Here is a 143048-nt window from a genome sequence, read left to right on the forward strand (position 1 = left end):
AAAAAAGGCTATATGACCCCGGCCAAGTGGCAGAACAGGCCGGGACCGCGGTAGAGTCCCTCTCCACATCGTCAGTGGGCCGTGGTTACATCAGACTGGGGAGCTGGGGTCAGGGAGCCCCGCGGGGCTGAACGCCGGGCATGAGAGTGTTGCCGGAAGTTGACAAAAGAGCCCGGGACGTGATGGCAGCAAGAGGCGTGAGGGGGCAGGACATGGAGGAGGAAGGAACGGGAAGGTGGTTCGAGGTCCGTGTCCGGGTGAGTCGGGGGGGTCCCTGTACCCACGAATATTTTTAAAATTCAAACCCCGCCAATAATCTCATGTCACTCCGTCACCTGTACCCCCGCATCACAATACCCCTTTACTGCCGACCCCCCGTAACACTCTGCCCCCCCCCCCCCCGTCACCTACTGCCACCCCCCGTAGCCTAACTGCTACCTTAAAGCTCATCCCTCCCACATGTCAACCTTACTGCCCCCACATAAGCTCTAACCCACCCGACATGTCACCTACTGCCACCCCCATAAGCTCATCCCCCCCCACATGTGCCCTACTGCCGCCCATAAAGCTCATCCCCCCACATGTCACCTACTGCCCCCATAGCTCATCGCCCCCCACATAGTCACCGTACTGCCCCCATAAGCTCATCCCCCCACATGTCACTACTGCCCCCATAAGCTCATCCCCCCCCACATGTCACCTACTGCCCCCCCATAGCTCATCCCCCCAGCCCGTCGAGTGCCATGTCACCTACTGCCCCCATAACTCATCGCCCCCACACTGTCACCTACTGCGCCCCAATAAGCTCCTTCCCCCCCCACATGTCACCGTACTGCCCCCATAAGCTCATCCCCCCCCACACATGTCACGCTTACTGCCCCCATAAGCTCATCCCCCCGCCCCACAGTGTCACCTACTGCCGCCCCATAAGGGCTCAGTCCCCCCCCACATGTCCACCTACTGCCCCCCATAAGCATCCCCCCCCCACAATGTCAACCTACTGCCCCCCATACACAAGGCTCATCCCCCCCGACATGTCACCTACCTGCCCCCATAAAGCTCAAATCCCCCCCCACATCGTCACGCGTACTGGCCTCCATAAGCTCAATCCCCCCCCATGTCCACCTACTGCCCCCATAAAGCTCACCCCCACATGTCACCTACTGCCCCCATAAGCTTGCATAGCCCCGCACAATGTCACCATACTGCCCCCATAAAAGCTCACCCCCCACATTCACCACCTACTGCCGCCCCATAAGCTCACCCCCCCACATGCTCACATACTGCCCCCCATAAAGCTCACCCCTTCACATGTACCCTACTGCCCCCCATAAGCTCATCCCCGCCACAAATGTCACCTACTGCCGCCCCTCATAAGAGCCATCCCCCACATGTCACCCTACTGCCCCCATAAGCTCATCCCCCCCCACGTGTCACCTACTGCCCCCCATAAGCCTCATCCCCCCCACATGTCACCAGATACTGCCCCCCAATAAGCTCAACCCCCCATGTCACCAGTACACTTGCCGCCCATAAGCTCATCCCCCCCCACATGTCATGCCATACTGCCCCCCATAAGCTCACCCCCCCCCACATGTCCACCAGGTCTATAACTAGGACTTGGCACGGCACGATTTCGCTCCCGACGATGAGAGAGCACCAGTACTCACCACATCGGCTGCGCACCAGCAGCGTTGGAGTCCTGAGGCATAGCGATCTCAGCAAGTTCGAAGTGCTACGTTCTTGTCCCTACTTCTGCCACCATAAGCTCATCCGCCCCACATGGCCACCTACTGCCCCATAAGCTCACACGCCCCCACATGTCACCTACTGCCCCCCATAAGCTCATCGCCCCCCCCACATGTCACCTACTGCCCCCCATAAGCTCAATCCCCCCCCCCACATGTCACCCTAACTGCCCCCATAAGCTCATCCCCCCACATGTCAACCTACTGCCCCCCATAAGCTCAATCCCCCCCCACATGTCACCTAAACTGCCCCTCCATAAAGCTCGACCCCCCCCACAATGTCACCTAAACTGCCGCCCCATTAAGCTCACCCCCCCACAATGTCACGCGTACTTGCCCGCCCATAAGCCACCCCCACCACAATTCCACCTACTGGCCCGCCATAAGCTCACCCCCCACAATGTCCACCCATACCTGCCACCCCATAAGCTCACCCCCCCAGCATGTCACTACTGCCCCATAAGCTCCACGCCCCCACATGTCACCTCTGCCCCCCATCAGCTCACGCCCCCCAACATGTCACCTATACTGCCCCCATAAGCTCATCCCCGCCACTACATGTCACCTTATCTGCCCCCCATAGCCTGCACCACCCCCCACATGTCACGTAACTGCCCCATAGAAGCTCACCCCCCCAATGTCACCCTACTGCCCCCCATACAGCTCACTGCCTAGTCTCACTTTCCCCCAGGAATTTACCCCCCAAATCCCAGCCCCTCCCCTTTCCTGATCTCACCCCGTGTCTCTTCCTTCTCTCCCCAGAAGTGTGAGGGGGTTCAGCCCCCCGAGTCTCGCTCCTTCGCCGTCGACCCCCAAATCACTTCCCTCGATGTCCTGCAGCACAATCCCTCTACCGAGCCACATTCGACGACCTCAGCGGGTAAGTGGCACGCCCCATCTAATGTACCGCTGTCTTGGCACCCACCATCTATGTACCTCCCTGTCTGGCCACCCCCATCTTGTACCCCCTGTCTGGCAGCCCCCAATCTATGTTACCCCCTGTCTGGCACCCACCCATCCTAATGTACCCCCTGTCTGGCACCGTCCATCTAAATGTACCCCCTGTCTGGCACCGCCCAATTCTAGTGTACCGCGTCCCTGTTCTGGCACCCCCCATACTATGTACCTGTCCTGGCACCGCCATCTATGTAACCCTGTCTGCACCCCCATCTATGTACCGTCCCTGTCTGGCACCCCCATCTATGTAACCCTGTCTGGCACCGAGCCCCATTCTATGTACCCCCTGTCCTGGCACCCCCATCTATGTAATCCCCCTTGTCTTGGGCACCTTCCCATCTATCGTAACCCCCTGTCTAGGCACCGCGCCCATCTATGTACCCCCTGTCTGGCACCCCCCATCTATGTACCACGGTGCCCCTCGTCTGGCAACCTACCCATCGTATGTACCCGCCTGTCTGGCACCGGAGTCCCCATCTCATGTACAGCCCCTGTACTGGCCCGCCACATCTATGTACCGCCCTGGTCTAGGCACCCCCATACCTATGTACCTGCCTGGTCTGGCAGCCACCGACCCATCTATGTACCCCCTTGGGCTCTGAGCAGCCTGCCCCATCTATGTGACCGCCTGTCGGCAACCCTCCAATCTATGTACCCCCTGTACTGGCACGCCATCCTCCATCTATGTACCCGCCCTGTCTGGCACCCGCCATACTTATGGTACCCCCCTGTTCTGGCACCCACCCATTCTATGTACCCGCCTGTCTGGCACCAGAGTCGCATGCCCATTCTTGTACTCCCCTGTCCTGGCACCCTCAGTCACTGTGTTGTGTTATCCCCATATCTAGTGTACCGATCCCTGTCTGGCACCGTCCCATTCTAATGTACCCCTGTCCTGGCCAACCCGCATCCTATGTACAGCCCTGTCTGGCCAACCCCCCATCTATGTACGCCCTGTCCTGGCAGCCCCCCATCTATGTCCCCTGTCTGGCATCCCTGCCCCATCCTATGTACCCCCTGTCTGGGCACCCCCCATACTATGTATATCCAGACCCTGTCTGGGCACCCCCATCTATGTTACCTGCCCTGTCCTGGCACCCCCGCATCTATGTAACCGACCCTGTCTGGCACCGTGGAGCGTGTTGTCCCGATCTATGTACCGTTTTCGCCTGTGTTCGTGGGCACGTCGCTCGCCCATGGGCTAATGGTCCGGCGCCTTTGTCGTGGGCGAAACCGTGCTCCGATTCGTGATGTAGCGTCTGTCCCATGTCGGCAGACCGCCCGCATGCTAGTGTAGCCGTGCCTGTCTCTGGCACCGCGGCTCGGGGGAAGGGCCCTCCTGTCTGGCGACCCCTTCGGGTGAGATCTCTGTTTCCGCCCGCCACCCCCTGCAATGAATCCCCCCAAGTGTTCCCTCTCCGTCGTTGGTAGGGACCCCAGATAAGCCTGGCTTGACCCTTTGACAGCGTAAGGGAACCCCTTCTATGCTGATGGGTGAGATTGCCTTGCCCTCTCCCACCGTACCCAAATGAAGTCATCATTCCCCGCGTCTCGGGTAGGGAACGCCATAACCTGACTGCCCTATGTGACAGTTCGGAAGGGTAGATTCCCCCCTAGTGCTGATTGGTGAGGTGATCCCCTTTCCTCCAGGCCGGCCCAATGTATGCTGACTCAGTTCTTCCATTTCTGAGAGTAGTGTGGAACCTCGCCATAACCTGAACTGCCTCTTCACAGGTGTTGAGGAACCCCTTCCTTATGCTGATTGGGTGGTGAGATCCCGCTTTCCTCCCCACCCCCAATGAATTCACTCATGTCCCCCTCTCTGGGTAGGGAACCCCCTAACCTGACTGCCCTTAAACAAGTAAGGAACGCCCTTCCTATGCTGATGGTGAAGATCCCTTTCCTCCCCACCCCCAATGTAATTCACTCATTCCCCCGTCTCTTGGGGTAAGAGAAATCCCATAACCTGACTGCCTTACAGTAAGGAACCCCTTCCTATGCTGACGCTGAGATCCTTTCCCTCCCAACCCCCAATGAATCACGTCATTCCCCTCTCGTGGGCTAGGGAACCCATACTGACTGCCCCTTAACAGTAAGGAATCCCCTTCCATGCTGATGGTGAGATCTCGCTTGCCCTCCCACCCCCAATGTATCCCATTCCCCCTCTCCTTGTAGGGAACCCCAATAACCTGACTGCCCTTTACAGTAAAGGAACCCCTTCCTATGCTGATGTGAGATCCTCCGCTTTCCCCCCTCCCCAACTCCAATTGTATCACTCCATGATCTCCACTCCGGTAGGAACCCCATACCTGACCTGCCCTTACAGTAATGGAACCCCTTCCTATGCTGATGGTGTAGATCTCCCTTCCTCCCCATCCGCAGACCACAATCCAATGTATCACTCATCCCTCTCTGGTAGGGATACCCCAAACCTGACTGCCTTACAGTAGGATCGCACCTTTCCTATGCTGATGGGAGATCCCCTTTCCTCCCCACGACCCGCAATGTATCACTCAATTCCCCTCTCTTGGTAGGGAACCCCATAACTGACTTGGCCCTTACAGGTGAGGAACACCCTTCCTATGGCTGATGGTGAGATCCCTTATTCCCCACACCGCTCCAATGAAACACTCATTCCCTCCTCCTCTGGGTAAGGGAACCCCATAACCTGGACTTGCCCTTACAGTAAGCGAACCCCTTCCTAAATGCTGATGGTGAGATCACCTTTCCTCCCACCCCCCAATGTATCACTCATTCCCCCTCTCTGGGTAGAGATCCCATAACCTGACTTGCCCTTACAGTAAGGAACGACCTTCCTATGCTGATGGTGAGATCCCGCTTTCCTCCCCACCCCGCAAATGAAATGCACTCATTCCCTCTCTGGTAGGAACCACCCATAACCTGAACTGCCCTTACAGTAAGGACCCTTCCCTAATGCTGATGGTGAGATCTCCATTGCCTCCCACCCCATGTATCACCTACTCATTCCCCCTCTCTGGTAGGGAACCCCATAACCTGACTAGCTTACAGTAAGGACCCCCTTCCTATGCTGATGGTCGAGATCCCCCTTGCCTCCCCACCCAATGTATGCTACTCATTCCCGCCCTTCTCTGGGGTAGGGAATCGCCATAAAACCTGACTGTGACTGCCCTTACAGTAAGGAAAACCCCTTCCTATGGGCCTGATGGTGAGATCTCCTTGCCTCCCCACCCCCAATGTAATCACTCATTCCTCCTCCTCTTGTAAGGGAAACCCATAAACCTGAACTGCCCGCTTACATAAGGAACCCATTCCTAATTGCTGATGGTGAGATCCCTTTCCCCCCGCACCCCCAATGTATCAGCTCATTCGCCCCCTCTCTGGGTTAGGGAACCCACATAATACCTTGACTGACCCTTAACAGTAAGGAACCCCTTCCTATGGCTGATGGTGAAGCGATCTCCTTGCCTCCCGCACCCCCCAATGTAATCACTCATTCCCCCTCTTCTGGGTAAAGTGAATCCCAATAACCTGACTGCCCCTTACAGTAAGGAACCCCTCTTGCCTATGCTGATGGTGAGAAATCCCCTTATCTCCCCACCGCCCCAATGTATCAGCTCATATTCTCCACCTCTCTGGGGGTAGGGAACCCATAACCTGACAGCGCCTTACAGTAAGGGAACCCCTTCGCCTATGCTGATGGTGAGATCCGCCTTTCCCCTCCCCACCCCCAAATGTATAACCTGCATATCCCGACACTCTCTGGTAGGGAACCCATAACCTGACGTGCCCTTAACAGTAAGGAACCCCTTCCTATGCTGATGGTGAGAATCCCCTTTCCTCCGCCCCCCCAATGTAATCAGCGCATTTCGCCCCTCTCCTGGGTAGGGAACCCCATAACCTGACTGCCCTTACATGGTAGAGGAACCGCCTTCCTATGCTGATGGTGAGATCTCCTTTCCCCCCCACCCCCAATGTATCACTCATTTCCCACCTCTCTGGGTAGGGGGAATCCCAATAACCTGACTGCCCTTACAGTAAGGAACCCCTTCCTATGCTGATGGTGAGATCCCCTTTCCTCCCCACCCCCAATGTATCACTCATTCCCCCTCTCTGGGTAGGGAACCCCATAACCTGAGTGCAGATGGGGGTGGGGTCTCTGTATGATGCCAAGCTGCAGGCTGAGCAGTGATTGGTGCGCAGGTAGGATTAGATTGCAAGCTTACAGACGAGCCGTTTGTGTCTGTGCAGGAAGAGCTTTGGAATCAGTTACCTGGGCCGGGACAAACAGGGCCACGAGACTTACCTGGCGTTGGTGTCGGAGTGGGATTTGGCCAATGCCTTCGCCGCGGCCTCTCAGCCCTTCCTGCAGCTCAAGATCGATATCAAACCCTCGGAGGACAGTGAGTTGCACCCCATTTCCCTCTGATTCTCGGGCCCCTGTACCGACCTACCCAGGGGTGCATTAATAGCCTTAGGCACTGGGGCAAATAGCCTTAGGCACAGGGGCACATTAATAGCCTTAGGCACAGGGGTGCATTAATAGCCTTAGGCACAGGGGTACATTAATAGCCTTAGGCACAGGGGGTACATTAATAGCCTTAGGCACAGGGGTACATTAATAGCCTTAGGCACAGGGGGTACATTAATAGCCTTAGGCACAGGGGGTACATTAATAGCCTTAGGCACAGGGGCACATTAATAGCCTTAGGCACATGGGGGGGGGGGTACATTAAGTAGCCTTAGGCACAGGGGGTACAATTTAATGCCTAGGCACAAGGGGCACATAATAGCCTTAGGGCACAGGGGGTACCAGTTAATAGCCTTAGGCACAGGGGTAACATTAATAGCCTTAGGCACAGGGGTTAGCATTAATAGCCTTAGGCACAGGGGTACATTAATAGCCTTAGGCACAGGGGGTACATTAATAGCCTTAGGCACAGGGGGTACATTAATAGCCTTAGGCACAGGGGGTACAGTTAAGTGAGCCTTAGGCTACAGGGGTACATTAATAGCCTTCAGAGCAGCAGGGGGTACATTAATAGCCTTAGGCACAGGGGTACATTAATAGCCTTAGGCACAGGGGGTACATTAATAGCCTTAGGCACAGGGGTACATTAATAGCCTTAGGCACAGGGGTAAACATAATAGCCCTTAGGCGCACAGGGGACATTAACATAGCTCTTAAGGCACCTAGGTTACTTTACCATACGGCCTTAGGCACAGCAAGGGGTACATTCAATAGGCCTCTTATGGCCACACAGCGGGTCATTATAGCGTTAGGCAGCAGGGGGTACATTAATACGCCTTAGGCACAGGGGTACATTAATAGGCCTTAGGCCACAGGGGGTACATTATAGCCTTAGGCAACAGGGGGTCATACATCCTTAAGTAGCTTCTCTACGGCACCAGGGGTCATCATTGAATAGTCCTTACATTAAGGCTACGAGGTTGGTATCAATTAATACGCCTTAGGTCCACAGCTGGAGGTCATCATTAATAGCCTTAGCACGGAGGGGGTAGCATTAATAGCCTTAGGCACGGGTACATTATATATAGCCCTTAGGCACAGGGTACATTAATAGCGCTTTAGGCACAGGGTAACATGAGAAGCCTGAGGCACGGGGGGGGGGGGGGGGGGGGTAGCCCAAGGGCATGTGGAATGACTGGGGGTCTGTTTCTGCCCCTTGCAGGCCCCCTGCTGGAGGACTGGGACATAATCAGCCCCAAAGATGTTATTGGGACGGATCTATTTGTGGGGGACAAGCGAGCGCTCGCCTCCGCCCTGCCGTTCACACAGTCCATCCTGTCCCAGGTGAGTGGTGCCCCCCAGTTCCGGGTGGGGGGGGAGGGGTAACTGGGAGGCGTATCGGTACCACGGTTCTGGTGTATTGCAGGTGGGCCGCACCCTGACCCGAGTGCAGCAGGCCCTGAGTTGGACCTACAGCGATGATGTGAAGCCTTTCAAGCCGCCCCTAAGCGACTCGGAGTTCCACACCTACCTGAGCCACGAGGGGCAACTGACCCGCCCGGAGGAACTGCGCCTGCGCATCTATCATGGCGGCGTGGAGCCCTCGCTGCGCAAGGTGAGGGGGGGCTGTCTCTGTGTGCTGATTGGCTCTCTGCGACACCATGATTGTTTAACCCTTTGTGCCCCCTCTGTGCGCAGGTGGTGTGGCGCTACCTGCTGAACGTGTACCCGGACGGGCTGAGTGGCCAGGAGCGAATGGACTACATGAAGTGCAAGACCCGCGAGTATTACCAGCTGAAGGGGGAGTGGCTCCAGCGCTGCGGCGCCGAGGACCTGGAGTTCATTCAGGGCAACGTGATGAAGGACGTTCTGCGCACGGATCGGACGCACCCTTACTACGCCGGTTCCGAAGACAACCCCCACCTGCAGGCCCTGCACGACCTGCTGAGCACCTACGCCGTCACCCACCCGCAGGTGTCCTACTGCCAGGGCATGAGTGACATCGCCTCGCCCATCCTGGCCGTCATGGACAACGAGGCCCACGCCTTTATCTGCTTCTGCGGCATCATGAAGCGCCTGGAGGGCAACTTCCGTATGGACGGCGAGTGCATGTCCGTCAAGTTCTGCCACCTCAAGCTGCTGCTGCGCCACTCCGACCCCGACTTCCACTCCTACCTGCTGTCCCGCGGCGCCGACGACCTGCTCTTCTGTTACCGTTGGCTGCTGCTCGAGCTCAAGCGGGAATTCGCCTTCGAGGACGCCCTACGCATGCTGGAGGTGATGTGGAGCTCGCTGCCCCCCGACCCCCCAGAGAAGGAGGTGGAGCTAGTGGGCCCGCCCTGTCTTCCAGGAGAGCGGCGTAAAAACTCCCGCACGCGGCACATGATGCGGCCTGACCGTGGCCTCAGTGCCGAAGAGGAAGAAGAAGAAGACGACGACGAAGGAGAAGAAGAAGGAGGAGGAGAGAAGGAAGGGGAGGAGAGCAGCTCAGAGGCAGAAGCCGCTGTTCCAGACGGGGCAGTTGTGCCAGGCTGTGCCCTACTCCAACAAGGCAGCTTCGGTGAGTTCAAGTGCTACGAGGACCCCGGGGAGAGCGACAGTGAGGAGGAAGAGGAGGTGCAAGTCATCCCGTATGGCCAGGTCCGACAGCCCACGGAGGAGGAGGAAGATGATGACAGTGTCTGGGAGGAGGAGCCACTTATCAAACCTCCTGACTCAGTGGGAGTGGCCAGGGACTCACTGTCCGCCCCTTCCCTCAGTTCCTGCACCCCCTCCTCTCAGAGCTCCCCTTCTTTCGCAGCTGAAGAAAACATGACGCCGTCCTCCGACACCGAGGGCAAGGAAGACGGCCAGCTGGAAGGCGACCCCCCCGCCGTTGTGTCCCCCAGCCCTATCAGCCTCCCCCCGCCCCAGGAGTTTGGCCGAGGGAACCCCTTCATGCTCTTCCTGTGCCTCTCCATCCTGCTGGAGCACCGCGAGCACATCATGAAGCAGAACATGGGCTACGACGAACTGGCCATGCACTTCAACCGGCTGGTGAGGCGGCACAACCTCAACCGGGTGCTGCACCGCGCCAAGACCCTCTTTGCCGACTACCTGCAGTCCAAGGTGTGGGACTCGGAGGAGGGGGACGAGGCGGCTGCTGACTCCCCGGGCACCTCTTGACCCCTCGCTGAGCTCCAATCACCTTCCTACCTGATTTCCAGGGGTGCATTTGCTGTAGGGCGATGGGGGGAGACTGCCTGGCCATTAATATAAGGAAATACCTGTAGAAATAGTTTTATAAGGCACAGCCACCTACCTGCATGGGAGCAGGGAACTTCCAGGTCTGCTCGGACAGGTCCCATTGCAGGTTCTTCCTGGGATCAGTGCCTAGTGGGCTCCCTCGGCCTCCAACCTTTGGACCGTTAGGCAGGGTTCTGAAAGCCTCCCTCGGCCTCCAACCATTGGACCGTTAGGCAGGGTTCTGAAAGCCTCCCTCGGCCTCCAACCATTGGACCGTTAGGCAGGGTTCTGAAAGCCTCCCTCGGCCTCCAACCTTTGGACCGTTAGGCAGGGTTCTGAAAGCCTCCCTCGGCCTCCAACCATTGAACCGTTAGGCAGGGTTCTGAAAGCCTCCCTCGGCCTCCAACCATTGCACCGTTGGGCAGCGTTCTGAAAGCCTTCCTCAGCCTCCAACCATTGGACCGTTAGGCAGGGTTCTGAAAGCCTCCCTCGGCCTCCAACCATTGAACCGTTAGGCAGGGTTCTGAAAGCCTCCCTCGGCCTCCAACCATTGAACCGTTAGGCACGGGTTCTGAAAGCCTCCCTCCGGCCTCCAACCATTGAACCGTTAGGCGGGTTCTGAAAGGCCTTCCTCGGCCTCCAACCATTGGACCGTTAGGCAGGGTTCTGAAAGCCTTCCTCGGCCTCCAACCATTGAACCGTTAGGCAGGGTTCTGAAAGCCTTCCTCGGCCTCCAACCATTGAACCGTTAGGCAGGGTTCTGAAAGCCTCCCTCGGCCTCCAACCATTGAACCGTTAGGCAGGGTTCTGAAAGCCTCCCTCGGCCTCCAACCATTGGACCGTTAGGCAGGGTTCTGAAAGCCTCCCTCGGCCTCCAACCATTGGACCGTTAGGCAGGGTTCTGAAAGCCTTCCTCGGCCTCCAACCATTGGACCGTTAGGCAGGGTTCTGAAAGCCTCCTGGGGGGATAGGTTGGTTGCTGAGGGGACTACAGCAAGGAATGATTTTGCAGGGCTCACACTGGTTTTGTGGCTCAGCCAATCAGAGAAGGTCCTGCCCCTGCAGTGTCCAGTGGAAACGCTCGGCAGAGGGTGTAAGGAAAGGTTTGTACCCCCAGCAGGGCAGAGATGCCTGAGTTCTTGTAGAACCTACCGGGTACCGACCCAAAAGGCAGGAGATGAGTGGCACTTGTAATGAGACTGGCATTGGGCGCAGTGTCGCTCTACAACCCGCAGTGCCCAAACATCAGTCCCAGACCATTTACTGCTGCTGTTCAGGGAATCAGTATGGCAGCTCGGAAGGGTGGCAGTTCCAGACCCCCATGCCCACTAGTTGGCAGCATTTCATTATGAAGTTACATGTCTCCGTTTAGTCCTTCTGCTCTGATCCAATACATTTCTGTCCAGTCAGGATTCTGTAGGGAGCAGGTAAGTCTCTTCTGTTCCACTGGGCGGATGCAGTTATGGAGAGGCCGATTCCCCACACCCAAAGTGCTCCCTGTTGTGTGAGTTTAGTTTGCTTGTTAGGGCAGGTACAGCATCTCAGGGGTACCAGAAGGATATTCACCATAGAATGGACAAAGGGTTAATATATTTATAGCTGGAGGCTGCAGGGGTCAGTATATTCAGAACTGGTGGTTGCAGGGGTCAGTATATTCATAGCTGGAGGCTGCAGGGGTGAGTATATTCAGAACTGGTGGTTGCAGGGGTCAGTATATTCAGAACTGGTGGTTGCAGGGGTCAGTATATTCAGAACTGGTGGTTGCAGGGGTCAGTATATTCAGAACTGGTGGTTGCAGGGGTCAGTATATTCATAGCTGGAGGCTGCAGGGGTCAGTATATTCAGAAACTGGTGGTGCAGGGCAGTATGCAGGGTGGTGCAGGGGTATATTCAGAACTGGAGGTTGCAGGGGTCAGTATATTCATAGCTGGAGGCTGCAGGGGTCAGTATATTCATAGCTGGAGGCTGCAGGGGTCAGTATATTCAGAACTGGTGGCTGCAGGGGTCAGTATATTCAGAACTGGAGGCTGCAGGGGTCAGTATATTCAGAACTGGTGGTTGCAGGGGTCAGTATATTCAGAACTGGAGGCTGCAGGGGTCAGGTTTTTGAGAGTTGGATGCTACATGGATCAGTATATTCAGAGCTGGAGGCCCAAGGGGTCTTTTCATTAAGAACTAGAGGATGCAGGGATCAGTTATTCATAGCTGGAGGTTGCAGGGGTCAGTATATTCAGAACTGGAGGCTGCAGGGGTCAGGTTTTTGAGAGCTGGATGCTACATGGATCCGTATATTCAGAGCTGGAGGCCCAAGGGGTCTTTTCATTAAGAACTAGAGGATGCAGGGATCAGTTATTCAGAGCTGGAGGCTGCAGGGGTCAGTATATTCAGAACTGGAGGCTGCAGGGGTCAGTATATTCAGAACTTGAGGCTGCAGGGGTCAGTATATTCAGAACTTGAGGCTGCAGGGGTCAGTATATTCAGAACTTGAGGCTGCAGGGGTCTGTTCATTAAGGAGGCTGCAGGAGTCATTTATTCAAAGCTGGAGGCTGAAGCGTCAGTTTATTGAGAACTGGAGGCTGAGGGTCAGTATATTGAGAACTGGAGGCTGCAGGGGTCCCTATATTTAGAAGGATATTCACCATAGAATGGACTAGGCGTTAATATATTCAGAACTGGAGGCTGCAGGGGTCAGTATATTAAAAATGGGGGCATTTATTCAATCCTGGAGGCTGCGGGGGTCCCTTTATTTAAAACTGGAGGCTGCAGGGGTTAGTATATTCAGAAGCATATTCACCATATAATGAACTAGGGGTTAGTAAATTTAGAGCTGGAGGCTGCAGGGGTCAGTTTATTCTGTTATGGAGGCTGCAGGGGTTAGTTTATTCTGATATGGAGGCTGCAGGGGTCAGTTTATTCTGATATGGAGGCTGCGGGGGTCAGTTTATTCTGATATGGAGGCTGCAGGGGTCAGTTTATTCTGATATGGAGGCTGCAGGGATCGGATGAAGGTGCCATTTATATTAAAGGGAACGATCATCTCATGAACAAAAGGACAATCAGAAGGAATATTTGGGGGGGCAATTAATAAGGGAACACAGGAATCCAAGTTGGGGGCGGGTATTTAATTTGCACATTCAGCCAAATATGAGTTTTTTTCTGTATTTAATTTGGGGGGGCAGGAGTGACTGAGATTGTTGGGAAGTTGCCAGACTGTCGGGGGGCACTAAGGGAAGGAGTCACCCCATTGCTGGCTTTGCCCCCTGCCGGGGTATCTGGCCGGCCAGTATGTGTTCCATTGCTGAGTTACTTGCCCTGGGCATTCGCATGGCATCAGTGTGGCACTCCGACCCGCGGGCACAGTGGAACTAAATGCTGCTTTATTGTGGGGGGGCAATATTTTGGGGAGACAGTGGCCTTTGGGACTGTGCCACCCCCCATTCCCCTCGTTCTGTTACAGTTTGTGTTTCATGATTTGCACATTATTGTCCGTTTGTACTTGTGCCCCGCCCACTCATTATTACTCCGCCCACTATTTATTCTGCCTTTCACTCAATAGGAATTGTACTGTATCCGCCCCCCTTACCCTGCAGTCCGGTCCTTCTGCATTTCATTGTACCCTGGGTTTAGGGGGTATGGGGTGCCAGGGGGCTAATCCCTTGGCGCCAGTGGGGCCTATGGGTGATGTGGTGCCACCTTAACTAGAAATAATGCTCTGTAAGCACAATAATGTAGGCTGGGGGGGCGCGGGTACCACATTAGCCGGAGGGGTGCCTATGTAGGCTGGGGGGTGTGGGTACCACATTAGCCGGAGGGGTGCCTATGTAGGCTGGGGTGTGCCTATGTAGGCTGGGGGGGCGCAGGTACCACATTAGCTGGGGTGGGTGCCTATGTAGGCTGGGGGGTGTGGGTACCACATTAGCTGGGGGGGGGTGCCTATGTAGGCTGGGGGGTGCGGGGTACCACATTAGCCGGGGGGTGCCTATGTAGGCTGGGGGGGCGCAGGTACCACATTAGCTGGGGTGGGTGCCTATGTAGGCTGGGGGTGTGGGTACCACATTAGCTGGGGTGGGTGCCTATGTAGGCTGGGGGGTGTGGGTACCACATTAGCTGGGGGGGGTGCCTATGTAGGCTGGGGGGTGCGGGTACCACATTAGCCGGGGGGGTGCCTATGTAGGCTGGGGGGGTGCGGGTACCACATTAGCTGGGGGGGGTGCTATGTAGGCTGGGGGCGTGGGTACCACATTAGCCGGGGGGGTGCCTATGTAGGCTGGGGGGCGTGGGTACCACATTAGCTGGGGGGTGCCTATGTAGGCTGGGGGGTGCGGGTACCACATTAGCCGGGGGGGTGCCTATGTAGGCTGGGGGGCGTGGGTACCACATTAGCCGGGGGGTGCCTATGTAGGCTGGGGGGGCGCGGGTACCACATTAGCTGGGGGGGTGCCTATGTAGGCTGGGGGGCGTGGGTACCACATTAGCCGGGGGGGTGCCTATATAGGCTGGGGGGCGCGGGTACCACATTAGCCGGGGGGGTGCCTATGTAGGCTGGGGGGCGTGGGTACCACATTAGCCGGGGGGTGCCTATGTAGGCTGGGGGGTGCGGGTACCACATTAGCTGCCAGTCCCCTGATAGGCCATGTCTTTCTTATTCTTAGAGAAGGACGAATGTGATTGGTCACTCAGTATCTTTGTCCATCAGTCTCACCCCATGAGAGAGGTTGGTATTTGCCCCGGGGCAGCCTTAATGCACTTTGCAGCCCTTGAGGTGCCTTCATTACCCAACCACTCCGTAGTTTGATTGGCTTGGCTTCTTGGGAGGCGGCTTATGGTGACTTGGCCAATCAGTGGGGCGGGTGCTGCGCCAGTGCCTTTATTGGGTGGTCACCTGGTTGGGTTGAGCTTTGGGTGGGGCAGTTCTGCAGCACTAGGGCATTGGGGTGGCCATGTTGGCAGTGCCTTTACTGAGTGGCCAATCAGATGGCTGACATTGGATGGGGTGCCTGGTATTGGCCAGTTAGATGGTTCATACATTACGTTTGAGCTGCTTGTGCCTTTGATTGGCCCCTGAATTTGGGGGGGAGGGGCGGGGCCAATCAGCTGGTGATTTCTTTATTGAGGGTCCGTGCTGTCAGTGCCTTGGATTGGTCACTCACACGGTTGGTCTCATTGGGCGGCTGCGTTACTGGTAGGCAGAGTAGGAAGGGGGCGGAGACTGTTCCACTTATTCCCATAATTCCCTCAATAAGGGTCCAGAATCCCAGGGGGGCCGCGGGCAAATCCTGAGTAAGGCTGCCGGGGGCAACAGGAACTGCCCCTTCTGTGATTGGTTGAGTAATAAATTCATTCCTCATAAAGTTTCTGTGTTCTGTACTCTCTGATCCCATTGGGTACTGGGTATGGGCGGGGGCGGGGTTTACATGAAGAGCCAGTAACAGCCAATGGGGGTGGGATATTGGCCCCTCCCCTCATACATATTCATGAGCTGCAGCTCCGAGATTATCTGCCTTGGCCTGTGGGTATTCTGGATAAGGGGTCTCTCTGTAATGGGGAGGAGCCGCCTCTGTTACAGGGGAGGGCTAAATAGCAGGGCAAGATGGAGACAGTAGGGCAAGATGGAGACAGTAGGGCAAGGTGGGGACAAGAGGGCAAGATGGAGACAGTAGGGCAAGATGGAGGCAGTAGGGCAAGATGGAGACAGTAGGGCAAGATGGAGACAGTAGGGCAAGATGGAGACAGTAGGGCAAGATGGAGACAGTAGGGCAAGATGGGGACAGTAGGGCAAGATGGGGACAGTAGGGCAAGATGGGGACAGTAGGGCAAGATGGGGACAGTAGGGCAAGATGGAGGCAGCAGGGCAAGATGGAGACAGTAGGGCAAGAGGGGAGATCGTCACCTGGACCATTAGGGCGGGGTTCCACGGTGTCCCGTGGCCTATGGGATGTGTGAGAACTTTAGGGATAGATTCATCCGGAGCGCGGGGAATAACTTTATCACGTAGAACGATAATGTGACTGGAGAACATGGATTTCTCTGACTGGCTGAGGAACGTCTTGTAGAGGCTCGAAAGTTTCAGAAAGGAAGGGTTTAGGCACCACAGGGAGGTCCCATGGGCAACGTTAGATCTGATAGTTGGTCTCTCTTAACTCTCTAAGAAAATCTTCTCACCGTCTCTGCACCCACTTTCCGTCACTCCGATGTCTCCCAGCGGATATCTGACCTCTCGGAGTAGACTTAAGCCTCAATCAAAACCTGATTTGCAATTTTTATGGATTTGGATGAATAATTTTCCCTTGAGTCAAAGCGTTGGATGAGCCGGGAGTCTGAAAGTTGGACCCAGTGCCATATGAGCCAACTGGGAGAACCGAGGTCTCCTTGGCCACCGTGGCACAACCAGTGTTACATCTGCTCCGTCTTCTTCTGATCGTTTTCAGAGTTTTTACGATGAAACCTATTGGAGGAAATATGTACGAGGATCAGCATCTATCTTCATGGCTTCCTTGCCCCCACGAGCAGTATCTGCTTACTTTGGCATTCTTTGCCGTAGTCTATATGGGCCCCCATTTGTATTGGATTCGTTGAACCGCCTCCTTGCTCAATTCCCATTCTCGCAGAGTCCTGCTGAGTCCCCAATAAAATTGACTTTCCCAGGTAGGTGCCAAGCTGCCAGATCCAACAGGAGCTTCTGGATCCAATGGAAATAGCTGTGGTCGAGTGTAACCGCATTATTGATCTTGGACCCCCTCGGCTGGCGATGTAATTGACTGTGGTCACGTCTGATTTGATCATCACTGCTTGATTTTTGATCAAGTATCGAAATGTTATTGGTCATCCGTTCCTTCCAATTGGATGATCTTGACACTTGGTGACTTCTCCAGCTCCCTCGTGTGTGTGCATGTCTTCCAGATGAGCTTCCCAGCCCAAGTTGCTTCTGTTGTAATGACCTTCCAAAGAAAAGAGCTCAAGGACTTGGGAACGTTCAGATTCTCTGAATTTATCCACCAACTCATTTCCTGAATTGTGCTCTGAGATAACGAAATGATTGGATCTGGGCAAGTGTGGTCTTTGTTCCACTGATTCAAGAATTCTATCTGAAGACCCCTTGAATGGATTCTTGCCCATTTCAGCCATCATCTTCCCTAACACCACCTGCATTCCATGCTGAGGGAGAAGGATGATGAATGATCCTCAGGACATTTTTCTGGACAGCCAATATTCTGTCTTCTGGGAGACCCAGAGTATGAACGGTTACCTTTATGGGTTGTTCTAGAATCCTCCGTGACTGAGCCTTCACCAGAATATGATCCAGGTAGGATTTGCACCACCATAAGCTTTAGCAAAGCCAAGATGTGAAAGTTCTTGGTGCTGAACTCAGGCCAAATGGGAGTGTCCTGTATTGAAATGTTTCTGCAAAGAACCTGAGGGACTTGTGATGGAACATGGAGATGTGCACCTTGCAGGTCTATCCTCACTAGCCAGTCTCCCTGACTTACCAGTTGGCAAATCCAGTGTAATGATTCCATCTTGAGTTGTTAAATCCACGTTCTCGTTGAATGACCCTGAAGCTCCCGTTTGGTTTCTTTCTGAAGAACAGAGGACAGTAAACGCCTGAAGTTCTCTCTTCCATCCGCACTTCCTTGATAACTCTCTTCATTAACAAATCTTCCAGATTTTGCTGCACAACTTCTCTCCTTTCTTTCTTTCTTGGGGAGTTTGAAGGGACAAACTGATACTTTGGAGGAATTTCCAAAAATTCTATCCAGTGTCCCAACTGAATAATCGACCCATTTGTCCGTAACGGGTTGAACCCAAAGTGCTTTGCACTGTGCCAATCTGCCACCAACCTGCGGGACTCGCTTTCTTTTCCTTTATTTTCTCTCCATTCTTTCTTGGAGCTTTAGAACTGCCGAGACCTACTGCTCCATCCCTGCCTGTTAGAGTATCTCCAAGGACTTATTGGTTAGGCTCGACCCAGTAGACTTCCCCGCAGGCCTCGTATTCTCCTATCCTGGGGAGGGAAAGCAGATTTACCAGTCGAGATTTTCCAAATGATGTCATCCGATTCAGACCCAAATAAGTGGCTGCCTTCAAGTGGGAGGGAGCAAGGATTGTGGGTATCAGCTGACCAAGCCATAAAGTTCTTCTTGCTGTAACCGCCAGTCCCACAGCTTTAGCTGCTAATTTAATGTTGCCCATAATAAATTCATTAGCTGCCTAAGGTTCATGCAGCATCTCCAAGGTTCTGGGTGCCAAGTTCCAGAGTACGTCTCATGGCTTTAATCAAAATAGACTGAATCAGAACTAAAGTTGTGCTCTTCACTGTCTTCTGACGACTCCGTCAGATATCTCCTTTTTGGGGATAGGAGATCTCTCTTTCTTTAACAGATTAACCGGAGCCACCATGTTAGCCATGGAACTGGGTAAGGTATCGTTCATCCACAGCATCACAGATTCCATTTGATCAGAAGAGAAGAGTCCCCACCACAGGCAGCCCCATCAGTAGACAGTAGGGCAAGATGGAGGCAGTAGGGCAAAATGGAGACAGTAGGGCAAGATGGGGACAGTAGGGCAAGATGGAGACAGTAGGGCAAGATGGAGACAGTAGGGCAAGATGGGAAAAGTAGGGCAAGATGGAGACAGTAGGGCAAGATGGAGACAGTAGGGTAAGATGGGAAAAGTAGGGTAAGATGAGAAAAGTAGGGCAAGATGGGAAAAGTAGGGCAAGATGGAGACAGTAGGGTAAGATGGGAAAAGTAGGGCAAGATGGAGACAGTAGGGCAAGATGGAGACAGTAGGGCAAGATGGGGACAATAGGGTAAGATGGGAAAAGTAGGGCAAGATGGAGACAGTAGGGCAATATGGAGACAGTTTGGCTTGATGGAGCCAGTAGGGCAAGATGGAGGCAGTAGGGCAGGATGGGGGCAGTAGGACAGGATGGGGGCAGTAGGACAGGATGGGGGCAGTAGGGCAAGATGGAGGCAGTAGGGCAAGATGGAGAGAGTAGGGCAGGATGGGGACAGTAGGGCAGGATGGGGACAGTAGGGCAGGATGGGGACAGTAGGGCAGGATGGGGACAGTAGGGCAGGATGGGGACAGTAGGGCAAGATGGAGACAGTAGGGCAAGATGGAGACAGTAGGGCAAGATGGAGACAGTAGGGCAAGATGGAGACAGTAGGGCAAGATGGAGACAGTAGGGCAAGATGGAGACAGTAGGGCAAGATGGAGACAGTAGGGCAAGATGGGGACAGGGGCCCCCTAGCTGGGGGAAGGTGCTGGGAGTGGTAGTTCTGAGGGCCTAGCTGGGGGAGGGTGCTGGGAGTATTAGTTCTGAGGGCCTAGCTGGGGGAGGATGCTGGGAGTGGTAGTTCTGAGGGCCTAGCTGGGGGAAGGGTGCTGGGAGTGGTAGTTCTGAGGGCCTAGCTGGGGGAGGGTGCTGGGAGTGGTAGTTCTGAGGGCCTAGCTGGGGGAGGGTGCTGGGAGTGGTAGTTCTGAGGGCCTAGCTGGGGGAGGGTGCTGGGAGTGGTAGTTCTGAGGGCCTAGCTGGGGGAGGGTGCTGGGAGTAGTTCTGAGGGCCTAGCTGGGGGAGGGTGCTGGGAGTCAGGAAAGGTGTGAGAGTCAGACTGGGGCCCCCTAGCTGGGGGAGGGTGCTGGGAGTCAGGAAAGGTGTGAGAGTCAGACTGGGGCCCCCTAGCTGGGGGAGGGTGCTGGGAGTCGGAAAGGTGTGACAGTCAGACTGGGGCCCCCTAGCTGGGGGAGGGTGCTGGGAGTAGTTCTGAGGGCCTAGCTGGGGGAGGATGCTGGGAGTGGTAGTTCTGAGGGCATAGCTGGGGGAGGATGCTGGGAGTGGTAGTTCTGAGGGCCTAGCTGGGGGAGGGTGCTGGGAGTAGTTCTGAGGGCCAGCTGGGGGAGGATGCTGGGAGGGTAGTTCTGAGGGCCAGCTGGGGAGGGTGCTGGGAGTGGTAGTTCTGAGGGCCTAGCTGGGGGAGGGTGCTGGGAGTGGTAGTTCTGAGGGCCTAGCTGGGGGAGGGTGCTGGGAGTGGTAGTTCTGAGGGCCTAGCTGGGGGAGGGTGCTGGGAGTGGTAGTTCTGAGGCCTAGCTGGGGGGGGAGTGGGTTGCTTGGGGGAGTAGTTCTGAGGGCCTAGCTGGGGGAGGGTGCTGGGAGTGGTAGTTCTGAGGGCCTAGCTGGGGGAGGGTGCTGGGAGTAGTTCTGAGGGCCTAGCTGGGGGAGGGTGCTGGGAGTAGTTCTGAGGGCCTAGCTGGGGGAAGGTGCTGGGAGTGGTAGTTCTGAGGGCCTAGCTGGGGGAGGGTGCTGGGAGTAGTTCTGAGGGCCTAGCTGGGGGAGGGTGCTGGGAGTGGTAGTTCTAAGGGCCTAGCTGGGAGAGGGTGCTGGGAGTGGTAGTTCTGAGGGCCTAGCTGGGGGAGGGTGCTGGGAGTGGTAGTTCTGAGGGCCTAGCTGGGGGAGGGTGCTGGGAGTAGTTCTGAGGGCCTAGCTGGGAGTCGGAAAGGTGTGACAGTCAGACTGGGGCCCCTAGCTGGGGGAGGGTGCTGGGAGTTGTAAAGGTGTGAGAGTCAGACTGGGGCCCCCTAGCTGGGGGAGGGTGCTGGGAGTCGGAAAGATGTGACAGTCAGACTGGGGCCCCCTAGCTGGGGGAGGGTGCTGGGAGTAGTTCTGAGGGCCTAGCTGGGGGAGGGTGCTGGGAGCGGTAGTTCTGAGGGCCTAGCTGGGGGAGGGTGCTGGGAGAGGATGCTGGGAGTGGTAGTTCTGAGAGCCTAGCTGGGGGAGGGTGCTGGGAGAGGATGCTGGGAGCGGTAGTTCTGAGGGCCCAGCTGGGGGAGGGTGCTGGGAGAGGATGCTGGGAGTGGTAGTTCTGAGGGCCCAGCTGGGGGAGGGTGCTGGGAGAGGATGCTGGGAGTGGTAGTTCTGAGGGCCCAGCTGGGGGAGGGTGCTGGGAGTGGTAGTTCTGAGGGCCCAGCTGGGGGAGGGTGCTGGGAGTGGTTCTGAGGGCCTAGCTGGGGGAGGGTGCTGGGAGTAGTTCTGAGGGCCTAGCTGGGGGAGGGTGCTGGGAGAGAATGCTGGGAGTGGTAGTTCTGAGAGCCTAGCTGGGGGAGGGTGCTGGGAGAGGATGCTGGGAGCGGTAGTTCTGAGGGCCCAGCTGGGGGAGGGTGCTGGGAGAGGATGCTGGGAGTGGATGCTGGGAGTGGTAGTTCTGAGGGCCCAGCTGGGGGAGGGTGCTGGGAGTGGTAGTTCTGAGGGCCCAGCTGGGGGAGGATGCTGGGAGTGGTAGTTCTGAGGGCCCAGCTGGGGGAGGGTGCTGGGAGAGGATGCTGGGAGTGGTAGTTCTGAGGGCCCAGCTGGGAGAGGATGCTGGGAGTGGTAGTTCTGAGGGCCCAGCTGGGGGAGGATGCTGGGAGTGGTAGTTCTGAGGGCCCAGCTGGGAGAGGATGCTGGGAGTGGTAGTTCTGAGGGCCCAGCTGGGAGAGGATGCCTGGGAGTGGTAGTTCTGAGGGCCCAGCTGGGGGAGGGTGCTGGGAGAGGATGCTGGGAGTGGTAGTTCTGAGGGCCCAGCTGGGAGAGGATGCTGGGAGTGGGTAGTTCTGAGGGCCTAGCTGGGGGAGGATGCTGGGAGTGGTAGTTCTGAGGGCCCAGCTGGGAATGGTAGTTCTGAGGGCCCAGCTGGGAGTGGTAGTTCTGAGGGCCCAGCTGGGAGAGGATGCTGGGAGTGGTAGTTCTGAGGGCCCAGCTGGGGGAGGATGCTGGGAGTGGTAGTTCTGAGGGCCCAGCTGGGAGAGGATGCTGGGAGTGGTAGTTCTGAGGGCCCAGCTGGGAGAGGATGCTGGGAGTGGTAGTTCTGAGGGCCCAGCTGGGAGAGGATGCTGGGAGTGGTAGTTCTGAGGGCCCAGCTGGGGGAGGGTGCTGGGAGTGGTAGTTCTGAGGGCCCAGCTGGGAGAGGATGCTGGGAGTGGTAGTTCTGAGGGCCCAGCTGGGAGAGGATGCTGGGAGTGGTAGTTCTGAGGGCCCAGCTGGGAGTGGTAGTTCTGAGGGCCCAGCTGGGAGTGGTAGTTCTGAGGGCCCAGCTGGGAGAGGATGCTGGGAGTGGTAGTTCTGAGGGCCCAGCTGGGAGAGGATGCTGGGAGTGGTAGTTCTGAGAGCCCAGCTGGGAGAGGATGCTGGGAGTGGTAGTTCTGAGAGCAGATAATAAAGAGGCCGGAGAGGCTGAGTAGAGAAATGCTAGAAAGACTTTATTTATAGAGGAAAAGGGAAAAGGATAAAAATGGAATTAGGACAGAAATTCACATTTTGCAAATTTCATCTTCTGCGCGGGGGGCGGGGTCTCTATTCCTCGCTGTCGCCTTTCTGTTGGGGGAAACGGAGATGGTAGAACATGAGTTGGCACCGTGGGTATCAGCCAAGTGCAGGAAGCCATCAAACTCAGGACTACATTCCCCCACTCCCCAAACTGCCCCCCTGATATAGAGGTGTTACCCCTTAGCCCTTATGTACCCCAACCAGTGGCTCGGGGGCAACATGTTGCTCTCCAACCCCTTGGATGTTGCTCCCAGTGGCCTCAAAGCAGGTACTTATTTTTGAATTTTTGGTAAGGAGACAAGTTTTGGTGCCATAAAAACCCAGTATAATGCCAAACAGACCCTTCTATAGGCTGCCAGTCCACATAGGGGCTATTAAGTAGCCAATTATAGCTCTTATTGTCACCCCAGGAACCTTTTTAATGCTTGTGTTGCTCTCCAACACTTTTGCCATTTGAATGTGGCTCACGGGTATAAAAGGTTGGGGATCCCTGCCTTAGCCCTTATGTACCCCAAGCTGAGCCCACCTTGCTGCCAATGTCCCGGCTCTTGGCTCGGAGCTTGTTGACCTGGGACTCTGCAATGTCGGCCCTCTCCTCGGACTCCTCCAGCTCGTGCTGCACCTTCCTGAAGCGCGCCAGGTGGGCGTTGGCCTGCTCCTCCTATCAGAGAGAGAGATAGAAACGTGTAAGTCAGGAGCCCATAGAACCCATGAAGCCCATAGAGCCAATAGAGCCCATAGAACCCATGAAGCCCATAGAGCCAATAGAGCCCATAGAGCCAATAGAGCCCATAGAACCCATGGAGCCCATAGAGCCCCTGAGTGCTACCGAATGGCCCAGGGCCCAACTTCAGCTTTGGCAGTTCTACAAATATCCATTAATGCAAAGATCCAAGTACTCCCTTAATAATGGCCGCCGCTGTCTGTGCCTGGTACCCCCGTGCCCCCCGTGCCCCCCGTGCCTACGTACCGACTCCTCAGCCTGCCTCTTGTAGGCCTTGACCTTCAGCTGCAGTTTGTCCACCAAGTCCTGCAGTCTCAGCACATTCTTCCTATCCTCCTCTGACTATAAGAGAGAACGCCATAGGCTGATTAGAGACCATGTGACTAACACGTGGGTAGGGGATCAGGAGTGGCACTAACTCATGGGACGTACCTGATAGGTCAGTTCCTTCACTCTCCTTTCGTACTTGCGGACGCCCTTCACTGCCTCGACGCTGCGTTTCTGCTCATTGTCCAACTCATTCTCCAGCTCTCGTACCTACATGGGGGGGGGGGGTACAGAAGAGCGTTAGGTACCCGGCACCCAACTGCCCCACAAGCCTTTCCAAGCTGCCCTTCACCCCGCTTACCCGAGACTCCAGTTTCTGGAGCTGCTTCTTGCCTCCCTTCATTGCCAGCTGCTCAGCTTCATCCAAGCGGTGCTGTAGGTCCTTCACGGTCTGTTCCAGGTTCTTCTTCATCCTCTCTAAGTGGGCACTGGTGTCCTGCTCCTTCTTCAGCTCCTCTGCCATAAGGGCAGCCTAAGAAATGAGGGAATGTCGTTAGAGATATGAAGGGGTAGTGCCCCCAAACGTGCCCCTCAGCAGAGGCCAAAGCTTACATCTGTGATGGCCTTCTTGGCTTTCTCCTCAGCATTTCTGGCTTCCTGAACAGCCTCCTCCATCTCGTTCTGTAGTGTCCCTGCATCAGTCTCCAGCTTCTTCTTGGTGTTAATGAGGCTGGTGTTCTGGGAAAGGAGCGCAAGGTTATCTACATGTTACCGGCCATACGAGCCGCTTGTTTGTATGCTGCCCAGGGTTCTACCTGTGAGTGCAAGAGCTGAACTCGTTCACTTGCATCCAGAAGTTCCTGCTCGGCCATCTTGCGAGACCTCTCAGTCTGTTCTAGAGCCACCCGCATCTCCTCAATCTCAGCCTGCTGCAGGGTGGTTCTGCGGTCCACTACGGCCAACTGCTCCTTCAGGTCTTCCTGGGCCCTAACTGAATCGTCCAGGTGGATCTGTGTGTCCTGGGTGGGAAATGAAAGCCAAAGGTTTGTGTCTGGAACCTTAAAACCTTCAGATAAAAAGCCACATTCTTCATATTATGCGGAGCAACTGGACCGTAATCTCCCCTCTCTGATTGGCTTTGGCTCAAAATTGGCATCAGATGCCCTTGGCCAGTACCACAGACAGAGGAATGGGCTACCCAAGCTTCCCAATTACTAAGGATGATGCCAACTGTACCTTCAGCTGTGCCTGCACGTTCCTCAGCTGCTTCTGGGCCTCCCCTGCTTGGCGGTTGGCGTGACCCAGTTGGATTTCCAGTTCATTCAAGTCGCCTTCCATCTTCTTTTTCAGCCTGAGGGCGTCGTTTCTACTTCTGATCTCCGAGTCCAATGTGCTCTGCATGGTGTCTATGACTCTCTGGCTGTTTCTCTTCAGCTGCTCAATTTCTTCGTCCTTCTCGGCAATCTTCCGGTCTACCTCTGATTTCACTTGGTTCAGCTCCAGCTGGATACGCAGGATCTTGGCTTCCTCGTGCTCCAGAGATCCCTGTATGAGCAAATGAAATACATCCTGCATTAAACAAGGGGCTCTACGCTCCACCTGAGTGCGTTAGTTATGCAGAAGCCAATCTTGCCTCAGCCTCCTCCAGAGCCGCTTGTAGGTCTCCCCTCTCCTGCTCCACCTGCTTCTTGGCCTTCTCCAGCTCCATGGTTGTCTTGGCCGATTCCCCGATCTGTTCACTGAGATCGGAAATCTCCTCTGGAAAATGACAAAACAAAGAAGCCAATGAGATCTAACTTGTTAGATTAGAAAGGAGATGCGCCAGGAGTAACCGATGAGACACCTCGCTAATGACTAGTTGTGCTACTATATAAAGTGCTTACGCTGCAAGTTCTTGTTCTCCCGTTTCATGGTTTCAAGATGTTCCAGGGCCTCCTCATAAGCATTCTTCATTTTGAAGATCTCAGTGCTCAGCGACCGGGATTCCTTCTGAGATGCTTCCAGCTCCGCTTGGCTCTCCTCGTACTTTTGTTTCCATTCCACTAGCACCTGTACGAGAGTGGAGCTCAGTGTCAGATCAGGTGGCAAACAGGCCTTTTATTTTTGAACGCTGAGGTGTTTGAGGTGTTACCTTATCAAAGTTCCTCTGCTTCTTATCCAGAGCAGCAGCTGCGCTATTGGCTCTCTCCACATCCACCATCAGGTCCTCCACTTCCGCCTGGAGCCTCTGTTTGGTCTTCTCCAAGGAGGCACATTTAGAGTTGACGGCCTCCACCTGCTCCTCTGCTTCCTGCAGGCGCTGGGCAAGTTTCTTCCTGAAAACAGATTAACACAATATTGTGAGTATATTTACAGTATGTTCTTAGTGCTCTCAGTTTAGCTGCCTCTTGTGATCATACTTGGCCTCCTCTAGCTCCTCCGTGCGCTGAATGGCGTCTGTCTCGTATTTTGTTCTCCACTGGGAGACTTCAGTGTTGGCCTTGGACAAGGAGCGCTGAAGCTCAGCCTTTGCCTCCTGCTCCTCTTCATATTGCTCCCGGAGCAAGTCGCAGTCATGGCGCGAAGACTGCAGGGCGTGGGCCAGAGCATTTTTGGCCTGGGAATGAAGAGTTTAGTATTATATAGTAACGCAGTGAGTTAGGTTGAAAAAAGAGACACGTCCATCAAGTTCAACTTTTTAAGTCTGTATGAAACCTGCCCAACTGCTACTGAGCCAGAGCAACCCAAACCCCATGTGAAGCCTCTCCATTTTGCTTTAGAGGCTGGAGAATTCCTTCCTGTCTTCAAGATGGCAATCAGACCAGTCCCCAGACCAGTACCTACTAAGAGCTATCTCCCATAACCCTGTGTTTCCTCACTTGCTAAAAAACCATCCAATCCCTTCTTGTATCTGCACGTTCTAAAGTCAATGCTTCTTTTTGGAATATGTTTTGATATATGTTTTGTGCAAAGAAGAAAAAAAAGGCAGAACCCAGAGCATTAGAGCCAGTGGTTTCCTGGTGCTTTTACCTTTGTTTCTTCCTCTAACTGTCGCTTCAGCTCCTCCGTCTGCTGAGTGAAACCTTGTTTTCCTCTTGTCAGCTGAGAGACCAGCGACTCCTTCTCCTCCAGCTGTCGGCTCAATTCACCTGTGCAATGAACAGGCAGTATATTAATTCAGTTATTCGAGGTTTGGAGAGACCATTATGTGTTGTTCGGTTCTAGGGTTCTAACTTAGAAGCTCGTCTTCTTCTTTAGTTTTATACAAGGAATTTATCTTTAGATCTCTCTGTAGACAATATCCTATGGACAGACATACGTACCGTTCTCAGTCTGCAGCCTGGCCTTCTGCGCAGTGAGGTCATTAATAATACGTTGGTGCTCATCATCCCTTGACTTTATCTCACTGAGTTGGTCCTCAAGCACACGGCTCAGCTTTTCCAGATTGGCCTTTGGGAGAAAGAAAACCGCATTAGGACAGGGACAAGTCTAGGGTCTTGTGTCTAACACAACAATATCAGTTGTTCTGGTACCTTTGACTTGGAGACGTTCTCTAAGTTACTTGCAAGGTCGTCAATCTCCATCTTTAGTTCGCTCTTCTCTTTCTCTAGCTTCTGTTTTACTCTCTGCAGGTTGTCAATTTGTTCCCCCAGTTCGGCAACGCTATCGGCGTGCTTCTTGCGCAAAGCAGCGGAAGTTGCTTCATGCTGAAGGGTGGACTCTTCCAGGTCCCGCCTGAGTTTCTGGAATTCAGCTTCCCGTTTCTTGTTCATCTCAATCTGGGCAGATGTTGCACCTCCAGCCTCTTCCAGCCTTTCACTGATCTCCTCAAGTTCTCTGGATAGATCGGCCCTCTGTTTCTCTACTTTAGCACGAGCGGCACGCTCAGCTTCTATCTCCTCCTCAACCTCCTCTATACGGGCCTAGAAGAAAGGAGAGCTGTGTTAGCCAAAGGAAGAGAAATCATTTTGCGTAATTCAATAACACTGTCCCACCACTGCTACATACCTGCAGTTCCTTGATCTTCTTCTGCAGTTGGCACCCTACAGACTGCTCATCCTCAATCTTTCCTTGGAGCTGACTTAATTCAAAATCTTTCCTGTTTTTGACAAGAATGTGTTAATAATTTGATCATATTTGAATACTAAACTGAGAAAGAACAGTTAATGGCAGACACTCACTTTTTGAGTTTCTCCTCTGTTTGCTGTTTGTCATTTTCAAGGTCCATGATGGTCTCCTGGGCCAACTTCAGATCCCCTTCCAGCTTCCTCTTGGCTCTCTCAAGGTCGAGACGGAGTTTCTTCTCTTGCTCCAGGGAACCTTCCAGCTGTTTATTCAGAAAATAACAAGTCAGTGCTGCTGTAGGTTTCCTATGGTGTTTTTAGGAATTCTAATTGTTGGTTGCACTTACATCATCCACTTGTTGCTCCAACTTAGTTTTAGCCTTTGAGAGAGAACTGACTTTGTCCTCTTCTGCCTGAAGGTCATCCAGTGTTTGCTGATGTGCCTCTTGCAGGGCTTTCTTCTCCTTGGAGATCTTGGAAATGGTCTCATCAAGACCTGCCATTTCTTCAGTGAGGTTTTTAACCTGTATACGTTGAGGGGAAGCGGATCAATCATTTTTGCTTTTCCTACTAAAGCCCCAAGTGATTGGATAGCATCCCTGTTCCACTTACCTTGTTTTCAGTGGCATGCTTTTCCTTTTCCACTTTAGCTAAGGTCAACTCCAGATCATCAATGTCTTTCTTCAGCTCAGAGCATTCATCCTCCAGTTTTCTCTTCTTGGCTGTTAGCTCAGCATTGCTTTCCTCCTCATCCTCCAGCCTCTCAGTCAGCTCCTTAATCTTGGCCTCCAAATTAATTTTGTTTTTGATGAGACCTTCACATCTCTCTTCTGCATCAGCGAGACTTTCATTTTCCTATTGGAACAAAATCGTTTTTCATGAATTTATGAAATTTCACAGCCTTTTTTACATATACAAGATAATTCCGTCTGCTTACCGACTGGCACTGCAACATGAGATCGTTCTTTTCCTGAAGAAGAGCCACCATCTTCTCTTCTAGTTCTTTCCTCCTTGCATCGGACTTAGTCAGAGCTTCCTTGGTTTTCTCAAACTCCTCTTTCATGTTTGCCATCTCCTTCTCAGTCTCTGCGCTCTTCAGGAGAGGCTTGATCTTGAAGTACAACTTCATCCATGGCCAGTGCTTGACATTCATGAAGGACCGGACATTATACTGGATGACAAAAATGGCGTCTCTGTTGGACAACAGATGAGATTAACTTTAAATTACGATGTAACATTTCCATGATATAGAGTGACTGGATATGTTTAAGTCTGTACCTTCTCTCTATCATCTTCTTAAACTCCACCCGCATCAGAAATCCTCTACACAGAGCCTGAGTACGTGTGATAAGCTGTGCCAACTTGTCGTCTCTCATTTCTTCCAGCGTACCCAGGAGACCAGCTTTAAAGAACACCTGCAAAAATGGATGGTTAGTTAAGTATCGCCGTGGGCTGATTGGTCTCGGGGCAGTATTTCAGTGAAGCTGTTCCATACCTTGGTGTGTCCAAATCTGTACTGAGTGTGATCAATATCAATGGAACCCAGCAATTTCTCACAAGCCTTTTTGCTGTCAATAAACTGTCCATCAGGGATGGCGCTGGCATTCAGGATCTTGTAACTGCAAGTCAAATACACATAACATTGTCCTTTTCAACAAACTGGAGGCACTACTGGATCCATCTGCTCTTGTCTCACAATGTTAACGAGGAGCAAAGACAAACCGGGAACTTAAGCAAATAATGATGGAACGTCTGAAAGTGAAGGAACACAAAAGCCATGCTTTCATAACCGATATCCAATATTTACCGTTGCTTAAAGTCTCCATAGAGGATTCTGCTTGGGAATCCCTTTCTGCAGATCCTGATACCCTCCAGCACACCATTACATCTCAGTTGGTGAATGATGAGATGATTCTCCATGATCCCTGACGGAAAGAAAGGAAACACCATATTTTAGACCAGTGGGGGGGATTATAATATTGGCACAGTAAATATACCCATAGACTGGTATTACCGTTATATAATATAACATTCTTGGTTAGGGCATTGTATCAGATGGGGATACTTTACCAGGAGTCTTGGACTCATTGGGAATCAGACAACGCACAAAGTGAGGGTGAGTGCTCCTCAGGTTGGTCATCAGCTTATTTAAGTTTTCCTGTATGGAGAGGGATAAGGGCAATCATGAAGTGGCCACAAAATGTTTCCATCAGGATAAAGCATTGGAGTGGTACTAATACTAACTCTGAAGAGTGCAGACACAGTCTGGAAAGATGAACCTTTCTTCTTTTTTCCACTCTTTGCACCATCTCCAGCACCTAGAGAATAAGACAGTAGCTAAAATGGGTTCTTTTCTACAATAAAGGAACAAAATCCCCAGAGAGTTGGTAGAAAAGAATAATTACCATCAGTTCCAGCATAGGAGGAGTAGAGGAAGGACAGGAGTTTAAGAGAAGACTTCTGGTACAGCCCCACAACTGTCTCATTCAGTGGGTCCTTGTTCTTGTCCAACCAGCCGCAGATGTTATAGTCCACGGTACCGGCATAGTGCACCAGAGAGAAATGAGCTTCAGCTTTGCCCTTGGCGGGTTTTGGCTTCTCAAAGTTCTTGCACTTGCCCAAGTGCTGGTCGTACAGCTTGTTCTTGAAGGAGGTATCGGTGGCCTTGGGGAACATGCACTCCTCTTCAAGGATGGATAAAATGCCCATGGGCTGCAAATAACATCAGGCAGAACCATGAGTTTAAGAACAAGATCCTTGTTTGTGGCTTATACGGAAAGTCAGGAGACACCCACCTTCTCAATGAGCTCAATACAGGCAGCCAGATCCATGCCGAAGTCAATAAACTCCCAATCGATGCCTTCCTTCTTGTACTCTTCCTGTTCCAGCACGAACATGTGGTGGTTGAAGAACTGTTGGAGCTTCTCATTGGTGAAGTTGATGCAGAGCTGCTCCAAGCTGTTCAACTGCAAGCACACAATATGGATTGGTGAGCCAGTGGTTCCTCTACTGGGAGGCCATTCATACAGTAATGGCACAATATCTAGATACTTACATCAAAGATTTCAAACCCAGCAATATCCAACACACCAATGAAGTACTGTCGGGGCAATTTGGTGTCCAACTGTTGGTTGATACGAGTGACCATCCACAAGAAAAGCTTCTCAAAGACAGACTTGCTGAGGGCACCGATGGAATTGTACACCTGGGGGGAATGGCTATTAGTTTCTTGAGAATGTTCCACACTATTTGAGGTTTACTCCTTAAGTTTTTACCCCTTACCTGTTGGACAGTTTGTCCCTTCGTGACAAATTCATTTCCAACCTTTACCCTCGGGTAGCAAAGGGCCTTCAACAAGTCGGCTGAGTTCAGACCCATCAAGTAACCGATTTTGTCAGCAACTGCAACGTCAGGATTAATGTATGAGACTTTGCTACTGAATGTGTCTAAGACAAAGGCAGAGATTGGCTATGGGGTGCCCAAGTGATGTACCTTCTGTGCCATCGGGCTCAGCCTGTTCCTCTCTCTGCTTCTGCTTAAATTTCATGTTTCCCTTGTGCATGACTGATCCTGTCATCTTGTATATCCCCATCTTTTCTTCAGCAGTGAAGCCCAGGATATCTATGGCGCTCTGTGAGTACAGACGGGGGTGAGTTTGCACTCAGTCCTAAGACTCAATCATTAACATTATCTCCAGGATGGTACTACTCACATCCGTAGCCATCAATTCCTCTTCGTCATCGATACTCTTCACTGCAATCTCCCCCTGGCTGATGAAGGCATAGTCGTACGGGTTGGTGGTCAGAAGGAGCATCTCTAAAAGGAAAAATAACCATAGATTTAGGGACGAGATGAAGCCATAAGGTCAAATAGTGCGTTTGAACTGCTGCTAAATGAGAGAAATGAGAGAAAAGGGGCATTACCGACGATCTCGGGTTTCTTGTTGGTCAGGATCTGGTAGAAAATGTGGTAGCTCCTCTCTGCTGAGAGCTGGAACGTAACTCTGGATTTCTCCAGGAGATCTGTAATAGTATAAATGATTAGGTACCAGTGGGCCAAAGAAAGTTCTGAATGATACAGACGCACGTGGGCTGGAACTTACAGGTTTCAATATCAGCGGAAGCCAGTTTTCCTGTGGTTCCAAAGTGGATCCTGATGAATTTACCCTGCGGATCGGCATTGGGGAGAGGTTAGTACAAGTGACGCGGGGAGACGAGAGAACACAGAGGAGAGACCGATCAACTTACAAAGCGAGAGGAGTTGTCATTTCTGACCGTCTTGGCGTTACCGAAGGCCTCGAGCAGGGGGTTGGCCTGAATGATCTGATCCTCCAGCGTCCCCTGGAAACAGAGCAGTCGGTCATATCATTGATAATGAGGTTCCGCTGGGAAGGGTTAATTGCAGTGGGAGGGCCTGACACGTTGGCTGACATTTAGGATGGAATTGCATAGCCCAAGCTGGCGTTAGGGAGAGATTTGGGCTGAACGTGGATTTCCTGCCGGTGGAACTGGTACTAAAGGGCCCCCATAGCTTAGTTAGTAGGTACGGGGGTAGTTAATGTTAGGCTTAAAGTTGTTCTGAAAGCCCCGGTCGATAGTGAGCAGAAGAGCAGCCTGTTGGACCCACCAGGAGATAATGGTACTGGGCACTTTCTGGTTGGTTATATAATGGTGGGACTGTGCCGGATACAGCGGGGCGTGGGCACCAGCGCATTACCAGCATGGCGAGGGGAGACACATGCATTACCTGCATACTGTTGCTCATCTCCTTCTTCTTGTTGCTGTCGCCAATAGCCGCAATTGTTGCAAAGTACTGGATGACGCGCTTGGTGTTCACTGTCTTTCCGGCCCCGGATTCTCCCCTGGGAAACACAAGAGGAGACATAATGACGGCCATGTTTCCCACAGGCAGTGCCCTATCGGAGCTTGCCGGGCAGCAGTACTTACGTAATCAAGACGGACTGGTTCTCCCTGTCTGTGAAGAGAAAGAGTGGGTTGAGTCAATGGGGGCACTTATGTCACTTGGGGGTATGGGTGGTGGCACTTATTGGACTTGGGGGTACGGGTGGTGGCACTTATTTCACTTGAGGGTACAGGCGGTGGCACTTATGTCACTTGGGGGTACGGGCGGTGGCACTTATGTCACTTGGGGGTAGGGGCGGTAGCACTTATGTCACTTGGGGGTACGGGTGGTGGCATTTATTGGACTTGGGGGTACGGGTGGTGGCACTTATGTCACTTGGGGGTATGGGTGGTGGCACTTATGTCACTTGGGGGTATGGGTGGTGGCACTTATGTCACTTGGGGGTATGGGTGGTGGCACTTATGTCACTTGGGGGTATGGGTGGTGGCACTTATGTCACTTGGGGGTATGGGTGGTGGCACTTATGTCACTTGGGGGTATGGGTGGTGGCACTTATGTCACTTGGGGGTACGGGTGGTGGCACTTATTGGACTTGGGGGTACGGGTGGTGGCACTTATTGGACTTGGGGGTACGGGTGGTGGCACTTATTGGACTTGGGGGTACGGGTGGTGGCACTTATTGGACTTGGGGGTACGGGTGGTGGCACTTATTGGACTTGGGGGTACGGGTGGTGGCACTTATTGGACTTGGGGGTACGGGTGGTGGCACTTATGTCACTTGGGGGTACGGGGAGGCAACATTAATATCATGACTCTACCTTGTAACATGAACTGATAGGCGTTATCAGAGATGGAGAAGATGTGGGGCGGAGCTTCTTGGCGCTTCTTGCCCCTGTAACCGGCGACAACCTCGGGGTTGTACACTGGCAGCCATTTGTAGGGGTTGACGGTGACGCAGAAGAGGCCGGAGTAGGTCTGAGAGGAAACAGAGAGACGTCACTAGACATTCCCAGTGTGCCCAGCAGGAGAGTAGCCAATCGGAATGGGGGAGACACAAGGCTAGCAATGGGGGGAGCCAATCAGGGAAGGGGCAGACTCACATAGATCATCCAGGCCGCGTAGCGCTCTTTGAGGTTGTACAGCACCGACGCCTCGTTCAGGTGGGTCATCATGGCCATGTCCTCAATCTTATCGAATTTGGGGGGGTTCTGGGGGTACACTTGGCTCTCTTTCACCGTTACGTTCTGCAAGAGAGAAAAGCAGGGATGAGTTGCTCTGCAGGCGTCGCTTCCTCTGCTTCTGCCCCGGAGGAGACTTAGTAATTACCCTCGCGTCCTCAGTCTTCACGGTGACTTTGCCCCCTTCCCGGGCGGTAATTAACCCCTTGACGTACAGCTCTTTGTCATCTTCCACGAAGCAGGTGTTTTTGGCATCGAAAGCCTTGTTCTGGGCCTCTAATCGCTCCTTATCAGACTTACGCAGGAAGGGTGCGGCCTCGCCGAACACCGCCATTTCTGCGTCGCCCATGGCTGCGTCGTTCTACGAGGAACATTTACACAGTCAGGGATGTCATTGCGGGAAATATAAGCAGGAACTTAGTACTGTTAGGGACCCCAATAAGTGCGTGCGGACCCCCAAGGCTGGCACGGGGGGCACTGGAGAATGAGGCACCCATTGCCCTATTGCCCTGTGGCATACACATTCCCTGCCCCGTGGCATACACATTCCCTGCCCCGTGGCATACACATTCCCTGCCCCGTGGCATACACACTCCCTGCCCCGTGGCATACACATTCCCTTCCCCATGGCATACACATTCCCTGCCCCGTGGTATACACATTCCCTGCCCCATGGCATACACATTCCCTGCCCCGTGGCATACACATTCCCTGCCCCGTGGCATACACATTCCCTGCCCCGTGGCATACACATTCCCTGCCCCGTGGCATACACACTCCCTGCCCCATGGCATACACATTCCCTTCCCCGTGGCATACACATTCCCTGCCCCGTGGCATACACATTCCCTGCCCCGTGGCATACACATTCCCTGCCCCGTGGCATACACATTCCCTGCCCCGTGGCATACACATTCCCTGCCCCGTGGCATACACATTCCCTGCCCCGTGGCATACACATTCCGTGCCCCGTGGCATACACACTCCCTGGCACGCATACTCACCTAGTAGTTCTGATCCAAGAGAAAATAAAACAGGACCCCCTGTAGAGAAAGAATGGAAGGAATTAGCACCAATCAGCCCCAAACCCAATTGCCGCTTCCCTACAGAACCCCCCCCCCCATGTTGGGCAGATGGGAGCCCCTGACTTTCCATTCAGATGCCATAAAGATCCACTGCTGTGTGGGACCGGCTGTGCGGTCCATGAGCACTGGTTCTGATCCGGCCAAGCAGGGAGCCCGTAACAGGCTAGAACCTGAGGCAGCAGAGTGATGGCAGGTACCTACCCCAGGCAGCAGAGTGATGGCAGGTACCTACCCCAGGCAGTAGAGTGATGGCAGGTACCTACCCCAGGCAGCAGAGTGATGGCAGGTACCTACCCCAGGCAGCAGAGTGATGGCAGGTACCTACCCCAGGCAGCAGAGTGATGGCAGGTACCTACCCCAGGCAGCGGAGTGATGGCAGGTACCTACCCCAGGCAGCGGAGTGATGGCAGGTACCTACCCCAGGCAGCAGAGTGATGGCAGGTACCTACCCCAGGCAGCAGAGTGATGGCAGGTACCTACCCCAGGCAGCAGAGTGATGGCAGGTACCTACCCCAGGCAGCAGAGTGATGGCAGGTACCTACCCCAGGCAGCAGAGTGATGGCAGGTACCTACCCCAGTCAGCAGAGTGATGGCAGGTACCTACCCCAGGCAGCAGAGTGATGGCAGGTACCTACCCCAGGCAGCAGAGTGATGGCAGGTACCTACCCCAGGCAGCAGGGGGCGCAATGCACAACACATAAAGCAGATACATGAGAGACAGAAGGAAGCACAGACTGACAGTGGGATATAATGTAAGGGGCACAGAGAAGTCTTACTGGGATTTACTGGCCATAGAGAAGTACAGCCCAGCGGCACAGAAGCAATAGTGTGAGATAGTGGGGACGGGGGGTGCTGGGGAGAATTGGGGGGCACAGAAAGAAGCGCAAGAATGGGTTAGAGTTAGAGAGGGAGCACGGGGGGCAAAGGAACCATACGGATTGGCTGAGGAACATTGGGTATGAGGCAGCATTAGCTTGGCTACAAGGGATAGAGACTTACAGGGAGAGAGAGGGATATTAGAGACAGATGGGGAGAGAGAGAGGCATTAGAGGGAGTTAGAGGCAGAGGTAGAGGCAATAGAGTGAGTTAGAGACAGAGGTAGAGGCATTAGAGGGAGTTAGATGGAGAGAGAGGAGAGATAGAGGCATTAGAGGGAGTTAGAGACAGAGGTAGAGGCAATAGAGTGAGTTAGATGGAGAGAGAGGAGAGATAGAGACAATAGAATGAGTTAGAGACAGAGGTAGAGGCATTTGAGGGAGTTAGATGGAGAGAGAGGAGAGATAGAGGCAATAGAGGGAGTTAGAGACAGAAATGGAGGCAATAGAGATAGTTAGAGACAGAGAGCAGTAGAGGCATTAGAGATAGTTCGAGACAGAGCAGTAGAGGCATTAGAGATAGTTAGAGACAGAGCAGTAGAGGCATTAGAGATAGTTAGAGACAGAGCAGTAGAGGCAATAGAGATAGTTAGAGACAGAGCAGTAGAGGCAATAGAGATAGTTAGAGACAGAGCAGTAGAGGCATTAGAGATAGTTCGAGACAGAGCAGTAGAGGCATTAGAGATAGTTAGAGACAGAGCAGTAGAGGCATTAGAGATAGTTAGAGACAGAGCAGTAGAGGCATTAGAGATAGTTAGAGACAGAGCAGTAGAGGCATTAGAGATAGTTAGAGACAGAGCAGTAGAGGCATTAGAGATAGTTAGAGACAGAGCAGTAGAGGCATTAGAGATAGTTAGAGACAGAGCAGTAGAGGCATTAGAGATAGTTAGAGACAGAGCAGTAGAGGCATTAGAGATAGTTAGAGACAGAGCAGTAGAGGCATTAGAGATAGTTAGAGACAGAGCAGTAGAGGCATTAGAGATAGTTAGAGACAGAGCAGTAGAGGCATTAGAGATAGTTAGAGACAGAGCAGTAGAGGCATTAGAGATAGTTAGAGACAGAGCAGTAGAGGCATTAGAGATAGTTAGAGACAGAGCAGTAGAGGCATTAGAGATAGTTAGAGACAGAGCAGTAGAGGCATTAGAGATAGTTAGAGACAGAGCAGTAGAGGCATTAGAGATAGTTAGAGACAGAGCAGTAGAGGCATTAGAGATAGTTAGAGACAGAGCAGTAGAGGCATTAGAGATAGTTAGAGACAGAGCAGTAGAGGCAATAGAGATAGTTAGAGACAGAGCAGTAGAGGCATTAGAGATAGTTAGAGACAGAGCAGTAGAGGCATTAGAGATAGTTAGAGACAGAGCAGTAGAGGCATTAGAGATAGTTAGAGACAGAGCAGTAGAGGCATTAGAGATAGTTAGAGACAGAGCAGTAGAGGCTGAGGGACAGATGAGATGCAGGAAGATGTTGGGGGGCAGATACAGTGAGACCCAGGTACCCGCTCCCTCCCTGCCCAGTAAGTGCCCCGGTTACTCACCAGAAGCTCAGTGCTGAGAGGCCCAGATGGCAGTTTATATAGAGAGTCGGGTCAGCGCCGCCCCCTCCCCATTAACTGTGCATAGAAACCCACCCAAAAATAACCGGACCCTCTGGCCCAGCCTCCCTCTCCCCATTCAGAATTACCCACCCAAACGCTCCATGTTTTCTTATCCCCCGGAGCAGTTGGTCTCACTTGTGTCAGAGAATGTGCCCCCCCCCCCGGCACATGTTCCTCTTACCCCCCCTGCACAAATAGTGTCACCCCCATCATCTGCCTACAGCCCCCCATCATCTGCCCCCCCACCCCTCCTGCACAGTATCCCACCCCTGCCTACAGCCCCCCATCATCTGCCCCCCCATCCCCCCTGCACAGTATCCCTCCCCTGCCTACAGCCCCCCATCATCTGCCCCCCAATCCCCCCTGCACAGTATCCCTCCCCTGCCTACAGCCCCCCATCATCTGCCCCCCCCATCCCCCCTGCACAGTATCCCTCCCCTGCCTACAGCCCCCCATCATCTGCCCCCCCATCCCTCCTGCACAGTATCCCTCCCCTGCCTACAGCCCCCCATCATCTGCCCCCCCCATCCCTTCTGCACAGTATCCCTCCCCTGCCTACAGCCCCCCCATCATCTTCCCCCCCACCCCCCCTGCACAGTATCCCTCCCCTGCCTACAGCCCCCATCATCTGCCCCCCCCATCCCTCCTGCACAGTATCCCTCCCCTGCCTACAGCCCCCCATCATCTGCCCCCCCACCCCTCCTGCACAGTATCCCTCCCCTGCCTACAGCCCCCCATCATCTGCCCCCCCACCCCTCCTGCACAGTATCCCTCCCCTGCCTACAGCCCCCCATCATCTGCCCCCCACCCCTCCTGCACAGTATCCCTCCCCTGCCTACAGCCCCCCATCATCTGCCCCCAATCCCCCCTGCACAGTATCCCTCCCCTGCCTACAGCCCCCCATCATCTGCCCCCCCCCATCCCCCCTGCACAGTATCCCTCCCCTGCCTACAGCCCCCCATCATCTGCCCCCCCCATCCCTCCTGCACAGTATCCCTCCCCTGCCTACAGCCCCCCATCATCTGCCCCCCCATCCCTCCTGCACAGTATCCCTCCCCTGCCTACAGCCCCCCATCATCTGCCCCCCCCATCCCTCCTGCACAGTATCCCTCCCCTGCCTACAGCCCCCCATCATCTGCCCCCCCATCCCTCCTGCACAGTATCCCTCCCCTGCCTACAGCCCCCCATCATCTGCCCCCCCATCCCCCCTGCACAGTATCCTCCCCTGCCTACAGCCCCCATCATCTGCCCCCCCATCCCCCCTGCACAGTATCCCTCCCCTGCCTACAGCCCCCCATCATCTGCCCCCCACCCCTCCTGCACAGTATCCCTCCCCTGCCTACAGCCCCCCATCATCTGCCCCCCCACCCCTCCTGCACAGTATCCCTCCCCTGCCTACAGCCCCCCATCATCTGCCCCCCCATCCCTCCTGCACAGTATCCCTCCCCTGCCTACAGCCCCCCATCATCTGCCCCCCCCCCAATCCCTCCCTGCCACAGTATCCCCCTCCCCTGCCTACAGCCCCCCATCATCTGCCCCCCCCATCCCTCCTGCACAGTATCCCTCCCCTGCCTACAGCCCCCCATCATCTGCCCCCCCATCCCCCCTGCACAGTATCCCTCCCCTGCCTACAGCCCCCATCATCTGCCCCCCCATCCCCCCTGCACAGTATCCCTCCCCTGCCTACAGCCCCCCATCATCTGCCCCCCCACCCCTCCTGCACAGTATCCCTCCCCTGCCTACAGCCCCCCATCATCTGCCCCCCCACCCCTCCTGCACAGTATCCCTCCCCTGCCTACAGCCCCCCATCATCTGCCCCCCCCATCCCTCCTGCACAGTATCCCTCCCCTGCCTACAGCCCCCCATCATCTGCCCCCCCATCCCTCCTGCACAGTATCCCTCCCCTGCCTACAGCCCCCCATCATCTGCCCCCCCACCCCTCCTGCACAGTATCCCTCCCCTGCCTACAGCCCCCATCATCTGCCCCCCCATCCCCCCTGCACAGTATCCCTCCCCTGCCTACAGCCCCCCATCATCTTCCCCCCCTGGCACCCCCCATCCCTCCTGCACAGTATCCCTCCCCTGCCTACAGCCCCCCATCATCTGCCCCCCCCCCCCGGCACCCCAAAATCTTTTGTCTCCATGTTTTCCGTGGGGGCCAAATAACGGTGCAGTTTCACCTACAGACCCTGAGAGTGCGGGACAATACCAGGTAGTACCCCCCTTGCCCATTATTACCCCACGCCCCAGTTATCTGCCCGGGGGGGTACATACTGTACAGACAAGGTTATGCCCAACTTCCCATTGTGGTGCCCTCACTGCTTGTTCCAGATGTGCCAGCCTGGCGCAGGGCTTGTGCCCATTTTGTAACTGAAGGTGCAGGGGGCACGGGCATAGATGTGGGTATACGGAGTGGGTATGGGCACAACAGGCACAGTGAGGCAGGGGTAACAGACAAGGAGCAATGCCACCCATTGGTTATTCTAGTAATGCCATGAAGCCAATGGCTGTGCCAGTATGTTCCTCAGCAGGTTGGCAGCTGGGTGCCCACGTGTGCCCATTGTCTTCCCACTCAGCTAAACTTAGCGCTGCCCGTGTCACTTACAAGGAGAAGCTCAAGGGCCCATTTGTTATGGAGACTCGGAGCCATTAATAGATCCGCAACAGAAGGTCCCACCTCACAGCTAATTACCAACTGGTGCCTGGGGGGGGGCAATAAGGGATCTGGGGAGCAGAAGGAATGAGCTGGGTGTGCCAGGGGGGCAGTGCAGCTAATTACCCACTGGTGCCGGGGGGGGGGCAATAAGGGATCTGGGGAGCAGAAGGAATGAGCTGGGTGTGCCAGGGGGGCAGTGCAGCTAATTACCAACTGGTGCCTGGGGGGGGGGGCAATAAGGGACCGGGATATCTGGGGAGCAGAAGGAATGAGCTGGGTGTGCCATGGGGGCAGTGCAGCTAATTACCAACTGGTGCCTGGGGGGGGGGGGGGCAATAAGGGATCTGGGGAGCAGAAGGAATGAGCTGAGTGTGCCAGGGGGGCAGTGCAGCTAATTACCCACTGGTGCCGGGGGGGGGGGGCAATAAGGGATCTGGGGAGCAGAAGGAATGAGCTGGGTGTGCCAGGGGGGCAGTGCAGCTAATTACCCACTGGTGCCTGGGGGGGGGGGGCAATAAGGGACCGGGATGTCTGGGGCAGCAGGGTGCTGGGGGGGCAGGGGAAGGGGCATGACATGCACATAAGACGTTACAAAAACATTTTCTTACAAACCAGGGGGGGTAAAGTGACCCTGTGGCCCCACATGGGGGGGCAGTGCTGGGCAGTGGAGAGGAGGAAGAGCTGAGCTTCCCTTTCCTTGTTTGGGCGCCCAGCTTATTGCCCCAGTGAGGCATGCTGGGAGTCTCAGTGCTGTACAGTGTATGGCCATGCTCAAGGTCTGCAGATTTTGCTGGGCAGTCTGGCCAACTTGCACCATCTGGGCCATTCTGAGAATCAGCCCCGGGTGGCATTAGCCTTATAGTGGGGTGAGTTTGCCCAGTGGGAGGAGCTTGTGAGAGCGGTGCAGCTGCCTGTTTGTTTGCCTGCCCCGGGCCCCGGGCCCACACCCTGTACTTTATTGCTAGTGCCCCCTGCCGTGCCTTTCATAGGGCCCCCGTATAGCATTTCCCTATACACAGCTGCCCATAGTTACCCCCTGCTGAGCCCTACCTGTAACCTGCCCAATGTGGGGCAAATCCCTCACTCCTGCCCCCTCATACAGAGTAGCACCGGGACCCGCTGTTGTGCAACTACAACTCTCATTTGGGGAAACTTTCCCCACTTGCCCTCTATGTGTCTTATTCCATTAGAGGAGGGGCAGTTAGGTGCCGCTGACAGCTGGGCAGGGGGGGGGCAGATCCTTCCCTTCTGAGAAGGAGGTCATAGGAATGTCCTTGGTATTTGGGAAATATTTGGGCAGGTTTGTCAGCTGTTCCCCCCCCCCAGTCCCCCCCACACACACGGGGGGGAGCAGCCGCACTGGGGCTTATTTAGCTCTAATGCCCAGGCACATACGTGGCACAACATGGAATTAACCCCTGCTATAGGGAAATGGGTCGGGGGGGTCGTGCTACTGGGGTCCTTTGCTATAAAAGGGGGGTTAATGTATAAAGTGCACAAAGCACCCTCACTATTTGCCCCCAACCCGGGGCCCTATGGCTAAAGGCTGTGTGCTGTTTGCACCGCTGCTTTCATCTGCTGGGGGTCTAAATGCCCCCCCCCCCAGTCTGTTATGATCTATGGGGAACGCTGTGCCAGGGGGCACAAGGAGCACTGACTCCGCCTCTTGGGGAGGAGCCCTATGGAGTGTTATGTTCTGGGAGAAACCCCTGGAGGCTGATAATTGCCCCTGCCACTGTTGCACTGGCACACTGGGCACCATGACTGGTAGGAAAAGGCCCTATAAAGGCAAAGTGGCTAAACCGACTGGCAGAGTTAGAGGGGGGCAAGCTCGGGAGGCTGAGGGGTTGGGCAATTTCCTACTGGGGCAAAAGGCTGTGTGGTGAGTTACTGTACCCCCCCACTGGGGCAACTTGGGACCCCTTGTCACCCACACCCATGGGAAAATACAGCCCAGTTGTACTGTGGAGCTACTGTAGCTGTTCTGGATTAACAAAGTGCCACCCTGGCATCAACTCCTGGCACTTCTGGATCAGTCTGAGTGTCTGTGTTGCTTAATGTAACCGGGCACCCCAGGGGCTTTTAGTTCCCTACAGGGCAGCCCCTTACCCCCTTCTGTAGGCACCAGTGTGTGGCACCCAAACCCATTGTGCCAGTGTGTGGCACCCAAACCCATTGTGCTAGTGTGTGGCACCCAAAACCACTGTGCCAGTGTGTGGCACCCAAACCCATTGTGCCAGTGTGTGGCACCCAAACCCATTGTGCTAGTGTGTGGCACCCAAACCCACTGTGCCAGTGTGTGGCACCAAAACCCATTGTGCCGGCGTGTGGCACCCAAACCCATTGTGCCAGTGTGTGGCACCCAAACCCATTGTGCCAGTGTGTGGCACCCAAACCCATTGTGCTAGTGTGTGGCACCCAAAACCACTGTGCCAGTGTGTGGCACCCAAACCCATTGTGCCAGTGTGTGGCACCCAAACCCATTGTGCTAGTGTGTGGCACCCAAACCCACTGTGCCAGTGTGTGGCACCAAAACCCATTGTGCCGGCGTGTGGCACCCAAACCCATTGTGCCAGTGTGTGGCACCCAAACCCATTGTGCCGGTGTGTGGCACCCAAACCCATTGCCCGGTGTGAGGCACCCAAACCCACTGTGCCAGTGTGCGGCACCCAAACCCATTGTGCCGGTGTGTGGCACCCAAACCCATTGCCCGGTGTGAGGCACCCAAACCCATTGCCCGGTGTGAGGCACCCAAACCCACTGTGCCGGTGTGCGGCACCCAAACCCACTGTGCCGGTGTGCGGCACCCAAACCCACTGTGCCGGTGTGCGGCACCCAAACCCACTGTGCCGGTGTGCGGCACCCAAACCAATTGTGCGGCACCCAAACCCATTGTGCCAGTGTGTGGCACCCAAACCCATTGTGCCAGTGTGCGGCACCCAAACCCACTGTGCCGGTGTGCGGCACCCAAACCCACTGTGCCAGTGTGCGGCACCCAAACCCATTGTGCCGGTGTGTGGCACCCAAACCCATTGCCCGGTGTGAGGCACCCAAACCCATTGCCCGGTGTGAGGCACCCAAACCCACTGTGCCAGTGTGCGGCACCCAAACCCATTGTGCCGGTGTGCGGCACCCAAACCCACTGTGCCGGTGTGCGGCACCCAAACCCATTGTGCTAGTGTGCGGCACCCAAACCCATTGTGCCAGTGTGCGGCACCCAAACCCATTGTGCTAGTGTGTGGCACCCAAACCCATTGTGCCAGTGTGTGGCACCCAAACCCATTGTGCCGGTGTGTGGCACCCAAACCCACTGTGCCAGTGTGTGGCACCCAAACCCCGGTGATAGTGGCAAGTAAAACATAAGAGGTTCCAGTTCCCGTGCATTTATTGTACAAACATACAGAGCCCAATATGGAGGTGATGGAAGGAAATCTAAGGGGGAAACCTGCATTTTGCGCCCCCTTCCAGGCACCTGTATCCCTGGCACCCGTATCCCTGGCACCCGTATCTCAGGCCGGATTTACTCATTTTCTCCTTTCTGTAAAGAAAAAACAAACAGCCCAGTCAGTGTGACGGTGCCTCCCAGCAGGACCAGTCATGCATCTGAATATGCCAGTGTGCCGGCTGGCACCAGTGGGCAGTGTAATGTGGTACATCAGGGGTTCCCTAGTAACATGCCCGGTGTTCCAGGAAAGAGTTAAATGTTCCGGTTACCTTGCCAATGTCCCGGCTCTTGGCTCGGAGCTTGTTGACCTGGGACTCGGCAATGTCGGCCCTCTCCTCGGACTCCTCCAGCTCGTGCTGCACCTTCCTGAAGCGCGCCAGGTAGGCATTGGCCTGCTCCTCCTTAATATGGGCACAGAGAGGGGTATTTAGTAAGGTGGAGGGGTATTTAGTAAGGTGGAAATATCCTTAGCTGCTACATATACATATGGGCCAATGGGGCTGGAAATGGGAGCTGCCATCTTTTATCCAGGATCCCCGGGGCTGGAAATGGGAGCCGCCATCTTTTATCCGGGATCCCCGGGGCTGGAAATGGGAGCCGCCATCTTTTATCCAGGATCCCGGGGCTGGAAATGGGAGCCGCCATCTTTTATCCAGGATCCCCGGGGCTGGAAATGGGAGCCGCCATCTTTTATCCAGGATCCCCGGGGCTGGAAATGGGAGCCGCCATCTTTTATCCAGGATCCCCGGGGCTGGAAATGGGAGCCGCCATCTTTTATCCAGGATCCCCGGGGCTGGAAATGGGAGCCGCCATCTTTTATCCGGGATCCCCGGGGCTGGAAATGGGAGCCGCCATCTTTTATCCGGGATCCCGGGGCTGGAAATGGGAGCCGCCATCTTTTATCCAGGATCCCCGGGGCTGGAAATGGGAGCCGCCATCTTTTATCCAGGATCCCGGGGCTGTTTTTCCTGTCGGCCCCTGTCAGATGTTGCCCCTTGCACCCTCATGAGGCTGGAAGTACAGTAATAGGTGGTCCCTAAGGGTATAACTGCTTTCTACCTTGGCCTTTATTGGCAGTGCTGGGGCTGCTGGGAGCTACGGGGTAGGGTTAGTTTCGGGCAGATTCTAAGCCATTCATGATCAGGCACAGACTTCCATACTAGAGGACTCAGTGGCAGTTCATTGGCCGCTTCCCATGAATAATAACTGAGTCACTGGGGTCCAACTGAGCAGATCCTCCCGTGCCACCAGGAGGCCCCTGTTACAAATGCACAGATATTTCTGAACTTGGCACTGACATACCGACTCCTCAGCCTGCCTCTTGTAGGCCTTGACCTTCAGCTGCAGTTTGTCCACCAGGTCCTGCAGTCTCAGCACATTCTTCCTGTCCTCCTCGGTCTGTTGGGAGAATGGGGATCAGGGGGTTAGGTTGCCCTGGTAGCAGACTCAGCTACAAAGCTACTCCTGGGATTCAGCCTTACCTGGTAGGTCAGTTCCTTCACTCTTCGCTCGTACTTGCGCACTCCCTTGATGCCCTCGGAGCCGCGCTTCTGCTCGGCATCCAGTTCATTCTCCAGCTCGCGCACCTATGATATTATTTCATATTAGGAAACCAAAGCTGGGAAAGAGTTCTGGCCACCTGTAGGTGACAGTCCATGGCCAAGCCCCAGGTGGAGCCCTCACACCTATCACATTGTTGCCCCTGTGTGCTGCAGACAGACTTACCCGAGACTCCAGTTTCTGGAGCTGCTTCTTGCCTCCCTTCATTGCCAGCTGCTCAGCTTCATCCAAGCGGTGCTGTAGGTCCTTCACGGTCTGTTCCAGATTCTTCTTCATCCTCTCTAAGTGGGCACTGGTGTCCTGCTCCTTCTTCAGCTCCTCTGCCATCATGGCAGCCTACAATAGCGCCATTGGGTTAGACAGACCTTGTGCTTTGCCAAACATACATTACCAGGCTCGCCCCTGTAGTATCATACATGCAGAAAACCTTACATCTGTGATGGCCTTTTTGGCTTTCTCCTCAGCATTCCGGGCTTCCTGAACAGACTCCTCGACCTCGTTCTGCAACTGAACGATGTCACTCTCTAGCTTCTTCTTGGTGTTTAGGAGACTTGTGTTCTGAAGGGCACATTAAGGATACACTTTCTAAACATGCTTATTATTGCCTAATAACCATTGAGGTGCTGCCAGCCGTGGCCCTGTGTGCCCGTACCTGTGAGTGCAAGAGCTGAACACGTTCACTTGCATCCAGAAGTTCCTGCTCAGCCACCTTGCGAGACCTCTCTGTCTGTTCCAGAGCTGACCGCATCTCCTCAATCTCAGCCTGTTGCAGGTTATTTCTGCGTTCAACCACGGCCAACTGCTCCTTCATATCGTCTTGGGCCCTGGTTGCATCGTCCAACTGAAGCTGTGTGTCCTTTAAGGTAAAATGGAGGATGGAAGCAGCAGAATATGAGAAAAAAGTGTTCTTGCCATTGTTACTGATCGAAGCAGAACTGGGAAGACCGGCCAACTGTACCTTAAGCTGCGCCTGCACGTTCCTCAGCTGCTTCTGGGCCTCCCCTGCTTGGCGGTTGGCGTGACCCAGTTGGATTTCCAGTTCATTCAAGTCACCTTCCATCTTCTTTTTCAGCCTCAGGGCGTCGTTTCTACTTCTGATCTCCGAGTCCAATGTGCTCTGCATGGTGTCTATGACTCTCTGGGTGTTTCTCTTCAGTTGCTCAATTTCTTCGTCCTTCTCGGCAATCTTCCGGTCTACCTCTGATTTCACTTGGTTCAGCTCCAGCTGGATACGCAGGATCTTGGCTTCCTCGTGCTCCAGAGATCCCTGTATGAGCAAATGAAATACATCCTGCATTAAACAAGGGACTCTACGCGCTCCACCTGAGTGCGTTAGTTATGCAGAAGCCAATCTTGCCTCAGCCTCCTCCAGAGCCGCTTGTAGGTCTCCCTTCTCCTGTTCCACCTGCTTCTTGGCCTTCTCCAGCTCATGTATATTTTTTACTGTCTCTCCCATTTGCTCAGTCAGATCTGAGATCTCCTCTGAAGGAAAAAAGAGTGCAATTTAGTTCTACTCATATATTGGACAAGCAACAGCAATAAGTGGGGCTTTTGGAACATCCCAAACATACGCTGCAAGTTCTTGTTCTCCCGTTTCATGGTTTCCAGATGTTCCAGGGCCTCCTCATAAGCATTCTTCATCTTGAAGATCTCAGTGCTCAAGGAACGGGCTTCTTTTTGGGCTGCTTCCAGCTCAGACTGGCCTTCCTCGTACTTTTGTTTCCATTCTACAAGTACCTGTATAAGAGTGGAGACTTATAGGTGCCACTGGCTTTGGGAATTTATTTTAACGTTCCACCTTCCTTAGACAGTTGCTGAAGAAACATATTTCACTTACCTTATCAAAGTTTCTCTGCTTCTTATCCAGAGCAGCAGCTGCGCTATTGGCTCTCTCCACATCCACCATCAGGTCCTCTACTTCCGCCTGGAGCCTCTGTTTGGTCTTCTCCAAGGAGGCACATTTAGAGTTCACGGCCTCCACCTGCTCCTCTGCTTCCTGCAGGCGCTGGGCAAGTTTCTTCCTGCAAACAGATTTAGCACATTGTTTAGTTTAACCTTATTTCTTTCTACCTTTCTGGGACTTATTTGTCCTTTAGCATCATACTTGGCCTCTTCCAGCTCCTCCGTGCGCTGAATGGCGTCTGTCTCATATTTTGTTCTCCACTGGGAGACTTCAGTGTTGGCCTTGGACAAGGAGCGCTGAAGCTCAGCCTTTGCCTCCTGTTCCTCTTCAAATTGCTCCCGGAGTAAGTCGCAGTCATGGCGCGAAGACTGCAGGGCGTGGGCCAGAGCATTTTTGGCCTGTGAATTTTGAAACACAATATTTACTTTTTTATTTCATCTTTCAGAGTTTAAGAAAAACCTACTGCTTAATATACAGAAATAGGTTTGAGAATGTCAACAATGTATTGTTAGAAGGTCGCTAAAAAGCCTTTACTTTAGATTCCTCCTCCAGCTGTCTCTTCAGTTCCTCAGTCTGCTGGGTAAAGGCCTGCTTTGCTCTGCTCAACTGGGAGATCAGAGACTCCTTCTCTTCCAGCTGACGGGACTGTTCACCTATGGGAAAAATGATACTTTAAAATGAGGTCATGTTGATATGTGAATATGTTTAATAAGTTAAAGAAACATATGTTGAGTATAGCAGATGGTACAGCTAGCAATAGCCAATATGCCTTCTCTAGTATCCTATGGACAGACATACGTACCGGTCTCAGTCTGCAGCCTGGCCTTCTGCGCAGTGAGGTCATTAATAATACGTTGGTGCTCATCATCCCTTGACTTTATCTCACTGAGTTGGTCCTCAAGCACACGGCTCACTTTTTCAATGTTGGCCTTCAAGGAAATAATAACCATATTAGGACAGGGACAAGTCTAGGTCTTGTGTCTAACACAACAATATCAGTTGTTCTGGTACCTTTGACTTGGAGACGTTCTCTAAGTTACTTGCAAGGTCGTCAATCTCCATCTTTAGTTCGCTCTTCTCTTTCTCTAGCTTCTGTTTTACTCTCTGCAGGTTGTCAATTTGTTCCCCCAGTTCGGCAACGCTATCGGCGTGCTTCTTGCGCAAAGCAGCGGAAGTTGCTTCATGCTGAAGGGTGGACTCTTCCAGGTCCCGCCTGAGTTTCTGGAATTCAGCTTCCCGTTTCTTGTTCATCTCAATCTGGGCAGATGTTGCACCTCCAGCCTCTTCCAGCCTTTCACTGATCTCCTCAAGTTCCCTGGATAGATCAGACCTTTGCTTCTCTACTTTAGCACGAGCGGCACGCTCAGCTTCTATCTCCTCCTCAACCTCCTCTATACGGGCCTAGAAGAAAGGAGAGCTGTAATAGCCAAAGGAAGAGAAATCATTTTGCTTAATTCAATAACACTGTCCCACCACTGCTACATACCTGGAGTTCCTTGATCTTCTTCTGCAGTTGGGATGCCAATGTCTGCTCATCCTCAATCTTTGATTGAAGCTGACTCATTTCAAAGTCTTTTCTGGGTTAAAGAAGAGGGGTTTTTAAGCATATAAATAGTTTTATCAAGCTAATGATGGTTTATAGACAAAAGACACTCACTTTTTTAATTTTTCCTCTGTTTGCTGTTTGTCATTTTCAAGGTCCATGATGGTCTCCTGAGACAACTTCAGATCCCCTTCCAGCTTCCTCTTGGCTCTCTCAAGGTCGAGACGGAGTTTCTTCTCTTGCTCCAGGGAACCTTCCAGCTGTTTATTCAGAAAATAACAAGTCAGTGCTGCTGTAGGTTTCCTATGGTGATTTCAGGAATTCTAATTGTTGGTTGCACTTACATCATCCACTTGTTGCTCCAACTTAGTTTTAGCCTTTGAGAGAGAACTGACTTTGTCCTCTTCTGCCTGAAGGTCATCCAGTGTTTGCTGATGTGCCTCTTGCAGGGCTTTCTTCTCTTTGGTGATCCTTGAGATGTTCTCATCAAGACCTGCCATTTCTTCAGTGAGGTTTTTAACCTGTATACGTTGAGGGGAAGTGGATCAATCATTTTTGCTTTTCCTAATAAAGCCCCAAGTGATTGGATAGCATCCCTGTTCCACTTACCTTGTTTTCAGTGGCATGCTTTTCCTTTTCCACTTTAGCTAAGGTCAACTCCAGATCATCAATATCTTTCTTCAGCTCGGAGCATTCATCCTCCAGTTTTCTCTTCTTGGCTGTTAGCTCAGCATTGCTTTCCTCCTCATCCTCCAGCCTCTCAGTCAGCTCCTTAATCTTGGCCTCCAAATTAATTTTGTTTTTGATGAGACCTTCACATCTCTCTTCTGCATCAGCTAAGTTTTCAGACTCCTGCAGAGGAAACAGCCATTATAGGTGGCCTTGTGGCAACACAACGTATCACTTCCACTGACTACTTGTTCACTTACACTTTGACACTGCAGTTGTAGATCGTTCTTTTCCTGCAGAAGAGCCACCATCTTCTCTTCTAGTTCTTTCTTCCTTGCATCGGACTTAGTCAGAGCTTCCTTGGTTTTCGCAAACTCCTCTTTCATGTTTGCCATCTCCTTCTCAGTCTCTGCGCTCTTCAGAAGAGGCTTGATCTTGAAGTACAACTTCATCCAAGGCCAGTGCTTGACATTCATAAATGCCCTGACGTTATACTGGATGACATATATGGCGTCTCTGTTCAACAGCGGAGTAAATAACAATTAGGAAAAATAGAAATATAATTTTATTTAACCTAAATATATATTTGAAAATTGTAGCAAGACCTTCTCTCCACCATCTTCTTGAATTCCACCCTCATTAGGAATCCTCGGCACAGGGCCTGAGTCTTTGTTATAATTTCTGCCAACTTGTCATCTCGCATTTCTTCCAGGACACCCAGAAGGCCAGCTTTAAAGAACACCTATTGACAATAAATCACTCGCTTAATGCAACTAGCAAAGGGTCTTTCACTCTTATGATTCTAATGTAATAGAACACACGACAATTGCCCAGGTTCAGTAACAGTAGTGAAACTACAGCAGGATTAGACCCTTAAGTCTAATAAGGAATAACAGTGTACCTTGGTGTGTCCGAATCTGTACTGAGTGTGATCAATATCAATAGAAGTCAGCAGTTTCTCAGATGCCTTCTTGCTGTCGATAAATTGCCCCTCTGGGATCGCATTGGCATTTAGGATTTTGTATCTGTACCAAACATCCCCCCAAAAAATGTATTTTAGGAAAACAGTTACAGCTGAATGTCTTTTAGCTTCCACTTACTGCTTCTGAAGTGTAACTGATTTTTTTGGGGTGGGGAAAAAATCCCTAGGGGGGGACATAAGGTAAACTAAAGCCACTGAATTCTGAATTACCGTTGCTTAAAGTCTGCATAGAGGATTCTGCTTGGGAATCCCTTTCTGCAGATCCTGATACCCTCCAGCACGCCATTACATCTCAGTTGGTGAATGATGAGATGATTCTCCATGATCCCTAAAAAAAAGAAAGGAAACACCAAATTTAGGCCAGTAGGGGGGATTATAATATTGGCACAGCCCAGTAAATATATATATATATATATATATATAATATTCTTGGTTAGGGCATTGTATCAGATGGGGATACTTTACCAGGAGTCTTGGACTCATTGGGAATCAGACAACGCACAAAGTGAGGGTGAGTGCTCCTCAGGTTGGTCATCAGCTTATTTAAGTTTTCCTGTATGGAGAGGGATAAGGGCAATCATGAAGTGGCCACAAAATGTTTCCATCATGATAAAGCATTGGAGTGGTACTAATACTAACTCTGAAGAGTGCAGACACAGTCTGGAAAGATGAACCTTTCTTCTTTTTTCCACTCTTTGCACCATCTCCAGCACCTAGAGAATAAGACAGTAGCTAAAATGGGTTCTTTTCTACAATAAAGGAACAAAATCCCCAGAGAGTTGGTAGAAAAGAATAATTACTATCTGCTCCGGAATAGGAGGAGTAGAGGAAGGACAGGAGTTTAACAGGAGACTTCTGGTACAGCCCCACAACTGTCTCATTCAGTGGGTCCTTGTTCTTGTCCAACCAGCCGCAGATGTTATAGTCCACGGTACCGGCGTAGTGCACCAGAGAGAAATGAGCTTCAGCTTTGCCCTTGGCGGGTTTTGGCTTCTCAAAGTTCTTGCACTTGCCCAAGTGCTGGTCGTACAGCTTGTTCTTGAAGGAGGTATCGGTGGCCTTGGGGAACATGCACTCCTCTTCAAGGATGGAGAAAATGCCCATGGGCTGCAAATAACATCAGGCAGAACCATGAGTTTAAGAACAAGATCCTTGTTTGTGGCTTATACAGAAAGTCAGGAGACACCCACCTTCTCAATGAGCTCAATACAGGCAGCCAGATCCATGCCGAAGTCAATAAACTCCCAATCGATGCCTTCCTTCTTGTACTCTTCCTGTTCCAGCACGAACATGTGGTGGTTGAAGAACTGTTGGAGCTTCTCATTGGTGAAGTTGATGCAGAGCTGCTCCAAGCTGTTCAACTGCAAGCACACAATATGGATTGGTGAGCCAGTGGTTCCTCTACTGGGAGGCCATTCATACAGTAATGGCACAATATCTAGATACTTACATCAAAGATTTCAAACCCAGCAATATCCAACACACCAATGAAGTACTGTCGGGGCAATTTGGTGTCCAACTGTTGGTTGATACGAGCGACCATCCACAAGAAAAGCTTCTCATAAACAGACTTGCTGAGGGCACCGATGGCATTGTACACCTGGGGGGAATGGCTGTTAGTTTCTTGAGAATGTTCCACACTATTTGAGGCTTAAGTTTTTACCACTTACCTGTTGGACAGTTTGCCCCTTCGTGACAAATTCATTTCCAACCTTTACCCTCGGGTAGCAAAGGGCCTTCAACAAGTCGGCTGAGTTCAGACCCATCAAGTAACCGATTTTGTCAGCAACTGCAACGTCAGGATTAATGTATGAGACTTTGCTTCTGAAGGTCCCCATACACGTGAAGATTCGCTCGCTTGGCGAGGTCAGAAGCAAGCGGATCTTAACCCGATATCCCCACCTATGGGTGGGCGATATCGGGGAACGTGTAGGCTAATTTTGAATTATAACGAAGGGTATAGGCAAAGTCGGTTCGGGGACTGCATCAACGAGCCGATGTGGTCCCTGATCCGACTAGATTTTTTAACCTGCCTGAACGATATCTGGCCGATTTCAGGCCAGATATTGGTCGGACAGGCCCGTCGGTAGTGCCCATACACGGGCAGATTAGCTGCCGAATCAGTCTAAGGGATCCATATCGGCAGCTAGAATCGGTCCGTGTAGACAGAGACAGAGATTGGCTATGGGGTGCCCAAGTGATGTACCTTCTGTGCCATCGGGCTCAGCCTGTTCCTCTCTCTGCTTCTGCTTAAATTTCATGTTTCCCTTGTGCATGACTGCTCCCGTCATCTTGTATATCCCCATCTTTTCTTCAGTAGTGAAGCCCAGGATATCTATGGCGCTCTGTGAGTACAGACGGGGGTGAGTTTGCACTCAGTGCTAAGACTCAATCATTAACATTATCTCCAGGATGGTACTACTCACATCCGTAGCCATCAATTCCTCTTCGTCATCGATACTCTTCACTGCAATCTCCCCCTGGCTGATGAAGGCATAGTCGTACGGGTTGGTGGTCAGAAGGAGCATCTCTAAAAGGAAAAATAACCATAGATTTAGGGACGAGATGAAGCCATAAGGTCAAATAGTGCGTTTGAACTGCTGCTAAATGAGAGAAATGAGAGAAAGGGGGCATTACCGACGATCTCGGGTTTCTTGTTGGTCAGGATCTGGTAGAAAATGTGGTAGCTCCTCTCTGCTGAGAGCTGGAACGTAACTCTGGATTTCTCCAGGAGATCTGTAATAGTATAAATGATTAGGTACCAGTGGGCCAAAGAAAGTTCTGAATGATACAGACGCACGTGGGCTGGAACTTACAGGTTTCAATATCAGCGGAAGCCAGTTTTCCTGTGGTTCCAAAGTGGATCCTGATGAATTTACCCTGCGGATTGTGAGTGAGAAGAGGCAGATTAGTACAAATTCTATTGGTGAAGGCGCCGACATGTGACGGTTGAGCCTTTATCTTACAAAGCGAGAGGAGTTGTCATTTCTGACCGTCTTGGCGTTACCGAAGGCCTCGAGCAGGGGGTTGGCCTGAATGATTTGATCCTCCAGCGTCCCCTGCAAGCAATAACGTACACAATCCAATGTAAGCAAACAGTTGGAATAAAAGGTACAAAAATAGCTATTTATATATTTATATGTGGATCTGTAATGTCCGGGGCCGCCATAAAGGGGGTACAGGGGGGACAATCGTCCGGGCTCGGGCGTTTTTAACTTTAAAGGGGGCCTGGCCGTGCTAGAGTTTCCTTATCTCAGGCCCCCTTTAATCAAGTCCGGGCCCTATCCTTTCTGGCGTGCTCCGCTATGTCCCATGGCTCCCCGCTATTTCTGCGCTTTTATAAGGTTGCGCCCGTGCGTACTGACGTCACACAAACGTATAAAAGCACAGAAGTAGCGGCGAGCCGCGGGACATAGCGGAGGACACCACTGGGGTGGAAGTAAGCAGGAGGCGCTGGGGAGGAGGGAAGGGGGAAGCTGGAGGATGCTTGGGGGCCCTGAACGACGCTTGGGGGGGGCCCTGGGGGATCAGGAGGATGCTGGGGGGGGGGGCCCTAGAGGAAGCAGCAGGATGCTGGGGGGGGCAGGAGGATGCTTGGGGGGGGCTGGGGGGAGCTGGAGGATGCTGTGGTTTCCTTAAGGGAAGCAGGAGGATGCTGGGGGGGTCCCTAGAGGAAGCAGCAGGATGCTGGGGGGGGCAGGAGGATGCTTGGGGGGGGCTGGAGGATGCTGTGGTTTCCTTGGGGGAAGCAGGAGGATGCTGGGGGGGAGCAGGAGGATGCTTGGGGGGGCCTGGGGGGAGCCGGAGGATGCTTGGGGGGGCCTGGGGGGAGCCAGAGGATGCTTGGTGGGCCTGGGAGGAAGCAGGAGGATGCTGGGGGTGCCCTGGGGGAAGCAGGAGGATGCTAGGGGGGCCCTGGGGGAAGCAGGAGGATGCTTGGGGGGGGCCCTGGAGGAAGCAGCAGGATGCTGGGGGGGAGAAGGAGGATGCTTGGGGGGGCCTGGGGGGAGCCAAAGGATGCTTGGTGGGCCTGGGAGGAAGCAGGAGGATGCTGGGGGGAGGAACCGGAGGATGCTTGGGTGGCCCGGGAAGAAACAGGAGGATGCTGGGGGGGAGCCGGAGGATGCTGGGGGGGGAGCTGAAGGATGCGGTAGGGAGCAGCAGGAAGCGGTCCATAGTATGAGTAATTTGGGGGAGGACCATCAATGTTTTAGGGGGCCCTGGTACCAATGCAAAACATAACCCCTGGCCACCAATGTTTTAGGGGGGCCCTGACTAACAAAGTCTGTATATCCTTTGTATTGATGGGGGGGGGCCCAGAAAATGTTGTTGTGAGGGGCCCCGTGATTTCTGATGGCGGCCCCAGTAATGTCCATGAAACCCTAACAGTACAGTATATAGGTGCTGTATAAGGCTATGGGGGAAGCAAAGGGAACCAAGAGAATCCAGAGGTTATCAGCCTGGGTATAACGGCCGGTTGGGCAGGTTGGGCAGGTTGGGCAGGTAATGAATCTGTTCCTGATACAGTTCTATGGGTATGTGGGCAGCTGTTCCAGCTCTGTTGCCCAAGCACCGGGCATAGGAACCTGACTTTGGCGGGAGGGGGGCTTATCCCACCCCCCCATTACCTGCAGTCTGTTGGTTGATTCCTTCTTCTTGCTGTCGCCAATAGCTGCAATTGTTGCAAAGTACTGGATGACGCGCTTGGTGTTCACAGTCTTTCCGGCCCCGGATTCTCCGCTAATGGGGGGGGGAGACAAAATATCAATCAGAAGTAAAGGGTGGGGCATCAGGTATAAGGGGGTCATTTGCAATGAAAAACAGCAGAATCAAAGTGTTACGGACGGTCTCTGGGCTCCTTGTCATGCCCTTGTGCCCCCTGGCACCCTAAAACTTTCACCCCCCCATTATATTCCTATAGGTTTTTTTTCTTTGTTTCTAACTCAACACCCATCGATGTAAGGCACCCACCCACCCCACTGGGGTACCTTGTGACCCTGGACACAGTCGCTTGACCTCCTAGTGTCCCGGCAATGATGGCGTCTAGAAACGGGGAGATTAGTCGCCCAAGACAAATCTCCCGTGTCTCGGGCGACTAATCTCCCCGAGTTGCCACCAGTTGCCATCCCACCGGCGAAAATGTAAGTCGCCGGTGGGATGGCACACGCGGCGGTGCGATTTCGGCAAATCGTCGAAAATGGCTCGCGAGGCACCTTCGCCGATTTGCCGAAATCGTCTGCACAGCGTGTGCCATCCCACCGGCGACTTACATTGTCGCCGGTGGGATGGCAATTCGGAGAGATTAGTCGCCCGCGAACAGGGAGATTTGTCACGGGCGACTAATCTCCCCGTGTACCAGAGCCCTAAGAGTGCCCAGCTGGTATATAATACAGGAGATATCCTCTCAGCGCTGTTACCCCCTGCTGGTATATGGTACAGGAGATTCACCCTACTTCTATGTATTATCAGTAACCCAGTGGATAAGTGAGCCTCGGGGGGGGGGGGGGGGGAGTCACAGAGGGGAGAGAGGCCTTTTTTGGAGTAAAAGTGGGGGGAAAACTGGGGGAAAACGCTTTCTCACAGAAATCCGCCTAAATTCCAACTCAACCGCCACTTTCCCATTTTTGGGGAAAGAAAGACTGTCTTTTAGGACATTTTTCCCCACCATTTTCAAAATGGAGAGAAGCTCAGTGTCTCTGTGTATTTGCTAAAAGAGAGTGCAGAGACCTGCAGCAATGCGGGAAGAGCAGAAAGCAGTGTGAAATGGGCAAAACAGTCCAATTGCCGCCATTTTGTTACCATTGAGTAGATGAGCCCTATAGTCTGTCTGTCCCTGTGTGTATATTCGACCAACGCCGGCTCTATAGTGATACCCCTATTAAATGGAAATGTCTCAGCCCAGCAGGGCAGATAGTGGGCAGATAGTGGGCAGATAGTGGGCAGATAGTGGGCAGATAGTGGGCGGCCCCCAAGCTGATTCCTACGTCACTTACGTGATCAGGATTGACTGGTTCTCACGATCTGAAAACAAAAAGATGGAATAACGTCACATTAATGCTCATTGGGAAAGGCCGGGGCTACTAGTAGTGCCCGCTGGGCATCAGCAGATGGTACCTTGTGACATGAACTGATAGGCGTTATCTGAGATGGAGAAGATGTGGGGCGGAGCTTCTTGGCGCTTCTTGCCCCTGTAACCGGCGACAACCTCGGGGTTGTACACTGGCAGCCATTTGTAGGGGTTGACGGTGACGCAGAAGAGGCCGGAGTAGGTCTGAAACAGAGAGACGTCACTAGACATTCCCAGTGTGCCCAGCAGGAGAGTAGCCAATCGGAATGGGGGAGACACAAGGCTAGCAATGGGGGGAGCCAATCAGGGAAGGGGCAGACTCACATAGATCATCCAGGCCGCGTAGCGCTCTTTCAGGTTGTACAGCACCGACGCCTCGTTCAGGTGGGTCAGCATGGCCATGTCCTCAATCTTATCGAACTTGGGGGGGTTCTGGGGGTTAACTTGGTCTTCCCTGACTGTAACCGTCTGAGATAGAGAGAAAAGTGTCACGTTATTACCCCAAATGTGTTACTGTGTATGGTACTTACTGTATATAGTACTTACTGTATATAGCCCTTACTGTATATAGCCCTTACTGTATCTAGCCCTTACTGTATATAGCCCTTACTGTATATAGCACTTACTGTATATAGCCCTTACTGTATATAGCCCTTACTGTATATAGCACTTACTGTATATAGCCCTTACTGTATATAGCCCTTACTGTATATAGCACTTACTGTATATAGCCCTTACTGTATATAGCCCTTACTGTATATAGCCCTTACTGTATATAGCACTTACTGTATATAGCCCTTACTGTATATAGCCCTTACTGTATCTAGCCCTTACTGTATATAGCCCTTACTGTATATAGCACTTACTGTATATAGCCCTTACTGTATATAGCCCTTACTGTATATAGCACTTACTGTATATAGCCCTTACTGTATATAGCCCTTACTGTATCTAGCCCTTACTGTATATAGCCCTTACTGTATGTAGCCCATACTGTATATAGCCCTTACTGTATCTAGCCCTTACTGTATATAGCCCTTACTGTATATAGCACTTACTGTATATAGCCCTTACTGTATATAGCCCTTACTGTATCTAGCCCTTACTGTATATAGCCCTTACTGTATCTAGCCCTTACTGTATATAGCCCTTACTGTATATAGCACTTACTGTATATAGCCCTTACTGTATATAGCCCTTACTGTATATAGCCCTTACTGTATGTAGCCCTTACTGTATATAGCCCTTACTGTATATAGCCCTTACTGTATATAGCCCTTACTGTATGTAGCCCTTACTGTGTATAGCCCTTACTGTATATAGCCCTTACTGTATCTAGCCCTTACTGTATATAGCCCTTACTGTATATAGCACTTACTGTATATAGCCCTTACTGTATATAGCCCTTACTGTATCTAGCCCTTACTGTATATAGCCCTTACTGTATCTAGCCCTTACTGTATATAGCCCTTACTGTATATAGCACTTACTGTATATAGCCCTTACTGTATATAGCCCTTACTGTATATAGCCCTTACTGTATCTAGCCCTTACTGTATATAGCCCTTACTGTATGTAGCCCTTACTGTATATAGCCCTTACTGTATATAGCCCTTACTGTATATAGCCCTTACTGTATATAGCCCTTACTGTATATAGCCCTTACTGTATGTAGCCCTTACTGTATATAGCCCTTACTGTATCTAGCCCTTACTGTATATAGCCCTTACTGTATATAGCCCTTACTGTATGTAGCCCTTACTGTATATAGCCCTTACTGTATCTAGCCCTTACTGTAAATAGCCCTTACTGTATATAGCCCTTACTGTATATAGCCCTTACTGTATATAGCCCTTACTGTATATAGCCCTTACTGTATCTAGCCCTTACTGTATCTAGCCCTTACTGTATGTAGCCCTTACTGTATATAGCCCTTACTGTATCTAGCCCTTACTGTATATAGCCCTTACTGTATATAGCCCTTACTGTATATTGCCCTTACTGTATGTAGCCCTTACTGTATGTAGCCCTTACTGTATATAGCCCTTACTGTATATAGCCCTTACTGTATGTAGCCCTTACTGTATATAGCCCTTACTGTATGTAGCCCTTACTGTATATAGCCCTTACTGTATATAGCCCTTACTGTATATAGCCCTTACTGTATATAGCCCTTACTGTATATAGCCCTTACTGTATGTAGCCCTTACTGTATATAGCACTTACTGTATATAGCCCTTACTGTGTATAGTACTTACTGTATATAGCCCTTACTGTATATAGCCCTTACTGTATATAGCCCTTACTGTATATAGCACTTACTGTATATAGCCCTTACTGTATATAGCCCTTACTGTATGTAGCCCTTACTGTATATAGCACTTACTGTATATAGCCCTTACTGTATATAGCCCTTACTGTATATAGCCCTTACTGTGTATAGTACTTACTGTATATAGTACTTACTGTATATAGCCCTTACTGTATATAGCCCTTACTGTGTATAGCACTTACTGTATATAGCCCTTACTGTGTATAGTACTTACTGTATATAGCCCTTACTGTGTATAGTACTTACTGTATATAGTACTTACTGTATATAGCCCTTACTGTATATAGCCCTTACTGTATATAGCCCTTACTGTATATAGCCCTTACTGTATATAGCCCTTACTGTATGTAGCCCTTACTGTATATAGCACTTACTGTATATAGCCCTTACTGTGTCTAGTACTTACTGTGTATAGCCCTTACTGTATATAGCACTTACTGTGTGTAGCCCTTACTGTATGTAGCCCTTACTGTATATAGCCCTTACTGTATATAGCACTTACTGTGTGTAGCCCTTACTGTATGTAGCCCTTACTGTATATAGCCCTTACTGTATGTAGCCCTTACTGTATATAGCACTTACTGTATATAGCACTTACTGTATATAGTACTTACTGTATATAGCCCTTACTGTATATAGCCCTTACTGTATATAGCACTTACTGTGTGTAGCCCTTACTGTATGTAGCCCTTACTGTATATAGCACTTACTGTATATAGCCCTTACTGTATATAGCCCTTACTGTGTATAGCCCTTACTGTGTATAGCCCTTACTGTATATAGCCCTTACTGTATATAGCCCTTACTGTATGTAGCCCTTACTGTATATAGCCCTTACTGTGTATAGCCCTTACTGTGTATAGCCCTTACTGTATATAGCCCTTACTGTATATAGCCCTTACTGTATGTAGCCCTTACTGTATATAGCACTTACTGTATATAGCCCTTACTGTGTATAGTACTTACTGTATATAGCCCTTACTGTATGTAGCCCTTACTGTGTATAGCCCTTACTGTATATAGCCCTTACTGTATATAGCCCTTACTGTGTATAGCCCTTACTGTATATAGCCCTTACTGTATATAGCACTTACTGTATGTAGCCCTTACTGTATATAGCACTTACTGTGTATAGCCCTTACTGTATATAGCACTTACTGTATATAGCCCTTACTGTATATAGCCCTTACTGTGTATAGCCCTTACTGTATATAGCCCTTACTGTATATAGCCCTTACTGTATATAGCCCTTACTGTGTATAGCCCTTACTGTATATAGCCCTTACTGTATATAGCCCTTACTGTATATAGCACTTACTATATGTAGCCCTTACTGTATATAGCACTTACTGTGTATAGCCCTTACTGTATGTAGCCCTTACTGTATATAGCCCTTACAGTATATAGCCCTTACTGTATATAGCACTTACTGTATATAGCCCTTACTGTATATAGCCCTTACTGTATATAGCCCTTACTGTATATAGCCCTTACTGTATATAGCCCTTACTGTATATAGCACTTACTGTATATAGCACTTACTGTGTATAGCACTTACTGTATATAGCCCTTACTGTATATAGCACTTACTGTGTATAGCCCTTACTGTATATAGCCCTTACTGTATATAGCCCTTACTGTATATAGCACTTACTGTGTATAGCACTTACTGTATATAGCCCTTACTGTATGTAGCCCTTACTGTATATAGCACTTACTGTGTGTAGCCCTTACTGTGTATAGCCCTTACTGTATATAGCCCTTACTGTATGTAGCCCTTACTGTATATAGCCCTTACTGTATGTAGCCCTTACTGTATATAGCCCTTACTGTATATAGCACTTACTGTATATAGCCCTTACTGTATATAGCCCTTACTGTGTATAGCCCTTACTGTGTATAGCCCTTACTGTATGTAGCCCTTACTGTATATAGCACTTACTGTATGTAGCCCTTACTGTATATAGCCCTTACTGTATATAGCACTTACTGTATATAGCACTTACTGTATGTAGCCCTTACTGTATATAGCCCTTACTGTATATAGCCCTTACTGTATATAGCCCTTACTGTATATAGCCCTTACTGTATGTAGCCCTTACTGTATATAGCCCTTACTGTATATAGCACTTACTGTATATAGCCCTTACTGTATATAGCACTTACTGTATATAGCCCTTACTGTGTATAGCCCTTAATGTATATAGCCCTTACTGTATATAGCCCTTACTGTGTATAGCACTTACTGTATATAGCCCTTACTGTATGTAGCCCTTACTGTGTATAGCCCTTACTGTATATAGCCCTTACTGTATATAGCCCTTACTGTATGTAGCACTTACTGTGTATAGCCCTTACTGTATATAGCCCTTACTGTATATAGCCCTTACTGTATGTAGCCCTTACTGTATATAGCACTTACTGTATATAGCCCTTACTGTGTATAGTACTTACTGTATATAGCCCTTACTGTATGTAGCCCTTACTGTGTATAGCCCTTACTGTGTATAGCCCTTACTGTATGTAGCCCTTACTGTATATAGCCCTTACTGTATATAGCCCTTACTGTATATAGCCCTTACTGTATATAGCCCTTACTGTGTATAGCCCTTACTGTATATAGCCCTTACTGTATGTAGCCCTTACTGTATATAGTACTTACTGTGTGTAGCCCTTACTGTATGTAGCCCTTACTGTATATAGCCCTTACTGTATATAGCACTTACTGTATATAGCCCTTACTGTATATAGCCCTTACTGTGTATAGCCCTTACTGTGTATAGCCCTTACTGTATGTAGCCCTTACTGTATATAGCACTTACTGTGTGTAGCCCTTACTGTATGTAGCCCTTACTGTATATAGCCCTTACTGTATATAGCCCTTACTGTATATAGCACTTACTGTATATAGCCCTTACTGTATATATCACTTACTGTGTATAGCCCTTACTGTGTATAGCCCTTAATGTATATAGCCCTTACTGTATATAGCCCTTACTGTATATAGCCCTTACTGTATATAGCCCTTACTGTATATAGCCCTTACTGTATATAGCCCTTACTGTATATAGCACTTACTGTGTATAGCCCTTACTGTGTATAGCCCTTAATGTATATGGCCCTTACTGTATATAGCCCTTACTGTATATAGCCCTTACTGTATATAGCCCTTACTGTATATAGCCCTTACTGTATATAGCCCTTACTGTATATAGCCCTTACTGTATATAGCACTTACTGTGTATAGCCCTTACTGTATATAGCCCTTACTGTATATAGCCCTTACTGTATATAGCACTTACTGTATATAGCCCTTACTGTGTATAGCACTTACTGTATATAGCCCTTACTGTATATAGCCCTTACTGTATATAGCCCTTACTGTATATAGCCCTTACTGTATGTAGCACTTACTGTATATAGCCCTTACTGTGTATAGCACTTACTGTATATAGCCCTTACTGTATATAGCCCTTACTGTATATAGCCCTTACTGTATATAGCCCTTACTGTATATAGCCCTTACTGTATGTAGCACTTACTGTGTATAGCCCTTACTGTGTATAGCCCTTAATGTATATAGCCCTTACTGTATATAGCCCTTACTGTATATAGCACTTACTGTATATAGCCCTTACTGTATATAGCCCTTACTGTATATAGCACTTACTGTGTATAGCCCTTACTGTGTATAGCCCTTAATGTATATAGCCCTTACTGTATATAGCCCTTACTGTATATAGCCCTTACTGTATATAGCACTTACTGTATATAGCCCTTACTGTATATAGCCCTTACTGTATATAGCCCTTACTGTATGTAGCCCTTACTGTATGTAGCACTTACTGTGTATAGTACTTACTGTATATAGCACTTACTGTATATAGCCCTTACTGTATATAGCCCTTACTGTATATAGCCCTTACTGTGTATAGCACTTACTGTATATAGCCCTTACTGTATGTAGCCCTTACTGTGTATAGCCCTTACTGTATATAGCCCTTACTGTATATAGCCCTTACTGTATATAGCCCTTACTGTATATAGCCCTTACTGTATGTAGCCCTTACTGTATGTAGCACTTACTGTGTATAGTACTTACTGTATATAGCACTTACTGTATATAGCCCTTACTGTATATAGCCCTTACTGTATATAGCCCTTACTGTGTATAGCACTTACTGTATATAGCCCTTACTGTATGTAGCCCTTACTGTGTATAGCCCTTACTGTATATAGCCCTTACTGTATATAGCCCTTACTGTATGTAGCACTTACTGTATATAGCCCTTACTGTATATAGCCCTTACTGTATGTAGCCCTTACTGTATATAGCCCTTACTGTATATAGCACTTACTGTATATAGCCCTTACTGTATATAGCCCTTACTGTATGTAGCACTTACTGTATATAGCCCTTACTGTATATAGCACTTACTGTATATAGCCCTTACTGTATATAGCCCTTACTGTATGTAGCCCTTACTGTATATAGCCCTTACTGTATATAGCACTTACTGTATATAGCCCTTACTGTATATAGCACTTACTGTGTGTAGCCCTTACTGTATGTAGCCCTTACTGTATATAGCACTTACTGTATATAGCCCTTACTGTATATAGCACTTACTGTGTATAGCCCTTACTGTATATAGCACTTACTGTATATAGCCCTTACTGTGTATAGCACTTACTGTGTATAGCCCTTACTGTATGTAGCCCTTACTGTATATAGCACTTACTGTATATAGCCCTTACTGTATATAGCACTTACTGTATATAGCCCTTACTGTATATAGCCCTTACTGTATATAGCCCTTACTGTATATAGCACTTACTGTATATAGCCCTTACTGTATGTAGCACTTACTGTATATAGCCCTTACTGTATATAGCCCTTACTGTATATAGCCCTTACTGTATATAGCCCTTACTGTATATAGCCCTTACTGTATATAGCCCTTACTGTATATAGCCCTTACTGTATATAGCCCTTACTGTATATAGCCCTTACTGTATATAGCCCTTACTGTATGTAGCACTTACTGTATATAGCCCTTACTGTATATAGCCCTTACTGTATATAGCCCTTACTGTATATAGCCCTTACTGTGTGTAGCCCTTACTGTATATAGCCCTTACTGTATATAGCCCTTACTGTATATAGCCCTTACTGTATGTAGCACTTACTGTATCTAGCCCTTACAGTATATAGCCCTTACTGTATATAGCACTTACTGTGTATAGCACTTACTGTATATAGCCCTTACTGTGTGTAGCCCTTACTGTATATAGCCCTTACTGTATATAGCCCTTACTGTATATAGCCCTTACTGTATATAGCCCTTACTGTATATAGCCCTTACTGTGTATAGCCCTTACTGTATATAGCCCTTACTGTATATAGCCCTTACTGTGTGTAGCCCTTACTGTATATAGCCCTTACTGTATATAGCACTTACTGTATATAGCCCTTACTGTGTATAGCCCTTACTGTATATAGCCCTTACTGTATATAGCACTTACTGTATATAGCACTTACTGTATATAGCCCTTTCTGTGTATAGCCCTTACTGTGTATAGCCCTTACTGTGTATAGCCCTTACTGTATATAGCCCTTACTGTATATAGCCCTTACTGTGTATAGCCCTTACTGTGTATAGCCCTTACTGTATATAGCCCTTACTGTATATAGCACTTACTGTATATAGCCCTTACTGTGTATAGCCCTTACTGTATATAGCCCTTACTGTATATAGCCCTTACTGTATATAGCCCTTACTGTATATAGCCCTTACTGTATATAGCACTTACTGTATATAGCCCTTACTGTATATAGCCCTTACTGTATATAGCACTTACTGTATATAGCCCTTACTGTATATAGCCCTTACTGTATATAGCCCTTACTGTATGTAGCCCTTACTGTATGTAGCCCTTACTGTATATAGCCCTTACTGTATATAGCACTTACTGTATATAGCCCTTACTGTATATAGCCCTTACTGTATATAGCACTTACTGTGTATAGCCCTTACTGTATATAGCCCTTACTGTATATAGCACTTACTGTATATAGCCCTTACTGTATATAGCCCTTACTGTATATAGCACTTACTGTATATAGCCCTTACTGTATATAGCCCTTACTGTATATAGCACTTACTGTATATAGCACTTACTGTGTATAGCACTTACTGTGTATAGCCCTTACTGTATATAGCCCTTACTGTATATAGCCCTTACTGTATATAGCCCTTACTGTATATAGCACTTACTGTATATAGCCCTTACTGTATATAGCCCTTACTGTATATAGCCCTTACTGTATATAGCCCTTACTGTATATAGCACTTACTGTATATAGCACTTACTGTGTATAGCCCTTACTGTATGTAGCCCTTACTGTATATAGCCCTTACTGTATATAGCACTTACTGTATATAGCCCTTACTGTATATAGCACTTACTGTATACAGCACTGCCCCCTGTATATACAGCACTCACTGACCCCCCCATATAAGAGCCAATGGCGTTACCTTATCATCCACGGTATTGACGGTGACTTTGCCGCCATCGCGGGAGACGACGGTCCCCTTCACATACAGCTCCTTGTCATCGTGCACAAAGCAGGAATTCTTGGCATCGAAGGGCTTGTTCTGCGCCTCCAGCCTCTCCTTCTCAGGCTTGCGCAGGAACGGGGCCGCCACCCCGAATACCGACATCTCTGCGTCCGACGCCATGCCGCTACTCACTGCCGGCGAGAGGGAGGGTTAGGGGGTAGCTTCTATCTGCCCCAATGGCATCATCATACCCCCCATTCTGTGATACTGCCCCAATGGCATCATCATACCCCCCTATTCTGTGATACTGCCCCAATGGCATCATCATACCCCCCTATTCTGTGGTACTGCCCCAATGGCATCATCATACCCCCCCATTCTGTGGTACTGCCCCAATGGCATCATCATACCCCCCCTATTCTGTGATACTGCCCCAATGGCATCATCATACCCCCCTATTCTGTGGTACTGCCCCAATGGCATCATCATACCCCCCTATTCTGTGGTACTGCCCCAATGGCATCATCATACCCCCCTATTCTGTGATACTGCCCCAATGGCATCATCATACCCCCCTATTCTGTGATACTGCCCCAATGGCATCATCATACCCCCCTATTCTGTGATACTGCCCCAATGGCATCATCATACCCCCCCATTCTGTGATACTGCCCCAATGGCATCATCATACCCCCCTATTCTGTGATACTGCCCCAATGGCATCATCATACCCCCCCTATTCTGTGATACTGCCCCAATGGCATCATCATACCCCCCTATTCTGTGATACTGCCCCAATGGCATCATCATACCCCCCCATTCTGTGGTACTGCCCCAATGGCATCATCATACCCCCCCTATTCTGTGGTACTGCCCCAATGGCATCATCATACCCCCCTATTCTGTGGTACTGCCCCAATGGCATCATCATACCCCCCTATTCTGTGATACTGCCCCAATGGCATCATCATACCCCCCCATTCTGTGATACTGCCCCAATGGCATCATCATACCCCCCCTATTCTGTGGTACTGCCCCAATTGCATCATCATACCCCCCCTATTCTGTGATACTGCCCCAATGGCATCATCATACCCCCCTATTCTGTGATACTGCCCCAATGGCATCATCATACCCCCCCATTCTGTGATACTGCCCCAATGGCATCATCATACCCCCCTATTCTGTGATACTGCCCCAATGGCATCATCATACCCCCCATTCTGTGATACTGCCCCAATGGCATCATCATACCCCCCCATTCTGTGATACTGCCCCAATGGCATCATCATACCCCCCTATTCTGTGGTACTGCCCCAATGGCATCATCATACCCCCCTATTCTGTGATACTGCCCCAATGACATCATCATACCCCCCCTATTCTGTGATACTGCCCCAATGGCATCATCATACCCCCCCATTCTGTGATACTGCCCCAATGGCATCATCATACCCCCCTATTCTGTGATACTGCCCCAATGGCATCATCATACCCCCCCATTCTGTGATACTGCCCCAATGGCATCATCATACCCCCCCATTCTGTGATACTGCCCCAATGGCATCATCATACCCCCTATTCTGTGATACTGCCCCAATGGCATCATCATACCCCCCTATTCTGTGGTACTGCCCCAATGGCATCATTATACCCCCCCTATTCTGTGATACTGCCCCAATGGCATCATCATACCCCCCCATTCTGTGATACTGCCCCAATGGCATCATCATACCCCCCTATTCTGTGGTACTGCCCCAATGGCATCATCATACCCCCCCTATTCTGTGGTACTGCCCCAATGGCATCATCATACCCCCCTATTCTGTGATACTGCCCCAATGGCATCATCATACCCCCCTATTCTGTGATACTGCCCCAATGGCATCATCATACCCCCCTATTCTGTGATACTGCCCCAATGGCATCATCATACCCCCCCATTCTGTGATACTGCCCCAATGGCATCATCATACCCCCCTATTCTGTGATACTGCCCCAATGGCATCATCATACCCCCCCTATTCTGTGATACTGCCCCAATGGCATCATCATACCCCCCTATTCTGTGATACTGCCCCAATGGCATCATCATACCCCCCCATTCTGTGGTACTGCCCCAATGGCATCATCATACCCCCCCTATTCTGTGGTACTGCCCCAATGGCATCATCATACCCCCCTATTCTGTGGTACTGCCCCAATGGCATCATCATACCCCCCTATTCTGTGATACTGCCCCAATGGCATCATCATACCCCCCATTCTGTGATACTGCCCCAATGGCATCATCATACCCCCCCTATTCTGTGGTACTGCCCCAATTGCATCATCATACCCCCCCTATTCTGTGATACTGCCCCAATGGCATCATCATACCCCCCTATTCTGTGATACTGCCCCAATGGCATCATCATACCCCCCCATTCTGTGATACTGCCCCAATGGCATCATCATACCCCCCTATTCTGTGATACTGCCCCAATGGCATCATCATACCCCCCCATTCTGTGATACTGCCCCAATGGCATCATCATACCCCCCCATTCTGTGATACTGCCCCAATGGCATCATCATACCCCCCTATTCTGTGGTACTGCCCCAATGGCATCATCATACCCCCCTATTCTGTGATACTGCCCCAATGACATCATCATACCCCCCCTATTCTGTGATACTGCCCCAATGGCATCATCATACCCCCCCATTCTGTGATACTGCCCCAATGGCATCATCATACCCCCCTATTCTGTGATACTGCCCCAATGGCATCATCATACCCCCCATTCTGTGATACTGCCCCAATGGCATCATCATACCCCCCCATTCTGTGATACTGCCCCAATGGCATCATCATACCCCCCTATTCTGTGATACTGCCCCAATGGCATCATCATACCCCCCTATTCTGTGGTACTGCCCCAATGGCATCATTATACCCCCCTATTCTGTGATACTGCCCCAATGGCATCATCATACCCCCCATTCTGTGATACTGCCCCAATGGCATCATCATACCCCCCTATTCTGTGGTACTGCCCCAATGGCATCATCATACCCCCCCTATTCTGTGATACTGCCCCAATGGCATCATCATACCCCCCCTATTCTGTGATACTGCCCCAATGGCATCATCATACCCCCCCTATGCTGTGATACTGCCCCAATGACATCATCATACCCCCCTATTCTGTGATACTGCCCCAATGGCATCATCATACCCCCCCTATTCTGTGATACTGCCCCAATGACATCATCAATACCCCCCTATTCTGTGATACTGCCCCAATGGCATCATTATACCCCTCTATTCTGTGGTACTGCCCCAATGGCATCATCATACCCCCCCTATGCTGTGATACTGCCCCAATGGCATCATCATACCCCCCCTATTCTGTGATACTGCCCCAATGACATCATCATACCCCCCTATTCTGTGATACTGCCCCAATGGCATCATCATACCCCCCTATTCTGTGATACTGCCCCAATGGCATCATCATACCCCCCTATTCTGTGATACTGCCCCAATGACATCATCATACCCCCCGTATTCTGTGGAACTGCCCCAATGGCATCATCATACCCCCCCTATTCTGTGATACTGCCCCAATGGCATCATCATACCCCCCCTATTCTGTGATACTGCCCCAATGGCATCATCATACCCCCCTATTCTGTGATACTGCCCCAATGGCATCATCATACCCCCCTATTCTGTGGAACTGCCTTCGCTCCCACTGTCCCCCCACATCAGACATAACTGGTCTGTACATCTTTATGTATATAATATACTAGCAACTAACTGATAGGTAAGTACTTACCTCTTGTCTCCCCCGAACCAGAAAGGAACCCTCAGTCTGCAACACAAACACACAACTCACACTAACCTGCTATTAGGCATTATTTGTATTAATAGTTATTGGCCAAAAATATTCTTGGGGGGGGGGGGGGGAGATAAGCCTGAGCTCTTTAGGTAGATAGGGGAAGGAACAGACTAGATGGGACAGACATAAGGCAGTACTGGGGGGGGGGGGGGGGTGTTGTTAAGCCTGAGCTCTTTAGGTAGATAGGGGAAGGGACAGACTAGATGGGACAGACATAAGGCAGTACTGGGGGGGGGGGGGGATAAGCCTGAGCTCTTTAGGTAGATAGGGGAAGGGACAGACTAGATGGGACAGACATAAGGCAGTACTGGGGGGGGGGGGGGGGGATAAGCCTGAGCTCTTTAGGTAGATAGGGGAAGGGACAGACTAGATGGGACAGACATAAGGCAGTACTGGGGGGGGGGGGGGGATAAGCCTGAGCTCTTTAGGTAGATAGGGGAAGGGACAGACTAGATGGGACAGACATAAGGCAGTACTGGGGGGGGGGGTGTTGTTAAGCCTGAGCTCTTTAGGTAGATAGGGGAAGGGACAGACTAGATGGGACAGACATAAGGCAGTACTGGGGGGGGGTGTTGTTAAGCCTGAGCTCTTTAGGTAGATAGGGGAAGGGACAGACTAGATGGGACAGACATAAGGCAGTACTGGGGGGGGGGGGTGTTGTTAAGCCTGAGCTCTTTAGGTAGATAGGGGAAGGGACAGACTAGATGGGACAGACATAAGGCAGTACTGGGGGGGGGGGGATAAGCCTGAGCTCTTTAGGTAGATAGGGGAAGGGACAGACATAAGGCAGTACTGGGGGGGGGGGGGGGGGGGGGGGGGGATAAGCCTGAGCTCTTTAGGTAGATAGGGGAAGGGACAGACTAGATGGGACAGACATAAGGCAGTACTGGGGGGGGGGGGGGGGATAAGCCTGAGCTCTTTAGGTAGATAGGGGAAGGGACAGACTAGATGGGACAGACATAAGGCAGTACTGGGGGGGGGGGGGGGGGGATAAGCCTGAGCTCTTTAGGTAGATAGGGGAAGGGACAGACTAGATGGGACAGACATAAGGCAGTACTGGGGGGGGGGGGGGGGGATAAGCCTGAGCTCTTTAGGTAGATAGGGGAAGGGACAGACTAGATGGGACAGACATAAGGCAGTACTGGGGGGGGGGGGGGGATAAGCCTGAGCTCTTTAGGTAGATAGGGGAAGGGACAGACTAGATGGGACAGACATAAGGCAGTACTGGGGGGGGGGGGGGGGATAAGCCTGAGCTCTTTAGGTAGATAGGGGAAGGGACAGACTAGATGGGACAGACATAAGGCAGTACTGGGGGGGGGGGGGGGGGGATAAGCCTGAGCTCTTTAGGTAGATAGGGGAAGGGACAGACTAGATGGGACAGACATAAGGCAGTACTGGGGGGGGGGGGGGGGGATAAGCCTGAGCTCTTTAGGTAGATAGGGGAAGGGACAGACTAGATGGGACAGACATAAGGCAGTACTGGGGGGGGGGGGGGGGGATAAGCCTGAGCTCTTTAGGTAGATAGGGGAAGGGACAGACTAGATGGGACAGACATAAGGCAGTACTGGGGGGGGGGGATAAGCCTGAGCTCTTTAGGTAGATAGGGGAAGGGACAGACTAGATGGGACAGACATAAGGCAGTACTGGGGGGGGGGGGGGGGATAAGCCTGAGCTCTTTAGGTAGATAGGGGAAGGGACAGACTAGATGGGACAGACATAAGGCAGTACTGGGGGGGGGGGGGGATAAGCCTGAGCTCTTTAGGTAGATAGGGGAAGGGACAGACTAGATGGGACAGACATAAGGCAGTACTGGGGGGGGGGGGGGATAAGCCTGAGCTCTTTAGGTAGATAGGGGAAGGGACAGACTAGATGGGACAGACATAAGGCAGTACTGGGGGGGGGGGGGATAAGCCTGAGCTCTTTAGGTAGATAGGGGAAGGGACAGACTAGATGGGACAGACATAAGGCAGTACTGGGGGGGGGGGGGGGATAAGCCTGAGCTCTTTAGGTAGATAGGGGAAGGGACAGACTAGATGGGACAGACATAAGGCAGTACTGGGGGGGGGGGGGATAAGCCTGAGCTCTTTAGGTAGATAGGGGAAGGGACAGACTAGATGGGACAGACATAAGGCAGTACTGGGGGGGGGGGGTGTTGTTAAGCCTGAGCTCTTTAGGTAGATAGGGGAAGGGACAGACTAGATGGGACAGACATAAGGCAGTACTGGGGGGGGGGGGGGGGGATAAGCCTGAGCTCTTTAGGTAGATAGGGGAAGGGACAGACTAGATGGGACAGACATAAGGCAGTACTGGGGGGGGGGGGGTGTTGTTAAGCCTGAGCTCTTTAGGTAGATAGGGGAAGGGACAGACTAGATGGGACAGACATAAGGCAGTACTGGGGGGGGGGGGGATAAGCCTGAGCTCTTTAGGTAGATAGGGGAAGGGACAGACTAGATGGGACAGACATAAGGCAGTACTGGGGGGGGGGGGGGGGATAAGCCTGAGCTCTTTAGGTAGATAGGGGAAGGGACAGACTAGATGGGACAGACATAAGGCAGTACTGGGGGGGGGGGGGGGGATAAGCCTGAGCTCTTTAGGTAGATAGGGGAAGGGACAGACTAGATGGGACAGACATAAGGCAGTACTGGGGGGGGGGGGTGTTGTTAAGCCTGAGCTCTTTAGGTAGATAGGGGAAGGGACAGACTAGATGGGACAGACATAAGGCAGTACTGGGGGGGGGGGGGGGGATAAGCCTGAGCTCTTTAGGTAGATAGGGGAAGGGACAGACATAAGGCAGTACTGGGGGGGGGGGGGGGGGGGGGGGGATAAGCCTGAGCTCTTTAGGTAGATAGGGGAAGGGACAGACTAGATGGGACAGACATAAGGCAGTACTGGGGGGGGGGGGATAAGCCTGAGCTCTTTAGGTAGATAGGGGAAGGGACAGACTAGATGGGACAGACATAAGGCAGTACTGGGGGGGGGGGGGGGGATAAGCCTGAGCTCTTTAGGTAGATAGGGAAGGGACAGACTAGATGGGACAGACATAAGGCAGTACTGGGGGGGGGGGGGGGGATAAGCCTGAGCTCTTTAGGTAGATAGGGGAAGGGACAGACTAGATGGGACAGACATAAGGCAGTACTGGGGGGGGGGGATAAGCCTGAGCTCTTTAGGTAGATAGGGGAAGGGACAGACTAGATGGGACAGACATAAGGCAGTACTGGGGGGGGGGGGGGGGATAAGCCTGAGCTCTTTAGGTAGATAGGGGAAGGGACAGACTAGATGGGACAGACATAAGGCAGTACTGGGGGGGGGGGGTGGATAAGCTTGAGCTCTTTAGGTAGATAGGGGAAGGGACAGACTAGATGGGACAGACATAAGGCAGTACTGGGGGGGGGTGGGGGGGGATAAGCCTGAGCTCTTTAGGTAGATAGGGGAAGGGACAGACTAGATGGGACAGACATAAGGCAGTACTGGGGGGGGGGGGGTGTTGTTAAGCCTGAGCTCTTTAGGTAGATAGGGGAAGGGACAGACTAGATGGGACAGACATAAGGCAGCACTGGGGGGGGGGGGGGTTGTTAAGCCTGAGCTCTTTAGGTAGATAGGGGAAGGGACAGACTAGATGGGACAGACATAAGGCAGTACTGGGGGGGGGGGATAAGCCTGAGCTCTTTAGGTAGATAGGGGGAAGGGACAGACTAGATGGGACAGACATAAGGCAGTACTGGGGGGGGGGGGGGGATAAGCCTGAGCTCTTTAGGTAGATAGGGGAAGGGACAGACTAGATGGGACAGACATAAGGCAGTACTGGGGGGGGGTGTTGTTAAGCCTGAGCTCTTTAGGTAGATAGGGGAAGGGACAGACTAGATGGGACAGACATAAGGCAGTACTGGGGGGGGGGGGGGATAAGCCTGAGCTCTTTAGGTAGATAGGGGAAGGGACAGACTAGATGGGACAGACATAAGGCAGTACTGGGGGGGGGGGGGGGGGATAAGCCTGAGCTCTTTAGGTAGATAGGGGAAGGGACAGACTAGATGGGACAGACATAAGGCAGTACTGGGGGGGGGGGGGGGGGGATAAGCCTGAGCTCTTTAGGTAGATAGGGGAAGGGACAGACTAGATGGGACAGACATAAGGCAGTACTGGGGGGGGGTACGGGTTCCAGGGGAGAGACAGGGATGGGGGGCAGACATAAGGCAGTACTGGGGGGGGGTACGGGTGCCAGGGGAGAGACAGGGATGGGGGGCAGACATAAGGCAGTACTGGGGGGGGTACGGGTTCCAGGGGAGAGACAGGGATGGGGGGCAGACATAAGGCAGTACTGGGGGGGGGGGGGGATAAGCCTGAGCTCTTTAGGTAGATAGGGGAAGGGACAGACTAGATGGGACAGACATAAGGCAGTACTGGGGGGGGGGGGATAAGCCTGAGCTCTTTAGGTAGATAGGGGAAGGGACAGACTAGATGGGACAGACATAAGGCAGTACTGGGGGGGGGTACGGGTTCCAGGGGAGAGGACAGGGATGGGGGGCAGACATAAGGCAGTACTGGGGGGGGGTACGGGTGCCAGGGGAGAGACAGGGATGGGGGGCAGACATAAGGCAGTACTGGGGGGGGTACGGGTTCCAGGGGAGAGACAGGGATGGGGGCAGACATAAGGCAGTACTGGGGGGGGGGGGGATAAGCCTGAGCTCTTTAGGTAGATAGGGGAAGGGACAGACTAGATGGGACAGACATAAGGCAGTACTGGGGGGGGGTAGATAGGGGGAGGGACAGACTAGATGGGACAGACATAAGGCAGTACTGGGGGGGGGGGGGGGGATAAGCCTGAGCTCTTTAGGTAGATAGGGGAAGGGACAGACTAGATGGGACAGACATAAGGCAGTACTGGGGGGGGGTAGATAGGGGGAGGGACAGACTAGATGGGACAGACATAAGGCAGTACTGGGGGGGGGGGGGGGAAAGCCTGAGCTCTTTAGGTAGATAGGGGAAGGGACAGACTAGATGGGACAGACATAAGGCAGTACTGGGGGGGGGGATAAGCCTGAGCTCTTTAGGTAGATAGGGGAAGGGACAGACTAGATGGGACAGACATAAGGCCGTACTGGGGGGGGGGATAAGCCTGAGCTCTTTAGGTAGATAGGGGAAGGGACAGACATAAGGCAGTACTGGGGGGGGGGGTACGGGTTCCAGGGGAGAGACAGGGATGGGGGGCAGACATAAGGCAGTACTGGGGGGGGTACGGGTTCCAGGGGAGAGACAGGGATGGGGGGCAGACATAAGGCAGTACTGGGGGGGGGGGGTACGGGTTCCAGGGGAGAGACAGGGATGGGGGGCAGACATAAGGCAGTACTGGGGGGGGGTACGGGTGCCAGGGGAGAGACAGGGATGGGGGCAGACATAAGGCAGTACTGGGGGGGGTACGGGTTCCAGGGGAGAGACAGGGATGGGGGGCAGACATAAGGCAGTACTGGGGGGGGGTACGGGTGCCAGGGGAGAGACAGGGATGGGGGCAGACATAAGGCAGTACTGGGGGGGGTACGGGTGCCAGGGGAGAGACAGGGATGGGGGGCAGACATAAGGCAGTACTGGGGGGGGGGGAACGGGTTCCAGGGGAGAGACAGGGATGGGGGGCAGACATAAGGCAGTTACTGGGGGGGGGGGTACGGGTTCCAGGGGAGAGACAGGGATGGGGGGCAGACATAAGGCAGTACTGGGGGGGGTACGGGTGCCAGGGGAGAGACAGGGATGGGGGGCAGACATAAGGCAGTACTGGGGGGGGTACGGGTTCCAGGGGAGAGACAGGGATGGGGGGCAGACATAAGGCAGTACTGGGGGGGGGGAACGGGTTCCAGGGGAGAGACAGGGATGGGGGGCAGACATAAGGCAGTACTGGGGGGGGGTACGGGTGCCAGGGGAGAGACAGGGATGGGGGGCAGACATAAGGCAGTACTGGGGGGGGGGTACGGGTGCCAGGGGAGAGACAGGGATGGGGGGCAGACATAAGGCAGTACTGGGGGGGGGTACGGGTGCCAGGGGAGAGACAGGGATGGGGGGCAGACATAAGGCAGTACTGGGGGGGGGGTACGGGTGCCAGGGGAGAGACAGGGATGGGGGGCAGACATAAGGCAGTACTGGGGGGGGTACGGGTGCCAGGGGAGAGACAGGGATGGGGGGCAGACATAAGGCAGTACTGGGGGGGGTACGGGTGCCAGGGGAGAGACAGGGATGGGGGGCTGACATAAGGCAGTACTGGGGGGGTACGGGTGCCAGGGGAGAGACAGGGATGGGGGGCAGACATAAGGCAGTACTGGGGGGTGGGTACGGGTGCCAGGGGAGAGACAGGGATGGGGGGCAGACATAAGGCAGTACTGGGGGGGGGAACGGGTTCCAGGGGAGAGACAGGGATGGGGGCAGACATAAGGCAGTACTGGGGGGGGTACGGGTGCCAGGGGAGAGACAGGGATGGGGGCAGACATAAGGCAGTACTGGGGGGGGGGAACGGGTTCCAGGGGAGAGACAGGGATGGGGGGCAGACATAAGGCAGTACTGGGGGGGGTACGGGTGCCAGGGGAGAGACAGGGATGGGGGGCAGACATAAGGCAGTACTGGGGGGGGGTACGGGTGCCAGGGGAGAGACAGGGATGGGGGGCTGACATAAGGCAGTACTGGGGGGGGGTACGGGTTCCAGGGGAGAGACAGGGATGGGGGGTACGGGTGCCAGGGAGAGACAGGGATGGGGGGCAGACATAAGGCAGTACTGGGGGGGGGGGTACGGGTGCCAGGGGAGAGACAGGGATGGGGGGCAGACATAAGGCAGTACTGGGGGGGGGGTACGGGTTCCAGGGGAGAGACAGGGATGGGGGGCAGACATAAGGCAGTACTGGGGGGGGTACGGGTGCCAGGGGAGAGACAGGGATGGGGGGCAGACATAAGGCAGTACTGGGGGGGGTACGGGTTCCAGGGGAGAGACAGGGATGGGGGGCAGACATAAGGCAGTACTGGGGGGGGGGGAACGGGTTCCAGGGGAGAGACAGGGATGGGGGGCAGACATAAGGCAGTACTGGGGGGGTACGGGTGCCAGGGGAGAGACAGGATGGGGGCAGACATAAGGCAGTACTGGGGGGGGGGGGGTACGGGTGCCAGGGGAGAGACAGGGATGGGGGGCAGACATAAGGCAGTACTGGGGGGGGTACGGGTTCCAGGGGAGAGACAGGGATGGGGGGCAGACATAAGGCAGTACTGGGGGGGGGTACGGGTGCCAGGGGAGAGACAGGGATGGGGGGCAGACATAAGGCAGTACTGGGGGGGGTACGGGTTCCAGGGGAGAGACAGGGATGGGGGGCAGACATAAGGCAGTACTGGGGGGGGGGGAACGGGTTCCAGGGGAGAGACAGGGATGGGGGCAGACATAAGGCAGTACTGGGGGGGTACGGGTGCCAGGGGAGAGACAGGGATGGGGGGCAGACATAAGGCAGTACTGGGGGGGGGGGGTACGGGTGCCAGGGGAGAGACAGGGATGGGGGGCAGACATAAGGCAGTACTGGGGGGGTACGGGTTCCAGGGGAGAGACAGGGATGGGGGGCAGACATAAGGCAGTACTGGGGGGGGGTACGGGTGCCAGGGGAGAGACAGGGATGGGGGGCAGACATAAGGCAGTACTGGGGGGGTACGGGTTCCAGGGGAGAGACAGGGATGGGGGGCAGACATAAGGCAGTACTGGGGGGGGGGGAACGGGTTCCAGGGGAGAGACAGGGATGGGGGGCAGACATAAGGCAGTACTGGGGGGGGTACGGGTGCCAGGGGAGAGACAGGGATGGGGGGCAGACATAAGGCAGTACTGGGGGGGGGGTACGGGTGCCAGGGGAGAGACAGGGATGGGGGGCAGACATAAGGCAGTACTGGGGGGGGGTACGGGTGCCAGGGGAGAGACAGGGATGGGGGGCTGACATAAGGCAGTACTGGGGGGGTACGGGTGCCAGGGGAGAGACAGGGATGGGGGGCAGACATAAGGCAGTACTGGGGGGGGGGTACGGGTGCCAGGGGAGAGACAGGGATGGGGGGCAGACATAAGGCAGTACTGGGGGGGGGGTACGGGTTCCAGGGGAGAGACAGGGATGGGGGGCAGACATAAGGCAGTACTGGGGGGGGGGGGGTACGGGTGCCAGGGGAGAGACAGGGATGGGGGGCAGACATAAGGCAGTACTGGGGGGGGTACGGGTGCCAGGGGAGAGACAGGGATGGGGGGCAGACATAAGGCAGTACTGGGGGGGGGTACGGGTGCCAGGGGAGAGACAGGGATGGGGGGCAGACATAAGGCAGTACTGGGGGGGGGGTACGGGTTCCAGGGGAGAGACAGGGATGGGGGGCTGACATAAGGCAGTACTGGGGGGGTACGGGTGCCAGGGGAGAGACAGGGATGGGGGGCAGACATAAGGCAGTACTGGGGGGGGGGTACGGGTGCCAGGGGAGAGACAGGGATGGGGGGCAGACATAAGGCAGTACTGGGGGGGGGGGTACGGGTTCCAGGGGAGAGACAGGGATGGGGGGCAGACATAAGGCAGTACTGGGGGGGGGGGGTACGGGTGCCAGGGGAGAGACAGGGATGGGGGGCAGACATAAGGCAGTACTGGGGGGGGTACGGGTGCCAGGGGAGAGACAGGGATGGGGGGCACTTACCCAGCAGAGGATGCTGTGAGTGTGGGGGCAGTGGGACCGGCTGGATATATAGGCCCGGCCCAGCTACGTAGGAAACAATGGAATCCCATTCTTCTTTGTGCGGCGCCTATTTATATCCCTTTAATGCTCACACTCAGGATGCTTTTGTCACGCTCCTGAAGGAGGGGGCGCACGTTGGCAGGGGGGGGTTTATGGGGGGCATACCAAGGAGATGGCAATCATTGCTGGAGCTCAGATGCCGCTCGTAACCCAACAGGAACGTCACTCCCAATAAAACCCACTCGGGACTTGGCTCACCCCCCCCCCGGCACACTGGCACATTGGCACGCTGGCACACTGGCACATTCGCACCGGGCTTGTTGTCATTACTGGTGCCAAGGTAACGCAGAGGCCACAGGGCACCCCAGTGCCACCATGATACAGAGCTGCAGTAGGGTTATCTATAAGGATATTACCCCCACCCCCAGTTTTCTATAAACTGTCATGTAACAGGCAAGAGGCAAAGTGGGGCCTGGGGGGGTACAATGTACTTTGTGGAAGAACATGGCGCCCCGATGTTGGATTCAATAACCCCCACGTGCCCAACTGGGCAGGGACACCTGTGCCCAACGTACCACAGCACAGGCCCGTACGCTACTTACTGCTGGTACCCAGTGTTTAAAGGGGCGGTGCACCTTTAAATTAACCCTTAGTATGATGCAGACAAGCATATTCCCAGACACTCTGCAGTCGCTTGTTGTTTTTGTTCTTTCAGCAGCTCTCCAGTTTGGAATTTTAACAGCTTTTCAGTTGCTAGGGTGCAGTTTACCTTAGTAACCAGGCAGTGGTTTAAATAAGAGACTGGAATAGAAATAGAGGACAAACTGATTGGTAAGGTGGGAAATGAAATGTAGCAACAACAGTAAAGCTGAAGCCTCACAGAGCAACAGATATTAAGGTGGTGTACTAGGGTTAGGGTAGGTTTAAGCCAGTGTACTAGGGTTAGGGTAGGTTTAAGACGGATTATTAGGGTTAGGGTAGGTTTAAGCCAGTGTATTAGGGTTAGGGTAGGTTTAAGCCAGTGTATTAGGGTTAGGGTAGGTTTAAGCCAGTGTACTAGGGTTAGGGTAGGTTTAAGCCAGTGTATTAGGGTTAGGGTAGGTTTAAGCCAGTGTACTAGGGTTAGGGTAGGTTTAAGCCAGTGTACTAGGGTTAGGGTAGGTTTAAGCCAGTGTATTAGGGTTAGGGTAGGTTTAAGCCAGTGTACTAGGGTTAGGGTAGGTTTAAGCCAGTGTATTAGGGTTAGGGTAGGTTTAAGCCAGTGTACTAGGGTTAGGGTAGGTTTAAGCCAGTGTACTAGGGTTAGGGTAGGTTTAAGCCAGTGTATTAGGGTTAGGGTAGGTTTAAGCCAGTGTACTAGGGTTAGGGTAGGTTTAAGACGGATTATTAGGGTAGGTTTAAACTGGATTATTAGGGTTAGGGTAGGTTTAAACTGGATTATTAGGGTAGGTTTAAACTGGATTATTAGGGGTAGGTTTAAACTGGATTATTAGGGGTAGGGTAGGTTTAAGCCGGAGTATTAGGGTTAGGGTAGGTTTAAACTGGATTATTAGGGGTAGGGTAGGTTTAAACTGGATTATTAGGGGTAGGGTAGGTTTAAGACGGAGTATTAGGGTTAGGGTAGGTTTAAGACGGAGTATTAGGGTTAGGGTAGGTTTAAGACGGAGTATTAGGGTTAGGGTAGGTTTAAGCCGGAGTATTAGGGGTAGGGTAGGTTTAAGACAGTGTATTAGGGTTAGGGTAGGTTTAAGCCAGTGTATTAGGGTTAGGGTAGGTTTAAGCCGGAGTATTAGGGGTAGGGTAGGTTTAAGCCAGTGTATTAGGGTTAGGGTAGGTTTAAGCCAGTGTATTAGGGTTAGGGTAGGTTTAAGCCGGAGTATTAGGGGTAGGGTAGGTTTAAGCCGGAGTATTAGGGGTAGGGTAGGTTTAAGACGGTGTATTAAGGTTAGGGTAGGTTTAAGACAGTGTATTAGGGTTAGGGTAGGTTTAAGCCAGTGTATTAGGGTTAGGGTAGGTTTAAGACGGAGTATTAGGGGTAGGGTAGGTTTAAGACGGTGTATTAAGGTTAGGGTAGGTTTAAGCCAGTGTATTAGGGGTAGGGTAGGTTTAAACCAGTGTATTAGGGGTAGGGTAGGTTTATGCCAGTGTATTAGGGTTAGGGTAGGTTTAAACCAGTGTATTAGGGGTAGGGTAGGTTTATGCCAGTGTATTAGGGTTAGGGTAGGTTTAAACCAGTGTATTAGGGGTAGGGTAGGTTTATGCCAGTGTATTAGGGTTAGGGTAGGTTTAAGCCAGTGTATTAGGGTTAGGGTAGGTTTAAGACGGAGTATTAGGGTTAGGGTAGGTTTAAGACGGAGTATTAAGGTTAGGGTAGGTTTAAGCCAGTGTATTAGGGGTAGGGTAGGTTTAAACCAGTGTATTAGGGGTAGGGTAGGTTTATGCCAGTGTATTAGGGTTAGGGTAGGTTTAAGACGGAGTATTAGGGTTAGGGTAGGTTTAAGACGGAGTATTAAGGTTAGGGTAGGTTTAAGCCAGTGTATTAGGGTTAGGGTAGGTTTAAGACGGAGTATTAAGGTTAGGGTAGGTTTAAGCCAGTGTATTAGGGGTTAGGGTAGGTTTAAGACGGAGTATTAGGGTTAGGGTAGGTTTAAGACGGAGTATTAGGGTTAGGGTAGGTTTAAGACGGAGTATTAGGGTTAGGGTAGGTTTAAGACGGAGTATTAGGGGTAGGGTAGGTTTAAGACGGAGTATTAGGGTTAGGGTAGGTTTAAGACGGAGTATTAGGGTTAGGGTAGGTTTAAGACGGAGTATTAGGGGTAGGGTAGGTTTAAGACGGAGTATTAAGGTTAGGGTAGGTTTAAGACGGAGTATTAGGGGTAGGGTAGGTTTAAGACGGAGTATTAGGGGTAGGGTAGGTTTAAGACGGAGTATTAGGGTTAGGGTAGGTTTAAGACAGAGTATTAGGGTTAGGGTAGGTTTAAGATGGAGTATTAGGGTTAGGGTAGGTTTAAGACGGAGTATTAGGGTTAGGGTAGGTTTAAGACGGAGTATTAGGGGTAGGGTAGGTTTAAGACGGAGTATTAGGGGTAGGGTAGGTTTAAGACGGAGTATTAGGGTTAGGGTAGGTTTAAGCCGGAGTATTAGGGGTAGGGTAGGTTTAAGACGGAGTATTAGGGGTAGGGTAGGTTTAAGACGGAGTATTAGGGGTAGGGTAGGTTTAAGACGGAGTATTAGGGGTAGGGTAGGATTAAGCCGGTTTATTATGGGTAGGGTAGGTTTAAGACGGAGTATTAGGGGTAGGGTAGGTTTAAGACGGAGTATTAGGGGTAGGGTAGGATTAAGCCGGTTTATTATGGGTAGGGTAGGTTTAAGACGGAGTATTAGGGGTAGGGTAGGTTTAAGACGGAGTATTAGGGGTTAGGGTAGGTTTAAGACGGAGTATTAGGGTTAGGGTAGGTTTAAGACGGAGTATTAGGGTTAGGGTAGGTTTAAGACGGAGTATTAGGGTTAGGGTAGGTTTAAGACGGAGTATTAGGGGTAGGGTAGGTTTAAGACGGAGTATTAGGGTTAGGGTAGGTTTAAGCCAGTGTATTAGGGTTAGGGTAGGTTTAAGACGGAGTATTAGGGGTAGGGTAGGTTTAAGACGGAGTATTAGGGTTAGGGTAGGTTTAAGACGGAGTATTAGGGTTAGGGTAGGTTTAAGACGGAGTATTAGGGTTAGGGTAGGTTTAAGACGGAGTATTAGGGTAGGGTAGGTTTAAGACGAGTATTAGGGGTAGGGTAGGTTTAAGACGGAGTATTAGGGGTAGGGTAGGTTTAAGACGGTGTATTAGGGTTAGGGTAGGTTTAAGACGGAGTATTAGGGGTAGGGTAGGTTTAAGACGGAGTATTAGGGGTAGGGTAGGTTTAAGACGGTGTATTAGGGTTAGGGTAGGTTTAAGACGGAGTATTAGGGTTAGGGTAGGTTTAAGCCAGTGTATTAGGGTTAGGGTAGGTTTAAGCCAGTGTATTAGGGTTAGGGTAGGTTTAAGACGGAGTATTAGGGGTAGGGTAGGTTTAAGACGGAGTATTAGGGGTAGGGTAGGTTTAAGACGGTGTATTAGGGTTAGGGTAGGTTTAAGACGGAGTATTAGGGTTAGGGTAGGTTTAAGCCAGTGTATTAGGGTTAGGGTAGGTTTAAGCCAGTGTATTAGGGTTAGGGTAGGTTTAAGACGGAGTATTAGGGTTAGGGTAGGTTTAAGACGGAGTATTAGGGGTAGGGTAGGTTTAAGACGGAGTATTAGGGGTAGGGTAGGTTTAAGACGGAGTATTAGGGTTAGGGTAGGTTTAAGACGGAGTATTAGGGTAGGATTAAGCCGGTTTATTAGGGGTAGATCCCATTTATATATAACTCAATCCAAGGGATAACAGGGAAACTAGGGAACTGCACCCCAATAAGTTGGTTTCAGTACCATGGATGCCAGCCTTGCCATTAGATATGTGGGTAGGGCTCTGGCACTGGCACTGGGGCCACTTCCTGTCTGCTGAGTGCAATTTCCTGTGCAACTCAGAGCCTAAGCCAGTGTGGGTGGGGTGCTGGTACCCAGAAAGGCTTGGCCCCTAACCCTACTGAGACCCCTCAGGACTGTAACAGGGGGCCCATGGGTTCCTACCCCTCCGATGGGTACGTGCCCAACATTCAGCCCGGGCATGCTGCCAGCTGCTCACACACTATTTGCAGTAAGCCAAGGGCACACTCATGGCATAAAGCAGGGATATACCCAGCCAATCCCCGGGCACGCTGCCAGCTGCTCACACACTATTTGCAGTTAGCCAAGGGCACCCATATGGCATAAAGCAGGGATATACCCAGCCAATCCCCGGGCACGCTGCCAGCTGCTCACACACTATTTGCAGTTAGCCAAGGGCACCCATATGGCATAAAGCAGGGATATACCCAGCCAATGCCCGGGCATGCTGCCAGCTGCTCACACACTATTTGCAGTTAGCCAAGGGCACCCATATGGCATAAAGCAGGGATATACCCAGCCAATGCCCGGGCACGCTGCCAGCTGCTTACACACTATTTGCAGTAAGCCAACGGCACCCATATGGCATAAAGCAGGGATATACCCAGCCAATGCCCAGGCACGCTGCCAGCTGCTCACACACTATTTGCAGTAAGCCAACGGCACCCATATGGCATAAAGCAGGGATATACCCAGCCAATGCCCGGGCACCCTGCCAGCTGCTCACACACTATTTGCAGTAAGCCAATGGCACACTCATGGCATAAAGCAGGGAGATACCTAGCCAATGCCCGGGCACGCTGCCAGCTGCTCACACACTATTTGCAGTTAGCCAAGGGCACCCATATGGCATAAAGCAGGGATATACCCAGCCAATGCCCGGGCACGCTGCCAGCTGCTCACACACTATTTGCAGTTAGCCAATGGCACCCATATGGCATAAAGCAGGGATATACCCAGCCAATGCCCGGGCACCCTGCCAGCTGCTCACACACTATTTGCAGTTAGCCAATGGCACACTCATGGCATAAAGCAGGGAGATACCTAGCCAATGCCCGGGCACGCTGCCAGCTGCTCACACACTATTTGCAGTTAGCCAATGGCACACTCATGGCATAAAGCAGGGAGATACCTAGCCAATGCCCGGGCACGCTGCCAGCTGCTCACACACTATTTGCAGTTAGCCCAGGGCACCCATATGGCATAAAGCAGGGAGATACCCAGCCAATGCCCGGGCACCCTGCCAGCTGCTTACACACTATTTGCAGTTAGCCCAGGGCACCCATATGGCATAAAGCAGGGAGATACCCAGCCAATGCCCGGGCACCCTGCCAGCTGCTTACACACTATTTGCAGTTAGCCAAGGGCACCCATATGGCATAAAGCAGGGATATACCCAGCCAATGCCCGGGCACGCTGCCAGCTGCTCACACACTATTTGCAGTAAGCCAACGGCACCCATATGGCATAAAGCAGGGATATACCCAGCCAATGCCCGGGCACGCTGCCAGCTGCTAAGGCAGATAGCCCTATGGGGGCAGAACAGATGGGCCGGTGCCCTGTATGTGCCCAGTGCCCAGGCAGATAGCCCTATGGGGGCAGAACAGATGGGCCGGTGCCCTGTATGTGCCCAGTGCCCAGGCAGATAGCCCTATGGGGGCAGAACAGATGGGCCGGTGCCCTGTATGTGCCCAGTGCCCAGGCAGATAGCCCTATGGGGGCAGAACAGATGGGCCGGTGCCCTGTATGTGCCCAGTGCCCAGGCAGATAGCCCTATGGGGGCAGAACAGATGGGCCGGTGCCCTGTATGTGCCCAGTGCCCAGGCAGATAGCCCTATGGGGGCAGAACAGATGGGCCGGTGCCCTGTATGTGCCCAGTGCCCAGGCAGATAGCCCTATGGGGGCAGAACAGATGGGCCGGTGCCCTTGCCAGAGGAGAGGAAGGAGGCCACATTTAGCCGCCCTTTATTGCTGGTAATTCCATCCCCTCAGTGTCGCCTTCTTGCCCCCCCCCCCCCCCCCCCCCCCCCTGACATTAAAGGAATTCCAGCAGGTCTTGAGGAGACAGATGATCTGGGCCAGTAGAGGTGACAATAAGGGGCATATGGGCGCTATTCTTAGTGCCCCCACTACAAATACACCAGCGCCTTCCTGCCCCCGGCCCCCGGGAGCCCAACCGTATTGTACTGCAACAGAACAATGCACTTATACACTCAATTATCTACCCCCTACTGTAACATATAAGGATACGATAGTACAACAGGCAGAACAATGCACTTATACACTCAATTATCTACCCCCTACTGTAACATATAAGGATACGATAGTACAACAGGCAGAACAATGCACTTATACACTCAATTATCTACCCCCTACTGTAACATATAAGGATACGATAGTACAACAGGCAGAACAATGCACTTATACACTCAATTATCTACCCCCTACTGTAACATATAAGGATACGATAGTACAACAGGCAGAATGGTACACACGTACCCCCCTATTGTAAAGTATAAGGATATTATAAGTCACTGAGAAGGGCTTTTATACAGGGCTTGAAACTCCCTTAGTACCCCCCCAGTCTATTGCAAGTCACTATGGACCCCACTCACTAACTGTTAGATTGGACGAGCCCGGGGCCACTTGTGCCCATGATGATGCCGAGGGGCTGAAAGATTGTTTCCTCTATTAGCCCCGCAGCTGTGTGAGTGGGGAACCCAGACACATATCTACCCCCCCCCCCATAACCCGACACAGGAACCCCAGGATGGGACCTTGCATATCCGGCTGTGGCTACTAAGGCCAGGGGTGGGTGCTCATTGGTCCTCTGCCTCCACTTCTGGGCTAAGGAACTTGTCTCCACTACCAGGAAAGTGACTCCACCTCCTGCTTTGGTTTCTAAGCAACAGGCTTGTGCCCCAATAGGCCGGGCCCCGGGGCTACTCTACTTGTTGGGAACAGAGGGGTGATCTGTATATATGGGGGGGCTATGGGAGGCTTGTGCCCCAATAGGCCGGACCCCGGGGCTACTCTACTTGTTGGGAACAAAGGGGCGATCTGTATATATGGGGGGGCTATGGGAGGCTTGTACCCCAATAGGCCGGACCCCGGGGCTACTCTACTTGTTGGGAACAAAGGGGCGATCTGTATATATGGGGGGGCTATGGGAGGCTTGTACCCCAATAGAGGGGGGGTTCCAGTAAGCAGCACATTATCTGTATATATGGGGGGCTATGGGAGGCTTGTGCCCCAATAGAGGGGGGGTTCCAGTAAGCAGCACATTATCTGTATATATGGGGGGGCTATGGGAGGCTTGTGCCCCAATAGAGGGGGGGTTCCAGTAAGCAGCACATTATCTATATATATGGGGGGGCTATGGGAGGCTTGTGCCCCAATAAAGGGGGGGTTCCAGTAAGCAGCACATTATCTGTATATATGGGGGGGCTATGGGAGGCTTGTGCCCCAAAAGAGGGGGGGTTCCAGTAAGCAGCACATTATCTGTATATATGGGGGGGCTATGGGAGGCTTGTGCCCCAATAGGCCGGGCCCCGGGGCTACTCTACTTGTTGGGAACAGAGGGGTGATCTGTATATATGGGGGGGGCTATGGGAGGCTTGTACCCCAATAGGCCGGACCCCGGGGCTACTCTACTTGTTGGGAACAGAGGGGTGATCTGTATATATGGGGGGGGCTATGGGAGGCTTGTACCCCAATAGTCCGGACCCAGGGGCTACTCTACTTGTTGGGAACAGAGGAGTGATCTGTATATATGGGGGGGCTATGGGAGGCTTGTACCCCAATAGGCCGGACCCCGGGGCTACTCTACTTGTTGGGAACAGAGGGGTGATCTGTATATATGGGGGGGCTATGGGAGGCTTGTGCCCCAATAGGCCGGACCCCGGGGCTACTCTACTTGTTGGGAACAGAGGGGTGATCTGTATATATGGGGGGGCTATGGGAGGCTTGTGCCCCAATAGGCCGGACCCCGGGACTACTCTACTTGTTGGGAACAGAGGGGTGATCTGTATATATGGGGGGGCTATGGGAGGCTTGTACCCCAACAGGCCGGACCCCGGGGCTACTCTACTTGTTGGGAACAGAGGGGTGATCTGTATATATGGGGGGGGCTATGGGAGGCTTGTACCCCAATAGGCCGGACCCCGGGGCTACTCTACTTGTTGGGAACAAAGGGGCGATCTGTATATATGGGGGGGCTATGGGAGGCTTGTACCCCAATAGGCCGGACCCCGGGGCTACTCTACTTGTTGGGAACAGAGGGGTGATCTGTATATATGGGGGGGCTATGGGAGGCTTGTGCCCCAATAGAGGGGGGGTTCCAGTAAGCAGCACATTATCTGTATATATGGGGGGGCTATGGGAGGCTTGTGCCCCAATAGAGGGGGGGTTCCAGTAAGCAGCACATTATCTGTATATATGGGGGGGCTATGGGAGGCTTGTGCCCCAATAGAGGGGGGGTTCCAGTAAGCAGCACATTATCTGTATATATGGGGGGGCTATGGGAGGCTTGTGCCCCAATAGAGGGGGGGTTCCAGTAAGCAGCACATTATCTGTATATATGGGGGGGCTATGGGAGGCTTGTGCCCCAAAAGAGGGGGGGTTCCAGTAAGCAGCACATTATCTGTATATATGGGGGGCTATGGGAGGCTTGTACCCCAATAGAGGGGGGGTTCCAGTAAGCAGCACATTATCTGTATATATGGGGTGGGGCTATGGGAGGCTGGAATTACCTGCCCTTATACTAACAGGTGGGGTAGGAGCTGAGGGCTATTAATATCAGAGTATGTGCAGCCCCCCCCCGTGCCCCTCAGGAATGACAAGGCCAGCCGGGGGGGTCGCACTTACAAGGAGAAGGGGCTAGACATGCTGACAGCTGCCTGACATAAGTCTCCAGTGGGGAGAGGGTTAAGATAATAGTGACTTTGCTGCAGGCGACCTGGGAGGATGGATGTGACCCCCCCTGTGGCACCAGCAGAGCTTGGGACTGGGGGAGTAGTGGGTGTCTGGCCTGACTAACCAGGGGGGTAGGTAGAGCCGAATGGAGATTCATTCAGTTCCAATGCAGATATAAAGCTCAGACTTGGGGGGGGGGGACCCCATCATTTTGTAACCTACATGGTTTGGCCTGTCAGCGGGTATTCATCTCCCAGCACCCACGCCTGCGAACTGTAACTGTGGGGGGGCCACAGGCTGGGCAACATGTGTGTTACTGGCCCACTATGGCGAGCAACTTGCCCCAACTACTGCCCCCATTATACCATGCTATCTCCCTGCTGCTGCCATCTTGCCCTATTGCTGCCATCTTGCCCTATTGCTGCCATCTTGCCCTATTGCTGCCATCTTGCCCTATTGCTGCCATCTTGCCCCAATGCTGCCATCTTGCCCCAATGCTGCCATCTTGCCCCAATGCTGCCATCTTGCCCTAATGCTGCCATCTTGCCCTATTGCTGTCATCTTGCCCCAATGCTGCCATCTTGCCCTATTGCTGCCATCTTGCCCCAATGCTGCCATCTTGCCCCAATGCTGCCATCTTGCCCCAATGCTGCCATCTTGCCCTAATGCTGCCATCTTGCCCTATTGCTGCCATCTTGCCCCAATGCTGCCATCTTGCCCTACTGTCTCCATCTTGCCCTACTGTCCCCATCTTGTCCTACTGTCTCCATCTTGTCCTACTGTCCCCATCTTGCCCTACTGTCCCCATCTTGCCCTACTGTCCCCATCTTGTCCTACTGTCTCCATCTAGCCCTACTGTCTCCATCTTGCCCTACTGTCCCCATCTTGCCCTACTGTCTCCATCTTGTCCTACTGTCTCTATCTTGTCCTACTGTCTCCATCTTGCCCTACTGTCCCCATCTTGTCCTACTGTCTCCATCTTGTCCTACTGTCTCCATCTTGCCCTACTGTCCCCATCTTGTCCTACTGTCTCCATCTTGCCCTACTGTCTCCATCTTGCCCTACTGTCCCCATCTTGCCCTACTGTCCCCATCTTGTCCTACTGTCTCCATCTTGTCCTACTGTCCCCATCTTGCCCTACTGTCCCCATCTTGTCCTACTGTCTCCATCTTGTCCTACTGTCTCCATCTTGCCCTACTGTCCCCATCTTGTCCTACTGTCTCCATCTAGCCCTACTGTCTCCATCTTGCCCTACTGTCCCCATCTTGCCCTACTGTCTCCATCTTGTCCTACTGTCTCCATCTTGCCCTACTGTCTCCATCTTGCCCTACTGTCCCCATCTTGCCCTACTGTCCCCATCTTGCCCTTCTGTCCCCATCTTGCCCTACTGTCCCCATCTTGCCCTTCTGTCCCCATCTTGCCCTTCTGTCCCCATCTTGCCCTACTGTCCCCATCTTGCCCTTCTGTCCCCATCTTGTCCTACTGTCTCCATCTTGCCCTACTGTCTCCATCTTGCCCTACTGTCCCCATCTTGTCCTACTGTCTCCATCTTGCCCTACTGTCTCCATCTTGCCCTTCTGTCCCCATCTTGTCCTACTGTCTCCATCTTGTCCTACTGTCTCCATCTTGCCCTACTGTCCCCATCTTGCCCTACTGTCTCCATCTTGTCCTACTGTCCCCATCTTGCCCTACTGTCCCCATCTTGCCCTTCTGTCCCCATCTTGCCCTACTGTCCCCATCTTGCCCTACTGTCCCCATCTTGCCCTTCTGTCCCCATCTTGCCCTACTGTCCCCATCTTGCCCTACTGTCCCCATCTTGCCCTACTGTCCCCATCTTGCCCTACTGTCCCCATCTTGCCCTACTGTCTCCATCTTGTCCTACTGTCTCCATCTTGTCCTACTGTCTCCATCTTGTCCTACTGTCTCCATCTTGCCCTACTGTCCCCATCTTGCCCTACTGTCTCCATCTTGTCCTACTGTCTCCATCTTGCCCTACTGTCCCCATCTTGCCCTACTGTCTCCATCTTGTCCTACTGTCTCCATCTTGCCCTACTGTCCCCATCTTGTCCTACTGTCTCCATCTTGTCCTACTGTCTCCATCTTGCCCTACTGTCCCCATCTTGTCCTACTGTCTCCATCTTGTCCTACTGTCTCCATCTTGCCCTACTGTCCCCATCTTGCCCTACTGTCTCCATCTTGTCCTACTGTCTCCATCTTGTCCTACTGTCTCCATCTTGTCCTACTGTCTCCATCTTGCCCTACTGTCCCCATCTTGTCCTACCGTCCCCATCTTGCCCTACTGTCCCCATCTTGCCCTACTGTCTCCATCTTGCCCTACTGTCTCCATCTTGTCCTACTGTCTCCATCTTGCCCTACTGTCCCCATCTTGTCCTACTGTCTCCATCTTGCCCTATTGCTGTCATCTTGCCCTATTGCTGCCATCTTGCCCTATTGCTGCCATCTTGCCCCAATGCTGCCATCTTGCCCTAATGCTGCCATCTTGCCCTATTGCTGTCATCTTGCCCCAATGCTGCCATCTTGCCCCAATGCTGCCATCTTGCCCCAATGCTGCCATCTTGCCCTATTGCTGTCATCTTGCCCCAATGCTGCCATCTTGCCCCAATGCTGCCATCTTGCCCCAATGCTGCCATCTTGCCCCAATGCTGCCATCTTGCCCCAATGCTGCCATCTTGCCCCAATGCTGCCATCTTGCCCTAATGCTGCCATCTTGCCCAATGCTGCCATCTTGCCCCAATGCTGCCATCTTGCCCCAATGCTGCCATCTTGCCCCAATGCTGCCATCTTGCCCCAATGCTGCCATCTTGCCCCAATGCTGCCATCTTGCCCCAATGCTGCCATCTTGCCCTAATGCTGCCATCTTGCCCCAATGCTGCCATCTGTCTTCCCTACTATGCCCCCTCTCTTCCCACTAACAACTGCTGCTCCACAGGGCCCTGGCTAATTGCCCCTATGCCCCTGGCCCCCAGGTTTTCTTTGGGTCAATGCCCTATGGGGGTGACTTGGGGGACCCTCATACAGTGTTAGACATAGTAGAGAGGTGTAAGGGGGGGGGGCTGGGGGGACCCTCATACAGTGTTAGACATAGTAGAGAGGTGTAAGGGGGGGGGCTGGGCAGGAGACGGGTGCCCGGGGGGGGCTGGGGGGGCTGGGGGGACCCTCATACAGTGTTAGACATAGTAGAGAGGTGTAAGGGGGGGGCTGGGCAGGAGCCAGGTGGGCTGGGGGGGCCCTCATACAGTGTTAGACATAGTAGAGAGGTGTAAGGGGGGGGCTGGGCAGGAGACGGGTGCCCGGGGGGGGGGGGGCTGGGGGGGGCTGAGTCAGGGAGCCACAGTGGATCTGGGCCACACGGGAGAAGCTGAATGGCTGCCAGGTTGGACGGGATCCCATAAAGCACAGGGAGATCCCTGGCTGCCGCCCAGAGGGGGATGTGGCTGCCAGTCGGCGCTGCCCGGGGGCACTGAGAGCTCCCTATTAACATGCCATGTTGTTGGCCAGCAAGCTGTGCCCCTAATGTGCTGATCCGGGGGCATCCCTGCAGGAAGCATTCCATTCCCACTCTCTGTATGTGTCTCTATTAGTGACTGTCACTTCTCACTGCCGCCCCCCTCTGGCACACACACTACCTGCATGCAAGGGGAATGTGCTGCGGAGCTAACAATCTAAATGAGCATGGCCAGCAATCTGTAATGTCTGTAATTCTTTGTGCCTCCATCTGCTGCCAGCGGGTTCAGCAACAACTGGGGGGCTGCAGGTTGGGTAATGGTGCCATCCTGCCCTACTGCCCCCATCCTGCCCTACTGCCCCCATCCTGCCCTACTGCCTCCATCTTGCCCTACTGCCTCCATCCTGCCCTACTGCCCCCATCCTGCCCTACTGCCTCCATCTTGCCCTACTGCCCCCATCCTGCCCTACTGCCCCCATCCTGCCCTACTGTCTCCATCCTGCCCTACTGCCCCCATCTTGCCCTACTGTCCCCATCTTGTCCTACTGTCCCCATCTTGTCCTACTGTCTCCATCTTGCCCTACTGTCTCCATCTTGCCCTACTGCCCCCAACTTGCCCCACTGTCCCCATCTTGCCCCACTGTCCCCATCTTGCCCCACTGTCCCCATCTTGCCCTACTGTCCCCATCTTGCCCCACTGTCCCCATCTTGCCCTACTGTCCCCATCTTGTCCTACTGTCTCCATCTTGTCCTACTGTCCCCATCTTGCCCTACTGTCTCCATCTTGCCCTACTGTCTCCATCTTGTCCTACTGTCTCCATCTTGTCCTACTGTCCCCATCTTGTCCTACTGTCCCCATCTTGCCCTACTGTCTCCATCTTGCCCTACTGTCTCCATCTTGTCCTACTGTCTCCATCTTGTCCTACTGTCCCCATCTTGTCCTACTGTCCCCATCTTGCCCTACTGTCTCCATCTTGCCCTACTGTCTCCATCTTGCCCTACTGTCTCCATCTTGTCCTACTGTCTCCATCTTGTCCTACTGTCCCCATCTTGTCCTACTGTCCCCATCTTGCCCTACTGTCTCCATCTTGCCCCACTGTCCCCATCTTGCCCTACTGCCCCCATCCTGCCCTACTGCCCCCATCTTGCCCCACTGTCCCCATCTTGCCCTACTGTCCCCATCTTGCCCTACTGTCCCCATCTTGCCCTACTGTCTCCATCTTGCCTACTGTCTCCATCTTGCCCTACTGTCTCCATCTTGCCCTACTGTCTCCATCTTGCCCTACTGTCCCCATCTTGTCCTACTGTCTCCATCTTGCCCTACTGTCTCCATCTTGCCCTACTGTCCCCATCTTGTCCTACTGTCCCCATCTTGTCCTACTGTCTCCATCTTGCCCTACTGTCCCCATCTTGCCCTACTGTCCCCATCTTGCCCTACTGTCTCCATCTTGTCCTACTGTCTCCATCTTGCCCTACTGTCTCCATCTTGTCCTACTGTCCCCATCTTGTCCTACTGTCTCCATCTTGTCCTACTGTCTCCATCTTGCCCTACTGTCTCCATCTTGTCCTACTGTCCCCATCTTGTCCTACTGTCCCCATCTTGTCCTACTGTCCCCATCTTGCCCTACTGTCCCCATCTTGCCCTACTGTCTCCATCTTGTCCTACTGTCCCCATCTTGTCCTACTGTCTCCATCTTGTCCTACTGTCCCCATCTTGTCCTACTGTCCCCATCTTGCCCTACTGTCTCCATCTTGTCCTACTGTCTCCATCTTGTCCTACTGCCTCCATCCTGCCCCACTGCCCCCATCTTGCCCCACTGTCCCCATCTTGCCCTACTGCCCCCATCCTGACCTACTGCCCCCATCTTGCCCCACTGTCCCCATCTTGCCCTACTGTCCCCATCTTGCCCTACTGTCCCCATCTTGCCCTACTGTCTCCATCTTGCCTACTGTCTCCATCTTGCCCTACTGTCTCCATCTTGCCCTACTGTCTCCATCTTGCCCTACTGTCTCCATCTTGCCCTACTGTCTCCATCTTGCCCTACTGTCTCCATCTTGTCCTACTGTCTCCATCTTGCCCTACTGTCTCCATCTTGCCCTACTGTCTCCATCTTGCTCTACTGTCCCCATCTTGCCCTACTGTCTCCATCTTGCCCTACTGTCTCCATCTTACCCTACTGTCTCCATCTTACCCTACTGTCTCCATCTTGCCCTACTGTCTCTATCTTGCCCTACTGTCTCCATCTTGCCCTACTGTCCCCATCTTGTCCTACTGTCTCCATCTTGCCCTACTGTCTCCATCTTGTCCTACTGTCTCCATCTTGCCCTACTGTCCCCATCTTGTCCTACTGTCTCCATCTTGCCCTACTGTCCCCATCTTGTCCTACTGTCTCCATCTTGCCCTACTGTCCCCATCTTGCCCTACTGTCTCCATCTTACCCTACTGTCTCCATCTTGCCCTACTGTCCCCATCTTACCCTACTGTCTCCATCTTGCCCTACTGTCTCCATCTTGCCCTACTGTCTCCATCTTGCCCTACTGTCTCCATCTTGTCCTACTGTCTCCATCTTGCCCTACTGTCCCCATCTTGTCCTACTGTCTCCATCTTGCCCTACTGTCCCCATCTTGTCCTACTGTCTCCATCTTGCCCTACTGTCCCCATCTTGCCCTACTGTCTCCATCTTGCCCTACTGTCTCTATCTTGCCCTACTGTCTCCATCTTGCCCTACTGTCCCCATCTTGTCCTACTGTCTCCATCTTGCCCTACTGTCTCCATCTTGTCCTACTGTCTCCATCTTGCCCTACTGTCCCCATCTTGTCCTACTGTCTCCATCTTGCCCTACTGTCCCCATCTTGTCCTACTGTCTCCATCTTGCCCTACTGTCCCCATCTTGCCCTACTGTCTCCATCTTACCCTACTGTCTCCATCTTGCCCTACTGTCCCCATCTTGCCCTACTGTCTCCATCTTGTCCTACTGTCTCCATCTTGTCCTACTGTCCCCATCTTGCCCTACTGTCTCCATCTTGCCCTTCTGTCTCCATCTTGCCCTACTGTCTCCATCTTGCCCCACTGTCCCCATCTTGCCCCACTGTCCCCATCTTGCCCTACTGTCCCCATCTTGCCCTACTGTCTCCATCTTGCCCTACTGTCTCCGTCTTGCCCTACTGTCTCCATCTTGCCCTACTGTCTCCGTCTTGCCCTACTGTCTCCATCTTGCCCTACTGTCTCCATCTTGCCCTTCTGTCTCCATCTTGCCCTACTGTCTCCATCTTGCCCCACTGTCCCCATCTTGCCCCACTGTCCCCATCTTGCCCTACTGTCCCCATCTTGCCCTACTGTCTCCATCTTGCCCTACTGTCCCCATCTTGCCCCACAGTCTCAGTGTTGCCCCACTGCCTTGCCCTATCCCTAATGAAGGAACCCCAGTGAATGGGGGGGGGGTGCCACAGACTGCCGTGCCTGTAGGTTAGAGAGAGGGGCCCATAAGACAGGAGGGAGTGGCTCTGGGTGTCAGTGAGACCCACACTGAAGGTCACAGCGAGACTACCCTGGGACAGCTGCTCTGCTTTATAGGGCTGAGGTGCCTGAAGGTTGGCATGGCTGGCATGGTTGGCATGCTCTCCAAGGCTTCTGACAAGGAATCTTAGTGGCCATAAGAAGGTTGGCGACGCTCACATTCCCCCAGGGAGGGACGTGTCTGTCTCTTTAGGGAAATGCTATTCCTGTGCATATCTCTATAGAGAGCGCAGCCTGGGGCACTTACCCAATCCCAGCAATTAGACCCCCTGTGACCCCCTCTGACTCCCAGCACTGAGACCCCCTGTCACCCCCTCTGACTCCCTCTGACTCCCTCTGACTCCCTGTGACTCCCTCTGACTCCTTCTGACTCCCAGCACTGAGACCCCCTGTGACCCCCTCTGACTCCCAGCACTGAGACCCCCTGTGACCCCCTCTGACTCCCTGTGACTCCCTCTGACTCCCTCTGACCCCCTGTGACCCCCTCTGACTCCCTCTGACTCCCTCTGACTCCCTCTGACCCCCTGTGACCCCCTCTGACTCCCAGCACTGAGACCCCCTGTGACCCCCTCTGACTCCCAGCACTGAGACCCCCTGTGACCCCCTGTGACCCCCTCTGACTCCCAGCACTGAGACCCCCTGTGACCCCCTGTGACTCCCTCTGACTCCCTCTGACTCCCAGCACTGAGACCCCCTGTGAGACCCCTATCCGCATTACAGATACTCAGCCCCCCTATATAGAGCGGGGAGACCCCTATCCCATTACAGATACTCAGCCCCCCTATATAGAGCGGGGAGACCCCTATCCCATTAAAGATACTCAGCCCCCCTATATAGAGCGGGGAGACCCCTATCCCATTACAGATACTCAGCCCCCCTATATAGAGCGGGGAGACCCCTATCCGCGTTACAGATACTCAGCCCCCCTATATAGAGCGGGGAGACCCCTATCCGCGTTACAGATACTCAGCCCCCCTATATAGAGCGGGGAGACCCCTATCCGCGTTACAGATACTCAGCCCCCTATATAGAGCGGGGAGACCCCTATCCGCGTTACAGATACTCAGCCCCCCTATATAGAGCGGGGAGACCCCTATCCCATTACAGATACTCAGCCCCCCTATATAGAGCGGGGAGACCCCTATCCCATTACAGATACTCAGCCCCCCTATATAGAGCGGGGAGACCCCTATCCCATTACAGATACTCAGCCCCCCTATATAGAGCGGGGAGACCCCTATCCCATTACAGATACTCAGCCCCCCTATATAGAGCGGGGAGACCCCTATCCCATTACAGATACTCAGCCCCCCTATATAGAGCGGGGAGACCCCTATCCCATTACAGATACTCAGCCCCCCTATATAGAGCGGGGAGACCCCTATCCGCGTTACAGATACTCAGCCCCCCTATATAGAGCGGGGAGACCCCTATCCGCGTTACAGATACTCAGCCCCCCTATATAGAGCGGGGAGACCCCTATCCGCCTTACAGATACTCAGCCCCCCTATATAGAGCGGGGAGACCCCTATCCCATTACAGATACTCAGCCCCCCTATATAGAGCGGGGAGACCCCTATCCCATTACAGATACTCAGCCCCCCTATATAGAGCGGGGAGACCCCTATCCGCCTTACAGATACTCAGCCCCCCTATATAGAGCGGGGAGACCCCTATCCGCGTTACAGATACTCAGCCCCCCTATATAGAGCGGGGAGACCCCTATCCCATTACAGATACTCAGCCCCCCTATATAGAGCGGGGAGACCCCTATCCCATTACAGATACTCAGCCCCCCTATATAGAGCGGGGAGACCCCTATCCCATTACAGATACTCAGCCCCCCTATATAGAGCGGGGAGACCCCTATCCCATTACAGATACTCAGCCCCCCTATATAGAGCGGGGAGACCCCTATCCCATTACAGATACTCAGCCCCCCTATATAGAGCGGGGAGACCCCTATCCCATTACAGATACTCAGCCCCCCTATATAGAGCGGGGAGACCCCTATCCGCGTTACAGATACTCAGCCCCCCTATATAGAGCGGGGAGACCCCTATCCGCGTTACAGATACTCAGCCCCCCTATATAGAGCGGGGAGACCCCTATCCGCCTTACAGATACTCAGCCCCCCTATATAGAGCGGGGAGACCCCTATCCCATTACAGATACTCAGCCCCCCTATATAGAGCGGGGAGACCCTTATCCCATTACAGATACTCAGCCCCCCTATATAGAGCGGGGAGACCCCTATCCGCCTTACAGATACTCAGCCCCCCTATATAGAGCGGGGAGACCCCTATCCGCGTTACAGATACTCAGCCCCCCTATATAGAGCGGGGAGACCCCTATCCGCCTTACAGATACTCAGCCCCCCTATATAGAGCGGGGAGACCCCTATCCGCCTTACAGATACTCAGCCCCCCTATATAGAGCGGGGAGACCCCTATCCACCTTATAGATACTCAGCCCCCCTATATAGAGCGGGGAGACCCCTATCCGCGTTACAGATACTCAGCCCCCCTATATAGAGCGGGGAGACCCCTATCCGCCTTACAGATACTCAGCCCCCCTATATAGAGCGAGGAGACCCCTATCCCATTACAGATACTCAGCCCCCCTATATAGAGCGGGGAGACCCCTATCCGTGTTACAGATGCTCAGCCCCCCTATATAGAACGGGGAGACCCCTATCCGCCTTACAGATACTCAGCCCCCCTATATAGAGCGGGGAGACCCCTATCCGCGTTACAGATACTCAGCCCCCCTATATAGAGCGGGGAGACCCCTATCCGCCTTACAGACACTCAGCCCCCCTATATAGAGCGAGGAGACCCCTATCCCATTACAGATACTCAGCCCCCCTATATAGAGCGGGGAGACCCCTATCCGCCTTACAGACGCTCAGCCCCCCTATATAGAGCGGGGAGACCCCTATCCCATTACAGATACTCAGCCCCCCTATATAGAGCGGGGAGACCCCTATCCCATTACAGATACTCGGTGCCGCTATATAGAGCGGGGAGACCCCTATCCGCGTTACAGATACTCAGCCCCCCTATATAGAGCGGGGAGACCCCTATCCCATTACAGATACTCAGCCCCCCTATATAGAGCGGGGAGACCCCTATCCGCCTTACAGATACTCGGTGCCGCTATATAGAGCGGGGAGACCCCTATCCCATTACAGATACTCGGTGCCGCTATATAGAGCGGGGAGACCCCTATCCCATTACAGATACTCAGCCCCCCTATATAGAGCGGGGAGACCCCTATCCCATTACAGATACTCGGTGCCGCTATATAGAGCGGGGAGACCCCTATCCCATTACAGATACTCGGTGCCGCTATATAGAGCGGGGAGACCCCTATCCCATTACAGATACTCGGTGCCGCTATATAGAGCGGGGAGACCCCTATCCCATTACAGATACTCGGTGCCGCTATATAGAGCGGGGAGACCCCTATCCCATTACAGATACTCGGTGCCGCTATATAGAGCGGGGAGACCCCTATCCCATTACAGATACTCGGTGCCGCTATATAGAGCGGGGAGACCCCTATCCCATTACAGATACTCGGTGCCGCTATATAGAGCGGGGAGACCCCTATCCCATTACAGATACTCGGTGCCGCTATATAGAGCGGGGAGACCCCTATCCAATTACAGATACTCGGTGCCGCTATATAGAGCGGGGAGACCCCTATCCCATTACAGATACTCGGTGCCGCTATATAGAGCGGGGAGACCCCTATCCCATTACAGATACTCGGTGCCGCTATATAGAGCGGGGAGACCCCTATCCCATTACAGGTACTCGGTGCCGCTATATAGAGCGGGGAGACCCCTATCCCATTACAGATACTCGGTGCCGCTATATAGAGCGGGGAGACCCCTATCCCATTACAGATACTCGGTGCCGCTATATAGAGCGGCCAGTTCTGGGGCGACACCCCTACCCACCATATGTGCGCCTATTAACCAGTCCCTGTGCCTCTCGTAGATAATTTTAGGGGTGCATGGGACCCACAATATTGGGATCTGGCGGAACCTGAATCCATTGCAAATGATTCAGCCAATTACTGAACTGAATCCAATCCCTACTTTGCATATGTAAATTAGGACTCAGAAGGGGCGAATAGAAGGGGAGTCGGCTTAAGGTGAGTTTGAATTCCCAAGAGCCTTTACTTCATTCCGCTTTATCCTCAGCCAGAGAGGGGTCTGTTAGTAGTGTCAGTGTGTGCTGCTGCCCCCGCCTGGTCACTCTCAGTATTGCACACTGTCTGCTCACGGGGCTATAAATGCCCCCCCCCCCCGATGGCACAGATACCCCTCCTATAGGCACAGTAATGCTACCCAGAATCCCCTCTTTCCCTACGTGTTACCTCTATATAAGAACAATGAGCAGATACTGTATAGTGGGGCCAACCCATTGCCTGTGTATGGGCCCCGGGCCCCAATCCCCCCCCCCCCCACACACAGACCCCTCAGGTTGTTCCCCAGGGAAAGGGCCCTGATAGAATGGCAAATAGCCCCAGGCAGGGTATACAGACAATACTGACCCCACAGCAAATGCCTCCCATGTGAGCTCTGTGCCATATACCCCCGGGGGGGGCATTACCCAGCACTAGGGGGCGCTGCAGAGCTGAACAGACTGACAGAGACAATACTGACCCCACAGCAAATGCCTCCCATGTGAGCTCTGTGCCACCACCAGGGGTAACTAACCCTCCTTCCCCACCTACATGCAATCTACAAACCCTACTGACTGTCACTGCACAGTTCTACCACCAGGGGTCACTAACCCTCCTTCCCCACCTACATGCAATCTACTAACCCTACCGACTGTCACTGCACAGTTCTACCACCAGGGGTCACTAACCCTCCTTCCCCACCTACATGCAATCTACAAACCCTACCGACTGTCACTGCACAGTTCTACCACCAGGGGTCACTAACCCTCCTTCCCCACCTACATGCAATCTACTAACCCTACCGACTGTCACTGCACAGTTCTACCACCAGGGGTCACTAACCCTCCTTCCCCACCTACATGCAATCTACTAACCCTACTGACTGTCACTGCACAGTTCTACCACCAGGGGTCACTAACCCTCCTTCCCCACCTACATGCAATCTACTAACCCTACTGACTGTCACTGCACAGTTCTACCACCAGGGGTCACTAACCCTCCTTCCCCACCTACATGCAATCTACTAACCCTACCGACTGTCACTGCACAGTTCTACCACCAGGGGTCACTAACCCTCCTTCCCCACCTACATGCAATCTACAAACCCTACCGACTGTCACTGCACAGTTCTACCACCAGGGGTCACTAACCCTCCTTCCCCACCTACATGCAATCTACTAACCCTACCGACTGTCACTGCACAGTTCTACCACCAGGGGTCACTAACCCTCCTTCCCCACCTACATGCAATCTACTAACCCTACCGACTGTCACTGCACAGTTCTACCACCAGGGGTCACTAACCCTCCTTCCCCACCTACATGCAATCTACTAACCCTACTGACTGTCACTGCACAGTTCTACCACCAGGGGTCACTAACCCTCCTTCCCCACCGACATGCAATCTACTAACCCTACTGACTGTCACTGCACAGTTCTACCACCAGGGGTCACTAACCCTCCTTCCCCACCGACATGCAATCTACTAACCCTACCGACTGTCACTGCACAGTTCTACCACCAGGGGTCACTAACCCTCCTTCCCCACCTACATGCAATCTACTAACCCTACCGACTGTCACTGCACAGTTCTACCACCAGGGGTCACTAACCCTCCTTCCCCACCTACATGCAATCTACTAACCCTACTGACTGTCACTGCACAGTTCTACCACCAGGGGTCACTAACCCTCCTTCCCCACCTACATGCAATCTACTAACCCTACTGACTGTCACTGCACAGTTCTACCACCAGGGGTCACTAACCCTCCTTCCCCACCTACATGCAATCTACTAACCCTACCGACTGTCACTGCACAGTTCTACCACCAGGGGTCACTAACCCTCCTTCCCCACCTACATGCAATCTACAAACCCTACCGACTGTCACTGCACAGTTCTACCACCAGGGGTCACTAACCCTCCTTCCCCACCTACATGCAATCTACTAACCCTACCGACTGTCACTGCACAGTTCTACCACCAGGGGTCACTAACCCTCCTTCCCCACCTACATGCAATCTACTAACCCTACCGACTGTCACTGCACAGTTCTACCACCAGGGGTCACTAACCCTCCTTCCCCACCTACATGCAATCTACTAACCCTACTGACTGTCACTGCACAGTTCTACCACCAGGGGTCACTAACCCTCCTTCCCCACCGACATGCAATCTACTAACCCTACTGACTGTCACTGCACAGTTCTACCACCAGGGGTCACTAACCCTCCTTCCCCACCGACATGCAATCTACTAACCCTACTGACTGTCACTGCGCAGTTCTACCACCAGGGGTCACTAACCCTCCTTCCCCACCTACATGCAATCTACTAACCCTACTGACTGTCACTGCACAGTTCTACCACCAGGGGTCACTAACCCTCCTTCCCCACCTACATGCAATCTACTAACCCTACTGACTGTCACTGCACAGTTCTACCACCAGGGGTCACTAACCCTCCTTCCCCACCGACATGCAATCTACTAACCCTACTGACTGTTACTGCACAGTTCTACCACCAGGGGTCACTAACCCTCCTTCCCCACCGACATGCAATCTACTAACCCTACTGACTGTCACTGCACAGTTCTACCACCAGGGGTCACTAACCCTCCTTCCCCACCGACATGCAATCTACTAACCCTACTGACTGTCACTGCGCAGTTCTACCACCAGGGGTCACTAACCCTCCTTCCCCACCTACATGCAATCTACTAACCCTACTGACTGTCACTGCACAGTTCTACCACCAGGGGTCACTAACCCTCCTTCCCCACCTACATGCAATCTACTAACCCTACCGACTGTCACTGCACAGTTCTACCACCAGGGGTCACTAACCCTCCTTCCCCACCTACATGCAATCTACTAACCCTACTGACTGTCACTGCGCAGTTCTACCACCAGGGGTCACTAACCCTCCTTCCCCACCTACATGCAATCTACTAACCCTACTGACTGTCACTGCACAGTTCTACCACCAGGGGTCACTAACCCTCCTTCCCCACCGACATGCAATCTACTAACCCTACTGACTGTCACTGCGCAGTTCTACCACCAGGGGTCACTAACCCTCCTTCCCCACCTACATGCAATCTACTAACCCTACTGACTGTCACTGCACAGTTCTACCACCAGGGGTCACTAACCCTCCTTCCCCACCTACATGCAATCTACTAACCCTACCGACTGTCACTGCACAGTTCTACCACCAGGGGTCACTAACCCTCCTTCCCCACCTACATGCAATCTACTAACCCTACTGACTGTCACTGCGCAGTTCTACCACCAGGGGTCACTAACCCTCCTTCCCCACCTACATGCAATCTACTAACCCTACTGACTGTCACTGCACAGTTCTACCACCAGGGGTCACTAACCCTCCTTCCCCACCGACATGCAATCTACTAACCCTACTGACTGTCATTGCACAGTTCTACCACCAGGGGTAACTAACCCTCCTTCCCCACCTACATGCAATCTACTAACCCTACTGACTGTCACTGTGCAGTTCTACCACCAGGGGTCACTAACCCTCCGTCCCCACCGACATGCAATCTACTAACCCTACTGACTGTCACTGCACAGTTCTACCACCAGGGGTCACTAACCCTCCTTCCCCACCTACATGCAATCTACTAACCCTACTGACTGTCACTGCACAGTTCTACCACCAGGGGTCACTAACCCTCCTTCCCCACCGACATGCAATCTACTAACCCTACCGACTGTCACTGCACAGTTCTACCACCAGGGGTCACTAACCCTCCTTCCCCACCGACATGCAATCTACTAACCCTACTGACTGTCACTGCACAGTTCTACCACAGGGGTCACTAACCCTCCTTCCCCACCTACATGCAATCTACTAACCCTACTGACTGTCATTGCACAGTTCTACCACCAGGGGTCACTAACCCTCCTTCCCCACCTACATGCAATCTACTAACCCTACTGACTGTCACTGCACAGTTCTACCACCAGGGGTCACTAACCCTCCTTCCCCACCGACATGCAATCTACTAACCCTACTGACTGTCACTGCACAGTTCTACCACCAGGGGTCACTAACCCTCCTTCCCCACCTACATGCAATCTACTAACCCTACTGACTGTCACTGCACAGTTCTACCACCAGGGGTCACTAACCCTCCTTCCCCACCTACATGCAATCTACTAACCCTACTGACTGTCACTGCACAGTTCTACCACCAGGGGTCACTAACCCTCCTTCCCCACCTACATGCAATCTACTAACCCTACTGACTGTCACTGCACAGTTCTACCACCAGGGGTCACTAACCCTCCTTCCCCACCTACATGCAATCTACTAACCCTACTGACTGTCATTGCACAGTTCTACCACCAGGGGTCACTAACCCTCCTTCCCCACCGACATGCAATCTACTAACCCTACTGACTGTCACTGCGCAGTTCTACCACCAGGGGTCACTAACCCTCCTTCCCCACCTACATGCAATCTACTAACCCTACTGACTGTCACTGCACAGTTCTACCACCAGGGGTCACTAACCCTCCTTCCCCACCTACATGCAATCTACTAACCCTACTGACTGTCATTGCACAGTTCTACCACCAGGGGTCACTAACCCTCCTTCCCCACCGACATGCAATCTACTAACCCTACTGACTGTCACTGCACAGTTCTACCACCAGGGGTCACTAACCCTCCTTCCCCACCTACATGCAATCTACTAACCCTACTGACTGTCACTGCACAGTTCTACCACCAGGGGTCACTAACCCTCCTTCCCCACCGACATGCAATCTACTAACCCTACTGACTGTCACTGCACAGTTCTACCACCAGGGGTCACTAACCCTCCTTCCCCACCGACATGCAATCTACTAACCCTACTGACTGTCACTGTGCAGTTCTACCACCAGGGGTCACTAACCCTCCTTCCCCACCGACATGCAATCTACTAACCCTACTGACTGTCATTGCACAGTTCTACCACCAGGGGTCACTAACCCTCCTTCCCCACCGACATGCAATCTACTAACCCTACTGACTGTCACTGCGCAGTTCTACCACCAGGGGTCACTAACCCTCCTTCCCCACCTACATGCAATCTACTAACCCTACTGACTGTCACTGCACAGTTCTACCACCAGGGGTCACTAACCCTCCTTCCCCACCGACATGCAATCTACTAACCCTACTGACTGTCACTGCACAGTTCTACCACCAGGGGTCACTAACCCTCCTTCCCCACCTACATGCAATCTACTAACCCTACTGACTGTCATTGCACAGTTCTACCACCAGGGGTCACTAACCCTCCTTCCCCACCTACATGCAATCTACTAACCCTACCGACTGTCACTGCACAGTTCTACCACCAGGGGTCACTAACCCTCCTTCCCCACCTACATGCAATCTACTAACCCTACTGACTGTCACTGCACAGTTCTACCACCAGGGGTCACTAACCCTCCTTCCCCACCGACATGCAATCTACTAACCCTACTGACTGTCATTGCACAGTTCTACCACCAGGGGTAACTAACCCTCCTTCCCCACCTACATGCAATCTACTAACCCTACTGACTGTCATTGCACAGTTCTACCACCAGGGGTCACTAACCCTCCTTCCCCACCTACATGCAATCTACTAACCCTACTGACTGTCACTGCACAGTTCTACCACCAGGGGTCACTAACCCTCCTTCCCCACCTACATGCAATCTACTAACCCTACTGACTGTCACTGCACAGTTCTACCACCAGGGGTCACTAACCCTCCTTCCCCACCGACATGCAATCTACTAACCCTACTGACTGTCACTGCACAGTTCTACCACCAGGGGTCACTAACCCTCCTTCCCCACCTACATGCAATCTACTAACCCTACTGACTGTCATTGCACAGTTCTACCACCAGGGGTCACTAACCCTCCTTCCCCACCTACATGCAATCTACTAACCCTACCGACTGTCACTGCACAGTTCTACCACCAGGGGTCACTAACCCTCCTTCCCCACCTACATGCAATCTACTAACCCTACTGACTGTCACTGCACAGTTCTACCACCAGGGGTCACTAACCCTCCTTCCCCACCGACATGCAATCTACTAACCCTACTGACTGTCATTGCACAGTTCTACCACCAGGGGTAACTAACCCTCCTTCCCCACCTACATGCAATCTACTAACCCTACTGACTGTCATTGCACAGTTCTACCACCAGGGGTCACTAACCCTCCTTCCCCACCTACATGCAATCTACTAACCCTACTGACTGTCACTGTGCAGTTCTACCACCAGGGGTCACTAACCCTCCTTCCCCACCGACATGCAATCTACTAACCCTACTGACTGTCATTGCACAGTTCTACCACCAGGGGTCACTAACCCTCCTTCCCCACCGACATGCAATCTACTAACCCTACTGACTGTCATTGCACAGTTCTACCACCAGGGGTCACTAACCCTCCTTCCCCACCGACATGCAATCTACTAACCCTACTGACTGTCACTGCACAGTTCTACCACCAGGGGTCACTAACCCTCCTTCCCCACCGACATGCAATCTACTAACCCTACTGACTGTCACTGCACAGTTCTACCACCAGGGGTCACTAACCCTCCTTCCCCACCGACATGCAATCTACTAACCCTACTGACTGTCACTGCACAGTTCTACCGCCAGGGGTCACTAACCCTCCTTCCCCACCTACATGCAATCTACTAACCCTACTGACTGTCATTGCACAGTTCTACCACCAGGGGTCACTAACCCTCCTTCCCCACCTACATGCAATCTACTAACCCTACTGACTGTCATTGCACAGTTCTACCACCAGGGGTCACTAACCCTCCTTCCCCACCGACATGCAATCTACTAACCCTACTGACTGTCACTGCACAGTTCTACCACCAGGGGTCACTAACCCTCCTTCCCCACCTACATGCAATCTACTAACCCTACCGACTGTCACTGCACAGTTCTACCACCAGGGGTAACTAACCCTCCTTCCCCACCTACATGCAATCTACTAACCCTACTGACTGTCATTGCACAGTTCTACCACCAGGGGTAACTAACCCTCCTTCCCCACCTACATGCAATCTACTAACCCTACTGACTGTCATTGCACAGTTCTACCACCAGGGGTAACTAACCCTCCTTCCCCACCTACATGCAATCTACTAACCCTACTGACTGTCATTGCACAGTTCTACCACCAGGGGTAACTAACCCTCCTTCCCCACCTACATGCAATCTACTAACCCTACTGACTGTCACTGCACAGTTCTACCACCAGGGGTCACTAACCCTCCTTCCCCACCTACATGCAATCTACTAACCCTACTGACTGTCACTGCACAGTTCTACCACCAGGGGTCACTAACCCTCCTTCCCCACCTACATGCAATCTACTAACCCTACCGACTGTCACTGCACAGTTCTACCACCAGGGGTAACTAACCCTCCTTCCCCACCTACATGCAATCTACTAACCCCTACTGACTGTCACTGCACAGTTCTACCACCAGGGGTAACTAACCCTCCTTCCCCACCTACATGCAATCTACTAACCCTACTGACTGTCACTGCACAGTTCTACCACCAGGGGTCACTAACCCTCCTTCCCCACCTACATGCAATCTACTAACCCTACTGACTGTCACTGCACAGTTCTACCACCAGGGGTCACTAACCCTCCTTCCCCACCGACATGCAATCTACTAACCCTACTGACTGTCACTGCACAGTTCTACCGCCAGGGGTCACTAACCCTCCTTCCCCACCTACATGCAATCTACTAACCCTACTGACTGTCATTGCACAGTTCTACCACCAGGGGTCACTAACCCTCCTTCCCCACCTACATGCAATCTACTAACCCTACTGACTGTCATTGCACAGTTCTACCACCAGGGGTCACTAACCCTCCTTCCCCACCGACATGCAATCTACTAACCCTACTGACTGTCACTGCACAGTTCTACCACCAGGGGTCACTAACCCTCCTTCCCCACCTACATGCAATCTACTAACCCTACCGACTGTCACTGCACAGTTCTACCACCAGGGGTAACTAACCCTCCTTCCCCACCTACATGCAATCTACTAACCCTACTGACTGTCATTGCACAGTTCTACCACCAGGGGTAACTAACCCTCCTTCCCCACCTACATGCAATCTACTAACCCTACTGACTGTCATTGCACAGTTCTACCACCAGGGGTAACTAACCCTCCTTCCCCACCTACATGCAATCTACTAACCCTACTGACTGTCATTGCACAGTTCTACCACCAGGGGTAACTAACCCTCCTTCCCCACCTACATGCAATCTACTAACCCTACTGACTGTCACTGCACAGTTCTACCACCAGGGGTCACTAACCCTCCTTCCCCACCTACATGCAATCTACTAACCCTACTGACTGTCACTGCACAGTTCTACCACCAGGGGTCACTAACCCTCCTTCCCCACCTACATGCAATCTACTAACCCTACCGACTGTCACTGCACAGTTCTACCACCAGGGGTAACTAACCCTCCTTCCCCACCTACATGCAATCTACTAACCCTACTGACTGTCACTGCACAGTTCTACCACCAGGGGTAACTAACCCTCCTTCCCCACCTACATGCAATCTACTAACCCTACTGACTGTCACTGCACAGTTCTACCACCAGGGGTCACTAACCCTCCTTCCCCACCTACATGCAATCTACTAACCCTACTGACTGTCACTGCACAGTTCTACCACCAGGGGTCACTAACCCTCCTTCCCCACCTACATGCAATCTACTAACCCTACCGACTGTCACTGCACAGTTCTACCACCAGGGGTAACTAACCCTCCTTCCCCACCTACATGCAATCTACTAACCCTACTGACTGTCACTGCACAGTTCTACCACCAGGGGTAACTAACCCTCCTTCCCCACCTACATGCAATCTACTAACCCTACTGACTGTCACTGCACAGTTCTACCACCAGGGGTCACTAACCCTCCTTCCCCACCTACATGCAATCTACTAACCCTACTGACTGTCACTGTGCAGTTCTACCACCAGGGGTCACTAACCCTCCTTCCCCACCTACATGCAATCTACTAACCCTACCGACTGTCACTGCACAGTTCTACCACCAGGGGTCACTAACCCTCCTTCCCCACCGACATGCAATCTACTAACCCTACTGACTGTCACTGCACAGTTCTACCACCAGGGGTCACTAGAGAACCTCCCAACACCTTTATGACATGAGTTTAAAAGTCATTTTAACTTTTAAAGTTATAATTATGATATAAAAAGGTCATAATTTCAACATTTTAAAGTAATAATTATGTGTTTTAAAAGCCATAAATCATCAACATTTTTTTCCTGCTGGCCCTGCGCCCTTCTGTACGTGTATTAGCCCTAAAGGGAGGAAAGGGTTACACATTAACCCCAGGGCACCCGCTAATGTATGCTAATGATTCCCCTCCCACGCGTGGCAGATGGGCGGGGTTTGTGCCTTATATACCAGTACACAATTGGTAGCCTGACTGCCTGTTGCACTCTCAGTGCCATATAAATGGGTAAGCTCCCCCATTGTGTGTGTGGTACCAATATTACAAAGCTGTACCTCAGGGGTACCACCCCAGGGATCATCAGTGCCTACAGGGTGCCCCCCCGGGGGAACATTATAACAAATACTCTATGTAGTGTAATAGGCAAACAAATGAGGCCCATGCAATGTCACCTCCAGCCTGCAGGGGGCAGCACTGGGCAATCCGGGAACAGCCAGGCTCATACCATGTGAACCAAGGCAATAAGGCAATAGGGCAATAAGGCAAGGGGAGAGAGGGGCCCCTGGGGTACACTGACTGTAGGTTCCCCTTAGGGAAGGACTTCACTCTCTTTGGACTTTTGGGCCCTTCAGGTTCCAGTGCCAATAGCTAGTGCCAGTCTAGTGCCCAGTTAGGGACTTGGCACTCACCCCAAATCCCCCCCTAACTGGCCTTCAGGCTGGGCCCCCTTAGCCCATAACAAGGTTACAGATATATAGAAACATTGGGGTAACAGTCACCCCACTATAGTTCCAGGGGTACCCAGGGCACAAATAAGCACTCACCCCAAATCCCCCCCTAACTGGCCTTCAGGCTGGGCCCCCTTAGCCCATAACAAGGTTACAGATATATAGAAACATTGGGGTAACAGTCACCCCGCTATAGTTCCAGGGGTACCCAGGGCACAAATAAGCACCCCAAATCCCCCCCTAACTGGCCTTCAGGCTGGGCCCCCTTAGCCCATAACAAGGTTACAGATATATAGAAACATTGCTGTAACAGTCACCCCCTATAGTTCCAGGGGTACCCAGGGCACAAATAAGCACCCCAAATCCCCCCCTAACTGGCCTTCAGGCTGGGCCCCCTTAGCCCATAACAAGGTTACAGATATATAGAAACATTGGGGTAACAGTCACCCCGCTATAGTTCCAGGGGTACCCAGGGCACAAATAAGCACTCACCCCAAATCCCCCCTAACTGGCCTTCAGGCTGGGCCCCCTTAGCCCATAACAAGGTTACAGATATATAGAAACATTGGGGTAACAGTCACCCCGCTATAGTTCCAGGGGTACCCAGGGCACAAATACTCACCCCAAATCCCCCCCTAACTGGCCTTCAGGCTGGGCCCCCTTAGCCCATAACAAGGTTACAGATATATAGAAACATTGGGGTAACAGTCACCCCGCTATAGTTCCAGGGGTACCCAGGGCACAAATAAGCACTCACCCCAAATCCCCCCCTAACTGGCCTTCAGGCTGGGCCCCCTTAGCCCATAACAAGGTTACAGATATATAGAAACATTGGGGTAACAGTCACCCCACTATAGTTCCAGGGGTACCCAGGGCACAAATAAGCACCCCAAATCCCCCCCTAACTGGCCTTCAGGCTGGGCCCCCTTAGCCCATAACAAGGTTACAGATATATAGAAACATTGGGGTAACAGTCACCCCGCTATAGTTCCAGGGGTACCCAGGGCACAAATAAGCACTCACCCCAAATCCCCCCTAACTGGCCTTCAGGCTGGGCCCCCTTAGCCCATAACAAGGTTACAGATATATAGAAACATTGGGGTAACAGTCACCCCACTATAGTTCCAGGGGTACCCAGGGCACAAATAAGCACCCCAAATCCCCCCCTAACTGGCCTTCAGGCTGGGCCCCCTTAGCCCATAACAAGGTTACAGATATATAGAAACATTGGGGTAACAGTCACCCCGATATAGTTCCAGGGGTACCCAGGGCACAAATAAGCACTCACCCCAAATCCCCCCTAACTGGCCTTCAGGCTGGGCCCCCTTAGCCCATAACAAGGTTACAGATATATAGAAACATTGGGGTAACAGTCACCCCGCTATAGTTCCAGGGGTACCCAGGGCACAAATAAGCACTCACCCCAAATCCCCCCCTAACTGGCCTTCAGGCTGGGCCCCCTTAGCCCATAACAAGGTTACAGATATATAGAAACATTGGGGTAACAGTCACCCCGCTATAGTTCCAGGGGTACCCAGGGCACAAATACCCACTCACCCTAAATCCCCCCCTAACTGGCCTTCAGGCTGGGCCCCCTTAGCCCATAACAAGGTTACAGATATATAGAAACATTGGGGTAACAGTCACCCCGCTATAGTTCCAGGGGTACCCAGGGCACAAATAAGCACTCACCCCAAATCCCCCCTAACTGGCCTTCAGGCTGGGCCCCCTTAGCCCATAACAAGGTTACAGATATATAGAAACATTGGGGTAACAGTCACCCCGCTATAGTTCCAGGGGTACCCAGGGCACAAATAAGCACTCACCCCAAATCCCCCCCTAACTGGCCTTCAGGCTGGGCCCCCTTAGCCCATAACAAGGTTACAGATATATAGAAACATTGGGGTAACAGTCACCCCACTATAGTTCCAGGGGTACCCAGGGCACAAATAAGCACCCCAAATCCCCCCTAACTGGCCTTCAGGCTGGGCCCCCTTAGCCCATAACAAGGTTACAGATATATAGAAACATTGGGGTAACAGTCACCCCACTATAGTTCCAGGGGTACCCAGGGCACAAATAAGCACCCCAAATCCCCCCTAACTGGCCTTCAGGCTGGGCCCCCTTAGCCCATAACAAGGTTACAGATATATAGAAACATTGGGGTAACAGTCACCCCACTATAGTTCCAGGGGTACCCAGGGCACAAATAAGCACCCCAAATCCCCCCTAACTGGCCTTCAGGCTGGGCCCCCTTAGCCCATAACAAGGTTACAGATATATAGAAACATTGGGGTAACAGTCATCCCGCTATAGTTCCAGGGGTACCCAGGGCACAAATAAGCACTCACCCCAAATCCCCCCTAACTGGCCTTCAGGCTGGGCCCCCTTAGCCCATAACAAGGTTACAGATATATAGAAACATTGGGGTAACAGTCACCCCACTATAGTTCCAGGGGTACCCAGGGCACAAATAGGCACTCACCCCAAATCCCCCCTAACTGGCCTTCAGGCTGGGCCCCCTTAGCCCATAACAAGGTTACAGATATATAGAAACATTGGGGTAACAGTCACCCCGCTATAGTTCCAGGGGTACCCAGGGCACAAATAAGCACTCACCCCAAATCCCCCCTAACTGGCCTTCAGGCTGGGCCCCCTTAGCCCATAACAAGGTTACAGATATATAGAAACATTGGGGTAACAGTCACCCCACTATAGTTCCAGGGGTACCCAGGGCACAAATAGGCACTCACCCCAAATCCCCCCTAACTGGCCTTCAGGCTGGGCCCCCTTAGCCCATAACAAGGTTACAGATATATAGAAACATTGGGGTAACAGTCACCCCACTATAGTTCCAGGGGTACCCAGGGCACAAATAAGCACTCACCCCAAATCCCCCCCTAACTGGCCTTCAGGCTGGGCCCCCTTAGCCCATAACAAGGTTACAGATATATAGAAACATTGGGGTAACAGTCACCCCACTATAGTTCCAGGGGTACCCAGGGCACAAATAAGCACCCCAAATCCCCCCCTAACTGGCCTTCAGGCTGGGCCCCCTTAGCCCATAACAAGGTTACAGATATATAGAAACATTGGGGTAACAGTCACCCCACTATAGTTCCAGGGGTACCCAGGGCACAAATAAGCACCCCAAATCCCCCCCTAACTGGCCTTCAGGCTGGGCCCCCTTAGCCCATAACAAGGTTACAGATATATAGAAACATTGGGGTAACAGTCACCCCGCTATAGTTCCAGGGGTACCCAGGGCACAAATAAGCCCCCAAATCCCCCCTAACTGGCCTTCAGGCTGGGCCCCCTTAGCCCATAACAAGGTTACAGATATATAGAAACATTGGGGTAACAGTCACCCCGCTATAGTTCCAGGGGTACCCAGGGCACAAATAAGCACTCACCCCAAATCCCCCCCTAACTGGCCTTCAGGCTGGGCCCCCTTAGCCCATAACAAGGTTACAGATATATAGAAACATTGGGGTAACAGTCACCCCACTATAGTTCCAGGGGTACCCAGGGCACAAATAAGCACCCCCAAATCCCCCCTAACTGGCCTTGAGGCTGGGCCCCCTTAGCCCATAACAAGGTTACAGATATATAGAAACATTGGGGTAACAGTCATCCCGCTATAGTTCCAGGGGTACCCAGGGCACAAATAAGCACTCACCCCAAATCCCCCCTAACTGGCCTTCAGGCTGGGCCCCCTTAGCCCATAACAAGGTTACAGATATATAGAAACATTGGGGTAACAGTCACCCCACTATAGTTCCAGGGGTACCCAGGGCACAAATAAGCACCCCAAATCCCCCCCTAACTGGCCTTCAGGCTGGGCCCCCTTAGCCCATAACAAGGTTACAGATATATAGAAACATTGGGGTAACAGTCACCCCGCTATAGTTCCAGGGGTACCCAGGGCACAAATAAGCACTCACCCCAAATCCCCCCTAACTGGCCTTTAGGCTGGGCCCCCTTAGCCCATAACAAGGTTACAGATATATAGAAACATTGGGGTAACAGTCACCCCGCTATAGTTCCAGGGGTACCCAGGGCACAAGCACTCACCCCAAATCCCCCCCTAACTGGCCTTCAGGCTGGGCCCCCTTAGCCCATAACAAGGTTACAGATATATAGAAACATTGGGGTAACAGTCACCCCGCTATAGTTCCAGGGGTACCCAGGGCACAAATAAGCACTCACCCCAAATCCCCCCCTAACTGGCCTTCAGGCTGGGCCCCCTTAGCCCATAACAAGGTTACAGATATATAGAAACATTGGGGTAACAGTCACCCCGCTATAGTTCCAGGGGTACCCGGGGCACAAATAAGCACTCACCCCAAATCCCCCCCTAACTGGCCTTCAGGCTGGGCCCCCTTAGCCCATAACAAGGTTACAGATATATAGAAACATTGGGGTAACAGTCACCCCACTATAGTTCCAGGGGTACCCAGGGCACAAATAAGCACCCCAAATCCCCCCTAACTGGCCTTCAGGCTGGGCCCCCTTAGCCCATAACAAGGTTACAGATATATAGAAACATTGGGGTAACAGTCACCCCGCTATAGTTCCAGGGGTACCCAGGGCACAAATAAGCACTCACCCCAAATCCCCCCCTAACTGGCCTTCAGGCTGGGCCCCCTTAGCCCATAACAAGGTTACAGATATATAGAAACATTGGGGTAACAGTCATCCCGCTATAGTTCCAGGGGTACCCAGGGCACAAATAAGCACTCACCCCAAATCCCCCCCTAACTGGCCTTCAGGCTGGGCCCCCTTAGCCCATAACAAGGTTACAGATATATAGAAACATTGGGGTAACAGTCACCCCACTATAGTTCCAGGGGTACCCAGGGCACAAATAAGCACCCCAAATCCCCCCTAACTGGCCTTGAGGCTGGGCCCCCTTAGCCCATAACAAGGTTACAGATATATAGAAACATTGGGGTAACAGTCATCCCGCTATAGTTCCAGGGGTACCCAGGGCACAAATAAGCACTCACCCCAAATCCCCCCTAACTGGCCTTCAGGCTGGGCCCCCTTAGCCCATAACAAGGTTACAGATATATAGAAACATTGGGGTAACAGTCACCCCGCTATAGTTCCAGGGGTACCCAGGACACAAATAAGCACTCACCCCAAATCCCCCCCTAACTGGCCTTCAGGCTGGGCCCCCTTAGCCCATAACAAGGTTACAGATATATAGAAACATTGGGGTAACAGTCACCCCGCTATAGTTCCAGGGGTACCCAGGGCACAAATAAGCACTCACCCCAAATCCCCCCTAACTGGCCTTTAGGCTGGGCCCCCTTAGCCCATAACAAGGTTACAGATATATAGAAACATTGGGGTAACAGTCACCCCGCTATAGTTCCAGGGGTACCCAGGGCACAAGCACTCACCCCAAATCCCCCCTAACTGGCCTTCAGGCTGGGCCCCCTTAGCCCATAACAAGGTTACAGATATATAGAAACATTGGGGTAACAGTCACCCCACTATAGTTCCAGGGGTACCCAGGGCACAAATAAGCACTCACCCCAAATCCCCCCCTAACTGGCCTTCAGGCTGGGCCCCCTTAGCCCATAACAAGGTTACAGATATATAGAAACATTGGGGTAACAGTCACCCCGCTATAGTTCCAGGGGTACCCAGGGCACAAATAAGCACTCACCCCAAATCCCCCCCTAACTGGCCTTCAGGCTGGGCCCCCTTAGCCCATAACAAGGTTACAGATATATAGAAACATTGGGGTAACAGTCACCCCGCTATAGTTCCAGGGGTACCCAGGGCACAAATAAGCACTCACCCCAAATCCCCCCCTAACTGGCCTTCAGGCTGGGCCCCCTTAGCCCATAACAAGGTTACAGATATATAGAAACATTGGGGTAACAGTCACCCCGCTATAGTTCCAGGGGTACCCAGGGCACAAATAAGCACTCACCCCAAATCCCCCCTAACTGGCCTTCAGGCTGGGCCCCCTTAGCCCATAACAAGGTTACAGATATATAGAAACATTGGGGTAACAGTCACCCCGCTATAGTTCCAGGGGTACCCAGGGCACAAATACTCACCCCAAATCCCCCCCTAACTGGCCTTCAGGCTGGGCCCCCTTAGCCCATAACAAGGTTACAGATATATAGAAACATTGGGGTAACAGTCACCCTGCTATAGTTCCAGGGGTACCCAGGGCACAAATAAGCACTCACCCCAAATCCCCCCTAACTGGCCTTCAGGCTGGGCCCCCTTAGCCCATAACAAGGTTACAGATATATAGAAACATTGGGGTAACAGTCACCCCGCTATAGTTCCAGGGGTACCCAGGGCACAAATAAGCACTCACCCCAAATCCCCCCCTAACTGGCCTTCAGGCTGGGCCCCCTTAGCCCATAACAAGGTTACAGATATATAGAAACATTGGGGTAACAGTCACCCCGCTATAGTTCCAGGGGTACCCAGGGCACAAATAAGCACTCACCCCAAATCCCCCCCTAACTGGCCTTCAGGCTGGGCCCCCTTAGCCCATAACAAGGTTACAGATATATAGAAACATTGGGGTAACAGTCACCCCGCTATAGTTCCAGGGGTACCCAGGGCACAAATAAGCACTCACCCCAAATCCCCCCCTAACTGGCCTTCAGGCTGGGCCCCCTTAGCCCATAACAAGGTTACAGATATATAGAAACATTGGGGTAACAGTCACCCCGCTATAGTTCCAGGGGTACCCAGGGCACAAATAAGCACTCACCCCAAATCCCCCCCTAACTGGCCTTCAGGCTGGGCCCCCTTAGCCCATAACAAGGTTACAGATATATAGAAACATTGGGGTAACAGTCACCCCGCTATAGTTCCAGGGGTACCCAGGGCACAAATAAGCCCTGATATATATAAATACCTGGATACACACCCAGCTGACTCGCCTCAGACAATGGTGCAGCACAGAGGAATAAAAGGCAGACCTGGATGAGGGGACTGGGGGTGCTGCTGTGGGTCGGAGGGGGGGACCCCTGTAGGCACACACCATTGTTCCGTATTTCCTGGATCGGATTGGGGTCGGTACATGGGAAATAACAGCTCCTGAGGAACTGGCGCCGCTGGCAGCAGGGGGGCCCCACAGTACAAAGAGAAGGGGAAAGGGAAGGGTTGCCCAAGCTGCGCTACTATATATATATATATTACATGGAGGCCTGTGAGTGAGCGGCAGCCATATTCCCATTGCCCAATGAAAGGTGCTGTTGGGGGGGGGGGCAGAGTTCTGGCCCAGATGCCCCTGGGAACTAGAGAAATACCCACCAGTAATATTGGGGTTACAAAGGGTGGGATTAAGCAGGAACAGCCTTACAGGCGGGACATGGGAACGTGTACATGGAACATTACATGGAAACACCAACATGCGTGTCCCTTCCAATCCCGGCGATGGGTAACCGGGCACAACCCCCCGACTGCCCAGAAATGGGCGGGGCTCCCGTACGTCACTCAAAAGTGTCAGAGATGCAGAATGTGCAGAACCCAATGTACCGAGTACTGACCCAGTCTGGTGAGCAAGGAGCTCCTGGGCAGGGCTGCTCACAAACCAGTGCGGCCTGCAGCATGCATGGGATCCAATGGCAATGCAAGGGGCTGAGCATGCCAACCTGTGTGTGTGCCAACCTGTGTGTGTGTGTGTGTGTGTGTGCCAACCTGTGTGTGTGTGTGCCAACCTGTGTGTGTGTGTGTGTGCCAACCTGTGTGTGTGTGTGTGCCAACCTGTGTGTGTGTGTGTGTGCCAACCTGTGTGTGTGCCAACCTGTGTGTGTGTGCCAACCTGTGTGTGTGTGTGTGTGCCAACCTGTGTGTGTGTGTGTGCCAACCTGTGTGTGTGTGTGTGCCAACCTGTGTGTGTGTGTGTGTGTGTGCCAACCTGTGTGTGTGTGTGTGTGTGTGCCAACCTGTGTGTGTGTGTGTGCCAACCTGTGTGTGTGTGTGTGTGCCAACCTGTGTGTGTGCCAACCTGTGTGTGTGTGTGCCAACCTGTGTGTGTGCCAACCTGTGTGTGTGTGTGTGTGCCAACCTGTGTGTGTGCCAACCTGTGTGTGTATGTGCCAACCTGTGTGTGTGTGTGTGTGTGTGGCAACCTGTGTGTGTGTGTGCCAACCTGTGTGTGTGCCAACCTGTGTGTGTGTGTATGTGCCAACCTGTGTGTGTGCCAACCTGTGTGTGCCAACCTGTGTGTGTGTGTGTGCCAACCTGTGTGTGTGTGCCAACCTGTGTGTGTGTGTGTGTGTGCCAACCTGTGTGTGTGCCAACCTGTGTGTGTGCCAACCTGTGTGTGTGTGTATGTGCCAACCTGTGTGTGTGCCAACCTGTGTGTGTGCCAACCTGTGTGTGTGTGCCAACCTGTGTGTGTGTGTGTGTGTGCCAACCTGTGTGTGTGCCAACCTGTGTGTGTATGTGCCAACCTGTGTGTGTGTGTGCCAACCTGTGTGTGTGTGTGCCAACCTGTGTGTGTGCCAACCTGTGTGTGTGTGCCAACCTGTGTGTGTGTGTGTGTGTGTGCCAACCTGTGTGTGTGTGTGTGTGTGTGTGCCAACCTGTGTGTGTATGTGCCAACCTGTGTGTGTGTGTGTGTGTGCCAACCTGTGTGTGCCAACCTGTGTGTGTGTGTGCCAACCTGTGTGTGCCAACCTGTGTGTATGTGCCAACCTGTGTGTGTGTGTGTGCCAACCTGTGTGTGTGCCAACCTGTGTGTGTATGTGCCAACCTGTGTGTGTATGTGCCAACCTGTGTGTGTGTGTGTGTGTGCCAACCTGTGTGTGTGTGTGTGCCAACCTGTGTGTGTGTGTGTGCCAACCCGTGGGCATGATGGCACAGCTTAGTGGTTTCATACCCCCTGGGCACTGTAGGCAGCACATTAGAGTCATATATTTATTTATAGGAGGTGCCTCATCTGCCTGCCATCTCCTGTATGATTTACACCGGGGGTTGGCACTGTATGTGGGCGTCACCCACCATTTGTCTTCCCAGCAAACAGGTCTGTTCTGTTCATATGGCAGCGAGAATGTTTGGGGAGGCAGCACCTTATGTACTGGCATGGCTGCCCGGTCTGAAGGTACGGGCACACGTGTGCGCACTCACACTCGCTCACTCACACTCACACTCACTGTACAGCTGGCTCCCCTTGGCACAGGGATTGGGTAGAAGGCACAGAGATATTATAGAGGGGTAGGATTGTGGGTACTGTAGGACATGGGCAGTGGGGCAGAGCTGGGCAGTGGGGCAGAGCTGGGCAGTGGGGCAGAGCTGGGCAGTGGGGAAGAGCTGGGCAGTGGGGCAGAGCTGGGCAGTGGGGCAGAGCTGGGCAGTGGGGCAGAGCTGGGCAGTGGGGCAGAGCTGGGCAGTGGGGCAGAGCTGGGCAGTGGGGAAGAGCTGGGCAGTGGGGAAGAGCTGGGCAGTGGGGCAGAGTTGGGCAGAGCTGGGCAGTGGGGAAGAGCTGGGCAGTGGGGCAGAGCTGGGCAGTGGGGCAGAGCTGGGCAGTGGGGAAGAGCTGGGCAGTGGGGCAGAGCTGGGCAGTGGGGCAGAGTTGGGCAGAGCTGGGCAGTGGGGCAGAGCTGGGCAGTGGGGAAGAGCTGGGCAGTGGGGCAGAGCTGGGCAGTGGGGCAGAGTTGGGCAGAGCTGGGCAGTGGGGAAGAGCTGGGCAGTGGGGAAGAGCTGGGCAGTGGGGCAGAGCTGGGCAGTGGGGCAGAGCTGGGCAGTGGGGCAGAGTTGGGCAGAGCTGGGCAGTGGGGCAGAGCTGGGCAGTGGGGCAGAGCTGGGCAGTGGGGCAGAGTTGGGCAGAGCTGGGCAGTGGGGAAGAGCTGGGCAGTGGGGAAGAGCTGGGCAGTGGGGCAGAGCTGGGCAGAGCTGGGCAGTGGGGCAGAGCTGGGCAGTGGGGCAGAGCTGGGCAGTGGGGCAGAGTTGGGCAGAGCTGGGCAGTGGGGCAGAGCTGGGCAGTGGGGCAGAGCTGGGCAGTGGGGCAGAGCTGGGCAGTGGGGCAGAGCTGGGGCAGTGGGGCAGAGCTGGACAGTGGGGCAGAGTTGGGCAGTGGGGCAGAGTTGGGCAGAGCTGGGCAGTGGGCAGAGCTGGGCAGTGGGGCAGAGCTGGGCAGTGGGGAAGAGCTGGGCAGTGGGGCAGAGCTGGGCAGTGGGGCAGAGTTGGGCAGAGCTGGGCAGTGGGGAAGAGCTGGGCAGTGGGGAAGAGCTGGGCAGTGGGGCAGAGCTGGGCAGTGGGGCAGAGCTGGGCAGTGGGGCAGAGTTGGGCAGAGCTGGGCAGTGGGGCAGAGCTGGGCAGTGGGGCAGAGCTGGGCAGTGGGGCAGAGTTGGGCAGAGCTGGGCAGTGGGGAAGAGCTGGGCAGTGGGGAAGAGCTGGGCAGTGGGGCAGAGCTGGGCAGAGCTGGGCAGTGGGGCAGAGCTGGGCAGTGGGGCAGAGCTGGGCAGTGGGGCAGAGTTGGGCAGAGCTGGGCAGTGGGGCAGAGCTGGGCAGTGGGGAAGAGCTGGGCAGTGGGGCAGAGCTGGGCAGTGGGGCAGAGCTGGGCAGTGGGGCAGAGCTGGGCAGTGGGGCAGAGCTGGACAGTGGGGCAGAGCTTGGCAGTGGGGCAGAGCTGGACAGTGGGGCAGAGCTGGACAGTGGGGCAGAGTTGGGCAGAGCTGGGCAGTGGGGCAGAGCTGGGCAGTGGGGCAGAGCTGGACAGTGGGGCAGAGCTGGACAGTGGGGCAGAGTTGGGCAGAGCTGGGCAGTGGGGCAGAGCTGGGCAGTGGGGAAGAGCTGGGCAGTTGGGCAGAGCTGGACAGTGGGGCAGAGCTTGGCAGTGGGGAAGAGCTGGGCAGTGGGGCAGAGCTGGACAGTGGGGCAGAGCTGGACAGTGGGGCAGAGTTGGGCAGAGCTGGGCAGTGGGGCAGAGCTGGGCAGTGGGGAAGAGCTGGGCAGTTGGGCAGAGCTGGACAGTGGGGCAGAGCTTGGCAGTGGGGAAGAGCTGGGCAGTGGGGCAGAGCTGGACAGTGGGGCAGAGTTGGGCAGAGCTGGGCAGTGGGGCAGAGTTGGGCAGAGCTGGGCAGTGGGGCAGAGCTGGGCAGTGGGGCAGAGTTGGGCAGAGCTGGGCAGTGGGGCAGAGCTGGGCAGTGGGGCAGAGCTGGACAGTGGGGCAGAGTTGGGCAGAGCTGGGCAGTGGGGCAGAGCTGGGCAGTGGGGCAGAGCTGGGCAGTGGGGCAGAGCTGGACAGTGGGGCAGAGCTTGGCAGTGGGGCAGAGCTGGGCAGTGGGGCAGAGCTGGGCAGTGGGGCAGAGCTGGGCAGTGGGGCAGAGCTGGACAGTGGGGCAGAGCTTGGCAGTGGGGCAGAGCTGGGCAGTGGGGCAGAGCTGGGCAGTGGGGCAGAGCTGGGCAGTGGGGCAGAGTTGGGCAGAGCTGGGCAGTGGGGAAGAGCTGGACAGTGGGGCAGAGCTGGGCAGTTGGGCAGAGCTGGGCAGTGGGGAAGAGCTGGGCAGTTGGGCAGAGCTGGGCAGTTGGGCAGAGCTGGGCAGTTGGGCAGAGCTGGGCAGTGGGGAAGAGCTGGGCAGTTGGGCAGAGCTGGGCAGTGGGGAAGAGCTGGGCAGTTGGGCAGAGCTGGACAGTGAGGCAGAGTTGGGCAGTGAGGCAGAGTTGGGCAGTGGGGCAGAGCTGGGCAGAGTTGGGCAGGCTCAGTAGAGGAGGAATGTAGCGCCAGGGAGGACTGAAGGCCACAGGTAGATAAGGGCAGAGGCAGGAGGGCCCCCGGCAGATAAGGGCAGAGGCAGGAGAGCCCCCGGTAGATAAGGGCAGAGGCAGGAGGGCCCCCGGCAGATAAGGGCAGAGGCAGGAGGGCCCCCGGCAGATAAGGGCAGAGGCAGGAGGGCCCCTGGCAGATAAGGGCAGAGGCAGGAGGGCCCCCGGCAGATAAGGGCAGAGGCAGGAGGGCCCCCGGCAGATAAGGGCAGAGGCAGGAGGGCCCCCGGCAGATAAGGGCAGAGGCAGGAGGGCCCCCGGCAGATAAGGGCAGAGGCAGGAGGGCCCCCGGCAGATAAGGGCAGAGGCAGGAGGGCCCCCGGCAGATAAGGGCAGAGGCAGGAGGGCCCCCGGCAGATAAGGGCAGAGGCAGGAGGGCCCCCGGCAGATAAGGGCAGAGGCAGGAGGGCCCCCGGCAGATAAGGGCAGAGGCAGGAGGGCCCCCGGCAGATAAGGGCAGAGGCAGGAGGGCCCCCGGCAGATAAGGGCAGAGGCAGGAGGGCCCCCGGCAGATAAGGGCAGAGGCAGGAGGGCCCCCGGCCTATCAGTTACACACACTGCAGCCTGTAAAACCGGTCATGGCCGGAGCCAAACACAACAGGTCCCGCAGGACAGCCAATCAGATTAGATACAATCTTTGGAGGGGCCTGGCGCTTGGGATCCTATCCGCCCCGCCCATTGCCCCGCCCACAGGTAAGGGAGCCGCTGGGGTGGATTTACTGCTTCCTTTAACCTCTGAGCTAAAGGGGAATCAGACCCCCCAGCCTGGCGGCCTTACACGGGCAGATTTCAGCTGCAGATTGGCCAATCCCCCCCCCCCGACGGGGCTGCCCAACCCACATAGGGCTAATATTGCCCAGATCCGGCGGGTTTGATTGTCTGGATCGGCACCCCTAGGGCAAAACCATCAGATTAGCCCCATAGCAACCGCCTCGGGGAGCCATATTGGCAGAGGCCCCCCATCGACGTGTTTGGGGCACTGGTGTAAAGGCCATACCCAGTAAGCTCCGCCCAATTGGCCAGTCACCCAACCATGTATGGCCACTCACACCCCTGCCCCAAACTCATTCACGAGGGGCCTCTATCCCATGGGTAATAGTTTGGGGCAATAAACCCTGATGTTAATCCCCAATTAAAGGAGAGCCAGAGAGGTGACAGTCAGTGCCACACAGATATACACAGGCCAGTCCTGCAGAGAAGTGACAGTCAGTGCCACACAGATATACACAGGCCAGTCCTGCAGAGAAGTGACAGTCAGTGCCACACAGATATACACAGGCCAGTCCTGCAGAGAAGTGACAGTCAGTGCCACACAGATATACACAGGCCAGTCCTGCAGAGAAGTGACAGTCAGTGCCACACAGATATACACAGGCCAGTCCTGCAGAGAAGTGGCAGTCAGTGCCACACAGATATACACAGGCCAGTCCTGCAGAGAAGTGACAGTCAGTGCCACACAGATATACACAGGCCAGTCCTGCAGAGAAGTGGCAGTCAGTGCCACACAGATATACACAGGCCAGTCCTGCAGAGAAGTGACAGTCAGTGCCACACAGATATACACAGGCCAGTCCTGCAGAGAAGTGACAGTCAGTGCCACACAGATATACACAGGCCAGTCCTGCAGAGAAGTGACAGTCAGGGCTACACAGATATACACAGGCCAGTCCTGCAGAGAAGTGACAGTCAGTGCCACACAGATATACACAGGCCAGTCCTGCAGAGAAGTGACAGTCAGTGCCACACAGATATACACAGGCCAGTCCTGCAGAGAAGTGACAGTCAGTGCCACACAGATATACACAGGCCAGTCCTGCAGAGAGGTGACAGTCAGTGCCACACAGATATACACAGGCCAGTCCTGCAGAGAAGTGGCAGTCAGTGCCACACAGATATACACAGGCCAGTCCTGCAGAGAAGTGACAGTCAGTGCCACACAGATATACACAGGCCAGTCCTGCAGAGAAGTGACAGTCAGTGCCACACAGATATACACAGGCCAGTCCTGCAGAGAGGTGACAGTCAGTGCCACACAGATATACACAGGCCAGTCCTGCAGAGAAGTGGCAGTCAGTGCCACACAGATATACACAGGCCAGTCCTGCAGAGAAGTGGCAGTCAGTGCCACACAGATATACACAGGCCAGTCCTGCAGAGAAGTGACAGTCAGTGCCACACAGATATACACAGGCCAGTCCTGCAGAGAAGTGGCAGTCAGTGCCACACAGATATACACAGGCCAGTCCTGCAGAGAAGTGACAGTCAGTGCCACACAGATATACACAGGCCAGTCCTGCAGAGAAGTGACAGTCAGTGCCACACAGATATACACAGGCCAGTCCTGCAGAGAAGTGACAGTCAGTGCCACACAGATATACACAGGCCAGTCCTGCAGAGAGGTGACAGTCAGTGCCACACAGATATACACAGGCCAGTCCTGCAGAGAGGTGACAGTCAGTGCCACACAGATATACACAGGCCAGTCCTGCAGAGAGGTGACAGTCAGTGCCACACAGATATACACAGGCCAGTCCTGCAGAGAAGTGGCAGTCAGTGCCACACAGATATACACAGGCCAGTCCTGCAGAGAAGTGGCAGTCAGTGCCACACAGATATACACAGGCCAGTCCTGCAGAGAAGTGACAGTCAGTGCCACACAGATATACACAGGCCAGTCCTGCAGAGAAGTGGCAGTCAGTGCCACACAGATATACACAGGCCAGTCCTGCAGAGAAGTGACAGTCAGTGCCACACAGATATACACAGGCCAGTCCTGCAGAGAAGTGACAGTCAGTGCCGCACAGATATACACAGGCCAGTCCTGCAGAGAAGTGGCAGTCAGTGCCACACAGATATACACAGGAGAGTCCTGCAGAGAAGTGACAGTCAGTGCCACACAGATATACACAGGCCAGTCCTGCAGAGAAGTGGCAGTCAGTGCCACACAGATATACACAGGCCAGTCCTGCAGAGAAGTGGCAGTCAGTGCCACACAGATATACACAGGCCAGTCCTGCAGAGAAGTGGCAGTCAGTGCCACACAGATATACACAGGCCAGTCCTGCAGAGAAGTGGCAGTCAGTGCCACACAGATATACACAGGCCAGTCCTGCAGAGAAGTGACAGTCAGTGCCACACAGATATACACAGGCCAGTCCTGCAGAGAAGTGACAGTCAGTGCCACACAGATATACACAGGCCAGTCCTGCAGAGAAGTGACAGTCAGTGCCACACAGATATACACAGGCCAGTCCTGCAGAGAAGTGACAGTCAGTGCCACACAGATATACACAGGCCAGTCCTGCAGAGAAGTGACAGTCAGTGCCACACAGATATACACAGGCCAGTCCTGCAGAGAAGTGGCAGTCAGTGCCACACAGATATACACAGGCCAGTCCTGCAGAGAAGTGACAGTCAGTGCCACACAGATATACACAGGCCAGTCCTGCAGAGAAGTGACAGTCAGTGCCACACAGATATACACAGGCCAGTCCTGCAGAGAAGTGACAGTCAGGGCTACACAGATATACACAGGCCAGTCCTGCAGAGAAGTGACAGTCAGTGCCACACAGATATACACAGGCCAGTCCTGCAGAGAAGTGACAGTCAGTGCCACACAGATATACACAGGCCAGTCCTGCAGAGAAGTGACAGTCAGTGCCACACAGATATACACAGGCCAGTCCTGCAGAGAAGTGACAGTCAGTGCCACACAGATATACACAGGCCAGTCCTGCAGAGAAGTGACAGTCAGTGCCACACAGATATAAACAGGCCAGTCCTGCAGAGAAGTGACAGTCAGTGCCACACAGATATACACAGGCCAGTCCTGCAGAGAAGTGACAGTCAGTGCCACACAGATATAAACAGGCCAGTCCTGCAGAGAAGTGGCAGTCAGTGCCACACAGATATACACAGGAGAGTCCTGCAGAGAAGTGACAGTCAGTGCCACACAGATATACACAGGCCAGTCCTGCAGAGAAGTGACAGTCAGGGCTACACAGATATACACAGGCCAGTCCTGCAGAGAAGTGACAGTCAGGGCTACACAGATATACACAGGCCAGTCCTGCAGAGAAGTGACAGTCAGTGCCACACAGATATACACAGGCCAGTCCTGCAGAGAAGTGGCAGTCAGTGCCACACAGATATACACAGGCCAGTCCTGCAGAGAAGTGACAGTCAGTGCCACACAGATATACACAGGAGAGTCCTGCAGAGAAGTGACAGTCAGTGCCACACAGATATACACAGGCCAGTCCTGCAGAGAAGTGACAGTCAGTGCCACACAGATATACACAGGAGAGTCCTGCAGAGAAGTGGCAGTCAGGGCCACACAGATATACACAGGCCAGTCCTGCAGAGAAGTGACAGTCAGTGCCACACAGATATACACAGGCCAGTCCTGCAGAGAAGTGACAGTCAGTGCCACACAGATATACACAGGAGAGTCCTGCAGAGAAGTGGCAGTCAGGGCTACACAGATATACACAGGAGAGTCCTGCAGAGAAGTGACAGTCAGGGCTACACAGATTCCCCCAGTGCAGGGGAGGGGCAGGTTCTGGGAGGGAGGGGGTGGTTGCTGCCTGTGACTGGCGGGTGGGTTGGTTGGGAGGCTGGGATAGGCTGCCTCCTTTCTCTTCTCTATGTGTGTGTGTGACAGCAAGCACACCGCCTCCTCGTACTCTCCATTGCTGCTGATAAAACAGGGAGGAAATCTCCCCTGGACTGGAGGGCCCCCCTCTTGTGATGAGCTTGGTGAGTGTTTGGGGTGTTGGGGAAGGGGTGAGGGGGAATGGGAACTCCTGGGGGGGTGCAAAGGGGGGAAACCCATAACTTTCCACTGCCCCCCTTGGTGTAACTCCATGCGGCTCTTGCATCAGACGACACTCGATCAGCCTGCCCCTCCCCTAACTGACAGTGAAGGGGGGCAGTTCTCCTAACATGGGGATATCTCTACATGGGAGGGCATCTTCTTATAAGGGGGTGTTCTAAAAATGGGCAGGAAGAAAGTCCCCATCTAGGGTGCAAACAATTGCCCTTTTACTTTGTGTGAGAGGGAGCACATGTTTCACTCCCCCCAATGCCCATACACTGAGTGCAGGCAAAGCAGTGAGTGTGACCCCGAGACCCCCAGACTGTGTGGGGCGGGGGGCATTGCCCTGACTCTGTACTGGAGTCTCCCAGAGAAAAAGGGGGGAGTTTGAGAGACTTCTGGGGGAGATAAGCTTGCTGAGTTAAACCTGAGACCCCCAAAGAGAGAGTTAGACTCCCAGAGAGAGACTGGGGGGAGTTAGGCTGCTGAGTTTAAGCCTGAGACTCCCAAAGAGAGAGTTAGACTCCCAGAGAGAGATTGGGGGGGAGTTAGACTCCCAGAGAGAGACTGGGGGGAGTTAGACTGCTGAGTTAAACCTGAGACCCCCAAAGAGAGAGTTAGACTCCCAGAGAGAGACTGGGGGGAGTTAGACTGCTGAGTTTAAGCCTGAGACTCCCAAAGAGAGAGTTAGACTCCCAGAGAGAGATTGGGGGGAGTTAGACTCCCAGAGAGAGACTGGGGGGAGTTAGACTGCTGAGTTAAACCTGAGACCCCCAAAGAGAGAGTTAGACTCCCAGAGAGAGACTGGGGGGAGTTAGACTGCTGAGTTTAAGCCTGAGACTCCCAAAGAGAGAGTTAAACTCCCAGAGAGAGACTGGGGGGAGTTAGGCTGCTGAGTTAAACCTGAGACCCCCAAAGAGAGAGTTAGACTCCCAGAGAGAGACTGGGGGGAGTTAGACTGCTGAGTTTAAGCCTGAGACTCCCAAAGAGAGAGTTAAACTCCCAGAGAGAGAGACTGGGGGGAGTTAGGCTGCTGAGTTTAAGCCTGAGACTCCCAAAGAGAGATTGAGGGTAGTTAAGGCCCCCATACACGGCCAATTCTAGCTGCTGATACCGATCCCTTAGACCGATTCGGCCCGTGTATGGGGACTACCGACGGCATGAAATCGGGCAGATCTCAATCGGGCAGGTTAGAAAATCTAGTCGAATCGGGGACCCCATTGGCTCGTTGATGCGGTCCCCGGACCGACTTTTCCTATACCCGCCATTATAATTCGATCGTTTGGCCCTGGATTCTCCCGATATCGCCCACCCGTATTGCCAAACGAGCGGATCGGCCCATGTATGGGGACCTTTAGGCTTGCTGAGTGTAAGCCTGAGACTCCCAGAGAGAGATTGGGGGGAGTTAGACTCCCAAAGAGAGAGATTGGGGGGAGTTAGGCTTGCTCAGTGTAATCGTGAGACTCCCAAAGAGAGAGATTGGGGGGAGTTAGACTCCCAAAGAGAGAGATTGGGGGGAGTTAGGCTTGCTCAGTGTAAGCGTGAGACTCCCAGAGAGAGATTGGGGGGAGTTAGACTCCCAGAGAGAGATTGGGGGGAGTTAGGCTTGCTCAGTGTAATCGTGAGACTCCCAAAGAGAGAGATTGGGGGGAGTTAGACTCCCAAAGAGAGAGATTGGGGGGAGTTAGGCTTGCTCAGTGTAAGCGTGAGACCCCCATAGAGAGAGATTGGGGGGAGTTAGGCTTGCTCAGTGTAAGCGTGAGACCCCCATAGAGAGAGATTGGGGGGAGTTAGGCTTGCTCAGTGTAAGCGTGAGACTCCCAGAGAGAGATTGGGGGGAGTTAGACTCCCAAAGAGAGAGATTGGGGGGAGTTAGACTCCCAAAGAGAGAGATTGGGGGGAGTTAGACTCCCAAAGAGAGAGATTGGGGGGAGTTAGACTCCCAAAGAGAGAGATTGGGGGGAGTTAGACTCCCAAAGAGAGAGATTGGGGGGAGTTAGACTCCCAAAGAGAGAGATTGGGGGAGTTAGACTCCCAAAGAGAGAGATTGGGGGAGTTAGACTCCCAAAGAGAGAGATTGGGGGGAGTTAGACTCCCAAAGAGAGAGATTGGGGGGAGTTAGACTCCCAAAGAGAGAGATTGGGGGGAGTTAGGCTTGCTCAGTGTAAGCGTGAGACTCCCAGAGAGAGATTGGGGGGAGTTAGACTCCCAAAGAGAGAGATTGGGGGGAGTTAGACTCCCAAAGAGAGAGATTGGGGGGAGTTAGACTCCCAAAGAGAGAGATTGGGGGGAGTTAGACTCCCAAAGAGAGAGATTGGGGGGAGTTAGACTCCCAAAGAGAGAGATTGGGGGGAGTTAGACTCCCAAAGAGAGAGATTGGGGGGAGTTAGACTCCCAAAGAGAGAGATTGGGGGGAGTTAGACTCCCAAAGAGAGAGATTGGGGGGAGTTAGACTCCCAAAGAGAGAGATTGGGGGGAGTTAGGCTTGCTCAGTATAAGCGTGAGACCCCCATAGAGAGAGATTGGGGGGAGTTAGACTCCCAGAGAGAGAGATTGGGGGGAGTTAGGCTTGCTGAGTTTAAGCCTGAGACCCCCACAGAGAGATACTCGGAGGAGACTCCCAGAGAGAGACTGGGGCAGCGAGACAGCAGGGGACGGGAGAGTTGTACAGAGAGAGAATCTGGGGAGTTTCCTAAGGTTCGTCTGACAACGTGTCCAGTCCCTGGGGGAGCAGCCCTGTAGGTAAACAGAGAGGCGCCGAGAGCTCAGGGAACCCTCCCACTGGTATAGAGAGCCCACAGCAACACCCCTCTGGCACAGAGAGTGCCCCCTAATAACTGGGGTACAAGGTGCCCCCCCATGCTGGCAAGTAGAGAGTGCCCCCTAATAACTGGGGTACAAGGTGCCCCCCATGCTGGCAAGTAGAGAGTGCCCCCTAATAACTGGGGTACAAGGTGCCCCCCATGCTGGCAAGTAGAGAGTGCCCCCTAATAACTGGGGTACAAGGTGCCCCCCCCGGCAGCTGGATAAGTTAGTATTTCTGTGTGTGATGCTTGCTTGTCAGTTTGTGGGGGGAACCCCCCAGACTTGGGGAGACCTAGGGCTCACTGACACCCACAAGCACAGGGGGCAACTTGCACCTTTCCCAGCAGTCAGTTGGGCGTAGAAGCACTTTTACTAAAGGGACCTGAGTCAAACTGTTCAGCCATTTGCATCCAGAGCATTATGGGAAAAAAACATGGCAGTTACACTCTAACTGCCATTTTGCTCACTGCTCTTGCTGATGTAAATAAGCCCTTTAAACTCCTTGCTGATTGGCCCCGGGCCAGAATAATACTCTGGACTCAGGTGTGGCAACACCTGGCTTTTGAGGAACACTGGGAGGAGTTGTTAAACCTCCCCAGGACCCTATCAGCTCCTTCCTGACAGCCAATCCAATCAGCCACTTACATTTAAACAAATAATGTAAATATTACTGAGTAACAAAACCAGGTGACCAGTTATTTTTGTTGTGGGATCAATAGACAGAACTGGGTACTGTGTAAGCATGTGTGGGAACCGCCTCTGTTTGCTCAGCTTATTGTGTGCCCAGAGCATTCCTTCTCTGTATATTTGTATTTATACATATGGGTAGGGAGGTGCCATAGTGTTTCCCTTAGACAGTACAGTATGGGGGTACAGCTTATTGTGTGCCCAGAACATTCCCTCTCTGTATATTTGTATTTATACATATGGGTAGGGAGGTGCCATAGTGTTTCCCTTAGACAGTACAGTATGGGGGTACAGCTTATTGTGTGCCCAGAGCATTCCTTCTCTGTATATTTGTATTTATACATATGGGTAGGAGGTGCCATAGTGTTTCCCTTAGACAGTACAGTATGGGGGTACAGCTTATTGTGTGCCCAGAACATTCCATCTCTGTATACTTGTATCTATTTAGGTAGCACTGTAGGTAGGAGAAGCTCTCATGGATGCCCACAAATGCCCTGATGTCTCATGTATCTCCCTTGCAGGCCGTCATAATCTCTACCCTGCTCTCTCCGGTACCATCCTACTGTAACCAGCAGCTCACAGAACCCATTTGGCGCCCACCATGGAGTTGGATAATTTAGGGGATGGAGAAGATGCCCACATGCTGAATGGCAGTGTGTCGGAGAGCCTGAATACCGAGAGACTAAACATGGAGGATGGGTGAGCATGATGGGTGGGTACGGAGCACTGGAATGTCACAGGGAAGTGGCGGGATAGGGCCCTGTGGGTGGGGGGCCAAGGCAATGGCCAATCTCCCTCAGTCGTATAACAGTTATGTCTGTACTGTTCCAGGATCCCCCCCCCCGGGGAGAAACACTGCATTTATTTAAAGGCACAGCCCCAGCCTGACCCACAGTGGGAAATTCAGCCCCACGTTCCTAGTTACCACGGCAACAATGTGCTCCTGGATTCTGGGAGCTGTAGTTCTGTAGTGCCAAAGCCTACCCTGCCTCACCCTGTTACTGGGTGTTTATAAGGCCTCCAAAGGGGCAGCAGCTGAACTGAAGCCTAGCATGTTAATCGCCTTCCTGGTGGGGAGAATAGCGCTATCCCCCTCCTGTTCGCCAGGCAGATATACCTGAGGGGCAATTTGGGCCACTTCTGCCCCTTGCTATGAACAGCTCCCAACTGGGTTTCTTTTCTAGGGATGAAGCGGAAGAAGCAGCTCTTGAAGAAAGGGAGAAGTTTCTGTCGCATGTGGTTCCCCAGAAATCCAACTTTACCGATGTAAGAACCGCGGGTATATTTTATATACGTCCCCATCCCCTCGGCACTTGCCCATATTCCCCGCTGTGCCACCCTGTATGCATGCCCCTAACCGCCATATTCTCCTCCTTACACCTTCCTACGCCAACCGCTTCTATTTTATTCCAACAGTTCGAAGGGAAGACATCATTTGGCATGTCCGTGTTTAACCTGAGCAATGCCATTATGGGCAGCGGGATTCTGGGCCTGGCCTATGCCATGTCTAACACTGGCATCATTCTCTTTGTGTGAGTACCCCTGCCGCACCGTGGCACTAATACTGTAGCCCTGCACTCTGCTTATCAGCATGGGAAAGGAACCTACGGCTTACAGCACACCTAGCCCAACAGCTGCGCGGTTTCCACACTCGGTGACACCGAGGCATACAGACAGGCTAAGGAAGTGTTCCTGGTCAGGCAGCTCCATACCAGAGGAGCAAAGAAAGGGGCATTGTGGGCAGAAATACTCGCACAAGGCGCCTCAGTCCCACTTTATAAATGAGCTGACAGATGCACTTATAGAGAAAGCCATGTCAGTGCCAACAACAAATTCACATAAGCCATTTACCCTGATATATACGACTATCAGGATGTGCCAGAGCATGCCTGTATGTGGCCTAATGGCTTTTTCTGCTCTACAGATTCCTCCTGATCTCCATTGCTCTACTCTCTTGTTACTCCATCCACCTTCTTCTCAAGTGCTCTGGAGTTGTGGGTAAGCACGCGTTACATGGCGTCCTCCTTTTCTGTCTCCTCAACCACTTGGTTCTCTCAGTTTGAAGTCTAAATTCTCCCACCTTCTCACCATGGTCCCACTCCTTGTCCCTCCTATGTCTCTCCTTCCAGGGATTCGTGCTTATGAGCAGCTGGGACTCCGAGCTTTTGGCACTGCAGGGAAGATTCTGGCAGCAGTGATTATAACAATGCACAATGTGGGAGGTAAGGAAACCCCACTAAGCTGTCTAATGTCTCGTCTATTCCATTTCCTCCTACCCATACACATTATATTCTCTTGTAAGCAGCCGTCTGCCCCATGTTGATGCTCCTGTTGTGTCCGACCTTCTCTCTTCCTCCCCTCCATCCTCATCCTCAGTCTTTTCTCTTGCGTATGTGATGGTACCAAACCGCTTTCCATTCGCCTTATAGACCTTTCCTATTCTGCGTTTCAGCAATGTCCAGTTATTTGTACATCATCAAATATGAACTGCCGCTTGTTATCCAAACCTTCATGGGCCTGACCAGTAATTCCGGGTAAGAATGGTTGCCATGTATGTAAGATCAGCATCTCCAAGCATAGGATCAAACTCTTGCGTGTCTTTGTACCCTTGGCCAGTATTGCGTTTTCTCTTCCCCGCAGGGCCTGGTATATGAATGGCAACTACCTCATCGTTATAGTCAGCATCTTAGTCATTCTTCCCCTGGCGCTTATGAAACATCTAGGTAAGGCGTGAGAGTAAGACTGGTTACTAGTAGTGGGTAAGTTGTGTGATGAACACCCAGTACTGCTAGTGTGTTAGGGTGTGAGACAGCACAGATTGCAAAGGGACAGCCAGTTTGCAACCTACTGTATGTTTGTCCATCAGAGGGGGGGCAGCATTCTGACAGTATACTGCCCTTGTTTCTGCAGGATACCTGGGATACACCAGTGGTTTCTCCCTCACGTGTATGGTCTTCTTTTTGTGTTCGGTGAGTGCAAGCCAACAGCCAAGGCTAGAACCTTTCTTCTTGTACTAATACAGGGCAGCAACCTGGTGTAGCCAGCCACTCTCTGGTTCCCTATACACTAAGCCCAAGCCTCTCCCAGTTTCAAACCTGCAATCACTTTCCCTGTTCCATGGATCCAGCACTGTAAGTTGTGTCCATCTCTACATCCAATCAGCGCTCTCCCTAGTACAGCCCTGTACTGCCCATCTCATACCATTCAGCTGTCCCATGCCCGTTTGCCCAGATCTTCCACTTCTTGTCTAGACTTGATTGAGGTGTTCCCCATATTTTCCATCTTATCCCCATCTTGCCTTGTATTCTTTACTAAAGGTGGCCATACACGCTAAGATCCGTTCGCTGGCAAGGTCGCCAAGCAAGCGGATTTTCTCCCGATATTCCCACCTACGGGTTAATTCGGGCTAAACTGGATTGAATTAGAACGACAGGTATAAACGTCCATTGTTCGGGACCACATCAACGAGCCAATGCGGTCCCCGATCCGATTAGATTTTTAAACCTGCCTGATTAAGATGTCATGCCAGATGTCGGTCGGGCAGGTCTGTCGTTACTGCCCATACATGGGCTGATAATCTGCCGAATTGATCTAAGGGACTGATATCGGCAGCTGGAATAAGAATCCATAAGAATCGTTTGCCACTTCCAGCTCAGACTCCCACACTCCAGCCCAAGCGCCACACTGCTGTGTTGTTACCAGCTTGGGTCCCATCTCCTGCACCAGGTACTGCTTCCCTCCCCAACCTGCCTATGTCTCATACCAATTCCTTCTTACCAGGTTATATACAAATACTCTGTAATTCCTTGCCCGCTGAACAGCACGGTAGCAGAAAACCACACCATCTACACCAACGGTCAGAAACTGGAGGAGGAAGACGTATGCACAGCTAAGCTACTGACAGTCAATTCTCAGGTGAGTGTGAGTAGCTCATGTTGTGACGCCACATAACATGTCACATAACAACCTGTGTAAGGCAGCCATGGGAATGCCGGGCAGAGACTAGAGTGCTGTCCCTCCATGCTGAGTTCTGGCTATTTCATCACAAAGTCTTATTACTCTTTGCAGACAGCTTACTCCATCCCAATTGTGGCGTTTGCCTTTGTGTGCCACCCTGAGGTCCTGCCCATATACACAGAGCTACGCAGGTAATGTAAACAGGCACAAGTGTGCCCAAACCACTGACCTCTTGCCTATCTCTGTCTCAGATAATCACATTGTTCATTTATTTATTACCCCCAGGGCTTCCAAGTCACGGATGCAGAATGTGGCCAATGTTTCCATCTTTGCCATGTTTATCATGTACCTGCTCACTGCCATCTTCGGCTACTTAACCTTTTACGGTGAGTGCCAAGCATGAAGTGACTGCTGCTCGCTAGAACACCACGGCAGGGGTTTGGGGAGTTTAGGAGAGGAAACGTGGGGTTGGGGAGAGGAAAGCAGTGTGTGGATTTGGTATGACTAAACACTCATGTCTGTGGCCCCTTGGCTGTAGGTAACGTGGAATCTGAGATGCTACACACTTACAACAAGGTGGATCCCCTGGACAAGCTGATGCTCTGCGTGCGTCTGGCTGTGTTGGTGGCTGTGACACTCACTGTACCGGTGGTTCTCTTCCCAGTAAGTACCACCTAGCACTCTGTCTGTAAGTACTTACTATAGGAAGTGCTCGCCCTTACACTGCTCTCCCATCTGTAGATCCGCAGAGCTATCCAGCAGCTTCTTTGTCCAGGACAGGAGTTCAAGTGGTGGCGTCATATCCTTATAGCTGTGGTGCTGCTTATTGCTGTCAATATTCTCGTCATCTTCGTCCCCAACATCAGGGACATTTTTGGCGTTATCGGTAATATTTGCATCCTGCGATCCCTTCAGTGGGAGACCCACACCCAGTGGCATAAATATACAATTATATATATAGAATTGCCTGATTATCTTTGTTCTCGGCTATTACAGGAGCCACATCAGCCCCGAGCCTTATTTTCATCCTGCCGAGCATTTTCTACATCCGCATCGTCCCCAATGAGAAGGAGCCACTCCGGTCCCGTCCCAAGATACAGGTCGTTACTCCATACTCGCAGTCGCTCTCTCTTTATCCTCTTTTTCGCTCTTCCTGCCTTCCCCCTAAATTCCCTTTGTCTCCTCCATGCAGGCTGCCTTGTTTGCTTCTCTGGGATTCATTTTCATGATAATGAGCCTGAGTTTCATCATAGTCGACTGGGTGACGACAGGAAAGAGCAACGTTGGGGGGCACTAACCGGACCCTCCCTCCTCTCCCTTTGGATATGAACATTGGGGCAGCTCCCCTAGGGACCCCTATATCCAAAGTGATGCAGCAGCACGGCCTCTGCAACTGGAAGGAACAAATCCTTAATCAAACTTGAGAACCAAAGGACCTGAAGCAACTAAATGAGGAGAGAGGGACCTTCTCATGAAACCGCACAAGATTAAACCATAGGTGCCCAAAGTGACTCTACCATGCCGGGTGTGGAGTCACACTCATGCTGCCCTCTCACTTGACCCTCAGCCACTACAGAGATGCAACACTCTTTATTCCTTTTCCACGGGCCCCATCTGTCTGTCCTTGGAGAAAGCACTAGGTTGGACATGAACCCCAAGCACCTGTGCGTTATTTCCCTCACCTCTGCAACTTGAGTGTTACCAAAACTTCATTGAATCACAGTGTATCTACCTCACTATGCCCCCTCCAAGAGGGGGTAAGAGTGTGTGCTGCACTCAGGGGGATAGTTAAGCACTCTCTTTGAGAGGACACTACAGCAGCAACACAATAAAAGCCATATCAGCTACCCCTACACGTCACTAACAGCCTTTTCCTTTCTACCAATGCAAGTATGAATGTGCTGGTGTGCCAGGTGGCTCGCTGCACCCCTATACCCCGCAGCTGGGGATACAGTGAAACAACACTAGTTGTGAAGGCAGCAGTTCCTTTTTTATAATTAACTGTTACACATCTGTAGCCACACAGCTATAGTATCCCTAGCCTACACTTGGCTCCTAGTTCAGCTGGCCCCCATACTGTGGGAAGCTGGCGGCTTCAGATCTTCCCTCTCCTCCTGATCACTGTGAATTCAGTGGGAATTCCAATGCTTTGGTGCTGGATTGTGCCAACTAGCGCAGCGCCCCCCAGTGTTACACACTCCACCAACAGGCTATGCTGGGAGGGCAGGATGACAATTCCCAGACTGTTACAAAGGCCACAGCGAGCAATGTGCAAGTGTGGACTGTATGCAGAAAAGAGGTAATAAATAATTTTATGTGACTCGCGGCTGCTTATTATTTTATATACAGACTTATCTTGCACAACGTGACTGCTTTTATTATGTAGTAGTAGTACATTAGATTATCCATGATTATTAGGCCACAGCAAAAGGTTCTGCGGCTCAAGGGGGGACACCTGTGGGCCCTTTAATGAGTTTATTTGCCCCTTCTCCCCAGATACCCTCTGTGCTAAAGTGTTAACAAACGCTATGCTATTATGTACCGCGACCCAGTGTGATTATATGCATACACCCCATTTACCCCACAGGGACATGCACTAACCCCCAAACTTGCCCTCTGCCCCCTTATCACTACACTGCCCAAAGGTATCTCCCAGTGGGTAGCTCTTGATGAGCAAAACATCACAATCAGAATACCCAAGGCTATTGTGATACTAATATCTACAGTTAGTATTAGTGGTTGTATATATATAGTTTATGTATGTGAGTGTATAGATTGGTAGGTGTGGGTTGTGTGCTGGGTTTACTTGGATGGGTTGAACTTGATGGACTCTGGTCTTTTTTCAACCCTATGTAACTATCACCTGATCTATGGATTCCCCTCTGGGACACGTCAGTTACATACGTCCCAAAGCCGCGACCCTTTAATACAGTTCCTCATGTTGTGGTGACCCCCAGCCATAAAATTATGGGAAATATGTGTTTTCCGATGGTCTTAGGCAACCCCCAAAGGGGTCCCGACCCACAGGTTGAGAGCCGCTGTCCTAGAACCTCGATCAGAGAAAAAAGGGGTCACAGAAGCCAATGCAACATGTCTGACTGTTGTGATAACACTAGATAATAATAATACGACCCCGCAGCTGTTCTATCTCATACCCAAACAGCCGGCTAGACTGCTGTAAGTAGTGGAACCCCAAATGCACCCCCAGTATTGCATTACACTCGCCCAGGAAGCCCAGCTTGACGCGCTGCACACACTCCAGTGCTGCACTATATGACTGTGCCTCCCCCCCCCGCCCCCAGTGCAGTATCAGGTCTGGGTTCCACTCACTGGTGGTTTTTCAGCTTCCGTTCCGGTTTCCACATACACAGCAAGTTCCCCTTTCTCGTCTTCACGTTAAGAGAGTCGGGCAGCTCGGAGCATGAGTCGAGGGGGACCAAAAGCGGCAGTCCGCCAGCAGGACAATGTCTCTTCTAGCCTCCTTTTGCCCCAGGAGAACCAGAAGGTATTCCAGCTGCTTGGACGGAAGTGCACGGTGAGACATGTGGGGGCAAATTGCTTAGATGGTGCTGGGCGGGGTTGGGCAATAGTAAATTCAAGATCACCCTACTAATGGAGTCCTTACAGCATTGCCCCTTTGGCTTATAACAAAGTTATGGCTATATGAAACCATGGTGGTGGCAATAATTCACCCTATATGTCCTGCGGGCACTGACCCCCAGTTTGGGAAGTGAGGCTTCCATGCTCTTACAATGCTCTTCTGCTTCCATTAAAGATCTCCTAAGCATTAGGGCAATAGTGAAGTCTGTTAGTCCTGGGGGTGTATTTGTTAGTAGCCTGGGGGCAGCCTGTGTGAATTTGCCCTCCTTGACTGAACTGAAAGGCCAATTAGTGTAAAGGTGCCCATACACGTTAAGATTCGCTCGCTTGGCGAGATCGGCAAGTAAGCGGATCTTCACCGATATCCCCACCTACGGGTGGGCAATATCAGGGAGCGTGTTGGCTAAACGATCAAATTATAATGGCGGCAATGGGGCAGTCGGTTCGGGGACCCAATCCGACTAGATTTTCTAACCTGCCCGATCGAGATCTGGCCAATTTCAGTCCGTCGGTAGTCCCCATACACGGGCCGATTAGCTGCTGAATCAGTCTAAGGGACCCATATTGGCAGTGTATGGGGACCTTAAGACTTGGGGTGGCCATGTATTCTTGGAACTATGGCTGAATGACACATATGGAATCCATATCCTGATTGGCTAAGAAGTTATTCTAATGGCTGCCTGCTGCAGCCTGTAATGGTTTCTGCTAACATCCACGTACGGGTTTCCTTCCCACCCAGCATTAGGATATTTATGTGCAAGTCTGTGACCCCTACTAATTGCAAGCTCTGTGGCCGTGGGTCTCATTGATGCTGAGTTACGCTGTGCAGTTGTATAGAAATGAGAAACCATCTAAAATATTATTTTTGTGCTGCTGCAGCGACAAGTTTTTGAGTTGGGGGAGGGCGGAAACAGTTTCTAATTACTCCCCTGCTTCTGCTTTCCTGCCCCCAGTGCAAACAAAGGAAGCTCTATTTGCCGAGTGAGAAAGAGAGGCCGGACGCCAGATAGAGCTGCGCTCCCTGCTAACGTAATATTATTATTATTAACATTTATTTATAAAGCGCCAACGTATTCCGCAGCGCTGTACGCACTTCCTGAAGAGATGCCACTGGGTACAGCTGGCAGAGATGCCACTGCGCACAACATGTAATGGAAACAGATAAGAGGGAGAAAGCGTATTATTCTATGAGCAAACAGAGGTCCGTGTTCTGGTTCTGGTTTGTGTATCTCTGTGTTTTGTCTCGCGGAGACGACACATTATCAACAAGAAGCCTCGCATTTCCAGCAACCGATCGGCCATGAGTTTATATTAGTTTTATGTCGATGAAATGCCCGCCTCACCCTGTGTGAAGTAACTGGCGAGCTTGGCATCTGCCCTGAGGGTGCAGTGACAGGTGGGTGCAGTTACACACGATTGTGCAGTAGGGTGTCGGACAGAGCACAACTGCGGTCAGGCACAAGTGGGAGGAGAGGCTATAACAGCGTTTTTCAACCACTGTTCCGCGGCACACTAGTGTGCCGCGAGAGGTTGCCTGGTGTGCCGTAGGCAGGGCACCAATGTACTAGGGGGGCACTGCTCTTGGCACCAATGTACTAGGGGGGCACTGCTCTTGGCACCAATGTACTAGGGGGGCACTGCTGCTGGGCACCAATGTACTAGGGGGGCACTGCTCTTGGCACCAATGTACTAGGGGGCACTGCTGCTGGGCACCAATGTACTAGGGGGGCACTGCTCTTGGCACCAATGTACTAGGGGGGCACTGCTCTTGGCACCAATGTACTAGGGGGCACTGCTCTTGGCACCAATGTACTAGGGGGGCACTGCTGCTGGGCACCAATGTACTAGGGGGGCACTGCTCTTGGCACCAATGTACTAGGGGGCACTGCTGCTGGGCACCAATGTACTAGGGGGGCACTGCTCTTGGCACCAATGTACTAGGGGGGCACTGCTCTTGGCACCAATGTACTAGGGGGGCACTGCTGCTGGGTACCAGTGTACTAGGGGGGCACTGCTCTTGGCACCAATGTACTAGGGGGGCACTGCTGCTGGGCACCAATGTACTAGGGGGCACTGCTGCTGGGCACCAATGTACTAGGGGGGCACTGCTCTTGGCACCAATGTACTAGGGGGGCACTGCTGCTGGGTACCAGTGTACTAGGGGGGCACTGCTCTTGGCACCAATGTACTAGGGGGGCACTGCTGCTGGGCACCAATGTACTAGGGGGCACTGCTGCTGGGCACCAATGTACTAGGGGGCACTGCTGCTGGGCACCAATGTACTAGGGGGGCACTGCTCTTGGCACCAATGTACTAGGGGGGCACTGCTGCTGGGTACCAGTGTACTAGGGGGGCACTGCTCTTGGCACCAATGTACTAGGGGGGCACTGCTGCTGGGCACAGAGTTAAATTTTTTAACATTTTCTAATGGTGGTGTGCCTCGTGATTTTTTTCATGAAACAAGTGTGCCTTTGCCCAAAAAAGGTTGAAAAACACTGGGCTATAAAGCCACCCATACAAATTCAGATTTGAGTCTTCTTCCGACTGTCATTTTCTAAACTGTCCGATCAACTAAACCAGGGGTCCCCAACCAATGGGCCGTGGGCTGTGCTGAACTGGGCCACCTCTGGTCCCAATTACCTGTGATGCCAACTCCATGACAATAGCTACAGTATGCGAAGCCCAGGAAGCTTTCTACCGATCGCAAAAAGGACCAAAGTACTTAAAGCTCCATATTAAGTGTCAGGGGCAGTGCTGGATTTCAAATCCGGGCGCCCTAAGGCTGACCCACATTCACGGCCGCCCCACCCCGTGTGCACATGCGTAAACAAACATCTCTCCCCCACCCCCGCCACAAGCATTTAAACTCCCATACGGAGCAGTCGGGGAGAAGTCCCCATTACTCCGTATGGGAGCAAAAGGTCAAAATTTTGCTGCGGCGGGGCGGCATGCTGCCCCTAAATTTGTGCCGCCCTAGGCCCGGGCCATTGTGGCCTCACCACAAATCTGGGCCTGGTCAGGGGATGTCGCCACTTAGGTGGGAGTAAGAAGAGCGGAGGGGCTGGGCGCATCTAGTTGCTGATTTTGTATTATGATGAGCTGTATTATACCCACCACCCCTGGTCCTCGGAAAAATTCTCTTGCTTGAAACCGGTCCGTGGTGCAAAAAAGGTTGGAGACCACTGAACTAAACAACCAATTGCCATGGCAGGGAAATTATTAAGACTATAATTCTGAGACTACAAATGGTCCTTAAATCGTCCGAAACTAGGTTTTGTACAATTTTATCGCTAGGTCAGGTTGGTTCAGCCCGGCATCGGCACAATTGGGTTGCGGGGGGCTTCGGGTTGAGCTCTGCTGCTCACCCTCCCTGCCCGGGGCCTAACATTGCTGGCTGCCTCTTCCGGCTTGCGAATTTATAGGTGCGCCACGACATGCCCCGCCCCCTTTTGTGACATCATTGCGGGGTGGGGCAGGCGCGGGTCTATAAATAGGAGAGGTGTGTGTACAAATTGTCACGCCAGAAACTTTCTCATTGCTTTACACCACTAGGGACTCCGTTCAAATGAACAGCAACAAAAAGAAGCTCTTAGAATAAAGGTGGCCATACACTTTAAGCGAGCGGATCTTCTCCCAATATCTCCACCTATGGGTGGGCAATATCAGGCTATTTCAGGCTAATTTGGCCGCTTGGAGCCAGGACCAAACGATCAAATTACAACGGCGGGTATAGGCGCAGTCGCTTCGGGGACCGCATCCCCGATCCAATTAAATTTATAAACCTGCCCGATCGATATCTGCCCGATTTCAGGCCAGATATCGTTCGGGCATGCCCATCGTTGCCGCCCCTACACGGGCCAATAAGCTGCCGAATCGGACTAAGAGACCGATATCGGCAGCTACAATTGGCCACCTTAACTGTGTAGAAACGGACACGGTAAACAGGGGACTGTAGCAAATTCAAAGATGGAGTGTGCCGTAGGTAATAAAGGGAAAGTACGGACAGCAGGGAGAGGCTAACAGTATATTTGGCACAGTGGCACAACCCGATGTTACTGGGCCCCACAGCCAATTCAGTTTAGGGCCCCAAAACATCGGTAAGTTGACCAATTCTCCCAAGATGAATTGAAATGGCTCATTATTTAGGCCTTTACTCGATATCCCTGCAACCACAGGGTCTGCTTCGTCTGTACCTCCACCCCAGATGTGGCAGTTTGGCTCGTGACATAATAATGCTGATGGCCACGTGTTGCATTTATACTAGGGGCCGCACTAAAGCCCCCAATGTGCTCTGCACACCAGACCCCCGCAGGAAGTGCCTAATACAAAGAATACACCGAGCTGCACACGTGACACATCACATGTGGGGGGGGGGGGGGGGGACACAGGCATGTCATGTTACACGGATTAAAGGAACAGAACAAGGGTTTATAGATAAAGAGCTTACAGATTCCAAGAGAGGTTATTCCTGGGGAAATCCAAGGCAGCCTTTTCCATTTTTTCCTCTGCGGGGCAGCACTCCCCACCTTGTCCGACCAGTAATGGCTGCGCTCACCCCTATAAATAAACATAATTATGCACATAAATAGGGTGCCCGGTGCACAAAAGCACATTTTTCATGGGAAAGTAACCCAGCTGGGAGTCACTGAATGACTGACCAAGCACCCCCAGACCCAGTACTGGAGCAGAGACATCAACTGTGTATTGGGGGACTGGGCGTGGCCTGATGTGCCATCCCAACTGCCCATTGGCCCATTCATGGCACCCAACACTTCCGGCACACATCCACTTAGCAATGTATAAACCAGGGGTGGGCAAATCCGGCCCATTGGTCTTTTTAATCCGGGCCGCTGACTTCGCAAGTCTCATCACGCGAGACTTGGCGTCCGGGGACTGACGAGCGGAAACGGCGTAACACTGGCCTGGCCCGCCCATCAAATTTTAAAAGTCAATGTGGCCCCTGAGCCAAAAAAGTTTGCCCACTCCTGGTATAAACTCAAGGGAAGGAGATATAGCAGTGGAAGGTGGGACGGGGCGCTCAGAACCGGGTACCTCCTGGGCAACGCAGGGGAAGCTAAGATTGAGCCCAGGCCCGGATTTGTGGCAAGGCCACAAAGGCCCGGGCCTAGGGCAGCAAAAATTTGACGCCCGCCGCAATAAAATGTGTAAGTTTGGCTCCCTTACGGAGCAATTGGGACCTCTCCCCACTGCTCCATATCGGACTTTAAATGCTTGCGCATGCGCGGCCGCAGGGGGGAGTGGTTCAGCGTTCATGCATGCGCACACGGGGGGGGGGCTTAGGGACGACCAATGGGGGTTGGCCTAGGGGCGACGGAAGGACAAATCCGGCGCTGATTGAGCCGTTTAAATCATTTACTATTTTCGTCTGATCTGTTTGAGGGGAGGAAGAGTGGGGTTCGTAATGGCAGCTCTGCATCAGTTTATAGAGCCCCTTCTGTGATTGGCCCAACTATAGCTAATCAAAAACTTGACCAATCAGGGTTTGGAAACTAGTGATGCACCAAATCCCGCATTCGGCTCAGGATTCAGGCCGAATCCAGGCTTTTTTTGAAGGATTCGGTTTCGGCCGAATCCACCGTCCCCTCAGATGGCAGCGTCTGGCAGGTTACCAGGGGAGGCAAAAAGCCAATCCTGGTAACTTTAAAAGCCCCCCCCTTCTGAAACGAAAAAGCTGTGGAAAGCAGCGAGGATGGCAGCATTAACTTGGCCGCCTTAGTCGGCTAGGACCCCTGAAGCAGTGCCAACAGCATGCCCATATCTGCCTATATATATATATAGAAATTAGGAATGCACTGAATCCATTATTTTGGGATTTGGCCGAACCCCGAACCCTTCATGAAAGGTTTGGCCAAATACTGAACCCTAATTTGCGTGTGTATATTAGTTAAAAGAAGGGTTAAAGAGAACCGCGCGCGGTGAAACATTTTTATGTGACAAAAACTTTCGTGGTTAAAGGATTCAAACTCAGCTGGGAACGTGGATTCGGCCGAACCCCGAAGGCTGATTTTTGGCAGAACCCTGAAGCGAAGCTTGGATTCAGTGTATCCCTAATATATATAGTCAATCAGTACCCCCTATTGTAACATATAAGGATATTATAAGTCCCTGAGGAGTTCCTTATAATATATAGTCAATCAGTACCCCCTATTGTAACATATAAGGATATTAAAAGTCCCTGAGAAGCTCCATGACCAAATAAAGGGACGAGGCCGAAGGCCGGGTGCTTCTATACAGGTCATGGAATTCTGAGGTGACTTCTAATATCCTCATATTTTGCAACAGGGGGTACTTTATTTATTATAATATAAAGTTTTAGTGAGTCATGTGACAGAAATGACATCACTAAGCTCCGATTATAACTGATGACATCACTAAGCTCCGATTATAACTGATGACATCACTAAGCTCCTAATATAACTGATGAAATCACTAAGCTCCGACTATAACTGATGACATCACTAAGCTCCGATTATAACTGATGACATCACTAAGCTCCGATTATAACTGATGACATCACTAAGCTCCGATTATACCTGATGACATCACTAAGCCCCGACTATAACTGATGACATCACTAAGCTCCGGTTATACCTGATGACATCACTAAGCTCCGATTATACCTGATGACATCACTAAGCTCCGACTATAACTGATGGCATCACTAAGCTCCGATTATACCTGATGACATCACTAAGCTCCGATTATAACTGACGACATCACTAAGCTCCGATTATAACTGACGACATCACTAAGCTCCGATTATAACTGATGACATCATTAAGCTCCGATTATAACTGATGACATCACTAAGCTCCGACTATAACTGATGAAATCACTAAGCTCCGACTATAACTGATGACATGACTAAGCTCCGATTATAACTGACGACATCACTAAGCTCCGACTATAACTGATGACATCACTAAGCTCCGATTATACCTGATGACATCACTAAGCTCCTAATATAACTGATGACATTACTAAGCTCCGATTATAACTGATGACATCACTAAGCTCCAATTATAACTGACGACATCACTAAGCTCCGATTATAACTGATGACATCACTAAGCTCCGATTATAACTGATGACATCACTAAGCTCCGATTATAACTGATGACATCACTAAGCTCCTAATATAACTGATGACATCACTAAGCTCC

General features: G+C 52.6%; 5 protein-coding genes and 1 long non-coding RNA gene across 8 annotated transcripts in view; 4 read left to right on the forward strand and 2 right to left on the reverse strand.

The window, feature by feature from the left end:
- Positions 1–2602: 2602 nt before the first annotated feature.
- On the forward strand, positions 2603–10627 carry tbc1d25 (TBC1 domain family member 25; the record flags this gene model as incomplete). The annotated part of the gene is made up of 5 exons (XM_031890991.1): positions 2603–2628; positions 6936–7087; positions 8378–8499; positions 8582–8770; positions 8854–10627. Coding segments are annotated over 5 exons (1956 nt in total), but the record flags the coding sequence as incomplete, so codon positions are not given.
- A 381-nt stretch (positions 10628–11008) lies between these two features.
- LOC116406584 lies at positions 11009–13854 on the forward strand. Of its 3 annotated transcripts, XR_004219591.1 has the most exons (3): positions 11009–12234; positions 12283–12482; positions 12514–13854. It is a non-coding gene; the product is annotated as an uncharacterized LOC116406584 (long non-coding RNA). The 3 variants fall into 3 exon arrangements; XR_004219589.1 differs by having other exon boundaries at positions 12283–13854; XR_004219590.1 differs by having other exon boundaries at positions 11009–12140; positions 12283–13854.
- Positions 13855–22593: 8739 nt separating this feature from the next.
- myh2 (myosin, heavy chain 2, skeletal muscle, adult) lies at positions 22594–34791 on the reverse strand. The gene is given in 40 exon segments (NM_001006804.1): positions 22594–22729; positions 23208–23342; positions 23652–23747; positions 23838–23942; positions 24034–24204; positions 24285–24410; positions 24488–24691; positions 24909–25217; positions 25306–25430; positions 25556–25721; positions 25804–25987; positions 26072–26268; positions 26682–26800; positions 26975–27101; positions 27185–27574; positions 27660–27750; positions 27833–27978; positions 28063–28239; positions 28328–28570; positions 28653–28908; positions 28994–29130; positions 29211–29334; positions 29523–29640; positions 29786–29873; positions 29960–30033; positions 30121–30427; positions 30511–30681; positions 30771–30920; positions 30998–31116; positions 31208–31346; positions 31428–31531; positions 31639–31737; positions 31818–31881; positions 31963–32055; positions 32462–32576; positions 32662–32689; positions 33397–33553; positions 33679–33822; positions 33905–34117; positions 34761–34791. Coding segments are annotated over 39 exon segments (5820 nt in total). The 5' UTR covers positions 34106–34117; positions 34761–34791; the 3' UTR covers positions 22594–22708.
- Positions 34792–43333: 8542 nt separating this feature from the next.
- On the reverse strand, positions 43334–77644 carry LOC101730386 (myosin-4-like). The gene is made up of 41 exons (XM_031891361.1): positions 77588–77644; positions 68855–68890; positions 65007–65221; positions 56460–56603; positions 56183–56339; positions 56062–56089; positions 54697–54808; positions 53035–53127; positions 52885–52948; positions 52706–52804; positions 52495–52598; positions 52275–52413; positions 51739–51857; positions 51519–51668; positions 51259–51429; positions 50869–51175; positions 50708–50781; positions 50534–50621; positions 50279–50396; positions 49988–50111; positions 49692–49828; positions 49347–49602; positions 49027–49269; positions 48762–48938; positions 48532–48677; positions 48361–48451; positions 47886–48275; positions 47677–47803; positions 47409–47527; positions 47076–47272; positions 46809–46992; positions 46543–46708; positions 46329–46453; positions 45930–46238; positions 45624–45827; positions 45404–45529; positions 45137–45307; positions 44893–44997; positions 44714–44809; positions 43681–43812; positions 43334–43504 (listed from the first exon to the last, which is right to left on the reverse strand). Exons 3-41 carry the CDS (start codon positions 65208–65210, stop codon positions 43487–43489), a joined length of 5814 nt encoding a protein of 1937 aa, XP_031747221.1. The 5' UTR covers positions 65211–65221; positions 68855–68890; positions 77588–77644; the 3' UTR covers positions 43334–43486.
- A 47061-nt stretch (positions 77645–124705) lies between these two features.
- slc38a5 (solute carrier family 38 member 5) lies at positions 124706–134584 on the forward strand. The gene is given in 16 exon segments (NM_001011051.1): positions 124706–124757; positions 128829–129006; positions 129492–129573; positions 129724–129839; positions 130232–130305; positions 130437–130529; positions 130760–130841; positions 130948–131030; positions 131218–131276; positions 132088–132222; positions 132376–132455; positions 132550–132650; positions 132803–132927; positions 133006–133150; positions 133261–133364; positions 133457–134584. Coding segments are annotated over 15 exon segments (1482 nt in total). The 5' UTR covers positions 124706–124757; positions 128829–128908; the 3' UTR covers positions 133562–134584.
- A 1095-nt stretch (positions 134585–135679) lies between these two features.
- was (WASP actin nucleation promoting factor) overlaps positions 135680–143048 on the forward strand; it is a gene marked incomplete at its 3' end in the record, with an annotated part of 33523 nt that continues 26154 nt past the window's right edge. Inside the window, 1 exon segment of the mRNA NM_001114203.1 lies at positions 135680–135799. Coding sequence (NP_001107675.1) covers positions 135686–135799 — 114 coding nt within the window.

The sequence above is a fragment of the Xenopus tropicalis genome, chromosome 8 (genome assembly GCF_000004195.4).
Source record: "Xenopus tropicalis strain Nigerian chromosome 8, UCB_Xtro_10.0, whole genome shotgun sequence".
Lineage (NCBI taxonomy): Eukaryota > Metazoa > Chordata > Amphibia > Anura > Pipidae > Xenopus > Xenopus tropicalis.

Excerpts from the sequence above, each read along its gene's own strand:
- LOC101730386 (XM_031891361.1), bottom strand. The coding sequence starts at position 65,210 with ATGGCGTCGGACGCAGAGATGTCGGTATTCGGGGTGGCGGCCCCGTTC. Across the intron at positions 52,414-52,494 it reads AGGAATTGATGGCTACGGAT|AGCGCCATAGATATCCTGGG; the intron begins GTGAGTAGTACC and ends CTGTACTCACAG. Across the intron at positions 44,810-44,892 it reads TGAAGGAACTGACCTACCAG|ACCGAGGAGGACAGGAAGAA; the intron begins GTAAGGCTGAAT and ends TTCTCCCAACAG.